Consider the following 144,179-nt stretch of genomic DNA (forward strand, 5'->3'; position numbering starts at 1 on the left):
TCTACGTTGCTGGCTGGATGCTGCCTGGAAGGACATGGTTTTGATTGTAGGAAAACTACCAATAAAAAAGCACACAAGTGGTTCCAGTTAAGAGCCGTTCGCTTGGATGTGGCTTAACCCCAATGAAAGGACATGATTTAATTACTCTGCAGCTTTAATGCGCCTGGTGTTTCTTTAGAAAGCACAGTGTATAATCTTTTTTGAACCAACTGTGATTCATCTTTGAAGAAAAAAAAAAGAAACATGTTAAAGAAAGAACTTTTCCACCACCAATGATTAGGCAATGGAAAGGGGCTTGCTGAAGTGATCATCTTGTATTAAATGGGCTCTTTACACACTGACGGTGGGGTTGAAGTTTGCGCTATTAGGCTCTCCATTCAGGGGCCGAGGATAAGATGTAATCCTGGTTTTTGCACTGTATCGCAGATGATCCTGATCGTTAATGGGGTTTACTGCACCACAGTTATTCAGTTATCTAGTAAGGAAAAAGGGAAAAAATCGTGTTTTTAGCTCTTCTCCATGTTGGTGTTCTTCATTAAAAAAGAATTCCCCTTTTGCTACATGACTTATTTCATGTTTCTACACTTTACACTTTGTTGCACACAAACATAAAGCTCTTTTTATCAAACGCTCCTCCTTTATCAATGCTGGTCTTATTCAAATGCAGAGCTTGTACTGTATCTGTGCCTGTGTGTGAAAAGCATGTCTTGTGGGGTCGCTGCAGCTACGCAAGCTTGTGTTTTGTGTGTGGGCTGCTTATCGTTTCTATCTGCTCAAGTTTCCTTTTTTGGCCTTTCCTGTCAACAGTTATTGTCTGATGTCACAGACGACACTCATTAGAGTTAGAGATAAAAAGATGATGAGAAAGGATGCACAGGGTGTGTGTGAGCATCAAACCTCTGAACTGATAAGGCAGGGTGATGTGAACTTAAAATATGACTCTGATCTGACAAGAATAATCAAACTGCTCATAGCAAAAAGAAAGAGAGAGTCTGTCTGCTCGTGTGTGTGTGTGTGTGTGTGTGTGTGTCTGTGTGTGTAACAGAGAAAGGCGTAGATATAAAAAGAGAAAAGGTGTTTGTAGGTCAGAGACCCTGAGAGTATTTCAAGAGCTCGTGTAGAGAAAATTTGCTCATCTCTGGTTCTTCTGTTGTTATCAGACAATCAGACAGGCTGACTGCATCCTTTAGCCAAGGTGAACCTGAGAACCCATGAATGTGCGTAACTATCAGCGCAGATATTCAAGGGAACTGCGTTTGAGATCAGAGCACGGCGAGCTCACGAGGCAGCGTGGCCCACGCAGGAGAGGTGCTGGCCTCTCTGGAAAAACAGCTGTCTATATTTAATCAAGGCGAATAAACAAGGAGTTTAAACAACTCATTTATAATTTAGATTTGCATACATTAACACTGCTCATTTTAATCTTTTTATTAATATGCATCAACGATATTGTATAAATATGCAGTTTTATGCAAATACCGGGCCCATTTTCTGTTTGTATTTAATTTTGTTTCCCAGCTGTGGATCATCATTTTCATTCAAGGCAACCGACTCAGATTAAGTCAAATATTAAGTCACAGCATGGGAGTGTATAAATATTTCTCAATTAAAAACTCTGAAGACCAGCTATGCTACTGTATCAGCATTAAAAATGCATTGGCATTGGGAGGAAAATAGGGGGAGGCAAGTTACGAGTTTGATAAGACATCAGAACTTTGAGTCTACATCTTTGAACTATGTTTTTTTTTTCCTTGTTTCCCTCCTCAAATCAAGTAGTTGCAATAGCTAGCACTTTTCGCTGTTACAAGATCTGGGGGATGTAAGGACCAGCCAAAAACATGCCGTGCCTCTGTTATTGATGAGCAAGCCGTGCCTTCTGATGTTTTTCACAGAATGTCCTAGATTTTGCTGCTTCTTGCCTGAGCTGCCACTTTTCTTTTGATGCAAATGAGGAGTTTTGTTCCAAAATGTGAAAACTACCAACTGAACAGTGTGACAGCAGCTGCTACAAAAGGGCTGCTGAGACAGTGCAAAGCTCACAATGCATAATTACCAAAGTTATTAACTAGCTTGATGATAACATCCCAGAAGTACGCTAATAACAATATACCAGCCACATCTTTGACATGTTGAACAATTGAGATATGTGTTACATTTATTGTGAGGTTTGAAATATGGTGGGTAAGGAAGGAAAAAGCCGAATTGAATCCCTTGACAAGGTCCATATTTTATTTGAACCAATCACAAGGAAGAGAAGTTGCAACTGTCAGCAAAAGCAACAAGACAAAAATGCTTTAAGCTGCCAACTTTTTTTTTTTCAAATGTGCTTTTTATGTTTTGTGTGTTAATCAGCATCAGTTTTATGAGGTAAACAAAACGATGACTGCTGTAAGAACGGAGCCAGTTTTCAGCCCTTGAGTTTAATGCTGAAGACCAGACCGCTTTTTTTTAGGAGAATAAGATAAATAGAGTTCAGCTCTTACTATCCTGTAGTTTTTATTGGCATGCTCCCTGTTGGTCTCTTGAGCAACATCGACATCTGTTTGCGGCTGCTGTTGCCTCTCTGCTCACTGTCTCTGTCGCTTCTCACAGTGTCATCTGTGCTGAGTGTTGCTGAAAGTTCTAAAAAAATATATGATAGGGCCAGATAGACACTTTAATTTTACGCGAACAGTCATCGGAGCAGCTATTGAATACACAACACATGCACAGTGACTTAACATGAAATGTTTTGTACATGCAGACCTGATTTGACTGTTATTCACTGATCTCATTTAATTTACTTATAGACTTCTGTTTTCTTTGAAGCTACGATATAAAGATCCAAATCCATTTATCAGTGTTCGTTTAATTTCTTTGTAAATACAAGGCTTGCATTATTTGTATATTTTACTCCATATTCAGGTCATGCTTAAAACATCTTTGTTTTTCTGCTTTCTTGTATTTTATTACTTCTTTAACTTACCGTGAAGTATGTTCCAAAGTTCTGTGTTATATTATATTTCTTATAAAAATATCTGTTGCTAGTTTATAGGTTACTTTAAAAGCAGATTAACTAATGAAATGATTGTCATATTTTGTTTATGGCACATATTCTGTGACAGTGGCAGATGCTCACATAACATGGCCGAAGTTGCAGTGAACTACTTATACTTATACTCTTGATTTCCAGATCTGTTACGAAGCATCAACATTTGTATTATTTTATTGAAACTTTTAAGGATAGAATTTATAAGCAGTAACAATGACTTATGACCTATTACGATTTTTCCTTATTTTTGTTGCTGTTGGAATGATAGATGTTCATATTAAACATGAACAAATTTTAAATAATGACTGTATGGGCAAAAATTTCAGATTTCATGCAGCTCTAAATGCTCTGTTTCTGACTGATTTTTTTATTCTTGGCTCTGTGTGATGTCATTAAAAGCAGATGTCCTTATATGATTATTTCAAGTGCACAGCGCTAGCTGTAAGAACCACAGCACCACCCACATGCCATTCAAATCTTCCATTTATAAGGGGCTGCCAATAAGAAGAAAGCTACTTTCCTTTCTTGTTATTTTTTATTTTATTTTTTGGCATTGGATGAGTTGAGGGGCTTCACCATAGGTCAGTTTAAGACAATACGGTTTATTTTGAATTAAAATTATCTAAAGTTACTCCAAAAGAGTCCAAGAGCAAAAAGTAACCATACTAAAACCCACAGCTCTCGTTTATAAATAAATATGTAAATATAATCTAAGTACAATGTAAGCATATAAAGGAATATGTAAAAGCCTATGTAGATGGAAATTAATATTCTATGGCTCAGGTCAAGCCAAAAATCATTTCCTCAAGTTTGGATAATATTTTTTTAGCTCTCTCAAAGTGCATAAATTGGCTTTGAACCAGTAGGTTAAGAAAAGAAAACTGAGATTCTGTGTGAGCTTTATAGTAGCATTATATCTAAGCACTACATGAATGAGTTAGTGATTATGATTTAAATATCAAAAACAGGAATTCTAGAGTGAAATTTTTTTAAAAGTAGTAAAAAAGACTTTAGATACAGCTACTTTAAAATATAAACAGTGCTGAAGAAAGTATTTGATTATTTTGCTACAATGAAAGTAACAGTATTAGACTATAAATGTACTCCATTAAAAGTAAAAGTCTTTCATTTTAAATGTTACTTACATAAAGTAGCATTACTGAAATGTATTCAAAGTATCAAAAGCATTAATTAAAAAGAAATTACTACAATACAATATAGCTTATATAACCGGATTATTGCTAATAATTGCAATGTAAATAAAGTTAATAAATATAATAGATAAATATATATATATATATTTATATTATTACATATATTTTTATATTAAATAGTAAAAACCGTATCTACAGCTAAGTCTGATAAGTTGCATCAAGTGCAAAGCAGCAGTGTGTATTTTACTACACTGATTCAGTGTACGTAAATACACCGCACTGGCGGAATTCATGACGAAAAAGTTGCAGAAGCGCAACAAAACTGATCTCCCAGCTGAGCCTGAAGTTTAGGTGGCAGCCGTGGGATCGTGGAAGGTGTAAAGTCGCCCCTGGAAGTCATGAATAACGTCTGTTCGCCTGAGCTGGGAGAGGTGATGTCTCTTTAAGAAGCTCAGCCCTCTGCCGAAACAATTGTACAACCCCCCAACAAGTCATCGGGCCTGTCAATCATCCGGTCGGCGCCCTTTGATGTCGGACTCCTCGCCTTGTCTTGGGCTCAAATGAGCTGTTTGCTGCTGTAGGGAAACATTAGTCTTCTACCAACCAACCAGCCGGGGGACGCCACATCTCAACTTTTTTCTGTATGCGGTGGGGGTTTCTGTACTTCGGAGGCGCCCCAGACTGAGGAGATTTTAACAGAGAAGTCCCGCTGAATCTTTTTCTTTCTACTTTTTTATTTTTATTTTTTGTCAGTATCATTTTTTAAACGTGTATAACATCGAAGAGGAGGGGGGAAGTAGACATGCCTCAGCTTAGCAGCGGCGGCGGGGACGACCTGGGAGCCAATGATGAGATGATATCGTTTAAGGACGAAGGAGAGCAAGAGGAGAAAATCCAAGAAAACGCGTTCACGGAGAGAGACCTGGCCGACCTCAAGTCCTCTCTGGTGAACGAGTCGGAAATAAATCAAAGTCCGAACGCAGCGGTAGGTGTCACGGAGTGTGACTGTGTGTGAAAGGCAGAGGGAGAAAGTGTGTGTGGAAAGCTTGTTTTATTTTACGCGCTGCTGAGAAGCTTTGAATGAAACCAACTCGCGCAGTCAACTTGCCTCCAGGGTTATAGTAGTTAAAAAAAAAAGAGGGGGTGGTGGTGGTGGTGGTGGTGGTGGTACGGGTCTACTACAGAACGAGAGCAAAACTGAATTGCACTTATTAGCGTGATAAAGTCAATGTAAAGTTACTCTTGTTTGGCAGCGGTTTGTGGCGCTTTCGTGACTTTTTCGGGTAATTCTCACTCGGTGTTTGTTTACGATCCCTTCCAGGCGGTCAGACGGGGGCAGCAGGGCGAGCAGAGGGGCTTCCCAGACAAACACCGGGAGCATCTCGACGTTGGTAAGCAGAAAATACAAATTTAAAAAAACTTGGGAAAACAAACAAACAAACCAAAAAAAACATGAACATACTCACTCTCATCCCTATGAGCAGTCAAGTACTGTGTAAGAAAGCGGTAAAAACCACCCACTGTGTCAAAGCAAGGAGTTATTTTGGTCACGGGCGCACGTGCTGCTGCATTAAAACTTCAAAGAAGCACCGCTCAGGTGTACACTGCAAAACAAAACAAAAAAAATAGATGGCCATCCTGTCTTCAGCTCTTTAGTTTATCTCTAAGATCTATAGCTTGCTGGGGAGATTTCCTCTGCTGCTCAGTCAAATTAGCAGAGCTCAGCAGAGATGCAAGCAGACTAGCTATCTTTAAAAAAGTGGAACCCTCTTGGCCTTAAATTGTCATTAAGCTTAGGTAAAGGCACTGGTGTGAAGGGCAAAGCAATTTCTCAGTAGCTGTAAAAATTGCTAGTGCCTTTCATTTTAATTCACTATGTTTTAAGCTTACTTATCTAGTGATCTTTTATAAGATTTTGCCAAAAAACCAAGGTCAGCCTTCCTTTTTCTTCAAACCTACCACCCAAAAAGATAGAGGGGAAAAAAAAAAAGCAAATTCCCCTAACTACGCCAGGGCGCATTTAGACAACATATACAAAACAGCTTTAATTATAGGTATCACTGTTGTGTGTACTCATCTCTGAAAGGAAGAATGCTCTCACCTTGTGATCCTTTGATCAAAAAAAGAAAAAAATCCTCATCAAATGTGGATTTGCGGTTTTTAAAAACTGGTCTATTTGATGGTCCTCGAGAAAAAGTGAAACCCGCAGAAATCAGAAAAAACAGTTCCGCCCTGAGGGATGCTGATTGCCCTCAGATTCTGTCACTCAGGTTCTGGCCACGTTAAAAGTTTTGTCACCTTCGCAAGAAAGCTCAGCACTCACGAGGGAAGCCAGTTGTGTTTTGTGTGTGTGTATGCGTGTGTGTGTTTCTATGCAGGTATAACCTAGTCGTATCTGACCTCCACATAGGCCTCTCGTGCTTAATATGGGTGGTGGTAAGAAATAAATTAACACATAGGCTACAGAAGTTCACGCCTCTAAGACTATGTGGTGGTTGTAACGCTTTTGTCTCCAGTATTGTTGCTTCTGCTCATTCACGGATGTAAAGTGTAGTAACTAGAATGCCTGTAAATAGCTGAGCTGCTTTATATGCACGTTTACCTTCTTTTTCTTTTGACGTTAACACCTTAGCAGCATTGTGTGAGTAAGTATCAGGTTTGATTTTTATTTTAATCCTCACATCCAGCATTTGCACCCACAGCTTTACCTTTATTGTTGTTTATTTTTTTCTTTTCCCCCAAGCTGTCATGATTTTTATTGTAAATTAAATACATTATTAAATGATAACTATTGAGATTTAGACAGCAAATCAAAAGAGTTTGGAAAAATTAGGCAACAAAGGTGACAGCTTCTAATTGTTTGCTTTTCCTGTCAGTGTCGAAGCAGCAAGATGGAGGTATGTACAAGTCGCCGGGATATCCAGGGTACCCGTTCCTGATGCTGCCAGACCCCTACCTCCCCAACAGCTCCGTTTCTCCATCTGTAAGTCCACTTCTCATTGAATCCTTCTGCTGGCTATGGTTCTCCTCTTAGCACCTGATGATATTCTGTGCTCCTGAGGACTCCTTAAGGTGCAAGTTTTTGCGCCTCAGCTTGTCTTTGTATTATTTAGTATCAAGTCCAGACTGTGAACACACAGTGCTGAGCCCCAGAAGAGAAATCCAGTGTTTTGTAGTCGGGGAGAATAAAAGGAACGCACACTCGTAGATGGAGATATCGAGCCTGGTGTCCTCTGAGTGATTTTATTTTTTAATTTTTAATTTTTTTGGGCTGGTGCAAAGACGTCCTCAGTAGTCTCAGTTCGAGAGAAAAGAGATGCAAAGCGGTGGAGAATTTACTCGACTTTTTGTGCATAAAAGCATAAAACATTTCTTCTTGGTATTTTCTGTTTCATAATTCATAATTTCTATTTTTTATGTGCATGCAGTTTTGAGAATTAGGAAAGTTCCCCTCACATCAGCCTAAATTTCAGTGATGTTTTCCCCTTTTAGATGCAATTAGCATATTGTGGCTCAGCTATAACCCCTTAAAACATTATACAGAATTTTAATGCTGCGTCTCTTATTTAGAGGGGTTTAAACTACCAGCTTTATATATTTTTTGGAGAGGGGGGGTCTCTTTCACATTACAAAGCAGAATCAGTCAGCTTATGTTGCACTAGGTTTTAGATTCAGAAGAGACAACATGAGTCTCTGTCAGACTGAAGATGAATGGCACATCACTGCAGATCTCTCTCAAACTTTACACATGCTCTGATTTGGCTTTGAACTGTGCTGCTAACTCCCCCCACACCCCATCCCCAAGGCTCACACCATCCCTAACTGCCTTATAAAATAAAGCTGCATTTAAAACACAGCGGAATAAAATCAAAGTGCCGCAGCCTCATGAGGCAAAGCAAAAAAAAAAAACAGGAAAAAAAAGCTTGTTTTTGTTTACGCCGTTGCTGAAGTTGGAATTTGATTGATGTCGTCATCGCGAACCATTTCACGTGACGTTTTCCCATCTGTTTGTACCCCGGGTGAATGACAAGAGGTTTATTGCACAGCCTTAATAGCAGTTCTAAGTGTTAAAACCGCTAAAACAAACATCAGAACGACTCGTGGAAAGATTTCAAGTATGCAGTATTGCTCACCCAGCCAGACAGCCCTTAAAGAATTCATCATAAAAAAAAAATCCCTTCGAGTCACCCGTTAAGAACCAATATCCATGGATAGGCTGAGTAATTGCGCCGAACGTGAACGGTTGTGCCTAATTCATTTTTCACGTGCTGCGTAATCCTGTTGCCTGAATTAACCCCCTGCTCTAGCAGACAAGACGTTGCTAAACAGCATAGATGCCTGTTTGTGAGATGACATGTGCTGTAGGCTGATTTCACGTGAGAGCATAGTGAATAAGGAATATGCTGATTTATGGCTGGAAAATGTGATTTTCTAATGGCACCTTGGAGCTTCTTAAGAGTGTTTCAAGACGCCGTCAGTGTCCAGGTCAGGGCCCGTTGGCTGGTCATGGGAGACTTTAATAGGGTCTGTGATTTTTCAGAATAAAAGCGGACAGTTACCTTCATTTTCCATGGTTTTTTAAATGAAACTAAAATTTAAAATTGTAGTCTGTGGGGAAAATACATAGTAGGAGAGTGGCTTCTTTTCTCCGCCACAGCTATAAAGAAAAACATATAATGGATCTAAATGCATCTGTAAAGTAAAGACGGGTTATACTGTTCATACATGTGATTTGGCTACACAGTGCCTTTTCACTTTAGTTTTATATATGCTCCTTTCAGGCTTGCTAGAAAAAAAATACAGGGTGAAAACTTTTGTTTTACTGTTTATTTCTTTTTATGTTCTTGTATAGAATACATCCTTGACCTGCTAGCTCCATTTAATTGTGCTGTTTTGCACATAAAGCAAAGCCTTTGCTTGGAAGAGAAGCACTTGTAGGTACAGCAGCGTCTCCTTGGAAATCACATTTCATTTTCAGAGTCTTTATTCAGTAACCAGTTACATTCTGAGAATACGACTGAATGAACTACGAGTCTTAGTGAGCATGCTTGTTGTTTCCTCAAACGTCTTTATACTCGAAGCTGCATAACACAGCACATCCGGCATCGTGACAAACATTGTGAAGAAGTGGAGACAAACGTGGTGTCTTCCACCTTCTTCTCTTCTCTTCTCTTCTCTTTTCTTCTCTTCTCTTCTCTTCTCCAACCTCAGAAGCCTCTCATAGATTGTTCTCGTTGGGGGTGGGATTGGCGAGTTGGGTAGAGTGAGGGGGGGGTAAAGGGGTACCGGTGGTGGCGGCGGTGGTGGTGGCATGATAAAGAGCACTTTCTTCCCCCCCCCGTGTGTCTTCGAGACTCCACACAATGCTCACTTGTTGCTGCTTCCCTTGTAATTAGCCCGCTGGTTGTGAGGCGGTAGCGGGGTATCAGGCCCTGTCTAACCTGCCACTTGAAAGGGGCTGAGAGTAGTGGTTTAGCGGGTGAGGTGGGGGGGGTGATGATTATGGATGGCAGAGCTGGATCAGAAGTTCAAGGTCAGGGTGACTGACAGAAAAAAGAGCTGTTTGTGGTTTTCCCGTTATTGTGATGTTGACATGGGACATTTCTGTGTGCGTGTGTCCATGTCTCACTGCTGGCCTGTCTTGTCCTGGAGCTATGACTTACGCTTCTAGTGTCTCATGTCGCACATGCACTGGAGCCTGGATTATTTTTAGATCTTTTTTTGCAGGCGAAAAAATGTCAGATCCAGTCAGAATGGACATTAAATGGTCTTCAGCCTGCCAGTCCTGTAGTGCAAAGTCTTTCCGATTGTGCCAGGTTGCACGAGTGTTAAGAGCGGTGCATGCACACGCTACTCTGGCAGCACAAGAGTTTGATTTTTCAGACGTTTTTTCTGTAGAATATGTGTGTACACAGCTTTATCGTTGGTGTTTGTTGCATTTTCAATCATCAAGTAGTCTTTAAAAGGTGAGATGATTGCGACTTCTTGATTTTGTGTGTACCCGATGAGAGGGTAGCTTATGCTCACATTCGGCGGAGGCAGATTCATGCTCACTGCTGCCGGGACCCTGCTATCAAACCTGTTTGGTTATAAAAAATGTAAAGCTTAAATCATCCGTCTGTCTTAATTCAGATAGTTTATCAACAACAAGAAGTCACGACTGCCTTACATCCACTTATGTTTAGTTTTGTGGATTAACCTACGTGCAGTTACTTTGAGTCAAAATAATGAATTGGTTAATCATCAATTACTAATCAACATAAAATGAATCCGGAGCCAATGAATTAATTCATTGATTAAGTACACATGTATTAATCGAAGCAGTTTTGATCAGGTTTCTGCTTTTGTTACACTAGACTGTCAGATCGTTCACAAACCGCTTTTCTCCTGAGTTTATTTGTTTATCTTCAGTTACGTACCAATTCTTTATTCATTCTGTGTATTTCTCATTTTTTATCCTAGAAGAAAGCCAAACCAAATATCATTGCACTGTGTGTAATGACAATAAAGATGATTCAATCGTCAGAACACTTGAATATATTATAAGCACTGCTTTTCTCATGTTTTAAATGTATTAAGAAACCTATTAAGAGAAAAGAAAGTGTAGCTTCATCTGTGTTATTTGAAGTCAAACCCTTTGATATACTTTCTTTTCTTTTTTTAAACGTGAATTTATTTAACAGGCTGTGGTGTAAAGATTTCTGCAGCGTTGCCCACATGTCACCAGCTCACCTGAAGAAACTACAACACCTTTGTGCGTTCCCGTAAACTGCTTTGAACTGTTGCAGTCATTGTGAGAACCTCAGCTGAATGACTGAAAGTCAGAAATTAATTGTAAAATCAGTCTGCTTGTGTCTGTGTGGGTTTATCCTCACTTGTAAAGGTCTAGCCAGCTTTTTGCACTTTTTAATCGCCAACTGATGAAAAAACATTTGAATGAAAACCTGACCGTCGGAGTGGGCTGACTTATATTTCATATAGGAGGGGGAACGAAATTGCCTGAGCTGTTGTTGTGAAAGATTAACGCATTGTTTTCCTAATACAGCTGAATCAAAGTGGCAGAAATGGACGCAAACAGACTGATAATCACTCCTTGTTATTTTGGTATTAACATTTAAAATTTTAGATTTAAAGAGAAAAGAAGAAGCCTCTAATCTCTGCTGAGAAGTGGTTTTTACAAAGCGACTACACGCGTATTGGCTCCTTATCCCATTCAGCGATAATACTCCTATTACAGCATTTCATGGGACATTTCACTGTTGTTGCATTAATGGAGATATCAGCCGTCCTTTCAGGGGAAGTGGCCAGAGAAGGAGATTTGTGGGATTCGGAGATATGACTAAACTCCCTCAGCTTGTTGTCTTTGGATAAAGCTTTATCTCGAGTGTGTTTGTCAGCGCGCGTGCGTGTTTGCTGTTTAAGTTCATTACACTAAGTAATCTGTATGTATCAAAGCTTTTGGCATGTTCTGTGTGTGTGTGTGTGTTTTCTAGTTTGTTGCCTTAGGCTTGTGTTTGTACCCAGGGTTCATGGTGTGTTTTGTGTGATGATGCTGGCCGTATACTGTGGATGCAGCGTGTGTGTGTCAGCTCTCTTCTTGCTGTGTGTATAATGCTGTGAATTACCAGCAGTCACTCTCTCTCTCTCTTTTTTAATTATTATTTTTGAAGGGATCATGAGTCTTTGTCGTCTCAGGCAGTTAAACCCTGTCGCAGGGGAGACCTTCAGTAGATATAAGAGTGTTTTTCTGTCTTCAGCTTCCATCCATCTTCCTCCTCACTCCCTTTGCACGCTTGCCATTTCCACATATCCATCTCTTTTATCGTCTTGTGCTGTCTTCAGCATCTGAGGTGGTTCCAAGCATCTCTCCTCACTTCATTTTCCTACTCGGAGAGATAACTTCTTGGTAATTGCGAACTATTAAAAGGAGATCATATGGGAAAATAGGAAAGCTTATTTTCATTCATTTCCAATTATATGCATCGGAAGCGTAAGAACTTTTTTTTGTGTGTGTATTTCGTTAACCTCTTAAGTCACACAGGATCAACTTTTCTGAGCATGAGAACCAGCTCTTCATTACTTAATGTTTTGATTGATTATGAAGGAAAGCACACAAGGAATCAATAGAAGAAGAAACAGAAGTGATGAGAAAAACATTTTGGTTCTGCTGATTTTTTGTGGTTTGTTTGCATTAATATCAAATATTTTATATGTTAGTGGCCATTTTTAGGTAAACATCTGGCAATTACTCACATGACTTCCCCTAAAACGCCTGTTATTAGTGGACAGTTTGGATATTAATTTGTAAGGAGGAGGCAGTTGTTTTTTTCTCAGTTCCTGGAACCTACAACTCTTAGAAAACTAGTCAAATATCTCAAAGTTGTGGGCTCTGAAAAGAAGTGCATATTTTACTCTAGACTGGAAGTTAACAGTTGTTATTGATTTCCATAACGCCAGCTGCACTTCCTACAGCTGCTTCACCATAAAAGCGTCTTAATTTTAATCTCGCGTGAGATTTTTATTGTGACGATTCTCTGCTGCGAAGGAATCGAGAGGGTTAGACTGAAGTAAGAGGAGAAGCAAAGTAGAAGCAACATTGCTTGATTGTTGATGGGGATTGATGGATGTTTGGTTGAAATTAGTGGGTGGCCTGCCCGCTGAAGCAAAAACCAGGGTTTTTACTTTATCTGAAGTGGCCAGTGAGTCATGCGCAAAGTGATTGGTGGTTAGCGGTTGTATATTAATGAGCCAAGTATTTGGATTTTAATCAGTAACCTTTTACCACCAGTCGTCTGAGAGATCCAGCGTGCCTCGTGGTTAGTTTGAAAGAAGCACACCTTTCTGGAGTGATGTTCGCATGTAGAGCAGCTTCGACATGATTCGATCCAAAAGGAATCTGTAGGTCTGAAGATGTCTGAGGTTCGGCGATAAAGCGCTGAATTGTTTCACAACTTTGTCCACAGACTTCAAAGATTGTCCGTCTGGTCTGTTTGTGGGTCATTTTCTGAATAATTAAGCAGTTTAAGCTGATATCTGATATTTGTCTGCATGCAAATCTATTCGCTGTCAGAGAGGCTGTGAAACTCCCTGTGATGTGGAAGCTGTGGTCACACTATGACGTCAGCACGCTCTGAAGGCAGCAGGCTGCTCTAAAACACTTTCCCGCTCAGCCTACCTGGACACTGACTGTAAATGGCTCAGGTTCTTTGGGATAACAGTAAATGTTTGGTCGAAATGCAGTTTGACAGCGTGCTTTCAGTCAGTGGAATTTACGAGCCTGTGTTTTACAGCTCAGTGTTGTCTGATTTGGGGGAATTTCCTGCTCATTTGACATTTCGATTCACAGAGCAGAATTAAAAATTGACAGGAAGGCTGCTAAGAGATGGTTTACATGTTTGGGAAAGGCGGCGGGGGAACGTCGTCATTTCTGTTACTCTAAAGACTCAGCTGAAGTGTGTGTTTTGAACATTTCAGTATCTCAGCCTACAAAGAAATATCAGTTTGATTGTTTTCACCCACTTCAACTGAAAGCTTATGCTTTCTGTTTGAGTAATTTCACATCTTTTAGCCCATAAAGGTTTTTCATACATCTCCTCCTTTTTCTTGTATCCATTCAGAAATCAGTTGCCGTTGTGAACAAGCTCTCCTCCCCGTTCCCCTTTCCTCCTCCTCCAATCTCCCAAATAATACGAGGTCGATCCTCCAAGATCAAGGGAATGGCATGTGTGTGCGCAAGTCTCTAGGATCTTGCCACTTCCTTGTTTCCCATTGTATTGCAGTGTTGACAGGGGGGTTGTTCAGCCTTCCCCTAGTCTCTTGGTAAACAATGGCAGCAACACAGGCTGAGGCCTCCCTAATCCCCCCTTCATACAGACCCAGGGGCTGGGATGAGCAGTGCTGGGGCCTCCCTGTCTCTGACTGCCTACGATAAGGACCCTGCACACTCGGATTTAAGAGGCCTAAAAGAAAAGCAGCTTTCACTAGAATGCGGGAAAAGCCCAAGTTCGGATGGAAAGCTTGCATCTTGTCTTTTCTTGGATCTTTTTCTCCTTTAACTATAACTGACAGCTCTGCTTTAAAGTAACACCCGTGCTGCGTTGCATCCATGAAGTAAAGGTTTTTGAACTATTAATGTAGTATTCAAAGTATGCTGAGAGGGCTTCATGAAGCCCCATCTGACATCTTTTTCTATCGTTATGATGTGTTCAAGTCTGTGATTATGTTTGTGCAGAGTGTAAACGGGAGTAAACTACTGCCAAACATGAAAACATCGAGTGTCCTCGTTCACAATTTATTAACTGTTAAAACTAAATTTGGGACTCAATAAAAGGGGACATGAAGCAATGTGATCACAATATGTTACCCATGTTAAAAATAGTGTCATATTACAGCAGCAGCATTTACTTTAATATAACAGTGTAACTGAGGACAAAAATACACCCAAATCCTCTAAAACTATCTATTTATATCAAGTGTTTGTATATCTAATTACTATATATCAACATTATTCAGTATTGTGTCAGTTCAGTTTAATTTACTGTCCTATTAGCTCTCCACGCCTGCCCTGCTGTTCACCATTTTCCATCACAGTCACCTCATGTTGGTTAACTTCTGTGAGGACCTCTTAAAGGGAACCTGTTACGCTCATTTTCCAGCTCCGTATTTTATTTTTGGACTCTCCTGGAATGGCTTTGCATAATTCACAGCTCAAAATAATCCCTATTTATCTTATACTGGGCTTCAGCGCGGCCCCTCGGTTCTGATCGGCTACCCCTCACAAGCAGAAGGTCTCAACAGCAGATGGGCGTGGCTTCTATGCTCACAGCCAGATACGACCTTATAATCAAGTCGGATCTTACTGACATCATACAGAGCCAAGAATATAATAAAAAACTTTCCAAATCTGAGCATAAGCTTATTTATTACAACTCCAGCTGTGTTCAATATAGACGTGTATCATTGTAACAGCAACAAAATAAGATGAAACAAAGAAACTATTTTTCTAAGCTTTATGGTTTAAGCTTTACGGAAGTGGCAGCTGGCTGTGATTTGAAGGAGTATTGACTGGTGTTGAAACATTGGTTTAAATTGTAAGTGTGTATTCTCTTTATTATTTGACAGCGTGAATAAAATATTGAGAGAAAAAAAGGAGGTGCATCTCATAATCTGACGCTTTCTTGCAAATTTGCATCCATGAACGCCAAGATACTCAATGAAAAGTTATCTATCTAAAAAGTTATTCGCCTATCAGATGTAAATATAAAATAAAACTTTCTAATGTAAATATGACTTCTGATGTGTACTTTCATCTTGTGTCAGTGACTAAAGACATGAAAAGCAAATGCAAGGACCAAACAAAGATGTTTCTAGTCGATATAAATCATAATCTTTATAATTGCTGGATATCATGCTTGTTTGTTTGAGGTTGCCATGTTCACTTAGTCTCAGGGAGACCACAGCCAACGGAAAATGTGAGCTCAAGATCGAAATAGATTCGGGTGAAGACAGATAAATAAATTTTTATAGAGGAAAGGCTGGAGAGGTAAAGACAGCGCTATAGAAGGAGGAGAAGAGGAGGGGGAAAGATTAAAATACAAATGACCATAAGAGCCTTCTCATTGCCCTACTGGCTTTGAAGTAGCGGGCTGTGAAGGCACCTGAAGAGAAACTGTTCAGAAGACTATTTGAAGAGGCGGTAATGTTAAGAAGAATATCAGGAGGGGGAGAAAAAAAACCCTTTGGATAGCCCTGAGGTGTTTATACCTGTAATTATTCATCCACTTATTTCTTTCCGGCGTTGAAGGAAGATGGGGTGGGGGAAGTGGTAGAGCAGTAAAAGACAGGTGTTGGCAAAGGAACTGTGGGTTTATTTGATTATTATTAACTTTATTTCTCTCGCGCGCGCTCCCTCTCTCTGCCTTCATACACTCAAACGCACCAGCGGAGACAAAACAGCATGTGTTCGCTCAGCGAGCACCACGCCGAACTAAGTGTGCTAAAGTTTCTGCAGTTGGTATGAAACTAAAATGAAAACAAGGGGTCTTGAAGGTTGGTAACCTCATGTGGCGTTAGTGCAGGTGTTTTTCTAAATGAAGACCACATTTCCCATGATTCCACCTACGTTTCCTGCCAGCAAGAATATGCTAGAGGTCAAACATGTTAAAACACAGAGGGCCTTGATTTTAGTTGCCGTCTTGTAGCGTTGGCACTGCATCGAGGTCTCCGTAAAGCAGCACTTCGGAGCACCTCAGGTCCCGTGTTGTGCAACATGTGGTTCAAGGAAACCTTAAGCAAACATAAAAGTGTTTTTTTTTGTTTGTTTTAAGTTCATTTTTATTCCTTGCTCTCTAAGCTGTGTATACAAGCCAGTTTTCTGCTTGAATGGGAGAGTTATGCACTGTAACAGCTTGAAGGGGGAAGTGGTCGCATTTTTGCAGGATTGAAAAAAAAAAAAAGAAACACAGAGAGACATAAAGGTAGTTGACATAAGGTCAAGGTTCACAAAGAGGCTCTTTGTTTAGGTCCCAGTGTTTGTTTATGAGGTGTGTGTGTGTGTGTGTGTGTGTGTGTGTGTGTGTGTGTGTGTGTGTGTGTGTGTGTGTGTGTGTGTGTGCGTGCGTGCGTGCGCACATGTATGTCTGTGTGAGTCAGTGAGAGAGTTGCGGGATGTTGCACCCAGGTGAGTCATTGGCCTGTGGAGCGAAACCATGCAAAACCTCTACGTTGTTGTTTACAGAGCGAGCTGTCCAGACCTCCCAGATGTGTGTTCACAGCCTGTAGTTAATCAATGACAGCAATGTCTCTCTCTTACACCAGATATCAAAGTAGCCACACGCGCATGCAAATGTGTCTATGTGCATCTTCGCGCTGCACGCATGGTTTGCTGGTCAAGTAAAAAGAACTGGAGAAAAGTTTGAAGTGCTAGTTTTTCACATATCGTTGTCCACAATATCATGGTTTGAAACGTGTGGTTTTTGATTTAAGGAAGTAGTGATGCAGCACAGTTTACTCACGAGATAACAAATCCGCATGGTGTCCAGCTGAAACTGAAAGAAAACTGCGAGCCCTAAGATTACTTTAACTTTTACTACACAGTATGCATTTCCAAAAATTTGATGTCTACGCTGCCTTCAGGATAGGTCACAAAGACAAGTTGTTTCAAAGAAGTGCAAAAGGATATTATTTCGAATATGTATTTTAACAGGCGTGCAGTGTGTAGTCTAATGTGTCGCTGTTATCATGATTGGGCATCTGGCAGCTCCCCAGAACAAGTATGTTGCTGCTTTGTGGAACAGGTCATTTAAAGAGACACACACACACACACACTGAACCACATCACAAAGTTTATAGGTTAGCAGGCCACACATGCAACCAGTTAACAGGCTGAATCCCTCCTTCATCCTGGGTCCTTGGGCAATGAGGAGATTCGTAGTGCATTAATGAAGAAACAACATATTCAGACTATATATATATATATGAAGATATAAATATGAGAAGTTAAAGTGAATCTATATAAATTAATTAATGAATTAGGTTTCTTTTAAAAAGCAAAGAGTAAATTCGTATATGTTACTGCCGTGAAGGGATTTACACCAACACTTTGCACCTGCAAGAGTAGTTTGCCGAGTCGGCATATTTTAGTTAAAGTTATTCATTCATTAGACTTCAGTTTTATATATATAGCGCCAAATCACAACAGCAGTCACATCAAGGGGCTTTATACTGTCACGTAAAGGCCGTATAATTATAAACATTCAATTTTGTTGTGATGTAAACTTTTAAATGTATAAGAAACTCCAACATGGATGTTAGGGTTACATATCGGTGGGAGATCAAGTGATATTCAGGTGATTACACTCTATACTGGGTTTCTGTGTGTAGTAGTCTGTGTGTTTGTGTGTCTGTCAGACAGACAGAGAGAAAGTGAGAGAGAGTGGGATTTTTTTAGGTCACATGACCTATGGGAATTAAAAGTGTAGTTTCATTTCCTCTTCATTACTGACAATAATCAGACAGTTTCGCAAAAGAAGTCGCTACCTTTCTCGAAGAGTTTTACATGTAACTCACACATAATCATTTCGTACTTTCCAAAAAAATAAAAAACCAAGTGATGGGTTACAGAATTTTATTAAGAGACGATGAGAAATATGAATTTCAGGAATGGGCTCTGATGAGTCGCTGATCAGATAAACTGAGCTAATTTGATATATGCTGTCATTTATATCTGCACTACAAAATTGTAAGATCTGCATCTTAAGATTGGCAAAGGACAGTTTATCACATGCAAATATTAAAAGATCCACAACATTTAGTTCTTAAGTCTCGACTGCGTTCAGTCTAATAAGTAAATCGAGCGTTCCTGTCATCATAGTTTAGCTTCAATGTGCTGACGTTAAAAATATAGGCATAAAAAATCTTCCTTAAAGATGTTCTAGGAATTGGATTTGTCACTTGTGCACCTGTGAGCTAGAAATCTAAAATAAACTTAAGTTGATAGGATCTGCTTTGTAATTTCCCCTTTATAAAATGCCCCCACAAACCATGGTTTAATCAGAAGAGCCATAGACTAAAAGACAATAGTTAAGTAAGCAGTGGGAGTGCGGTGTGTTCTGGGGCAGAAACTCTGAGCAAATGAGTGCAGAGTTCACCACAAGCTTAAATGCACATGTTTTTAGATTTGTAGTATCTCTACATAACCAACAGGGGAAAAAAAGCTTTCATAAAGACTCACAACGTCATAGTGCTTGCAGTTGTTTTTCTTCTTAAGTCTTACTTAAGCTGAACATTTATCCTAATGCTTAATTTATACTTGATGAAGAAGCTGTTTGTGCGGGCAACATGGATGGCACATAGGGAGGTTACAACGTAGGGTTTCAGAAGGGTGTAGATTTAACAAGTATAGATGCCCTATAAGTCTGTCTAAAAAGTGACTCCTCAGGTAATGAAACTGACACATAACTTTGTTGTGGTGCCATCTGTCCAGCTGCAACACTTGCCATAAACAAATCTACAGAGGAGAATGTTAAAGAATAGTTCAGACAGCAGAGAAAAGCAAAAACTTTATTTCAACTGTGTCTCTTAAATATCAGAATAGTCGTTCAGGTGTTTCCTCTGTTCGTGTTTACAATTTTATAACCCTTCCCCCTCAGCCACTTGTGGGGCATTTCGCCGCTGCGCTGTGCTACGCTGTGCTACGCTGGCATATCTGCTGTTTGCAGTGTGACGACCACATGCAGTCGTAAATGACAAATTTCCATGTGAGCTCTGATTCTTTTCATCCATCCACTGTAAGGAAATTTACAACCTGTTTACACTCTACTTCTGAGGGGTGTGTGTGTTTCCAGATTGACGACACTGATGTCACATCTTCTGTGAGTGTTGATCTGGTTTAGAACAGTACACTGTGTGCGCTGAACACTTGGTGGGTATGTTTCTTTATTTCTGCGCTAATGGGAATTTCAAGTTTTCTGGAATTTTTTTTGTCTTTAGGATTTCCAGAAGGGCACTGAGAACTTGTAACCCCGTTTTCCCCCTTTTAGACGATAAAGTACAACAGTATAAACTCTTTAGGGAATTGTGGAAAACAACATGAAATAGCAGCTTAATAAAACCTGTGAATACTTACGTTAAAAAAAATGTAACCAATGACCTAATACTAACCAAAATGACTGAATAAGAGGCCTGTTATGAGTAAGTAACCGCTTGCATGCCCACCTGTTATAAAAAGAAAACCCACTGTTGAATAGAGTTTGTCAGATAAGTTTCAAATATCATAATAGTTGATATTTAAGATTGCTGATGTGGTCATTAATTGATATAAATAGGTAAGTTTGTTGGACTGATTTTGAAAATACCCTTAAATGCCTACACACTCTTATCTGACATTCTTGTTATTTGAGTGGTCTAGCTGATCACTGACTCACTGACTTAAATTAATAATCACCATTATCAATCATAATGGGCTTTCCACTGCAAATAAAACATTCATATTTGCTGTGTTGATGCTAGTAATTGATAATGTTCTTCCACTGACTTTTCTCTCCTCCGCTCGTTTCGCCCTCCAAACCTCAGCCTCCGCAGCTGACCTTTATCATCATTTTAATATGCACTTTATTGAAAGAGTGTTCATAAAAATAGTCGACTAAATGAAACTCAAACCCCATCCTCCTCCACCCCGTGCCCGTGGCTCTGCCTAGACCAGCTGGAGCCTCCACAGCCGCATGAAGCAGCCCAGCACACATGGCTGTGATCTTAAACACACACATGCACACACGAATACTGAGACACACACACACACACGCGGGAGCAGAAATCTTTTCCTCCCTCTGACGATAATCGCCTGCTACAGACGGTGGCAGCCATTAACTTTATGTGCTATACATATATATATTATATGGTATATACTAGAGACCGATATGATTCATCTGGTGCACATTTATGACACAGGACAAAAAGTCACGTGTTGTTGTTTGTGTGATTGTTAGGGTTGATGGTCTAACCCCAAGTTTATGTTACCTTTTCAAATGGTAATGCCCCAAAATGAATTTACACCTGCTGTTCTGCTCTGTGCTTTGGTGTCATTTCAGCTTGCCCGTGCATCTCTTGATTTTTGTTACCTGGCCAGGGGCCCGTTCTTCGTACGTCGCTCACTACATCCAAGATCAAATGACACATCCAAGACCAAACCATCGCGCTAACCGTGAGCTCGCTAATCCGGTTCCCCGAACACACCTGTTGTTGACGATTAGTACAGCTGGACGCAGTAATGTGACATCACTGGGTGTCGTAAAAGGGGCTACGCATCGATAGTAGAAACATTGATCGGCAACCCGCTGATTGGTCGGCGAAAATGTCGAAGGGGCGCGCTCGGTATTTTCCGGCAGCAGAGCAAGAACTCTTGAGTGAGGGATTTCAGGAGTTTCAGAGTTTAATTAAAACGCAAGGGAACACTGCAAAGGCTGCAAAAGCAAGGAGAGAGGGGCTGGCAGAAAGTTGCTGACAAATCAAACTCGTAAGTAATTCAATAATAACAATAATAATGGAGTGGGTTTATATAGCGCTTTTCAAGGCACCCAAAGCGCATGACAATACCACTATTCAGTCACTTTGTTATTTATTTATAGATTTATTATATTACACTATATTATCCAATATTATATTACATTATATTATATTGTTATATTATATCCCCTTTCACATTAGAGCCACAACAGGACCCACTAGAACATGGGAACAAGTAAAAGTGGAATATAAGAATATTCTACAGAATGGTAATATTTATCACTTATATTGCTTTTCGTCTCTTGGAAAGAGACCCTGAAATAATCTGTTTGTTTGTTCATAACAGCAACCAAGAAAAGGGCAGAGCAAAAAAAAAGACAGGTGGTGGTCCTGCACCCCCTCGTCAACAAGTTGGTTAAGTGAATAATACCCTCACGGGAATATCGATATCTCTCAATGAGCACACTGTCGCGCTGAGCTAAAGGATCCTGTCTGTCCCGCAACATACGCTGAATTCTGAGGACTCTCCTTATCAATCTTGCACCTTCCTCAATGGGAGGCTCGCGTATACGGACAGGACATGGCTGTGACAGACTTCCCAAATCCACCTTCGCTTTTATAGCCGTGGTCTCTCATCTTGATTACACGAAGTGATTTGCAATTACTACTCTGAAACATGAATTGCATCTGTAATAATCACATACATGTAATAGAATGTTAATAGTACATTTCCCTTTTTTAGGAAATGACCTGTATGTATCTGTGTGAAATCAATAGAAGGATTAAGTGCTGCATTATCTTTAGTTACATTGATGTTATTTATTTATGGTGAAACAGTGGTGGAATATCGCTGTTGCTTTCGTATAAATGAAGCGGACATACCTGCGTGGCCGCGATCTAATCCTGTTTACATAAAGTAAACCTGCTCCCGAGCAGGTTTACGCTTACGGCTCTGTTGCTATGACAGCAAGTCCCGGATGAGCTTCGGGGAACCGAACGATCCAAGATCACGCGAAATCGTCAACAATCTAATCCAGCTAACTTACTTAGCGAGGTACGAAGAACAGGCCCCTGGTCTTTCCCGCCATTTCAATGATATATCAGTGCAACAGCAGAGAATTTCTGGAATTCCTGCTTTGCTTCCTGTTTGACTTCTCATGTTCCTTTTCCAGCGCTAATGGGGAGGTGTTTTTGAGGAGCAACTAGACTGCAGCGAGTCTGATTCCCAACACACCTCAAGCGCCGGTATAAACAGTCATGGGTGACATCGCAGTCGGCGTGCAAAACAACTCAGGTGGCGACCGTGAACTAGGCTCTAGTATTTGGCTAAGGACCAGAAAGAGCAAAGTTATGACATGAAGAGCTGAAGTGAAAAGTGTCCACTTTAGTGTCCACTTTTTTCACCCTTGAAGTTTTTTTCACGGTTCTCCCACTGTCACCCAACTGGTCAGTCAGTCAGCATTCAGCACTTATGTCATCCACTTCCAGCGATGTGCAGTTAGTGTCTTCCATCCGCTGTCTGAACTGAAATATGTATGCAGATGCTTTTTTCACAAGTGGGTCACCACAGCAGGTAGCTTTTATCCCAGATCCCATTCCTGACACAACTCCAATGGGATTTGTCTCCTCCTGGGATCAAAGACGGGGATGTTTTGCCTGTTAGGCAAATGTGTAAACTAGAGCTGGGCAATATGAAATTTTTTCATATCACGATATGCTTTTTTCATTTCAGGCGATAACGATATCTATCACGATATGAGCCAAATAACTATGTTTGTAAGATTTAAATGTGCCGTTGCTCACAAGTAAAATGTGAAATAATCAGCAGCTTGTTTTGATTTAAATATTTATTTCCCATAATAAGTTCAACAGGGTAGATGTACTTAAGGAACATGAGACTTTTTCAGATAAATAAAGGCAAATATTGCAAACTACACAAAAGCAGCCGCTAAAGCGTTTAAGTTTCAAAATAGAACAAACGAAACAGACTACTAAATTGTCAATTCCACTTAGAAACAAAATATTAATTCTAAAAATAAATCTTAGTTTGTTTTACAGAAGAACAGACAAAATTGACTAACTTTTGTCAATATCAAATAAACTGAGAACTAAAAGGAAATTCTCAATCTCTCCTTGTTGTATAGCTGAGCTTTTCTAACAGTTTTAACAGTTACTTTAGTCTGACAAAAGCCGAATGACGAATTAGCGCTTCCAGTCAGAGATTGAGCATGCACCGGTTTATTGTATTTCCAGACTTGCTTTCGGCACATTTACAGTGGCTGCTCTGTTTTTTGTCAGACTTGAAATAGCCGAAATGAAATACCTTCACACTACGGAACTTCTCTGGCTCTTCCGTTCAACAATCTCTCCGGCGTCGGAACCATCATCGGTTTTCTCTTCAGTAACCTTCGGTCACGCTCGGTTGATTTTTCTCTAGTCGGCACGCTCATTTCCTCCATTACCCAGGCGGCATGGCGGCTGGCTGCTTCCCAAACAAATACACTTGTGCGGCTTGGCACTTGTGCTGTACGTAACAAGTCACGTGACGTGACGCTGCAGCTGTGATTGGTTCGGCTCGGCACTACTTAATTTGGATTGGCTGTTCTTTTTTTTTTTTTAAGAGGACAAGAGCGGCGAGGTCTCTCGCAATAGTTTAATTTTTCTATCAAGAAAAAGTTATTTCGCAATACATATCGTTATCGTTCTATCGCCCAGCTCTAGTGTAAACCACTACACTATACAGACACTGCTTTAGTATTCAGCTATGACGCTATGAACACCTGACATATGAAGCTACTAGGATCCACTGTTTTCTTCTTTCAGTTATAGCTAAGTGTCCACACAACATTCGACTTGAGTATGAAAAAATTACAGAAAAATCCCTGGCAATAAAAGGTACTGAAAAAAACTCATAATTTTGCAAAGCAATGCCCCAAAATTCCCCAAAACATTCCAGATTTTATCCCAAATATTCCTACGTGTCCTATCATCAGTTACTTTCCAGCACCTGATAAAGCTGTTTCCCACAATATGCCACCATGTTTGCCAAGCATGTTATAGTTTGAGTTTCTCCAGTGAGGATGATGTTATGAACGGAGGTACAGGGACGCTGCATGTTGGACTAACAGCTTGTTCCTGTTTGAGCTCCTATGTTTTTGGCACTGTGTCCATCTGCTAATGTAATTTTAAAGCAAGAAAAAGGAGGAATTCCCTTTTCAACAGGTTTCCTCAAAAGGAGCTCGGTCATGCGTCAAATTGATTTCCTACCTTTGTTTGGCCCTGTTCACCAGAAAACGGGAGATACTCCCATCCCCACATTTACAGTCATGGGAACTTTTCATTTGGTCATTAGAAAGAAGAAGAAAAAAAACCCCAGGCTTTTAAGGAGTGCAGTACTCACGCACATGCACCGATGGACACGCGACGAGAGCATGTTTTTCCCCATCAGCAGGTGATGAGAGAGCAGAAATGACATGCAGAAAATGTCGATTGAAGTCATGATGCAATTATCGGAAGCGTGGCTTTGACGTAAAAAGGGGGGCGAAGAATAAAGAGGTGGATTTGAGGAAGAGGTGATTTGAGAGGGGAGGCATTAAAAACCAACCAAAACATAAACAAGAAGCCCCGCTAACGATAACGTTGATGTCATTGATACATTAATATGTTTCAGGAAGTAATGGCGCTCATAAAGCATTTTTATTCAGTGTTTTGTGCGTGTAGGTGTGAGAGAAGGTGTTGTGGTAAATCAGCTTGTGCGAACGTTTTTTGGGGCCAAACAAAAAACTAGAGCAACCGTGATATGCATTGCACTGTGGTTGATCTGTGTGTGAGCGTGGGTGTGTGCGATTGTGTAGGTGTTGTACATAGTACATGACATGTATGTGGGAAACACTGTATGCACACCAAGGACAGATGAAAGGGAAGAGGTGGGTGTGCAGGAAGTGAACAACAAAAGAAACACATCATCTGATTTATCAGATGGGTACAGTTTGGGTCGATCAGATGGAGGAAAAACATGGAGAAATTTGTACCAAGAGTGAAAGAAGTTGAAAGAGGGAGAGACTGATAGTGAGAGAGAATGAGAACAATGGAGGAAGAAGGTAACTGCAGTAGCGGAAGGGAGTTAGCAGTAAACAATGAGAAGCTGGAAACCGCGTTGTGCACCTGGTAGAAAAAAAAACCACAGGCTCAGTTGAAACAGACTCTGACACCTTACGAACACCTTTAACTGTTTCACCACCGCACTCAAGGAAAAGGAACACGAATCCACGGCTAGCTCGAATTCTGACAGTCAGTTTCTGCTTTCAGCAATAGGAAGTGGATCTCTTTGAAAAAGAAGCAAGCAAAGGGAGCAGAGGGGCTGCTGCAGCCAAAATGACTGTAGATTTCTTTTCCTGGCCTGTTCTCTGTTGTAGATGATATAATTTATTACATTAATATTTGGCTTTTATTCAACATAAGGTGGGAAATGGTGTCAGATCTGCCAGTGTTAGTAGTCCTTCCCTTGTCAAATGTTGTCCTTTAAAGAGATTCTTGATGTGCAGAATGATTAAATAGGGCCATCAGTAAATTAGTCCGCACCCCAAATTATTACTCTCAAATGACTGATGATATTCTGTATACATTAAAAAGATTACAATCACAAACCTTTATATGTAATAAAACATACATGCGCTCAGTGCTGTCGTTAGTCATACTGCAGTAAAAACAGGACGGCAACCTTCTTGCAACTAGGAGAAATCGGCAATGGCCTGGGATTGCACTGCATTCTTTGAATTTCCTAACTGGGTGCAAGTAGTTATGGCAACCAGAGGTTGAACATGCAAAGCAAGACTCAAGACTGCAGTTACTATCAGAAAGATAGCGACTGCAGAAAGACACCGACAGGATCGCCCTTGAAGTTTCTATAGATTTGAGGAAAGCACAGTATGAAAAACAACTTGCTGGGAAATTCAGCAGTTTAAAAAATAAATCAAAACCCCACAAAATTCTGTGAATGAAAAGATCTGAGCTAATCTGATGCGATTTGGCCAAATGAACTCACGATCGCTGACTCCTCCACCCATCACCACCGTCTTCTCGCTGCAGATGTCACGCTGTCATTTTTTATTTCATTCAGAGGGAAGAGAAGAGGACAGACTCTATTCTGACAGTCAGTCAGACAAACAGTCTCCATCAGTGATGTTTTTATGGTCCCCTTGCCGAATCATCCCCCAGACAGAAGCAGATTTACAGCAGGCACAGGCGCAGTCAACCCACTGTCAGGACCCAGAGGACTTGTTGGCTCCCCTACTGAGCTGCAAAGCGTGGCGACCTTCATCCCGTCTCGATTCTCTGTCTCGCATTCATTCTTTTTTACCCTTCGCCTCTCTTCTGCGCCCCGTCTGCGCTATAATTTGTTTTCTGTTTTTATTTTAAAACGGGCCTAGGGTCTTAATGCCTCCAATTAAAGACAGCCATAACTCTGACACTGTCTCAAACAAGCAGCGCAGCTTGAGTGCCATCCAGGCTCCAGTTGATCCCCCGCAGAGGCACATTAATCCCAGAGCAGCTGAGGGAATACTGGTTTCAATTAAGCATCCATTAGCTAAACATCAAGTCAGTGGTATGCTGTTTTGATTAGAGGAAGCAAGAGAAGAGGACTGTTGATTTTTATTTTTCTCATTTTTTCTGCCTTTTTTTTTTTTAAAGGAGAGAATGTCCCCGGAGGAACCCTGCTGACAGTTAGAGTTAAAGAGTTACACTCCAGAAAACAAAAACAGGACCCAAGAAAAATAACAACTTTATTGATCATTATTGCAGAACTGGATGACCTTTAGGACGAGCGATTGTTCTATTTATTAATAGTATTAAAACAAGCTATGAGCAGATTTTCTGGTTAAGATGCGTTTCCCTTCGTTTTCTTTTTTCACTGGTGGAAATATTCTGTTTGGTTAAGGTGAGAGGGGAGTGGTTAGAGTGTCATTTGTGTCCACACACAGCTCTTTTAATGCAATTTGTCAGGGATGCAGTACATGTTATTAAAGCAAGACTTCCACCTTCAACTTCTCCTACTTCCTACTTGTTTGTAGCAGTTCTATCCACTGTTTTACGGCACTGATTCATAACATATTAATGGCAAAATGCAATCCTTCATTTATTTTACTCAAATGATGCTTCTGCTGTTGATCTGTAGGGTTTAAAAAAAAATCCAAGAACCTCTTTGGTGCCTGCAAGGCCGGCCAAATTAATGCGAGGTGCTGTTGCATAAAACATAACCTGGATATTACATTCAGAAGTTTCTGCTTATGGCAACAGAAACAGTATTACCAAGCGTAGTAGAGCTAAACAGCGCATGTAGATATTATTTGTGGCTCTGCAAGGCACAAGTGTTTTCTCATTTGCAATAAAACTGTACTGAGGGCAAAATTTTACTGTTTTGGCAATACAAATCTTCTCTGTGTCACTCTGTGTGTTTGTGTGTGTGTGTCCAAGTGCATTTTGTGTCTTTGTATTTGCGTGTGCACACCCGTGTTTCTTGTGTACAGTTGAGCGAGGTTAAGCCTAGTGTGGTTTACCATGGAAAATAAAGGCCTCGAGTCTCATTGTCACCTGAACACACACACACACACACACACACACACACACACACACACACACACGGCTCCTCCTTAACCGTGTGCTGTTGTTAAGTTGTTGGTGGAAAATTTTAAGGGTTCGCTTGCTCAACTGCATCTCCTTCTTTCCTATTTCCACCTTAAATGGAGATGATTTTGCTGTCTGCAAAAGCATCTGAACCTGCAGTGGAAACTGTAACAGAAACAGCAAAAAAAGATAAGTACAAACAAAACGTTGGTTTAAAAAAAAGAAAGAAAGAAAGAAAAGAGGATGTGGTTTAGCTTTGTTGATACAAAGAAATCGCCATTCCAGCCTGAACCAGCATTGAAGCTTTCTAAAGGGAGGCATTAAAAATGAAACAGGAATTTCCACATGTACTTTCCTAAAGTCTTCATCGGACAGGAGTTTTGTTTTGTTTTTTTTAAGCCGTTATCAGTCGGGCAGCAAAGGTGGAAAAACTAAATCACTCCATCACCTGTCATCATGGAAAACAATACCATGTTTAAAGTCACATTTTCCAGGTGTTGCATTAAACAGCACATCAGCAGCAGAGCAGAGCAGAATTCTTGGAAACTGCGAATCTTTGTTGCACGAGATGAAATTATCCTAAGATATGTTGGCTCTGGATGAGGTGCTTCCTCGCGAGCCAGTCGCGGAAAGCAAAATCAGAAGAATCACGGAGTTTGATCAGTGGGAGTAATTGGTTGAAAGCCCGTTCGAAAACAGCGGCGTTGCATGCAGTAGCTGGAGGGAGGGAAGCGGTCCAGGACGAGAGCAGCGATCGCTGGTTTGGCCTCGGTCGCGCTGCTTGGCTTTTTGCTCGCCCGACTTGTTTTGCTTGGACTGACATTAAACAAGTGAGGGAGTGAGAGAGATAGGATGGGGGCTTTAAGACTGAGAAGCAGATAAGTACTGTGTACTGCAGACATCATGAGGGTAACAAAGATGTCGAGATGAGAATCAGATAAATGATGTTTTACTTGTAAATTTTGTACTTTTGCTGGAAGCTTTGCCTCAGATTCTTGATTCCTGCTCTTTGGAATCATCTCACCAACTTCTAATAAAAACACCAACTCACTAACCAGTTGCACATTTGACTAAGAAAGCTAAGTAGCCTTACTAATCATCTGAGACTGCCCTGCGACGGAGACTGTCGGCTCCATCGAGGGCAGTCCAAGCCTGAAGGCGAAGCGAGCCATAAGGGCTGCTCATGGTTAGCCGCTTGGCTCGGGTGGACCCGCGCTGAGAGAGGAGAGGCCCGGGAACAATTATGGCTTAGTAGGAGTAACAGAGCTGAGCCAGGCAGCTGCTGGTTGCTCTCTGAATATGCAGTGAGCATTCGCATGTGTGTGCGAGCGCGCGCTTGTGTGTGTATGTTCAGGCGGCGTCAAGAGGGAGCGATGCTCTCATACGCAACCGCATATTTACATTACAAATCACGGCTAAACAATTCAGCCGACCACAGACGCAAACATTAGACCTTTTTATAGAGAAGATGGATAGATCAGAATGATAGAGGGACGGGCAGAAGAATGCACGAACGAGAGCACGAAAACAAGAAGGAATGAATGGATGAGTGACAAGAATAAATTGGTTAAATGGTTGAAAGACCATTATAGTCGCATACCAGTCATCGATTTTCTGTCATAAAAGAAGCAAAAAAGAGAGATTTTCTGTGGCAGAGGAGCAAAAAAAAATAAAATGAATAAATAAATAAATCCATCTGATAAAGTCCGTGAGGCCTGGTCTGGTCTTGAGATGAGCTGTTCCAGTTGTTGTTGATTTAAAGAATCAAACCGTACCTAATTTTTTTCTCTTTTTAAAGAGAAGAGGGCAAGTTGTTTAAAAATGACGACCCCCCCGAGGCAGAGACATGACCTTTGGTGAACGATGTCACTTTGGTTAACACTTGTATGTTTGTTTACTTTGTTAAACAGACAGAATGAAGTTGGATAGATGAAGACGCTGTAAACTCTTTCACACATACTGCTGTTGTGAGCTGGCACTGAATGAATATATTTTAATTTAGTGAAGCAGATCAAATATCAAAGACTTCAGCAATCCCGACTATCCAAGTCAGTGGTTTTGGTCCCACATGACATTATGGTTACGGACAGATTGGACAGTCATAGCTGGAAGTGACATACTTATCAGCGTCGTGAAGTTCGATGCACTTTACCCCACACTGCTGCTGCTTTTGTTCCCACCACAGCTGTGGAAGAAGCCTTAAAGAAATCGTACAAACTCCTGAGGTGGAAAATTGCAGGAGTGTCTGACACAGATACTCTTCTGCGACCTCAGTTCCCACATGACACCCACAAGGAAAGTCTTTTCTTCATCTTTTTTTAACTTAAAGGTGTACAGAGGGAAGTCATGCGTGAGGAGTACAAGAAGAAGAAGTCGAAAAAAATAAGTGCAGAAGTGCGCAGATGACCGAAGTTGATTGAAAGGCAGAGTCCCTAAGTAGAGCCAGCTATTTTATTTTGGGGGGTGATAATTACACACTGCTGGTAAGTCACCATGTTATTTGTACATATGATCGATAGCAAAATATCAACCCTAGCCCCGTAAGCCAGCCGGGTAGCTTTTGGCAGGCGCTCTGCAAAACACAGGCGTGCCATGCCCTCTCCAGGGACCCTAACACAAACACACAACGATACGTGCACATCGACTTATAAAACACGTTCCCAAACAGATGGAAAGTAATAACACGATACGCATAAATACATGCGAGCGTGCACATGTGGTGCAAACACATAAATACATGGACACGGTAGGGCAGAGAGAGAGCATTGTGCCACAGAGATGGCACGCGGTGACAGGCGGCCTCTGTGTTGCTGCCGCACAGCGAGGCCCCGCGGGCCCGTGCATGCAGCTCTGTGGTCGAAACGCACCAACGCTGGCTCTCGCAGGGTTTTGGACGAGCTCCACATGTGGTCAGCTGGATGGTAGCGCCCTCGCTTCGCTCTACCAACAAATACAGAGGACTCCTGCTGAGCGGGGCTGTGTCGAAATCCTCGACACTGTTTTTTTTTCTTCTTTTTTGGTCCAAACCGAGAGCGAACCCTTTTCTTTTTCTCCTTGGAGTCTTGTGTATGTTAAAAACATCAGATCTAAATGGTTTGACTTCAAAAGAAGACTGCTGATGATTTGTGAGATGACTTTTTTTTCTGCATTCAAATATACTGATGTGGGAAAACGATAGTCTCATTGCTTTGATTTGATATGGTAAATGTCACTGTCTCAGATAAAATGTCATGCTTAGACTGAGTTACGTGATGCCGGTAAAGGCTCAAAATGAGGTAAAATCCAGAGTGTGGTGCTCATAGTTCACACGCAAGGTTTGCGTGGTGATACAAAACAAACCGTCTTTAACCTCATTTACGAACTGATTTTAAGTTCAGGCTGTTTTATCAAGGATAAACTAAGAATAGTCGCATTTGCATAAACACTATCTATGATTCTACAATTTCCAAAGTCAGTAAATGATCTCTCAACCCATCTCTTAAAAGGGCTCCGACCACCTCAGGTTAAGAAAGTCTAGTTAAAAAAGAAGAAGAAGAAGAAGAGAAAAAAAAAACCCAGTCTGCTTGGTTGGACCTGGTGGGGAGTGCATCTCTTCTCTCGCTCACCTCTTTGAGATCCTGGAGATAAAAGCAGCTGGCGCAACATCAAATCAATAGGCCATCAATGGTAACATCTCCTGAAGATTAAAGAGAAACTCACTCAGAGGCAGAGAGGGAAGGTAGGGTGCTAATATAGTACAAGACCCGGCCAATGGAAAGAGATTTAATTGATGTGTAGAAGAGGGATGGATGAAAAGGGTGGGAGCTGACGATGTTGTAATGGTGTGCGTGCATGCGTGTGCGCCGAGCTTCCTTTGGTCAGCTGTTTCCATTAGTAGGAGTCTGTTTGTCTACATGTTTGCCACTATAACACCGCGATTATTTATCTATCTTTTTAGGCCTGCATTTAGCACAATGCTTATTTGTACCTATGTGCATTAACATCTGTATCCTCTTGTCTGTTTACATTTTTCCCCAAATCTCTTTGTAATTTTGGGTGTTTTTCTCCCCATCTTTTGGCCTCCTAGCTTTTCATTACGCTGTTTATCTCCTCATCAGATTCTCTGCTCAATCCATTAAAAAGCATGTGGGTCTATAAAAATATATATAATGTCATTTGTTTGTTGGCCCACACATTAATTTCAATTACATATTCCAGGATTGTGATTTCTATAATTCTACCACTACTACTCATCTCTACTCATCTGTCCTGGTTGTATAAGGGAAATAGTGTTAATATATCTCCAGTCTGATGCTTTTTGTAATGCAAAAATAAGGAGACCTCATCTGTGATGCTGATTAGTTATCCTTGATTCGTCTCCACTCTTACCAGAGCCTTCTGTCCAAACCCAAAAACCTATGAAACTGTGTTCGCATCCCTTCAGAGCCACTTGTCACAGCCACTGGCGCTCTTTGGACTCCCCCCAGAAAAGAAATCTAAATGAGAGCAGCATGTGGAGCAGGGGGGGAGTACAGTTAGGAAATGTTAAAGGCATTCAAAAATATTCTTTCATAGCATGGAGACCACAGGATGGGGCCTGAGCTGAGCTGGGCTGTGTGGTTGCAGGCCGGGGTTTGTATGCTCTCTATCTGAAGCCACATCAGAGCCCTGAGCCATGTGTAATGTAATCTGGATGGGTAGAGGAGGGTTCCCCCTTGGATTCAGAAGAACCGCCGCTGAGGTGCAGCGCAGGGACCGGCGGTCGGTGATGTAAGATGGCACTTGGCGACAAACTATTATGGCTGCGGGTATGGTTACTATGAAACGGGCTGTTTTCTGCTCCCATTACGGTCACTGTGCATCTGTTTCTGTGTTACTGCTTTGCTTGCTTCTTTTTGTTTTTGCTAATTTTTTTTTGCCTCTAATAATATCTATTGTGTCTTCTGTTTCTGATGAGCTTTTTAAATTTCTCATCATATACCTGGATGGATATTAGTGTCTAAAATCAGCCTCTAAACTTAAACACAACACATCTGATGAGAAATGTTGGGAACTGGCTACAAACACTCTACCAAATGTCGCAGCGCGGGATGTCGACGATCTTTTCAGCTCGTTTTTTATGCAGATTGTTGTATCAGCAGCACAGATGGCCTCCTCAGGATTTCCAACCTTGACAGTGCTCAGCAAGCTCCTGTAGATTGCATTCCTCTCCTTTTCTGTCTTTTCCCGCTCTGTCCATCTTTCCTCCATCCTTTCTTCATCTTTGCTGCTCTCTCCGTCTCTTGTTTCATCTCTCCCTCTCTCTCGGGTCCTTTGGCGTTCCCTCTGCTTACTCAAAGTCTCGAGCAAACAAACAAGCAGCGGGTGGCTCGCGTCTCCTATCTATAATTCAAGCCAGTCAAACTACAGCGAGGATGTTTGCCAGACACATGAAGTGCATCTCTCAGCATAATAGCGAGAGAAAAAAGGAATATGTTTTACCGTCATGGCTTGGACTCAACACACAGGGAATATCCCATCATCCAGCCGGGAGATTAAAATCATGTTTATAGCATTTCTGCTTTTAGTTGATCTGAACCACCACAGGGAAAGGCAGAGATGATATAACAGTATTGATATTATGCGATCAAATTTGTGAAGCCAACATATTAACAGGTTTTCTCGCAGAAATCAGATTTCCTGTCTTTACTAACCGAATTAAATCACAATGAAAATGTTCCAGCAGTCACACGTTGCGGAGTTGCAGCGCTAAAGGGACACGAGAGGATATTCGCTCTTTCTGTTTTTTCTCTCTTTTCACTTCAGACTTTTGCTCAGGGACACTGATGCAGCTGTGTAACAGTAACTGACTGCAGACGTTATCCATGCTACAGAAAAGCATCGAATCCCCCCCAGAGACCAAGCCAAACCACTTGTGGTAACAACAACTTATAACGATAAATGAGTCGAGAGGAAAACCAAAGCTGTTTTTCCAGGTGTTTGGATGAAACTCCAGAGTATAGTTTTCAACTTGAAACCGTTCTCTTCTCCTGAAAGCAGTCTTGTAACATTCAATTATTTTGTTCTATTTTTTTTGAAAAGCACGACTTTAATGCCCTGGTTGAAGCAGTAAAGTGAGAGCTCTGTAAATTTCTTTAGATTTAAACTTCTGCCTGTTTGGACAGGTCACATGCTACCAGAGCTCTCAGGTAATATACATATATATATTTATTTATTTAGATTTCCAGTTTATTCACACAAAATCGGTTCGATTTAACCTTTTTTTCCATCAGACTGAGTTGATTTAAAAAAAAACCAAACAATTAAATTGCCTTTCACCTTTTCAAAGATTCTCTTTCCTTGCGCTTCCTGATTAAACTTCCTAGATTGATTTCTTCTAATCTTCTCATTTCTCAGAAATAAGGAGACTCGGGTACAAGTTAGTAATCTTTAAAATTTAAATATTTTTTTTGATGATGTAGAGAAAGTGTAAGGAAAGTGAGAAAGAGAGAGATTTTTATAAGCGGCAAAATTTATTCTGGGAATTGATGCCATCACCGTGCCAACCTACCCCATAATACTTCTTATAAATAAAAAAAGTTTTTTGTTTAAAAAAAAAAAAAAAAGCTAACAGTCAGTTCTAACAGTTAATATTTAATGAAATGAGTCATGCAATTAGTCAGTGATCAAAATGAGTCATCTTTGGATACAAAAAGCTGCTTTAGAGAGTCATTTCGCCACCTAGAAAATTCATGCTTTTTTTTCCCCTGACGCCTCATATTGACAAATCAAAACTGTTGCAGTGGATGAAAGAGGAAGCTAAGTACGTCTTATTATTGTTTTTTGGTTTTTATTTTGGGTGAACTTACCCTTTAATGACTAAACTTCGCATTATTCTGTCTGTGGAATCGAAACAAGTGGCGCGGCAGATCTCAGATTAGGTGGCGGAGACTTGTTGCAACCTGCGGTGGAAGCGGTGTTATGGTTACCATGGCTACGGCACTCCTCCTGTGTTTTCTGGCTGCTCTGTAGTGAGCAGAAAGAGAGGGGTGGAGGGGGGCTAGCTCAGCAGGTGGGCCTGAGAGGGGAAGGGGGGGTACAGTAGAGAGGGAGAGCAGAGCAGGTTAAGTTGCTGGGAGCTGGGTGGGGTTGGGGGTAGGAGGCGGGTGGGACATCCAGAGGAATCACTCCAGCCGCTGGGGTAAAAGGAATTAATCAGACAGCATAAATTAGAACATGAAAGGAGCGAGGGAGAGACAGAGTCACATTCACCCCTCCCTCTACACTTCCATCCATCTACTTTTCACTCCATCCTGTCATTTCCGTGCTTTTCCTGCATCCGTCACATCCACCCATGTCTTCTTTTTGTCTCTCTAAATGAACTGAATGATCATATGAACTGTTTCAGCAGTTTTTTAAGCAATAACCAGCTCACTAACTCATTCCAGTCTTTCTGCTACCAATACAGATACTTTTTTAAACGATCCCCTCCTAATGTCCCGAAGCACATGTCATTGAAACACGCACATTAACTCAGTGATCAGCTGTCCTTAAATGGGACACGAGCAGCATGTGATTCAGGTAACGAATCACTTTAAGGACCCAGATGATTGTTTTATTACATTATTTTCCTTTTTTCCCCTGTAAAATCTTTTTTTTTTTTTGGTAGGAATACAGCGGGGGACTGTCGCACAGATTCAAAAGTCAAATGAAATGATGGCTCAAGCAGCCTTTCAGAAGGAATTTCAGTGTCGAGCCATTGTCAGGGACCCTTTGCCCCCCCCTTCCCTTTGTTGAATGCATGTCAGCATGCACTGAGACTTCTGCGAAACCCTTTCAAACAGTTTAGTATCTGAGTTTCCACACTGGTTACCGCTGATGAAAAGCCTGTTTTCAAAACTGTTTGTTGCAGCAACTGTAATCTTTGGTGAAAGATGGCTCTTTAAGTGCTCCTCAGTCAGACTGCTTGATCTCTAAGAAGACAATGAAAAGAACGCGCGTTGATTGGACAGCAGCCTCGGGGCTTGGGCTCGCTCCTGATGTCATCTGTTTGTGAGTCACCTCTTCCAATCAGTGTACATGTCTGCTGGTTTGTGTGCTGTTTGGCTGGGTTTGGGTTTATTTTTTCTCCCCCTCACCACCTAAATTGTCTTGTAGTGACAATCGAACAAACGGGGCACTTTATGTTTTTTGGGACTGTAAGAAGTCTACAGCAAAGTTGAAATAACGAACAGATAAATCATCTGTACCTTTGTTTCGAATCTTCAGCTTTCAAGAATTTTCTTATCTACTGATAAATAAAATATCACTTTCGGCATGCAAGTCACCGTACAGCGACAAGTTACAGTTCATTTATAATAAAAAGCTGCCTGCTGATGTTTGAGAGTCAACCGTATTTATAGGCCAGTTCAAATAAAGTTGTTTTATGTAACTCTATGCAAGTGTTGCAGGGGGTTTTCACTTCTTTAAATGATCATGTTAGCTGCTTCTTTAGCTGTTTTTAGCTCAGCACTTATGAGATATGATAAGAAACCAATCTTCTCGTCTAGCTGGTAGCATGAAAGCCAGAAGCGTATGGTCGTGGAAATAATCCGTTTCAAGTTTATTTCCATGAACAGACAGGCAAAGCTGCAATGATTCATTAGGTGATTAAAAAGAAAATATATCTAAAGCTGTATGAATAATCAGTTAACGGTGTTTGATATTTTGTTATTCTTGAAAACTTGATTTTTGAGGTTTCCAATGGTTTAGATAAATACCTTCCCGTAATACATATTATGACATATAGCAAAATGAATTTGCTATAATATATTTTGTGCCATTTGTTAAGTAGAAGACGCTTTCAAAAGAAAATGATTGAGTTCTGTTTTTGAAATAAAATGTCGCGAGTGTTTTTCATTGTAAATTGTTTAATCTTTGCAGATGATTGGAATAATTATTAGTGACATCCTTAGTTGTAATAATTTTCTTTTCTTTAAAAAAAAACCCTTGACCTTGTAGAACTCCAATAAATAGACATTTGGTTTGTTCTATCAAACAACACATCTATACAACAAAGAGTGAGCAACTAAAAGGAAAACAAAAAAAATCAGCCTTTTTTTCATTAAATGTTCAAATTCAACAATATAAGAAAGTAATGCCACTAAGAAAAACTTTTTCTGGTTCTGGTCAGTGTTTTACTTTGTGTTTTCACAGCAATAAAAAGGGAAATATATTATACAAATCAAATGTAAATTTGTGCAAAAACTTCTCACTTTTCAAAAAAGTAGATATCCCTTCATATTTGCCAAATCACCCATAGAGCGCAAGTGTGCATGTAAGTAAAAATAAATATTTCTGTTTGGGTTTGGGGGATGTTAAGGCCATTCAGCGCGCTCTGCCCGCCGGTTATTTCTTTTGCGTGGCCTTCAATATGTCCCATAACACAAACGCCACAGGGATGAGATGATTTCGATAGAAACATCAAAGCGGCAGATCAGACAGAAAGCACCGTACATGTGAAGCAAACCGGTGACCCGGAGGGCAGAAAGCATGTAAGCTGATTGAGTCGCCCGCTTCCCCAAAAACCTCACTCAAAAGCAGTTGGCTTATATGTAGAGTCAGCCATGTATGACCCCCTCGTCAACGCCCCGACGCCACAAACACAGACACAACACATGAAAGTTGCGTGTGCTGGAAGGGAAGCGTCTTATATATATTGAAGTGCATTTCAGGAAAAAAGGTGTATGTTTGTGTGTTATTTAAGTCTTTAAATTACACAATTGTGTTCATTTCCAGCTACTAGTGTAGCTTTGCATGATTCAAAGTTCAAAATAATCCCTATTTATCCTATACTTGCCTTTGTTGTACCCTCTCACTTTGTAAGGGATTTGACTCCCCCTTAACTGTAAGCAGCTTTAATTGTGATTGGCTGTCCCTCACAAACTTGACGGGGGGTGGGGGTGGGGGGACATCGCACAGATATAAGAGAAGGCTAAACATTTAGAGCATTGTAAAGCCTGATCTTTGGCTTTCTATATGTTGACCACATCCAGCATTTTAAGTGAATTTGTGTAGTGTGTGCCAGGGATTAGATTATGACAACTTTAATAGCTTTTAAATAGATTCTCATTGGCTGGCATATATGGTGAGCACTCTCTGCACAGAAGTTGGCAAGGAAAGCAGTGTTTTAAAGTCTTTTTCTTGCAGAAACTGGTTACTGGTCAGCAGTGTTAGAGCTGTAAGCTGTTTCTCCAATTAACAGATCGGACATTAAAGACATAAAAAGTTCACAAAGTGGAATAAAATGTCCAGAGCTGATAGCAGGACATTTTATTTTCAAGTGGCAATGCGTGATGCGTAACATTAGAAAATTGTAGGTGAGACAAAAAACAAACTGAAATCACCATTTTCCCCCTTCATGTGTCAAAAGACATTCTGAGGAGTGTTTTGTAGCTTTAAACTTAAGTAGTTGAGTTAGGAGTTCATTACGAGGTAGGCCATCCAAATGCACTTTACTTTAAGCCCACCCATCACTTAAACCAATAAGTGTCACCACTGCGCTTACTTGAGCTCCCAGCAGTGTAGCCGTCAAGAGCGAAACGCGCCGAACAGCCGGTTTTCAAGTAGTGACATACAGAGATTTCTCGATTCGCTGGAGCGATGTTTCGATTGATAATTACAAGATTTAGTAAATCTTTTCTTGAAACCAAAAAAGGGAATTAGCGAGAAAGAATCAGAGTAATTGAGAGAGCCGCTGAATCTCTCTTCATCTAGAAAGAAGGGGCGGGGGGAAGTGTTTTCACTATGACCTGTGAGAGTCTTTTAATGTGGTATTGGGTGGCCATATTTGTGTAATAAATAGATACTGGCACAAAGGAAGCGCGTCACTGCAGGGGTTTTTTTCATGTGTGGTGGCATTTCCCATTTGGGCACATGGTCTGGTATTTAGGCTGAGTGAAAGCTGTGCTCTGCAGCCATAGAGGAAAGGTTTCACAATGAGTGAGCGACAGACTCGCTCACTCATCTCAGCAGGGGGGGACGGGACCACATAAACCTGCAGACGGGATCAGTATCACACTTTGGGGATCTTTGAGAAGAAGAAAAAAATCATAAAAAAATAAAGATCTCAAGTCTCAACCAGTACAGTAGGTAGAAGATTCTCCAAAAGGTCACTTTCTTGGCTTTGTTTACATCTTGATGAGTGGGTTAAAAAAAAAAGTCCATCACCAAAGCCACTAGATAAATCAGGTCAGATAAACACATCGAAGTTACAGATCGGGAACAATCCCGTCTGGCTTGGCTGACAGTAAATGCAAACAAAGACTCCTTTTCTGACAATGCTCTTATCAAACCGCTACATTTTTTTGCTTCTGCTAACAGGCTCCCACAAGACGGACAAACAGGGCTGCGGCCTGAAGTAGTCGCAGTATGTATTGTTCGAGTGAACCAAAACCCTGGAGGAAGTGCGTGTCAAAGAGGATTTATGCCTTGCGTGGTCGCCTCATTTCCTGCCGACTCCGTGTGTCAATATTTTTGTTGCAAACTATCGCCGGGATGTCACAAACAACTCGTTGATTGCGGAACACTCTGATCGAAATAAACAAGTACACCATTAATTAGCTCTCTGTAGGACCAATCATTAGAGGTAATTTGTGCTGTGAAACTGCCGCCGCAGTCTGAAGGAGAAAGTTGCCCGCTTGTCTGTCTCCGTCCACTCATTAAGGGAGTGATAACTCATCTCTAAATGCCATCACAGCAGTCGAATTTCATTTTGCACCCTGTCATATCCAGGGCCCGGAGCCAACTTCAGCAGAGCGCTGCCTCACTGCGATGCTACAGCGAATCTCCCTACACGTCCCATCTCGGCTGCTTGGCAAGCTTAGGCAGTGCTACAGCCTCAACCACTAGTACTGCTGCCGCCGTCACTTATTCTCCTCCTAGGGCCGCTGACGAACAAAAGAAATGAACAAAACTTTGCTTGTGGGAAGGTCGTCAGTCTTAAACATACGACGTGAATCAAAAAAGGACGTTCAACGGGAGCAAATATGGGCGAAGATTAGACAAATATTAGAGGTCCTATTATTATGTATAAATATTAGGAGTGGAAGTAGCAGTGGTAGAAGTGGAAGGAAAGGTTGTAGTTAGGGGGACCTGATGGGGAATAGGATAAAAAAAATAGTAATAGTTATTATTTTTATCATTTGTATTTTTAAATATCTGAAATGAATAATTAGTTTGCATTATGTACATAAATCTAAAGACAAGGATGAAGGAAAGATGGATAAAGACAGCTTCTTATGTAGCTCTTTTCATTTTTAAGTGCTTTTTTTATACAATGTGTCTCATTCACATTTTTCTACATCTAAGGCGTTTCTATCTCACATTCACACACACTCCAGTGAATGCATCAGGAGCTGCGGGTGCAACATCCTGCCTCAGGATACTTTGGCATGCAGACTGGAGCACCAACCTTTCAATTAGTAGATGACCTGCTGTACCTCTTGAGCCATAGCCATCCAGTCTCTGCAAAATAGGAAAAAAATACCGTAAAGAGCAAAAAAAAGGGACTAAAAGGTTCTAAAAATTGGGCTCTAAATGGTATATAGTCAAATCTGCAGACAGGGGGAAAAAAGGAAATAGAAGGTTGGGGGATGTGTACTGCTGCTGAAGTTGAGACTAGCTCAGAATGTGAGAAAACAGCAGAAAAACATAAAAGATCATATGCATCTTTTCCATCTCTTCATATTTAGATTAATACTAATGCAAAACCCAGAAGAAAACGCGTTTTGTTTCTTGCTCTTCGATCCTCCTTTACAACCGGAAAAGCAGCCCTCATGTTTCAAATCAAGCTCCCATCCTGACACTGAAATCATCGTTTTCATTTATTTCATTTACATTTAGCTTTAAAATTTAATATGCATAGTAATACATATGGACACACATGCGTACAAATATTTCTGTCTGCTGCCTACTGATTCATCCTGGCCACAGCCCAGATGTTCCAGCGGTGTGTGGCAGCAGTGGACGACAGTGTGCAACAGCGTGTGTGTGTGTGTGTACTTGCATGCACTCCACTAGGCGTGTCCATGCTTACATGCATTCATGCATGTATACGAGTATTGATGTGTGTGTGTGCTCATATGTGTGTGTAATTGGGGAGTGGGCGGGCTTGTTGTGGTGTTGGTGGGGGGTGTTTGGTCCTTTTTTAAACATAGCTGCGTTGTTATGGTTGCCTAGGCTTTGATGTTGCCCAAACCTCCTACTAAGAGGCTCTCATTTTCGGCTCCTGACTCTGGAGAAGGCAATGACTTCCAGATTGGGGGGACCTACAGAGTGCTCGCTACTCAGGATTGACTGCTGGGGTGGGAAGGGTTTTTAGGGGGGGTCAAGAAGGGCAGAGGAGGGTGGCTCGATGGCAGAGGAGAGGGTGCGACAACTGTGCTCCGTAAATGTACTGTGCAGAGCAGATAGAGAAAAGGTACTGACATCAGGTCTGCACGTGATGCTCGCTGAAACACTTGCTGGCAATAAACTGTTTGCAGACTTGTTTTCAAAAAGTAAATAAATAAGTGATCCGGGAGGCATTATATTTAATAATGCGCTGCATGTAACTGTACTGTGTGGAAGGCAGGATTGTCTGCTTGGCTCGAGCAACGACGGAAGAGAGTTGTCAAAACCTGCTGAAGTATTTGATACCGCAAGGAGATTGAATGCGTAAATCAAATGTTAAATATTCTGGAAGCTAAAAACGTGTGTATGTGTGCATCCTCTCTTGTAGATTTGTGTAAATTTCAGTCTCCGTGCAGAAAGTAAGACTTTCTAGCGGTTCGTCAAAATCCTGTCAGCTGTTTCTTTTGCAGAAACACATTAATCATAATCGTGTGCTCAAACACACACAGGCCAGTTTCAGAATTGTTATACATTTCGTATAGCTGCGTGCGTTTTCATGCACGTACATTAATCTCATCTGACAATCAAGTCTGATCTAGGGCAGGACTTTCCATGGGATCAAACAAACACAAATTCTCTGGTCTCTAGTGAGGCACTGCCACCTCATGTTCCCTCTTTCTCATTTTTTTTCTGTCTCTTTTTTTCTGTAGTGCTTCTCTGTTTTGCACTTGCTCTCTGCATGCAGGTGTGGGGAATTTTACCGCGCCTTTACGCTCAGGTTTTTTTTTAATCTCCCCCCCTGCTCCTGTTCACCCATAAACCCAAAGTCATTCGCGTAGTGAGAGCGTGTCTGTGCGTCTGGTGCGTGTTATGCTCGAGACGGTCGACCCTGCCCTCTGACCTCTCTGTGCAAAGCTATGTGTCTTTGAAAGTTGGAAAAAAATTCAAATGCACTGCTTAATCAGTGTGAAATGATCATAGGTAACAAAACCTCGGTGTGTTGCTTCTGCATCAAACTGCTGGAGACGGCTTTAGCTTCCACGCAGCATAAATAATCCCGGCTTCTCCTCCAGTTTATTCTCTCATAGCCGGATCGTTCCAAACTAAAACCTCGGTTCTTCAATTTTCACTTTCCTTTTGCTCCATCCAGAGCGACAATGACCCAAATTAAAATGACAAAGGCTTGATTAGTATCAGTATTCCTTAGCCTTCAAGAATTTAGTGGTCATAAACCACAGAAAGTGGAAATGACACTGTAGCATAATATAAAACCGACTGTGAATATAAAGTTTGTCAGTTGTCAGATTTGTATCTGTATCTAGTCAGTAAAATCTCAACTCATTTGATAGCATCATAAGAAAGCTTCTGCACAACAGTTTGATTGCAGCCACTTGAAAGGATCGCATCAGCTCTACTGTCCATACCTTCTATTTAATCATTTATACCTTCTTTTTTCAAATTTCCGCTATGCCAGGGCAAAGGGTGACGGTGAAAGAAAGAGTGAATGAACGTTTTGAAAGTGCAATCTCCATGAAATGTGAGATTAAAGACATTAAATTTAAAAGCACTCTCGAGTGAGAGGAGGCTTTAATTTCCGCTGCAAATATAAAGAGACGGAGCTACTTAGTGTGTCATCTGAAAACTAAAGAATACATTAAAGGAGGGTTTTTTCCCCACTATAAGATCTTCTAAATCAAGGTGTGTGTGTGTGTCTGTGCGTTTCTTTGCGCACGTGTGTATGCGAGATGCTTCCGTGTGCGAGGGTCAAGGTGGAGGGCCGTCATTACAAACAAGTGATGTCTGAGATCCCATTAACTCTTGTATTCAGCCGCAGATTTCTGTTCAAATAGAGAGGAGATAAAAGGCAGCAACAATATGCTGATAATTCAAAGGCCTTTCAAGTGAAATGAGACTACAGAGACACTGAGGACCACGTTCACGATTTCCTGACGCACTTAAAAAGGTGGTGCTGTCTAATTGTAATTTTTTAAAGTAATCGCCTCTTTGAAGTATTTAAATCTTTGATGTAATCAACAAATAGGAGCTTTATTATTCAGCGCAGCCGTTCTCGCTGGGGTTCGACACCGAGTTTCTTTTCGTGCACGGCCGGTCGATTGATGTAGTTCACCCGGTTTAACCAGAGCTCCGCCGCTGCAGCAGGAACTCGTGTTTCGTGAGACGTGCGCCAAAACGCATCCCGGCATAGTGACACGGTTACAGGTGGCTCTTGAAACCACAGTAAGAGATTCCTTTTGAGCGTCCTCACACTAAACTGCAGGTTTACCTGCATGTCTCTTTTTAAAAGTAGTGAGTTTAAAAGCGTCGCTGCACACCACAACAAACTCCCATCAGCAGTGAATGCAGATTAAATCAGCAGAAGAGGGGATATGAATGCACAGAGACATAAATGTGTGCACAGCTATGCATTTTTAGGTGCACCCACCTGGTCAGTCACCGCAGAAAGAGGGCGTGGCTGACATTGTTTCCCGGCAACACAGATTCTGGGTATCTGATAAGACCACAGACTGGCCTTGAGTTATGATCAGCACTTTCTATAGGCGAAAGGGCCCATATGCATGTTATTATCCTATTAAAGAAATAAACTCAGGGTTCAGTTGGCCACAGTTAACTCCCCCCCCCCCCCCTTCCCTCTGTATTTAATATTGATCTGTACCATAAATTTATAACGCTTGGATGTATCTCAGTCTGAAGTGGTGGGTAACTCAACTGTTGCAAATTAAAGGGTGAATGAACTTTTCCCTCATCTGTTTGTCTGCGCATGCACCGACACATGTGTGTCTATTTCTTTTTTTTTCTTTCTCCAATTTACCAAAAACATAGCTGCAGGTTTACAGTCTCAGAGATGTCTTTTGCGTGTGTGTGTCCCACACATGCATGTACACGCTTGTCTGTTTCAGCAAAGGTAATTATGTGTAAGTTATGTGTGCGTGCGGGGGGTTGGGTTTTTTTTTTTTTTTTTTTTTTTTAAACACAGAGGGGTTGATAATTATGGGTTAAATGAGTGCTCTCAGTCAGCCTCCCTGAGTGTGTGTAAAAAAAGGAAGGCACAGCGAAAGCCACTTCAAGGCCGGCTAATTACCCCAAGGAAGAGAGGAAACATAAATGGACGATTTTGCGGCTATAATGTTACAGCAAAACGGCTAAATCAACCTCAGCACGTGAAACAGAGCCACAGCTACTTTTGAAGGCTCCTAGCAGCCCTGAGCACATGTGTGTATGTGTGCGTGCGCCCCATATGCGAAGGATCTGCCGAGAAGCAGAAGATGTGCGTATGTGTCTGTACGCAAACTGTATGTGAGTGTGATTTGTGTGCAGAAAAGTCACACTTGCTGAGTACTGATGTTATTTAACCTCTTCGTTTCTGTCCCAGGCGGTCTTTTTTCTGTAACGTGAAGAATCATGTAGAGTTTTGTTGGTGCTCATGAACATTCATTGCCTTACTTGTGGTTTTGACTCCTATTACAGGAAAAGTTTTTTTTTAATGTCATGCAACCTTTTTACCAGCTATACCAGTTCTGAAACTTTTTCTAGTTTTCCCCCAACCAAAGGCCTCATCTAACCCTACAGTTCATATCAACCCTTGTGAATAAAAAGGACCCAAATTCAATTTTAGTGAAGAGAGAGAGAAGAAAAAAAAATCAGCATGCTATCTTTGCAAACTCTTGTTTATTTTCCCTGCATAAATCACATTCATTCGACACAGCGCTCCATGTTTTTCCACTAGGTCATCCAGGCAGTAGTTTTACACCCGGTGCAGTTTGAGAACCTCCGCATTCTTATGCCACTCACCGCCGGTGCCAGTTGCATCGTTTGGGGATTTTCCCTGCAAAATGTCAGTGATACTGCTGAATGTGAAGAAAAAATGCAAAAATAAATTGCTTCCTTTTCCTTGGATAGAGTTGTGTGTCGCTCATAAAACGGTGTTGATAACAAGAGACGATTTATGCAAATCAACCACATCAATAACTTCACAGAGAGGCGACATCGAAGAACATTGATCATCTTATTTGAATGCAAAGTTCTGCTGGGAAACCTTGACGTTCATCTGACATGTGGACTCATCATTGTCATTGAAGAAAAGCATTGCCTTACAGCAGAGGGCTTTGTTTAGCTCGACAGGGCGCCCTGCCGCTTCACAAAGCACATTTTTGCAATTTTCTTGGCTGGTTCGTTGTAAGATCTATGACAACGCAGCTTTTCTTCAATGCAAAATATTATTTTCTAAATCAAAAAATTACAGTTTTTTCCAAATTGCAGAAAGTTACCGCTCCCATCTCTCAATGAAACATCTGAAAATAAACACCGAACAAAAGGAACTGCATCAGATTTACAGAACAAAACAAATCTCAGGTACTTACATTGTATTCCAGTATATTTATAACATAACAATCTAACGGGACATTGACCCTTTTCACTTTTTTTGGTCATCTCCATAATTTCCTCATAACTGCTTCAATCCATTGCTCATACCGAGGCTGCTGGCTTGTGGCTGCCTCACAGTACTGAATAGTTTTAGCTTTAGCTAAAGAGGTCGAGGGTGATTTAAGTGTCTGATTAGGTTTGTTGTTACAAATAATTTGCGTGGTGGTTCCCCCTGTGGATTACTTTGGCGAACTTTGCTGTGAGTGAACTTTCTTCGCTCACAGTGAGGAGTTTCCACGCTAATGACATGTGGGCGTGTGACCGTGAGCACACACGTGACTACTTCTCTGCACCGCAGTGCGCGTGTTGCAGACCGGCAAACGGACATAAGGGAGTCTGACCAGCACAAGCCGAGAGTAGCAGGAAAAGACAGAAAGCAAAAAGTTTTGACTCAGCCGTCAGACGCCTCAAATCACGATCTCTTTTAACAACCGGAGGATTCGTCACAGTGCAACCCTCAGCGCAGTCCAGATCTATCCGGTAGTTGGCTGGGGTTTGTAACAGTGTGGCTGATTGGTGTTTCTGGGAATGAAAACACCATCAAAGCAGCAGAAGGGTCATTAAAAGACAGACGTTTGAGAAAATCTGACCCCAGTGAGTCATAAGAAGTAGAATGCCTTAATGGAGATTTTTAGCATTTAGAAAATGTGGAAAAGAACACAAATTAATAATTTAACTTACATGTGGCCTGCCACATTAAACTAAAAAAACAATTGCTTGCCAGAAGCAATTTTTTGTATCCGCGTCTGTCTGTTTTGTTTCAGAGTTACTTTCTTGTTCCCATCAATGTGAGTTTCCCATCTCTAACTTGAAAGGGCCAATGCAGTCACCTCGTTTGAGCTGATGCAGTGTTAATGTCCAACCTTCACAATACCAGCTGTGCAGACTTCTGTGTTTTCACACATCCATCCTGAGCTGGCGAACTGCAGACAGTCCCCTTTCCGTCTTCGACCCCACGTGATTAACCACATGACATGCAAACCAGCAAGGCGATGCAGCTCCCCTGCCCATCTTCATTGATAAAATACTGGTCTGCCGGGTCATAACCTTAAAACCTACTCAGTGTTTAACGCCTGCTGATTTCATTCTCTTGCCTTTGTTCTCGGCCTCTAAGGTGATGAAAGAGGCTTTTTGTACAATCCTTAAACCACGAGGTTTGTCCTCCGTCTCACTGTTTCTTCAGATCATTATGAATGCAGGTCATATTATCACCACATTTCACCTTCCTACTATGCTACCTGCTCCCCTGCACTTCTTCCCACCCACCATCACCATCAGCAGCCCCATCCTCACACCTCCCCTTCGGCTCTTGAGAACAGAAGCAGCCAGTTTTGTTTTCACGGCATTAAAAAGCGGTGTAGCAGTTTGATCTGAGCTCCGCTGCCGGTCGTGCAGCATACACATGAGGGTCCGTTTCCACACATGTGTGTGCACACGCGTGTGGTCAGTGCGAGTCTTTAAGATGCTGATTGATCGGAAAGGAGCGGTTTAAAGTGTGTGTAAATGTGCAGTGTAGCAGTGTGGAAGCTCTGCCTTTAAGTGATAAGGTGCTCGCTTTGTAACTCAGTGGGGGGTCTAGCGAGCAGCAGCAGATCTGGCCTTCTGCACAGCTGATCTTACACACTTCACACACAGTGTCCAAAATAAAATCGCTTGGAAAACTTCTCTCTCTTTTTTTTTTAATGTTCGTGCCGAGGAAAATTAGTGCCTCTGCAGAGCCTCACATTTACACACATCCACCTGCTCGCAAACACACTGATACTCACACCGAACGGCACTATTTAAACTCCCCAAGAAAACAATACCAGTCCACACAGGGCCTGCTTCAAATGAATGCAGTGAAATTCTGTCCAAGGCTGGCCGCTTAGCTGCTTCCAACTTTGCAAACCGCTGTGACATATCGTATGTCAGCTAGCATGCTGCGAGCATTAGTAATAACTGGATTTCACGTAAGTTATTGAAAGCCATTTGTAAACAGAGACATGAAAGCAAACAAGCTCACACGCAGCCTCACTTGATCATCAAAGACTTATCGATCAAATAGTCCTCCTCCTGCACCTCCTCCTCCGCCTCCCCGCTCCACTGAAAACCAGTGTGAGCGAAGTACGGCCCATCTGTTTTGTTCCAAACCGTGTTTAAAATGTCCAGCTTTCTTCCTTTTCTTTCAGTCTTGGATGAAGTATAAGTGCACGCAAATCCCCCCCAAAATTCGGAGACACTTAACATTTGCATCTTCTTCCATCAGTGAATTATTTAAGAGGAGAACGCAGATTTTTTTTTAAATAATTCTTTTCATGTCTGGTTGCATCTTGTTATTTCTTTTGTAAGCAAATGAACGAAAGGAAAACTCGTGTAATTGCAAAGCTCTTTGATCGTGCTCAGCAGCGTTGGGCCGAACGGCTGATTCTGAATCTTAAAATCTCAAAATGCAGTTTGCAGACATTATTTGTAATTGGAATAATATAGATTCTGTGATCAAATTAAGATACATCTGGTTTTCCTGACTTGATTCCAGACAACTTGATTAGCCAAACTTAAACAAATACTTTTGGGGGGTTTTTTTCCTTTTCAATTGGTGTATCTTAGATTGTATCATCCTGGGTCTCTTTTATGTCTGTCACATGCAAAAGTCTTTATTTTTGCTTGGAAAATGTGAATTGTGCAAAATGTTCTAACATAAGGCAAAAGCATTTTTTTGTACTTCTCAGGCTTCTTGAAGGATATTCAAAGCTCTTCTTTTATCTGAATTAATTTGTGTTGTTGTTGTTGTCGTCTCATCAACAGTCTAACAAAGTCTCGGTGGTACAGCAGTCTCACGGGATGCACCCGCTGACCTCCCTCCTGCCCTACAGCAACGATCACTTCAGCCCGAGTTCTCCTCACCTGCCCACAGACATGAGCCAGAAGACAGGTGAGAGCACACGTAGACACCTAGTATAGAAACATTGTGCACATACTGTTAGTGGAGGCTTGCACATGCAGACGCAGCTAAACAGGCGTAGTTTTGGAGCTCAGTTAGATTTAAAAAGTCTCTCTACACAAGTGCAAGTAAACACAGACGTTCCTGGGACATCTGCCGAATAGTCGCTGAAACCTCGGTCCGCATACACACTGTTTGTGCTGTTGACACATCATTTGTCAAATCTGTGCAGATGCACCACACACACGTTTGTCACTTCACCAGAAGCACACACGAGAAATGTAATATTACAAATTTAATGCAGTAATATTTTTGCGCACTCCCTCTTTCATATGCACGCACACAGTATTTCTTTTTTGGCTCCCCCACCTCGCCTGGAACATGGACACACATAGAAAGACACAGGCACGCACTCTGTGTGTGAAGTGGCAGCATCAGCTCCGTCAGCCTGTGGCGGTCTCATGGCTTCTCTGAAGTGGCCTGCTCTTCTGAAGGGACAGCCAGCCACACACACACACACACACACTCACACAAAAAGATGGAAACAATTAGGGTGACAATCGCACAAACCATTGCAGCAGCGCACACAAGGTTCTCCTTAGCAAGCACTACACATACAAACACACACTCTCCTCTGTTTGGAAGGCACAAACAAACACACCCTGGCATTTAAAACACTATCGGGTTTTGGACCTGCCTGTGGCAGGGCCTGAAGGGTGGCACAGTGGGTTTGTGCAGCATTTCGCTTTAGTGCGAGATGTCACAACTACCGACCACGTTTGCTGAACGTGTTCCCCAGAAGATGGCTCATCAAGCTCCTCAAAAGTATGCAGGTTACTGGTGATTTCCTTTTTATTTTAAACACGCTATGTGGATTAACGAGTTTATGCAATTGCAATGCTTTTTGTTCTTGTGCAACCTCGCTGGAACGGTGAATACTCTTGTTAAAAATAGCCAAAGCTTAAATAAGGTCCATGTGAGCCATGTGAGCTAAGCACTCTTATTACTCCTGTTAACGCTCATTTTTTTAAATAAAAAATTGCCTCTGCATGAAATCAGTGATTGGTGATTTCATGGATGAAGACTCCAGAAACCTGCCGTTCAGGCCTTTAGCCAATCAGAAGAAAGTTGTCTTAAAACAGCTTGTTTCTGACACAGTGAGAACTGATGCACCAAGGGCAAACATTAAGATAAATAAGCATTATTCTGACCCTCGAATCATGCAAAGCTACTCTGCAGTGCTCTTTAACCTTACAAAGGGAGAGGAGGAGAAATGCAGAGTTCTCACACATGGTGGCTGACTAAAGTCGTGATCATGTATGTCAGTGGGGGAAACTTACAGAGAAATGAAACTATAAGAAAATTTATTTAGTTATTATTTGATGTAATTCTGTGGTTTCTTGGTAAAGTGTGAGTACCGCTGGAGATAGAAGTTTCAGCTCACAGTAACAACCAGACGCTCATATGAAAACGAGCCTGTGAACGAGGGGTGTGAAGAAACCTAAATATTTCTTTTTGTTTGTCGTGTTTGTGTTAATGATCCCCTGTGAACAAAGTAAGACAAAAATTATAATGGTGACATGTGCAGAACACAGCAAAAGGTGCTAAAAAAAAGATCGACATGCAGTGTAGCTATCCCACGGTTCAAAGAAGTTACAGTTTAATGCTGCTGAGAGCCTTAAAATTGTCGTCCTGATGTGGAGATATGAAATCCAGTGGTCTTCAAGCGCTGCCTGGTTTTTCCTCAGGAAATCATTTATAAACTCTCTGAAGTTTACAGAGTCTGTGCGAGATTCATTGAAGGATTTTGTCCTCTGTGGTGACGTCCAAGAGAGAACAGGAAAGAGGAGGAAACAGGCTGAGAGCGAGAGACGAGAGTGAAGAACAGACTGGAAAAAACACCACAGAGAACAAAAGTCTTTTATCGGCTCTGATTAGGTGTGAGACAGCGCGAGACCTCGGGCGATCTCCTGCCTGTTCCGTCTGGAAATCCCCCTTTTTCCTCCAAACACACTCCCGCTTGTCTGGCTTAGAGAGTCTGTGTGTCTTTGTGTGCGTGTGTGTCTAACACAGTGACTCAGCCCGTAATGACAGACTGAGCCACCTGTTTGTTACTTACACACACACAAACACACGCTAACACCTGGCTGCCACATCTAACCTTTCTCAGACCATCTCACCTGAATTATTTTGGCTACGCTTCCACAGAGGAACACCGTGGTGCATGCATACGCACGCCACCTTACCTCACTTCTTTTTTTGTCTGTCAGCTGATCACAGGTTCGGGGGTTACCTCACCAGTGATGTCAGTGATTGGTGCACCTTTCTTCCTCTTTGCGCGTTGCTTAAAGGGGAAATAAAGGGACCTGAGCTATTTCTTTGGTTTTAGTGCTTGGTCTCTGGAGGCTTTTTTGGCCTTTGACCCTTCATCTTTACACGTGTCTATTAAGCCTACATTGCAGACACGGACAGCTGGCACGCCCCAGGAGTCAATCCTGTTATTCTAGGTGTTTGTGTAGTTGGTAAATGTTAAAGCAAATTCTTCCCAACAAGTCTGCGCAGTCACAAAAAGCAGGAACACACATTGATGTATACTCGAATCCTCCCACTAACCACCTGATAACATTTACCTAAGCAGTCCCAAGTGGACTTGCACAGCAAAAGTTTAACCCATGCTTAAGTAATTTAATCACAAAGTGCTACTTGCTATGTACAGATGTTTGCTTTCCCCTTGAGTTTTATCATTGAAGTTGACACGAGGAGGATAGCAGTGTGCCAGAATCTGTCGTTTTTCTAAAGAATACGTTTTGGCAAAATCCATTTCCTTTCTAATATCTCGACAGCTAAAGTTACCCGCATCAATCTGGTGGAGGATTTCGTGACACTAGCACTGTAACGGAAGTATCAGATTGCAAACTTTTCTCAAGTTGACTCCTATAATCTTGGTCACCTGTGCTCGGTTTGTGTCAGACACAAACATGATTCATGCTTTGGACTGTCAACATGGTATCCTCACCTCAGTTCAATCATCAGTCCAGTCATTCCAATATTTAAAATCACAGCTGATGGAGGAAAATAACACCAGCCTCGACGAGGGGGAAATAATGCATTGATTTTCATGCTGTGGCTGCTTTTGGAGTTTCTGTTTTCTGGGTGAAAAAGCGTTAGGGATGGGGTTACCTGCCACCCAGGTAAGTTTGTAGCATGTTTAATAGAGTATAAAATCCCGGCCTTCAATGTGTGCTAGTATGTGGGGGTCCATTTGGGTCGGGCTGACATAAATTTGAAAGTGAGGCTTCATGCGAACTTCCCCGTATTGGTCCGGTTTGAGACTACGCTACAAGGGCAGCAACTGTGCATGCATTCTCCAAGCACACACCAGCGAACGCAACTCTAAGTCCTCTGTGTGTCTACAGTGCTGCATATAGCTCCTCTGTAACAAAGCCTTGCATTACATGGAAATCTTTATTGATAAATCAGAGGTGAAACACATTAGTCCACTCAATAGCCTGAAATCAGCTGAGAAACTGGCTAAAAAGTGTCCTGCGGCGAGGCTGCATGTTGTCTTTGTGTTTACCCATGTATTTCTGGAGAGTTTATGCAAAAACACACTTGTGCCTGACTGCTTATCCCCTGTGAAATTGTTTTATTGGCATCACAGAACGTGCAGGCCCACAGCAAAACCTCAGTAATATAAAACAGGTAGCCGATAAGATAAGACGTATATTATCTATCCTGAAGGCTGGAAAGCTTCTGTGCTACAGCAGCCAAACCACTGAAATAGCTTAAATGAAAATGACACAGCTCAGTAAATAATATACAATAAGACATTAAGATGAAAATTACACAAAAGAGAGAGAAGCTCAGTTAAACAACGAGGTCATTTATACAAAACTCTGTTTATGTTTTTTTTATTTTGCTTTTAGTTGAACAATTAACAAATTATGGTTACAAATTTCCTCTGGATTTCTTGACCTTAAGATGACTTTGCTTACTCTCCAGGCTTCTGATTGTTATTGCGTCATCTGCATCACTTCGAGTAAAAGGTCAGGAAGGAAAGAGCTGTGATTACAGTTTTTTTAAATTTATTTAATCAATCACCTACTTTGAATCTTTCTTGTGGCCTTGGGCCTTTCTTCAGAAGCACCGCACCATCGACGTGTGAAAGTTCATCTTTCCTGTTGTTGTTCTGCTCTTTGTGACATCATTAGAGGCAATAAGAAATTCCCGTGAGTGGACGTCAATGTTAATGACAAACATCACAATACTTGTGGGTTTATTTCTGTTTTGTTTTTGTTTTTTTTGAAACAGTTAAAGATATAAATGTTCTTTTTTTAATATCCTTTATTGTACACAGAGCCTACATCTGTCATTTATTCTCACCACACAGTTTACTTCCTCTGTTATTTCCATCACCACCCACTGTCTGTTATTCACTGCTGCCTAAATACGGAGTTGCCTTACCTTTAGCTATATTTCAACTTTACAACCCCCTTAATTTTCCCGTTAATTTCCCCTAAAGTAATGCACATGTTGCATCATCTTTCTCATAGCATGTTTCACTTCTTTTATTCAGTGTATTAAAATTGGCCGTTAAAGTTGTCAGCAGAAAACTTAGCGCGGGGGAAATACTTACTTGATCCCCTGCTGAATTTCTAAGTTTGCTCACTCACAAAGAAATGATCGATGTCTAATTTATTTTATGGTAATTCCATTTTGATGAAGAGAGACAGAATATCAATCAAAAATAAATTTAAAAAACATAAAAGTTATAAATTGATTTGTATGTCAGTGACTGAAATATGTATTTAAGCCCCTACAACCCAGACACAATTCTGGCTTCTACTGACTGCCTGTGTGGCCCAGTGGAAAACATATTACAATCATTTGATCAGTCATCAATTACAGAAAGCATAAAGCGCTTTTTTAAAATACAGAATCAATTTCTCCCATTCTAATCTCTCCACCATCATGTCCAAGACCAAAGAGCTGTCAGAGGAAGTCAGGGACAAGACTGTAGCCCTGCCCTGTAGACCTTGGTGAGAAGGTGACACCTGTTGGTGTGATTATTCAGAAATGGAAAGAAATATAAAATGACTATCAATCACTCTCAATCAGGGGCTGCATTGCAGGATCTTGCTTCATAGGGTGAGGATGATCATGAGAAATAGATCACGAGAAACTGGCCATCTGCCCCGACCCTCAGCTGATTGGGACAGAAGTAGACCTCAAAATCAAGATGTTTGGAGGGAGAGAAATGCTGAGTATGACCCACAGAACATCATCAGCACAGTCAAGCATGGAAGTGGAATCATTATGATTTTTCCTGCTAAGGGTACAGAATGACTTCACTGCATTTAGGGGCCAATTAATGTGCCAGGTACTGTAAAATCTCCTTCCCTTAGCCAGAATTCTGGAGTTGGGTCATGGATCGGTCTTCCAGCATGATAATGACCCAAACATATCGCTAAGGCAACAAAGAAGTGGCCTACCCATTCTCCAGACATCTGTCCCTGACATGTGTGCAAACCCGGTGACCAACTAAAAGAAATGTTTTACCGCCGTGGTTCCAACAATGGTTTTCTCCACCATGTTTTGCTTATTTCAAACACTTATTTCACTCAATGACATGCAAATCAATTTATAACATTTTTGTTATGTGTTTTGGTTAATATTCCGTCTGTCTCCATTAAAATGAAACTATCATAAAACACTTTTTCGGAAGTGAACAAACTTGGATATTCAGCAGAGGATCAAGTAAACATTTCCTCCACTGTAAAACTTCAACCCAGTGAATATTTATGAAGTATTTAGAGAAATTTCAGTGACAGAAAGATTCGTTAATCCTAGGTTTAAATTTAGGTGCTGCACAGTCACAGACACTGTCATACCTAAGCCCCACTTTACGTCACCGAGAGACTTAAAATTAGAAGCTGCAGTGGCAATGACAGGAATGGAAGGATAACCAAAGAGCTTGTTAACAACACTGTGTTTTACTCCTGTTTTTTTGCCACCCAAAGTGATAAACTTTAAACAGTCTTGTAATTATCTAACACATTTATTTGTCTGACAGATGAAACAATCATAATGAAAAGGCTTTTTTTAAAAGCAAAAATCATGGACTTTAACTAATTTTCACATTTAGAAAAAAGGCCTGGAACTTCAAACTTTTATACATCTAATTCACGTTAAGCCTGTTTAAGCTTCAATGTCTTACCAATAATCCATCATTCGTGTAGCACCTTCCAAGCTCAAAAATACAGGTGAAAGTGTTTTACAACCTGAAAAGGAAAGCAGGAAATTTCACTGTCAGTAAATCCAGGAGATTCGAACGCTGCAGTGACCTTTCTGCCGGGTTGTGTTTGACATAGTGTGACCCAGCTGGTCGGCTTAGTAAATTCAGTCATTTCTCCAGTCAAGCGTAACACCGCGTGTGATTCAAAAGTGGAACATTCCCTTTAGATTGGGCAACATCTCGATTCAGATATGACTGTTTGTAAGTAAAAATTGTATTTATAGCACGTTTGAAGACAAATATTACAAAGTGCTAAACGACAAAAATGGTCAAAAAAGTAAATGAATAATAAGGACAAAAAGTTACGAAGGGCAAGTTTAAAAAGATGACTTTTGAGTCCACAGATCTTAAGCTGAGTGGGAGCGACGTACAGAGTCTCTAGTAGTCCACAAAACCTTAAGGACCTTCTGTGGATGCAGGGAGGTAAAAACCAGACTCTGAAGCAGCTGAATTAGCAACAGTGTTAAATGAGAGTACCTAAGGTTCAAATTCGACTCGAGGTTTTATTGAGACAAGTGAACAAGGAATTACAGTAAAGACGCGATGATGACATAAAGACACAAACAACAACTTCTAGACCGTGATACTGTAGGACTGAACCTGGCAATGTTTCTCAAGTGGGGGGAAAAAAGGAAGACAATATTTGCCCAGACAATAGATTATAAAATACAGAGAAGTGAAACATGCCTGCTTACCATCACCCTGCCATGTGATTAACACTTACTGTATGCTATTGTATGTATTACTGTAAATCAGAAGGGGAGTGCATGTGTGTGTGAGACAATCTGTTGTCATATAGTAAGCTTTGATTACTTCAGGAGTGCCAAACGTGAAATAGCTGACGAGGCTGGAAATCAACTTTTTATTTATTTATGTTTATTTGCAACAAATGAATAGTTGTTAACACAAATTTATTTAATCGTATTTTTTAAATAGTGATTATAGTTCCAAGCTTACCGGAGTAATTGAGACATAAACATCTCAGATCAAGAAGGTTCCTGGTTTGAATCCCGGCTGAATCCCATGTGGAGCTTACATGTTCACCCTGTGCCTGCCTGGGTTTCTTCCCACAGCCCAACATTGCATGCAGGGTAACAGGTGATTAAACCGGCTGTGAATGTGAGGTAGATGACGTTATTGAAGTGTTTAGAATAAAGTGCTGCATGAATGTGGGATTAAAATGCCTATATTAATGCAAGTAGATTTAATTATATTACAGTCACATCAGTTTAAAGTGCTGGCTATTAACTATTTGAGGCTCTTTAACCTGTAGTGCTTTTCTTCATTAAGCGATCGCCTTATTTTGAAAAGAAACGAGTCGCTGTGCGAGAGAGACGCAGTGAAAAGAGTGTAAAGGCGAATGAGCGCAAGAGTTAAAATAATAGAGTTAAATTGGGGTAAAAATGCAAAACGTTAAATAATTTTAAATTGGGTCATCGGAGCCTGTTTGTGCTAGCTGTTACATTTTTTTGAATTGGAAGCGAGAGTGTGAGTCACCCTGCTTAAAAGGAGAAACTGTGTATCGACGATGAATAATAAGAAAAAAAATAAGAGTCATATTCGACAATCTGTAGTTTTACACTGTAAAAAACTGACTTTTACTATTACTGCAGCTTTTGATGTTTGCGCTTAAAAAAAGGAAAGAAAGAAACAGTTCCAGTACTTGTGTAAAATTTGTCAGCACTTATTACTGCCCTTACTGTAACAAAACTCTGCACAGTTTCTTCTGGTCTTTGGGCTCTTTTATGTACACCACACTGGCTGATTGTCAAGTCATTTAATGGCTCAGATGCTGCATCGCTTTCACTCTCAGTGGTTATAACCACCGCGGCACATTATCAGTGCAGGAATACTATTTTCAGCTTCTCGACTCTCAGTTTAACATGCACACGTTCTAATACTGAGCTCACACGCAGCCACTTTGACTCAAATGGTTCCTCTTTGAAGTGTTTCCCGAGACGCCAACATGGAGACCGTGAGATAGTTGCTGTAGTTGTTATTAGACGGCCGCGCTAAAAGGGGCATTCCAAAGAAAACTGCCCCATTACTGCTGCTAATTTTCCCCTTCAGGTTTCCCAACAGCAGACAAACTGATAGCAAGGGCAAAAAGGTGACTTACAGAAACCATGATCAAGTTTCCTTTGCATTAAGGTGTGAAGATTAACTGCTAAAATAAAAACTTGTGTGCAGTTCGCATGTAGGATTTCGACTTTGATGTTCGCCATACAGTCATTTTAGGGAAAATGGGTAATTTCGAAAAAGGATGTTAAGTTTCAATATCACAAGAAGTATTAGCATCTGCTGTTGTTATTACTGCCGATCACGTGTTTTCAGAACATTTGCGCTCGAAGGGGTTAACTTGGCAGTCTGACACTCTCATCAGATTAACCATCTTTAAGTTAACCGTGTTGACAGTGAAACTCACATGAGGGCACATTCAGATTGTCACTAACAAAGGGACAAAATGGCCCATGTTGGTGATGCTGGTGAGGCTGTGCAATTGTTCTTCTGAGGCAGCAAATGTTTCTTAACACGGTGCTGCAAGCTGCATGCTCCAAGGTGTGTGCGTGTGGAGTCCTGGATAATTTCATTTGTCGCCACCGGATGTAATTATTTCAGCCACTACTTCTGAGAAATGTCAGTTTGGCATGGCAGATGCCTACAAAACACTACAATACCCATGAGCCTCAGTCGCTGTTGCCTCAGAGAGGAAATGGTAGAGATATGAAAAGGCTTTCATGCTGCAGTTGAAAATAAAACACAGTGTGATGGTGTTCTCAGTTGTCTAGCAGTTTAGCATACATACAAGTACCTGTAGGAGGGTTTTTTCATGTTTAACTTCTGTTTCAGAGTTTTTATATACGCAGATGTGTACTGTACCTTCACCTTTTTAGCACAGCAGCAGACATTTCTGACACATTTCTTAATCTTGCAGGGTTTCAGTTACATCTAAAGTAGTCGCAATGACTCACCTATGAGTGTGTATGGGAAAAAATGCCACTTTGTAACTTTATACCCTTGTTAAGATAGCACATACTTCATTTATCATGTAATTCGTGTGTTTATAGCAGCCAAACCTTTCAACACAAACTACAACAAAATATTAAAGTGGAAAAAAGAAAGTGCGCGCTTACTATTTCCATAGGATTTTAGGGGGTACGTAGCAGCCAGGCACTGCTAATCAAATCCATTTCATCAATCATTAATCGTGAGCCAGTGTCAGCATCTCTGTAACAGCGGTTTTGATAGTTTGCTCCTCTGCAGGAATGTCACAAGACTGTGCAATGCTCAGAAAAACTGTAGAAACGCAAGAGCTACATTTCAGACTCTAGAGGCTGTTAAATGTTAAAGTTCATGACCGTACAATTAGAAGAAGACTGAATAAGTATGGCTTGTTTGGATGTGTTGCCAGAAAAAAGAACATGGCAGCATGGCTTAGGTTGAATCGGCGATGAACTCCTCTGTAGAGTCAAATGTGAGGCCGTCTGTCTGACAGCTGGAACTGGGCCAAAACTCGATCATTCAACGGGACAATAATCCCAAGGAATCGAGGTGTTGCAACGGCCCAGTCAAAGTCCAGACCTCAGCCTGATTGAAATGCTGTGGCAAGATTTCAGGAGAACTGTGCATAAGTGAATGCTTCCAAACCTCAAATAATGATGACTAAACAAATATCTCAGCAAGGTAAAAAGAACACAAGCTACAGCAAAAAAAAAAGAGAGAGAGAGTAAAAGTAAAAATAAGTTATTTAACTAAAATATATATTAATATTATCTTTAAGTACATCAAATCTGAATGTGATACAGTAAAATTCATGTAGTTTCATGTAGTGGAACAGTGTAAAAACTATAAAGCATAATAAAAGAGAGTAAAAAAATTGTATTAAAGGTAGAAAAACAGCAAAACAAGCAGAGTAACACGTAAGTGGCACCCAAAATCTACTTGTACTTGTTGTCTCGGATGACACAAATTGTTGCAAAATGATACAGCACTTTGCCACGCAACAAAAAGTCCCCCCTTCCACCCCCCACCCCCACCCCCCCGACCCTTGTTTTGCTGCCTTTGGTTGTGCGACTGTTATTGTGGCACAGCAGTTTTTCGTCAGTACGAGCACACTCTGAATGTAAGCCTGATGTTTCCAATAAATGGAATTTACCCCTCATCAAAAACTTCTATATGTTGAACAATCTCTGAAGGGAAGTGGCTGCAGCAGCCCAAAAGTCCCTTCTTCTTCTTGATATACATACAAAGCGGCGTACTGAGCGCGCTCTGTGGCTACTTTGGCTGGTCAGCTAATCATTACTGTACTGCTGCGAACCAGTTTGAGTCAAGCACCCGCTGCAGCATTTTTAGATATTCTCTGTGAGTGAAGCTTAACAAGTTTAACTAAATACTCAACTGCTTACTTACACTTCATCGTGCACGCAGGGTGAAGTTTGTTCACACAAGCTGCATGAATAAAACTGTGAATGACATTATTTAAAAAGAAGCAAGAACAGAGAGAGACCGATGAAGGCTTGCAACTTGAAAACGTCGCCATTAAATACTCAAAAGGTGTGCAGGGGAGGGGAGGATGACAAGGAATGAAGGTGTAATGACGAGGGGAAAAAGGATGAAAGGGGTCTTTAATGAAAGAGGGTGAGACGCGAAGGATGGGAAACAGAGAGGCAAAAGGGTCAAGATGGGGTGAGAAGCAGGGCAGAGACGAGCAATAAGAGGAACCCGGACAGTGGGAGGGTGGAGGGCACCAGGGGAGGGATGAGGGACAAGAGGAGAAGGGAGGAAGGGCGTGGTGGGACAGACAGAGGAATGGGAGGAAGGGTTGAGTGGTGAGACAGGTCGACTGACTCAGTCTCGTTCCTGTCATCCAGATTTATAGCGGCTCGGGGTCCCGAAACAGGCCCGGAGCCGCGGCCAAATTACAGTCATCTAGAGCATTCCTCTGCTGCAAACACAGGTTAGCAGCCGGGCCGCGCTAAGTGCTAGGTGCTGCCTGTTGACAAATGACTTCCTTTGAAGGGCACAAAGAGAGAGAGAGAAAGAGAGAGACTGGATATTTTCTGTGTGAGGGCACAGAGTCAAGCAGTCTGTGTTTCTTTTGTTCGAAAACATTTCTGCTAAAAGTAGAGACAAAGAGTGTTTGTTTGGATGCTCGTCTGGGTGTGCGTCTGCCCGTGTCGTTGTGGGTTTTTAAAATGTGGCCGCTTTTACGACAGACCCCGACTTGTGTGGAATAAACCAGTGAAACCGACTGGCATCATTGGTTTCTAGTGGAAGACACAAACACACACACACACACAGAAAGACAGAGTATGCCACAGTGACCGAGAATATGTGAGTCAGTGTGTTAACGTGTTTAATGGCAGGTTCCTATGATGCTTACACTGCTAAACCCATCAGACCTGTGGGCTGGGGATGTTCAAACACTGAGAAAACCCTGATTACAATGATGTTAATGTGTGTGTGTCTGTGTGTCCTCCAGGCGTTCACAGGCATCAGTCCCAGGACCTCTCAGGATATTACTCCCTCCCTCCTGGTGGCGTCAGCCAGATCACTCCCTCGATGAGTTGGTGAGTCAAATTAGCCCCTTTCTTAAATCAGATGGGCGATACGTACCTTTGCAACCTTCACCAGTCTGATAAAGGGATGTCATTCAGGTGCTCACATCAAAGTTCAGACACAGCACAGACTTTCTCTCTGTCTCTCCTTGGTATTCACACCATTTGTTGTACTTGTGCTTCAGTGCTGTGAGGCATTCACATTCTTGACATCTCTCTTATGGATGAGGAAATAGTGAAAATGCAAGAAATAGTAATTGAGAAAAGTCCTCATCTCGCTGCAGCTGATTTAAGATGTAAGGTCGTGGTGTGCGTGTTATCGATATTTGCGTCCCTCTTCCAAACAGTCGTGTTTTATAGCGAGCTGGGCAATTCAGGGACACATGATAGAGATTTACAGCTGTAATCTTGTGCGTGCCTGTCTGCTAATGCGACTGCGTTCAGTTCAGACTTGTGTTATGTTCTGTAAACGTTACCAGGTCTGACTTGGTAAAATTGCTGCTGTGGCTATTATGGAAAAGTGACCAGATGTTGAAGCCCTGCACTGGAAAAGAAGTGCATGTCTGGCTGTCTGCACAGGACTTTAGATCATTTGTGTCATTCCTAACTAAAAGTGGGACAAAACAATGCCCTACCCTCTGAATCCAATGGGGTTTTTTCATGTTTTCTATGCTTTGGTGATGTCTGATGGACATTTTTCAGTATTTTCCAGCGTCCTATAAACCTAAAGGGGTGTCAAACCCATTTTACATTGGGTCCCACTTTGATCATAAGTGGGACTGACCAGTGAAACCCATCTTTTTGTCAGTGTAAAGAAGTTCAACTGCACATTTAATCCCTGACATAGTATAAGAAAAAGAAGTGCAGTTTCAACAGTACAGCTCAGTTTTTCTACAGGATAAAGACATGTGGCTTTGGGTTTCAATTGTAAGAATTGCATGTGTAAAATTACAGAAATTACTGAAAGAATATCTTTTTTTCTTCTCTTTTTTAAACTATGAACTCACTGTAAAAGTCATACATTTCTATAGTATACAGTAAAAAAATATGAACTTTCTGGTAGTTATTTGTTTATCTATTACTTATTTTCTTCTGCGAAGAATAAATAGCCATGGAGAAGCCATACAACTAATAGTTAAATATCTAAACAAAATGTTGCATTTTCCAAAGCCATCCAGTGGGCCAAATTGGAGTCTTTGGCAGGCCGATTCTAGACCCTGGGCCTTATGTTTGGCAGCCTGCTATAGACTAAAATTGTCAAAGAGAAATATCGAAAAGAATTATTAGTTGAAGCCACAAATTAAAGCTACACTATACTTTGCTCCAGCATAGTAATCATAGTAAACTGCATATCTTTTGTGTTTTAAAATGTTGGTCAGAAATATCAAAGATATGTGAATGTCGTCTTTATAGTTTATGCTTCATAATCCAATCAGTGGTGTTCTTCTGGACCAGGTTTCCCATCACAAACTTGTAACTAACCCTTAACCCCACCAATGTTCCTCTTTCAGCCTGATTAAAGGAGCCGCAGTGGCCTCCAAACTGTTATCCCCGTTTTTTCCCAAACACTGTTATCATTTCATTGACCTATGCCGATGTGCATACATCACAGGTTCATCTGGTGTCAGCTCAGATAACCCGTTGTCATGGAAGCCACAGCCTTTGATCCTGTTTGTTGAGGACTTCGACCCGTGGCCTCTGGTTAAAACATAATGAGTGTCGACAGCTGCAAATTTTAAATGAAAGGTCAATCAAAGTAATGGTGATTGGCCTCAAGAAAGTCCTCTGCGGCACATTTTCTCTATATATAAAGAAGCGTTTTGTGGTCTTTAAACTGAAGGATGTTTCTATGAAACACGTCTTTAAAGATGTCCTGATGGCTGCAAACATCACAATCGGGTGGGTTCAAAGATTTCCAAACAATGAAGAAAATGTTGGTTTTGGAGTTGTAGCCACTGCACTGTGTTTCTAGTGATAGAATTCCTTAAGTCTGTTTCTCATGGGCTCGGCGTGCAAAAAGCGGCGATGCAGAAAGCTACGCTGGACACCTAAAACGGGCACATCTGTTGCATATTCAGTCATCCAGGTTTCCATCCATTCAGAGCTGATTGTGAGCCTCCAATGTCATGCTGGTTGATTGTGAACTTATAATGTCAAACGTCCCATTGATTTATGGATCAACACAAATCCATTTATTCCAACCTACAGCATCTGTGCCTGGACAAATCCCCTCTCAGAATAGTTAAAGGCTTACATCAAATGTCATGGAGATTTGGGATGAAAGCTTAAAAAGTTTTTGTGGGCATTAGCTTACATGTGTGTGTGTTTATTTTTTTTTTCTTTGTGTTTTCTTTATTTTGTGTGCTTCTGTAGGACAAGCTGCATGTCCCTAGACATTTCTCAAGTCTGTGATTTCCGGGGTTTTTTATCTTTTTCAGACAAGAGCTCTTCATCATGGACTTTCACAAGTATTACTAACAGTTAATCTCCTTTAACCCAGATTATCTGCTTTGTTTTGGCCCCTTATAGTGTGCTTCTTTGTGGAAGGAGGAGGCGGGAATAACATGGAGAATGAGCAGTTAAATGTCAAACTGTTGTTTTCTGTTCTTTCTCTCTTTTTGTCTTTAAGTCCGTCCCTCCACGACCACCTCCAACCGTCCCTTTAGCCTGCTGGCTGGTTAAATCCATTACATCAGGAATTATAAAAGCTTTTACCTCCTGCTGACCAAAGAGTCTTGCTTTAAGCGATGCAGACATTTAAAATCAAAATTGTAAGCTGTTATCAGAGAACAGAAAAATAACAAATAAAAGAATATGAAGAACATGACTAATAACCTTATTTTCTATCAATGAGCAGCTTAAATCACAAGTATGGAGGTCTGGTTGATGATTGAATGTCATGTGACCAATTCTAACTCTGTTAATCCAAAACAATTATACTGTACTTACCGACCCTTTGAGAAAGCACCTGAAGTCTTTTTGAGGGTCTTGGCATCAGAGCAGTTGCGGTTTCTTTTGGAGATAAAGCATCAAACTCTCTTCTTGTAGGGACAAATGAAGGTCCACAGGAGGCGTGGGCAATTAGATTAATATTGTATTCATTTAAAAGTTCAAGATTGAATCTTGGGAGTCTACTAAAATGGGTTTAGATGCGTTAATGTTGAAGAAAAAACATGAAAAAAACAAACTGCGCCCGCTTGAAACACTGTTTTAGATCTTTGTTCTTTAAGGCTTCCCTTTTTAAAAGCCTAGTGTGCACTGGCTGGTCAGCTGACCTGGCAAAAGTGAGTGTATTAGTTGCATACCATAGCTGTTCAAGTGTAGACTCAGCTCTTTAAGAGCTGTAGGCTAACAACCCCCCCGGCCCCCTGCAGAGGTTAATACGTCACACATTGGTTTCATGCATTGACATTGTTTCCAAAACCAACCCCATCGTGACCATTTATTCCTCCACCAAGGCGGAGACCAAGTAGCTGTCAGCGAGATCGCATTAAAAAGCAACTACTAAGCCGGATTTTATTAAAGTTAATGGAGAGGTGGTGAGTGGGCAAAGGAATAACTGAGTACATTTTGCAGCAGCTCCAGATCAATTTCTATCAAACTGTAGAAGTGGGTATTAACTTGAGTATGCCTCAAGTTTTTAACAGGTTTACAGTCAGATGATTCCTAACAAGCAGTTGAGCTTTTTTTCCTCTGTGGTTGCAAGGACAATGCAATCAAAAATAAAAGTCATGTGCTTGTTCCTGGGTTCTTCAGGTGCAGGTTGGGAGGCAGCTGCTCATTGTTTTGACTGCCAGCATGTTGAAGGAGCTGTTAGGGCTAGGTGTGAACTATGCAAGCTTGTTACATAGTGATGTAAATAAGTCACGAGAAAAGCCTGTACTACAAACAAGGAGCTTCGGGTGGCGCAGCAGCAGTGCTTTCTGTGGCCTCCTAACTTTGCAGAACACAAGGAGCTATAGAGCACACTAAACAAAGGGGGGAAACCCTAAATGCATAACATGGGAACTTGATTTATTTTAGTGGCTATGGATTAAAGAGGATTGGACTGACTAGTGGACTGTTTGACTCATTAGATTCAGCGATATGAAGGAAAAAAGAAAGAAAAGTGGATGGGCCATTTAGTTTGAACCGCTTTTGTCTAAACTGTGTCGTAGCGTGGCCTCAGCTGAAACAGGGTTACAGCCGGAGCTGAGGCCACTAATCTCCGGATCTCGTCCCAGTTTAGGGTTTCTGCTGCTGGGCTTTTCTGAATGTAAAAAACCTCTGGAGAACAGATACAGCTGAAACAAAGAGGAAGAGATTAAAAGGAGATAGCAGAGTGTGATGATAATGATGATGATTGCAAAGGTGGTGTAAATGGTAGATGTGGAGCAAGCGAGCGTGTGCTGACATTCACAAACACCAGGATGAGTCAGTCGAAGGGGAGGATGGTTGCATTTGCTCTCTGGAGGTAGGTTTTTTTTTTTGGGAGGGGAGGGGGGGGGGGGGGGGGGGTTTTCTACATATCAAAGGCTTTTCCCTACACCCGCTCCCCACCCGCGACCTCCCACGGTGTGAGTATTTGTTTGTGCTCCCAGTAAGTCAAGTATTGACGCACAGCTGTCAACAGTGCTGATCCAGGCTTTCCAGGGGGTGCATCACAGCATCACGACGGGCTTTAAGGATTGTGAATTAACTTTATGTTAGAACCATCAAATAACACACAAGTCCTGAAGTTTATTTTATTTGGGTTTAATTCTGTTTTGTTTGCGTATTCAAATGCAATGCGGTATGAAATGTACATGGGTGACTTGAAGAAATGTATGCCTGAGCACGGACAGAACAAAAAAAGAAAAGCTGAATGAGTGTTCGAAAGCATCTCTGCAAAACTTTCCACCAGATTAAGAGACAACTTATATTGATGTTAAAGGATGGGAAAGGCACAGGAATGACAGCAAATTTCAGGGGTAAGGAAGTTTGTTGGGAATTTGGAGGATTATGCAGTGGAATAATGGTTCTGGAAGCATTCCATTAGGTGACCTTAATGAATCTGTTTCCACCTAATTCCTTAATTTAACCATTAAGGGCAACAACAAAAAAACTTTTACCTGTTAAATTAAAATCTTCTGCTCCCGTCTCTTCCCTCTGCTGTGCTGTGGCAGGCAGAGCCAGCCTGTCTATCCTGCCCTGTCCCCATGTGGATTCAGGCAGCCCTACCCCTCCAATCTCCCCAGCGCATCGTCCTACTCCAGGTACCGTAGCCGACTGGCCAGCTTGAGCCAACCCGATCCGAGTTGGGGTTGGGGGAAAAAAAAGGGCAACGCTCTGCATCACCAACTCCTGTTTATAGCACATCTCAAACGTCTGAGCAGGCGTTTTCCATTCACCGTGGCAAACTCATGTTCGGCCTGATTTCTTTGGACAGCTTCTGTAAAATTCTATTGGAGCCAGTGTGCTGTAAACAGGACCAGTTCAGTGTTTCGCCAAAAAGAAGCTGAGTCAAGCCAAGCTAATCGCTGCTGCAGAATATGAAATGTCACACACACACAGAGAAATAGAAACAACCATTAGGACAGCTGCTTTATTTTTTCTTTTCGCTGCCCTTAAGCTTTGTTCTGGTTGTAATTGTGTCTTGTCTTTATCTCGCTGTAAAAACTTCAATGTTTTTAAAAAAAAGAGTGTTCTTTTAGTCGTCATTGCAGATGCTTTTCATGTTTGCAAGCACACACACGGGAAAATTAAGTGTGAACCCACTGTGAGTTTAAGAGGGTTTTTGTCTTGAGTCAAATTTGCAAACCCTTAAAGATCTCTGCTTGCAACACACAGATGCTTTCTCTTTGTGTTAGTTGCCTAAAATAGGCGAAGAATCCCCAGCCTGTTATGCCAGACAGGCTGGGGATTCCTCATAGCCTGTTGTCAGTGACTCTGGTCTGTTGACAAGAGGCACAGTGTTTAACAACCCAAAATGGAACAATTAGGGACAAATTACTGATAGATATCGCATAACTAACCTGCAAACAGGTAGGAAAATATGAGGGAAATACAAAGCTAGATCACATCATGATTGGTGGAATGCATTTTTGCTCCCTACGAGTCAAGGTGTGTGACACACGAAGAAGCGTTTTCCCCTCAGTGCCCACTTCCCCTCTCTCTCGCTCAGTAATGTTTGGTCGCCCTCTAGTGGTGATAAATGATGGCTTCACTCTTACACAAAAATAAACTTTAAAGAGCTTCTTTGTCACATTTGTCCCGTGTTCTGTATTGCATTTACTCAGCTGTAGACACAAGATGAAACACAAACAACACTGATATGAAGCCCAGTGGACTTTCCATGCTTTCAGGCTCACTGCTTACATAAAACTGTCGCTCCTGCTTTGATGCTTACCGCCCTGCCGCCTCCTATCCTCAGTGCATCTCTATGAACTCACCTTTTTTGTCACCCCCCCCCTTTCTCTGTCTTATCCCCCCCACCCCCTTTCCTCTGCTTTTTTTTTCTTCTTCTTTTTACCCTGCACCAGGTTTTCTCACTCGCTGATGCTCGGCCCATCGGGCATGCATCCTACAGGGATCCCCCATCCAGCCATAGTGCCCCCTACAGGCAAACAGGATCACGAGCAGTATGACAGGAGCATGTACGTGTAAGTATACCCCTCGCTCCATTTTAGGTACATTTATATTCATGGCTCCACCCTTTGTCACAGTGTAAGAAACTATAAAGTTCTCACAGCCTCATTCCTTCACCCCACGTCTTCATCAGGAAGCCACAGGTGGAGCCCAAGCGGGAGAAGGAGCCCAAGAAGCCGGTCATCAAGAAACCTCTGAACGCCTTCATGCTTTACATGAAGGAGATGAGGGCAAAGGTCATCGCCGAGTGCACATTAAAAGAGAGCGCAGCCATCAATCAGATCCTGGGACGAAGGGTGAGGGACGCACACACACACACACACACACACACACACACACACACACACACACACACACACACACACAGGCATGCACATTGAAAAGCAGACTAATCCTGTTTCCAGGTCAGTCAGTAATTTCACACATGAGGAACATGAGAGGTAATGTGAACTCTGTTTCCCTCAACTTACCAGACTGGTACTTATCTAGCACTTCTCTACTTTACCTGCACACTCACAGCACTTTCTACCACTACACACACACACACACACACTCCAGTGCTCATGGGTGCTGGGAATCGTACCACTGACCTTCCGATTAGTAGATGACTCATTTTTTCAGCCACATCCGCCCCTTATTCTCATGCAGTAGTGCAAAAAAAGTAAGAGGAGTTACAGTCTATTGAACCTGTAGTACCCACTCAGGCACAGGGAGAGCATGCAAACTCCACACAGAGGGTTCGAACCAGGAAGCGTCCTCCTGTGAGCCGACATTTCAAACCCCTGTATCCTCCAAATCCTTACATGATTATGTTATAAAGAGAGCGTCCCAGAGATGCACTGCCTTTCTTCTGGAAAAATGGAGAGAGGTTTCTTATTTTATTAAAGACTTCAATGGCCAGTAGTTAACAAGGTTTAAAAATTACCCTCCTAAATGTAAAACTGTGTCTACGGTACATAACATCATTAGGAGAGTCAAAGGATTTGAGAACAGGCCTGGAAAACTGAGCCTGGGGCCCTCGGGCTGCGCTGCATTAAAAACAGAAATGATTCTGCGATTGTTATCACTGTAAAGGCTCAGGAACACTTCAGGAAACCACCGACGGCAGCAAATGCAAATTGACACGCGATGAAGAAACATTTAAAAACAACATCCAGCTCATCTGTGCCGTAGAAAGAGAAAAACCGTCCTGTTGTCATAAAAATCTCCGTTATAATTCATTTATAGTGAAAAATGAGCACATATTCCACACAGAAAAATAACATTTAAGTTTCTCTCTTTGTACTATTTTCACTTTTTTGTATATTCTCAATAGAAAGAGAGTTTAATGATCAGATCAGTTCAAAGCCATTATCAAAGACTTTATTGCCCAAAACCCAAAAACTGTATAAAGGCAAGTCTGTGAAAATACTGACCTTCCTTTTGTTGTGTGTGTTTCCAGTGGCATGCACTGACCCGGGAGGAACAGGCCAAGTACTACGAGTTGGCCAGAAAGGAAAGACAACTGCACATGCAGCTCTACCCAACTTGGTCTGCTAGGGACAACTACGTAAGAATATGTTCTTCTTATTCCTCCCTCCCCTGTGTTCATGAGCCTATTCAGAGTGAGAAGAAAAACAAGCCGATATGACTAATTTCCTGAGCCGTCTGAAAACAAAAGCAGGGATATGCAAAAGCTCTCCCACTTTTTAAAATGGAAAAATAAAGGTGTGCAAGGCAGGGAATGTTGCAGTATCTGCAGTGAACATCATTTTCCATTGTTACTGGTTTACCGCAGTTTACGGAAAACAGTGATTTCTTGTGGCGAGCTCTAAAAATGCACTGAAAACTGTGCTGAATTACACACAAAAAAGAAAATTGGAAGAAAAAAAATGTCCCCACCCCCTAAAATAACTTCTAAAACTGCAGTTCTAGTGATGCAAATGGTATTTTCTGAAATAAAATCCTCCCCTTGGATTCTTGGGTCATTGATTTATACCAATCTGAGCTTCCAGATGCATTAAAATAAAAGCCAGGAATCAGCAGAAGCTATTCACGCTTTGTTTTCTGTAAGGAGAAAACCATTTAATCAGAACCTGCTCTCTGGTGTGATTTCTGTGCAAGTGAAACCAAGAACAGGATCAGTCTCATGAAATCTGTTGTTTCTGACACTCTCAATGCCAGTGTTCTTAAATACAACGAATAAACTTATGTGGTGCATGCATTCTAGTTTCTGGCCTGCTGTGTGCCTTTGACTTCTCAGTTTGCTGTTGAACTCTTGCAGGAGGCGGGCCTTAGCGGGGTCGCAGGGGAAAAGAATAAAGCTGATTGGGTAGGGACACGTCTTATGGTGGATTTATACCTCTGTGGTGGGGGGAAGAAAAAAAAAACTAATGTGAGGATTTGCATGAAAGGGGTTGTGGGTATTCCTGTTGCAAAGTTTGCATGCACCTTCCAAAAAAAACAAACCAAAACAAAAAATCTGAGTGACTCACCCATGTCAGCCTCCCAGACAGCACGCACGCAGGCGGCGGCAGCCACACGAGCCGATGTGATTGGTCAGTTTTGGATATGGCCTACGCTTTTGCAGCTGCTACGCCTGCAAGTATGTTAACCTTTGAAACACTAAATCACACAGAGGTATAAATCAGCCCGTTTGCTCGACTAACAGAGAGCAGGGCTGCATGGCTGGCCTCACTGCCTTAATATATAGCTTCAAAACACAGCACCTTCATTTTTGTAGCAACACAGCAAGACGTCTGTAAAGGAGGTTGTGGATGTTCCGTTAGAAAGACAACCCCGGTTATGTTTTGCTGTGCCTGCACTCTCTTGCTTCTCTACACGTGATTGGTTACCGAGCTGAACTCTGCAGGCAGGCAGGCAGGCGTGGGAACTTGGTAACACTTTATCTGGACTGTGGTTTCTAACATGTTTGAAACATCTAAACTGACACACAGATAACAGAGTAGCACAAGAAGATACCCCGTGACCGCATATGTCAAAATTAAGGGTTGCGAGGCGACCCGGAGAGTGTTATTTCTGCACTCAGAAATTACCCTCATGCTGTTGTGAAGGTGTTGTAAACCAGAGCTTTAATACTCTCTGATCGCAGGTGTAGGAGCCATCGCTGTATGCACGGAGCTTTGAACATTGTCTTCACCTCTTAAACGGCTCTTAAATGTCACGATTCTAAGCCCTGTAATTAAGCATAATCCACACTCTGTGGCTTTTTGATAGGCATACGGTTCAAGTTTGGAGAATTTAAAGGGATAGTTCACCTCAAACAAATATGTGTTTTCCACCGGAGCCCGTTTAGATTGTTTTGGCTTGAGTTGCCAGTTGCACTTGCTTCCAGGTGTTCAGGGATCAAAAACAGCAAAACCCCGTTTTCGCAAAGGAACTATTTTCTTTTCACTGTCCACATCCGCCAGCTGGAGACAGCTTGCAGATGCTCAGTTCAAAAAAGGGGGTCACCATTAGTGTTTACATCCTGTCGTGCTGTCTGTCGTGAGCACAAAGTTTTCATCACAGGCAGATGCAGTTCTCCTTCTGCACTGTGGATTAGTCTGCAGTTCCATTACTTTTAAGAGAATTCCTTCAAAAGTGCGCAACTCAAATCAGAGCGGTCTAGATGGATAAATAATTAGGGAAAACTAGTAGATTTTGCCATGAATGCTCCTTTAGTGTAAAAATATTCTTGGGATATATTGTTAGTGACACGACACGCTCCAAAATGCTTTTGAATCGATCACAAAGTCCAGGATTTTAAAGAAAGAGCCTGAAAGGGCCACTTGATGATCAGTCCACAAACTGTTTATAGGTGAAGGACTGAGCTTTAAATATCGTCTGATGCATTTGGAAAATAAATAAATGAATAAAAACAAACTACCAAGTGTCCTCGCTGCCCTCTGTTCTCCTTCTGAGTTAAAAACAAACCACTGGACCTACGAGCAAAACAGGAAGTGAAGTTCCACATATCGCCCACACACCTGTGGAGGGTTTCTCCTCCAGTTCCCCCACTCAAAAAAAAACAAAATACATACACTATTATACTACATATAGGCTAGTATATGCACACACACACGCACACACATACGCCCACAGACTAAGAAGCTTCAGAATGGTGCACTTGCAAGAGGAGTAACCACATATACAATGCTGACAGCGAGCTGAGGAGGGTTAGACATCGAAGCGTAGGCGGTAGATTTCTGTGCCCACATCCTTCATCGCACCCAAATATGAGGCCTCACTTCACCATCACCGGATCTGTGTGAACAGCTCTGATGTTTACCTCAACAGTCACACATTACAATCAGCCTGGGGACACAGAACAAATGCAAACACGAATATGAAAACAGTTAGGAGTTTACAATGGCTTTAATCTGAATTCACGTTTCCCCCCTTTACTATTAAGGCCTTCAGCTTCTTTACTGTGCAGATTTCAGTTGATAGAAATGCCAGCCGAACACGGTGATTAAAAGTTATCTAAGACACTTGCACGTAACTTTTATCCTGCTTGAGATAAGCCAAATGAACTGGAAGATCTGCTGGTAGTCAGCAGTGCAGTCAAGAGTCCGACTCATTTCATTTCTTTGGCTTTTTTTTTTTGTTTTGTTTTCTTCTCCTCAAACAGGGCAAGAAGAAGAGGAGAAAAAGGGAGAAGCAGCAGGACTCCAACACAGGTAAACCTCTAAATATGGATTTCCTTGCTCTCGTCTGACGGATGGTTAAACGTTTTTTCAAAAGCCACACACACAGAAAATGACCAGTGCCAAGACTTCTGGATTTCAGAGAATTCAGTCGAGCTTGAGTTTGCGTTGGCGCTGCGTGCGGCACGGCATCTCGGTGTGCAGGATGTGTCTCAAACGTCAAACCACCCACCCACTCTGCTTTCCATGTAACCTCAATTACAAACATTTGAATCCCAGTGTGCAAAACTTTGTGCTGATCTTAGCTGTTCCAAGTTTAAAAAAAAGAAAGAAAGTCAGCCATCGTGGCAGAAAGGAAATCAAAAAGTCTTATCGCATGACTAGCATTTTCCCTTTTCCACCTCCGCCATGTATGAACAATAACAAGCTTCTCAGCTCTGACCTGTTCGGTTTTGAGAACGCAGACGTGGTAGTTATCCACGTCCCAAGTAAACCACTTGAGTGCTTGTGGTAATACTATAAAAGCTACTACAGCATCGGCACAATGGCATCAAAGGTGAGACGATAAGAGGTTGTAACACTTTTGTGATTGTTTTAAAGAAGGTCGTGGATGTTCGGCGTCTTCTCGATGCGCGGCAGCAGATAAAAGAGCCTCGGTCTCCCCTCAGCTCGTGCTAGAGCGACCTGAGTGCTCTGCCTTAACTGGCACGATGCTTCATTTTACCGTGCAGTAACACCGAAGTATATTTACTTACAGTATTGTGTAGGTCCAGAACCATCCCTCATTTCTTTGTAAGTGGTCTTGAGCAGTAGCTCTCCAGGCTTTCTGAAGGTCTTTTAGTGTTTTTCTTTTCAGTCCAGTACTTGTACCTGAACATTTTCAGAGATTTTTGTTGTTGTTGTTTCTTTTTTATATTTGAAAGATTGATAAATCAGGGTTAAATGGTTTTACCAAAGACACCAAACACAGAGATATTACCCAAAGCTTCATCACAAATGGTGTCAGTGGAAGGATGCCAGTCAAGAAGCCATTCTTAAGGGAGAAGGGGCTGAAGTATATCAGATTATGCAAGAATTGGATTAAAAACCAGTGGGAACAGGTCTTATGGAGTGATGAATCCATCTGTAAAACACAATGGAAACCCTTCATGGTTGAGGGCGACATTTTAGCCAGTGGTGTCGGGGATCTTGTCCGAATGGAACTATGTCCACTATGCCAGAGGTGTCGAACTTCAGGCCTCAAGGGCAGGTGTCCTGCAGGCTATAGATCTCACCCTGGGTCAACACATCCGAATCAAATGATTAGTTTATTACCAGATCTTTTGGAGAACTTCAAGACATGTTGAGGAGGTAATTTAGCCATTTAATGATCTGTGTTGGATCAAGGACACATCTAAAACCTGCAGGACACCGGCCCTCGAGGCCTGGAGTTCGACACCTGTGCACTATGCAAAACCAGCTGGAAATTGTCCGATAGGCATGGCAATAATCCCAAACATACTGCAAATGCAGTAAAATCATAGAAAAACACACAGTGAGACACTATTAGCACTATTAGTCATGGATTGGCCTCCACAGAGCCCAGGCCTCAGCTTAATTAAGCGGTTTGGGATCATCTTGACAGAAGCCAGAAAACATCCAAAGAAGAGCTCTGACTTCCTCAGGAAGCCTGGAGAACTGTTCCTGAAGACTGCTTCAAGAAAGCTTGACTAAGAGAGTTCAGGCTGTGTTGAAGAATAAAGGTGATCATACTAAATATTGACTTTAACTCTGTTTGTGTCTTATAGACTGTATTTTAAAATATGGTTGCACATTTAAGTAAATCTCTGCACGTTTTTCCTGTTTTACATACAAAATATAAAGAAATGAGGGGTGGCTCAAGACTTGTGCACATTAGGGTATTTTCAGCAGATGTTTCAGAAACTGGAAAATATATTTTTTTTGGATTTGGGCGTCGTTTTAGAAACTGAAAACCCTTGAAAGGTCCAGTACTAACAGCGTGACAGCACGGCTGCTTCTTCCTCTGTGTGTTAACTGACCCACATGTTTAACTAAGTTGTGTTGGGCGGTTGATCTGCTGGTTGTTAATGTCGCATTGTGCCGTAACCATCTACTAACAGTTTTACTTGATGGCTTTTTCCGAACAAACGGTGCTTTTGTCCTGCCCTGACGAGCTTGTTTCTCTCTTCGTCTCCTTCTTGTCTGTGTCTTTTGTCGTCTAACCTGTTTCCTCCCCTCTTCCTCTGCTTTTCCTCCTCCCCTTTTCCTGTGCATGCCACGCATTGTGCTCAGACCCGGGCTCTCCTAAGAAATGCCGGGCTCGCTTCGGCCTCAACCAACAAACGGACTGGTGCGGTCCTTGCAGGTGTGTACCAACCATCCACCCCACTCGCTCCGCAGCACCACGCTATGCTCACGACTCCCCCATCTTTCTTCTCACACCGCTCAAGTGCATCGTGTCTCTCTGATGCCGTAGGAGGCAGAGCAGTCTTGGAGGTGGCATCAATCTCATTAATCCCATCAAGCTTGTTTTTTTTTCTGTTTTCCAGGCCTTTTTTTCAGCCTTTTCATTTGTCCAACAAGTAAACTGCTGAATGAAGACAAGCCCCCTCCCCTATTGTGATTATACCTGCCAAGACGAGCTCTACCTCCTCGTGTTTGAGGTCTGCATGTCATCTCTCACTAACCTGCTGCTCTGCAAATAGAACCCATACATATGCAGTTAATATATAGCAAACAGCGAAACATGCTAACTTTAGTTAGGCTTCAGTCATGTGTTTACTTGCAGGTAAAAGGTCAGACATGCAGATTTAGAGGTGTCGCATGAGTTAAAAATGTATTTAGAGACATGTTTTCACACCCCGTCACTCCACCCCTATATTTAAGTCTGTAAATATATATATGTGATGTCTCACCCACACCATCGAGGTTAGTTTGGGTTCTTCAGCACCACTGGCATAATGCCTTGCATAAGCAGGCCCTCTGTAGTGAATGGCTAGAGGTTAAAGGGGAATACCACTCATTAAAATGCTCTCTTTCAAAAAACAACAACAAAAAAACAGTATTATTCCTTCCTTATGTAATTGTAATAGCATCACCGTTTGTCAAAGGTCAAACTTCCACATAATATTTCTTTGAGTGAAGAAGCTCAAACAGATGTATGTTTCCAAGGTCGCCATATTGGAATCATTAAAACATGTCGGGAGCCACGTTTCTAAACTCAAGCTGGGAATTTCCCTCTTTTCCCTCTGTCAGCACTGGATTAGTCCGAGGCAGTTGGTGTTTTACAAAAGTAAAAGGAAACTGGGTGCGCAGGGATTATTTAGAGATCAGGTACGCCGGCTTCACCGGTTGTTTTATTTATCTGCCAGAGCAGCTCATTTGTCTTCTTTATTTATTTATTTTTAAATCCATTCTCAAAACTGCAGCGCTCTCGGATGCGTTTCTCCCCAGCGAGAGCTGACGAATGGCAGCGGCACAAGATAAATGATCAGAAGCGGGCCCGTCAGCAGCTCGCACGGCCGGGTTTGAGACGCGCCAGGATTCACGGTGCACGGCAGCCCAACGGCTTTGCTGCAGGAGTCAGGGATCTGTGTGGTTCTGCAGAAAAAGTTTCTACCACCACAGCACTGTAGAAACCCTGTCGTCTTCCCCACCATCACGTCATGGAAATCTGAATGTGTGTGTGTGTGTGAGTTTGTTTCGCTTTGAGAGAACAAAGGGGGCTGAATGTGGTTAGAGCAAATCCTTATCACCACAGCTCCACACAAACACACACACACTAGCGCGCTCCCTGCAGCTTTGCATTTTGACGGCATTCTCATGCCCATCTGCTTTCAACTTTCTCCATTCATGCGATGTGGTAACGGGCGCCTTTTGATGGTGAACTCTGACATTTAGAAATCACTTTCTATTGCACTCTTCCTGCCTCTCTCCCTCTCTAAATATGGCCTAGCGCCTTTCCTTGCGGTTAAACCCGGTGACTCATATCATATTCTGGTAATGATCATGGGATCCTGTTAACTGCTTTGATGCTGCACTCAGCGGTACACAAGTCTGCTTTTAAGTATAACACCTCACAAAGCACAGCAGGGTTACTGCTGATTGCCTATTAGACACATGTAATACGTTCGGTTCAGAACAAAAAGAAGTAGAAAACTGAAACTCCAAACTAATCGCTACGCAATTCTAATACTACTTTTGTGGTGCTTAGGTTAAGTGAAAGTGTCAACTCGCAGGCTCTGTGTGTTAAATCTTTAATCAAAGGAGTTCATTCATTCATGCTAATAGCACTAATATAATCACGGAGGCGATTTTTTAAAACTCATTTTAAAGTCGAGTGGTATTCCCTGGTTTCAGTTATCAGGATTTTGTGTGGATGAAAGGATCAACAAGGTTTATAGCCTTTGCATCAACTATAGAAGCAGACGTTCACAAGTTTAGCTTAGCATAAAGGTGCGAGAAGAGTTCAAAAAATGAAATCTTTTTAAAGATTTTAACGAGTTGCTTTATTTCACAAAAGGTCCGGTGTCCACAATTCAGATGAGAGTTATTATATTTTGTTTTTGTTTTTTCATTTCAATTTGATTTATTTGGCTTTTCTTGTTTTGGTTTAGTTTCATTTTAATAGGGATCAGTATTTGTCAGGGGTTAAATCTAAGATGCTCAGAAGAGATATGAAGATTTAGATTCCCTACTATTAATAATTATATGCATCCCTGGTCAGCTGCAACTATTCTATTGCCAAGGACCAAAATTAAAGATATTTCCTGCACAACATTGTATCAGATGTTTATCTTTATCTATTTTTTCTTTTTTCCTTTTTTTTTAATTATATCTCAGTTTTTCAAACCTGGGATTAGAGCTGTACTGCTGTCATTCCTATGACATCATATTAGTGTTGCTACAGGACTGTCATTTCAACTGACCAATAGGGCTTTTCAAGCCTTTCAGGATGGAAGGGGCTATTTTAAACTACACTATGTTAAAGCTAAATTAAAAACTTCAACTGAAAACAGAAGAAAAAATACAAAAACAAAAAGAAAACAATGTCTGACTTTTGTGTTTTCTTTTTTTTAAACTTCTCTTTATCAGATTTTATACAGTACTGTTTGAATTTTGTTTTTTAATATAGCACCAAATCACATAACAGTCGCCTCAAGACAGTAAAAACCCTACAATACTGCAGAGAAAAAACCCTAACAATCAGACTCCTCGTGAGCAAGCATTTGGTGACAGTGGGAAGGGAAAACTCCCTTTTGAAAGGAAGAAAGTTCCCTTACAGTCTGCTCTGCAATTCAGTTCTAATGTGATGCAGTCAACATTTAAATATAAATGACACAATTTCAGAATAGGGGTGCATAAAAGAAGAATGACAAACAACTCAAACAGCAGCACGCACACACAAACGAGCATAAACGGAAGAAAAAATGGTTTGTTATGGACATTCCCATGTAAGCAGGGCCCATGTCTTACACAGCTAGCATATTTAAGCTTTCCTAACTTCAAGTAGGTCATGACATCCCTCAGCCATCTCATATGGGAAGGGAACACGAGACCTTTCCAATTTTAAGGATAAGATGACGAGCTAGCAGGAAAGCAAACTTTCCCCTCATTCTCAAATCCCTGTCACTGAAGCTCTCACTATATCCTTACACATCACTGCATTTATTCATTAGTTGTCATTAAACCCCGCCTCTCTTCCACAGTGTGTTTTTTGTCCTGTCTCCGCCCCTTCACCCCTAACCAGTTGGCTGCTCCTCCCTGAGCCTGGTTCTGCCAGAGGTTTCTTCCTGTTAAAAGGGAGTTTTTCCTTCCCACTGTCGCCAACTGCTCGCTCAAAGGCTCTCATTTGATTGTAGGATCTCTGCTTTGTAATTTAAAGCACCTTGAGGTGACAGTTGTTGTGATTTGGCTCTATATAAGCAAAACTGAATTAAATAACAGCACGACTGGTCAGCTGCTATTGTCGTCCTGGAGCAACACAGACTGGCGCTGTAGTAAGCCAATCTGCATCTGACACTGTTGTGATGCACATTGCGTGTCTAACAGAAACCACCCTTTCGCCATAAACGCACAGAGACTCACAATGTGCAAATGGTGGCATTTACATTGCTCTGGAACTGACCTCCTTCACGTAGAGACATCCACATACTGCTATTGTTCGCTGTGTCCATTTGTGTCCCTGCTCATTGACCTCAGTGTGAATGTTGCATCTTCACTAAAGCCTGCTGACATTTACCATCCACACTTTATTCACAGATAACTCTCTCTGACTGTTCCTAGGAGGAAAAAGAAGTGCATTCGCTACCTTCAAGGAGGAGGCTGCCCCAGCCCAACTTCTTCAGATTTAAGTGCTATAGACTCTCCCCCGTCCCCTTCTCCCGCCCGACACCGTCTCTTCCAGCTCCAGCGGCCCCCCTCCCCGGGCTGCTCCCCGCCGCCCACCTCCCCTTCGGCACGTCTCCCCTTGTCTCCGCCAGCGCATGCACTCTCACACACGCGCTTAACTCCGCAGCAGTCTGCCGGCAAACGCGGGGACCTCCGCACGCTCGCAGCAAAGCACCCCCACGCACACCCGGAACTGTCCAGCAAGCAGACGCACAGCCCGTCGGTGCTGTCGGCCGCCAAGGCCGCAGGACTCTCTCTCAAAGTGCTAACAGAGACCCAGTGATGGCTGTGGTCTGCTCGCATCAACAACCCCCACACTCCTCAGCTTCCTCCAGAGCCGTTACGATCATCCTCATCAGCTGACATCAGTTTTATGTACACCCCCTCCCCCTGAGGTTCATTTGATGTTACAGAAAAAGGAGCAAGTTGAAGGCATCGATCCCTCCCCTACCCCACCCTATCCTCAGTAGGACAGTAGCTGTCTCTTAGTTCAGAGGCTGGATTCGTCAATATCTGCATTTTTACGGTCACAAAGTCCTTCTCAAAGAGATCTGTCACGTGACATTACATTAAGCTGAGGACACAAGCCAATTTGAAGGATCCAGTCACTGAACTGGTGACCAAAAATCCACCAGCTTTAGAACACATAGTAGCGAGCAATGCTAAGGTGCATGCAAAAACAAAACAATAAAAAAATGATTGCGGTTCTTTGGCTCCACCTGCTGCAGTTAAAACTCAACTGAAGTGATTATCATACTTTATGGATAAGTAACTCCATAGCGATGACAATCTGACATACTTTTACTCTTAAAGCTTCACCATCACATCCATCTCCTGGAAATGTTATCACCCATTTATAAGAACCACAAGAGGGGAGCAAGGACCAACTGCCACCCAACCTGACCAGCAGAACCTCAGATTCCAAGAGGCATGGATTCACTTTCAATAGCTGCCATTACACAGTCTGACTCTAAGTTTCCCCCTTTTTCTTCCCCAAACATTTTCATGAATACTTGTGCAGCTTCTTTGACAAAAAATATATAAATATATATTTCCAGCAGTTTTAAAAGTTCACATTACTTTTAGGCACTTTCAGGCTGTCAATCTATGGCTTCACCAACTGTTACATTGTTTGTGTTTTTGCATAATTAGTGGTATTTTTTTGTATGAATCTCATGATTTTTAAGGTCAGGCTTTCTACAGGTGGGAATCCCTCAGAAGAGTGTTATTGTCTTTTAAGTCTTGTTTTCCTTTGAACATTTTCCAGCGCAGCAGATTAAACTGAGACCAAATGGGTACTATTATATTGCATTGTGTTGTAAAGTTTTATAATTAAACTTTTATATGGTTTTGTGTAAAAAAAAAAAATTTTAAAAAAAAGTTTAAAAAATATTCTTTTTAAAAAAAGTTAGTTTCTACCATTTCTTAAAGCAATACATTCGTTTGTCTTGTGCAAAGTTTTTTTTGTCAAGTGTCATGGTCTTACTCTGCATTTTTACAGCTAACGTAACAGACATTTTGATTTTTTTAATAAGGCTTTAATTTTCTTTTCTGCTTAGTTTCTACTCTGTGGACAAACTAGAAGCTGAGTTTTTTTGTACAGCAATATAGTTTCCCTCCACCAGAGAGAGCTATTGTGCTAGAAGTAGTTTGCAATAGTGGCAGCACCTCAAAGATGTCCAGCATTTTATTTTATTTTTTCTTTTAAATGCCTTTGATGTGTTATTGTGTTTTTGATTGTTGTAATAAAGTGTTTTGACTATCTGGTCCACGATTCCTTGAGATTTAGACCCCCACCAACCACAACTAAAAACAAAAAGTGACAGACACCATCCATTTAATGTTTTATTTACTCCTTCAGTATGTTTGAGCATCCCAAAAACCAGCATCAGAGCTTAACTGGGAAAAGTTTTCAATTCGCTACAACAGCGCATGTGTTACCCAACGCTGCGTGATAACACAAGTACTTCGAGTCCAGGGGGACATTATGCATTTAAAAACAAAGTAATCATTCTACCTCAAACTTCACTTTTCCTATAAACGTCTCCTTGACATGGTTTCACAAAATGGACACATTTACAGAGCAAAAAGAAGAAAACAAATTCACCCTCGCATATCCATTGTCAAAAAATGCATTTTATTCATTCACTTAACCTAAAAGAAAACAATGTCAAGTTTAAAAAAAACAAACAAAAAAAAAAAAAGGCAGAGCAGTTAATAACAGGGGAAATCTGAGGAGTCTTCGAATCTTTAAAAGGATACAAAGCCGTGAAACCAGGACCATTTATTTTATGTCAATACACAACGTGAGTGTGCGCAAACAGAAGAGAGCTTGGCTTTAAATTAATGACACCACACAGGCAAGTTAAAATAGTCATGCTATTATCAGAAATTAAGGAAAAGTGATGGTGGTGGGGGAGCGATGGATGTGGCTCTAAATATACTAAATGTAAATATTAACAAGTATGAACAACGCCAGTGCAACCAGTTAGCAGAGAGAATCCTTTTCAGTGTGGTAGTGTTGGCAAGATCTTCCTCTTATTTTTCTTCACACCACTGGTTCTCTTTGCGTACCTGCGGAAGAGAGGGACAAATTAATAATCCACAAAGGTGTGGAAGGCAACTTTGTGATCACCATTTTAATCCCATCCGCAACATCCAAGTGATTTCTCGTTGCTTATGAAAGTCTTTTGTTTTCTGACAGACAGCTGATGGGTTGGAATAAGTACCTGGGCTTCCTCCTCCTCTGTGAAATCATTTTTGATGTTGAAAGTCTTCCTGATCTCCTCTGGGGTTTTGCCTTTGATCATGTTGGCCACCGTCTTGCAGGTGACATCTAACAGGCCTTTGATGTCCAAATAGTTGGCGGCCTAAACAGAAACATGGAGATATGAATGAGGAGCTGCAGGAGGGAGGGAGGCGGTGAAAGAGCACACAAGGACAACTGATACCTCAGCAACACTTAGATCTCTGAACCCAACAAAGCATATTGTGTTTTGGATTTGTTATTTACACCTGAATAAAGTAAAAAGCGTATTTTGAATTACCAATCCAGTCTGATGAGGGATGATAGTTATCCCTGAAAAGCATTTATATACAATTTATTTTAAAAAACAAAACAAAAAACCCCCACACACCACACCTTTCCCATCGTCCTTAAGTAAATTACCCTGTAGAAACCATTTAGCCTTACATATGCTGAGCAGTGATTGCTTAATAAGACTTCTGCGTTGATTTTCATAAGGCACAGGAGCAGCTGCTGTGCTCTTCTGAACCCCTTCCTCTCAGCCTTTGTGCTTGTAAACATATTCAAGTCACGGGGGGTGGGGTCAACTCAGGTTACTGACGCAGGACCGTCGCTTTCATTTCCACGAAGCTACAGACACACCACCCATTTATCCATCTCTTCCAGGCATTGCTAAGGTTACATTTTACATGAACCTCAACATCACTCCATGTTGTTTCACACGTTGAGAAAGGTGGAGGGGAAATTTTTTTTTTAATTTTTTTATTTTTAAATGAATAAATGAGTCTTTCCAAATCCCTCCCTCTTCTAAACACAGTTGCCCAAACCACCAGACCTCCAGCTGTTGCTAAGCAACATTTGTGTCTTGCTTGAACTGGCCACTGAGCGAAATAAATAAAGTATAAGAAATAATTTTTCTAAGAAAGATGAAGCATATTAAAAGGACTACAAGAGAAAATAAACACTGTATATAGAAAGGTGCATAAAAGTGATTACAATTTAAAAAAAGAAAGAAAAACAAAAAAAGCCACTATTTATCAACTCCAGCTGCTGACTCTGGATCAGCACTCCAGAGCCAGACCATTTCCATTTAAACCAATTCTGCTACAGCCAGTAGGATATTTCACAGACCTGTGACAGGTCCTTGTAGATTCAAGTAGATTTTGCCAACTGTGAAGTTTGAATACATAAAGAAAAATGCCATTTCCACAGCTCAACTATATGAATGCACGCCGCTCTCCCTCTCTCTCACACAGAGTACTTGGGAGACAACTATACAACACAAGCTACAACACTATAAATGCATTAATTCACATAAGTATTTGGACTTCTCAGTGTAAAGCACAACCTTAACATTTAAAACCTCAAGCAAAAAAAAAAAAAGTCAAGCCTTTCGAGACCTGTTTAGCGGGGAAAAAAAAAACCCACACACAGAGTGCATGAGAAAAGCGTTTGCCTCCTGTGGTCAATACAAACAAATGTGGAATAATTCCCTTAATTGTAACGCAAAACATCAACTTTCCTTCTGCTTTGGTTTCTCTGCCTCCTGCCAGCTGAAGGTCTTGTTTTTACTGTCCGCCGCCACCACATGTCAAAAGTTGTTGGTAGGTTTGTTGAGCTTTTGACCCTAAGACCGCATCATAGTTCTGATGCGGCACCGAGAGCACTGTTGTGAAGCACAAACCCACAAACCATTAAAAAGTAGTTTCAGAGAATAGCTTGTGTTCTTTTTTTGGCCGTTTTTGGGAAAGCACCTGAACACTTACGAAACAGCGATTAAAATCACACGACATAGCATAGTGTTGTCTTTATAGCTTGTGATATCGTACCCTTTTGTCATTACGCCCAATAAAGAGAAGATAACGTTAAAAGTTGGGTGAAATATAGTGATGGGTTTCCTGCTGAATGGTATAAGAAATCTGGAAAAGAACTGACACCCTTACTCCACCTGACTTTTAGTTAGAGTCGCACTAAACATGTGATTCCCTCTCTTGGAGGGAGGCAATTATCACAGTACTACCAAAAGCACAAACACAAAAGGAATACTGCCAAAATGACAGGCCTATATCAGTGTTAAATGTTGATTATAAAATCTACACTGCAGTCTTAATGGTGGCTGTAGCTGTAGCTCAGGTGGCAGAGCAGGTCAGCCACTAATCAGAAGGTGGGTGGTTCGATCCCAGGCTGCATGCCAAATATCCTTGGGCAAGATACTAACCCCATGTTTGCCTACTGGTGGTGGTCAGAGGGCCCGGTGGCACCAGTGTCCAGCAGCCTCGCCTCTGTCAGTGCGCCCCAGGGCAGCTGTGGCTACAATGTAGCTTGCCATCGCCAGTGTGTGAATGAATGGGTGAATGACTGAATGTAGTGTGAAGCGCTTTGGGGTCCTTAGGGACTAGAAAAGCGCTATTCAAATGCAGGCCAATAGGCTCCAGTCATTTATACCAGACCTGATAGAGGAGGACAAAGCAGGTTTTGTCAAAAATAAACCGGCACAAGATATTAGAAGGACCCTACACATTATATAGCAACTACATAAAGACAATATACCGGCTCAGTTGATACGTTTTGACAAAGAAAAAGGCCTTTGATCGAGAGAGAGAGAGAAAGGAATTTAAAAGAATATTTTCATGCTGCACAGATACGCCAGATAACATATTGGTGTAGTGATGATTATGGGGCTCGCTGGAAGGATGTGGAGCTCTCCACACTCCATGTCCCAATTCAAACAAACATAGGTATTAAAAAAGACGCCTGAATACATAACTAAAGACCAAGATAGGAACCCGATAATATCCTTTAAATTAAATATATGATATGGCACAGTAAAGGAGTTAGGAATTGGTAAAGAGCTTGGATTGCTAAAATGGGTTGCTTTCGATGAAAAATTTAGACCAGGACAACTGGACTTTGGTTTCAAAACATCACTGAGAAAGTGTGGTATGAAACGTGGAAAGAACATAAAAACAACTCAATCATTAAAGTGGAGAAAATTCATTTGGGAAAAAACTAATTTGCTTTTTTATTACACCTAAGATTAAAAATAAACGAACCAATACACAACAACAGTGTTGGAAGCTGATCATACACACATTTTCTAGAAATGTAGAAAAATTTCACACTTTCTGGGTCAAAATTCACTCACCTCTCTGTGATATATTAGATTATATAATTCCCAGAACTTGCCTTGTTTTGTATCTTGGATACTTTGAAGGTGCTGTACATGTAAAGACCACTACTTGGCTAAAATTCTCCTTTCTGCAGCAAAGAAGGCCATAACCAAAAACTGGCTTAAGACAGAGGCACCAGGAAAGAAGCAGTGGAGGAGGACATAAAGAAAAACAAAAACAAAAAATAAATAAAAAGGTTGGGTGAAGTGCAGCAGCTCAGGACTCAGAGAAGGAGGATTAAGTGACAGACACATCAGTGGGATTATGTGACAGTCACTGCAAAGAAAGGGAGGGATACTTCACTGTAGCTAACTGCAGGGACACCATTGACAGGCTTGCAGTTTAACTGAGCATCTGTTAACCACTGTTTTTGTTTTCTTTTGTTTTAAAAAGGTCCTTTTTCTATTAAAACTGCTTCAATACAAATATAGACAACTCAGTAAGATTCATTTGCAATGATGTGATAATCAACCATGTGCAGGGGTTGCTGTTAAGGTTAGGTATAGGGCAAGGTTTTGCTTACACCTGTTAGTTGTAGTTCAATCCAAAGAAAATCCAAAATAATTCAAGTATGTTTACCAGAATGAGTTCAAACAAGGTGCCTTGGTCCACTTTGAGGAACTCCTGATCCCATACAGGGATGTCATCTGTCCTTTTCTCCTTGTTCTCATCGTCCTCAGGAGGAGGGGGGTCATCTTTGTGATGAGTGCACCACTGAATCACCTGAAAAAGAAAGACAGACAATAACAAATAAACATGTGGTTTTAACCAAGGTAACCCATTATGCACAGCACCCATCAGCTGTTTAAACTGCCCATAAAAGGTTTGAATACCAAAATTAAATGGCAATTCTTTGCCACAAATTAGGATCAATTCACACAGATTCCAGGTCGTTACCTCCTTGTAAGAAAGTGTAGGAATGAGAGTAGTAAGGAGAAAAAATATATATAAAAATCAGGACTTCTCGGTTGCCAAAATTGTGATTAGATGATTTGCTGGCATGAAAATAAAAGGTAAAACTGAGGATGAGAAACGATCGCATTTTGTCCATTTTTCCAGGTCCACCTCAAAACTTTGATGTTCAGATTTTGTTGAAACTCTGAACCACATCTGAGCCCATTACGCTCAGAAAATACATCAGCAGCTCTTTCCAGCTATAACACTGTTACACTGTCCAGCTATAACACAAGTTTCCTAGATTATTACAATGTGCTTCTAAGATGTGTTTTGATTGACTGGCACAGAAGATCATTTCAGCTTATTCTTTCAGCTTTAGCCTGGCAGTGCTAAAATGTTAAAACTATAAGTGGAAGACAACCAAACCCAATTCAAATTCTTAGGCGAGCTTACCCGCAGGACACAAAGTACCACTCTTTGCCACTTACGAGCTCTGCTTAGACCCTCTCACCATATACAAAAGTCTACATCATCTTCGAGGACACCATCACAGGATAGAAGCTAGCGCTTTCATTTACATTTGCCTCCCAACTACAACCACGAGCAAAGCCCAAAAATTCAAGGCCTCTTCTTCCAAATTCTTTTTTAGATTAGCAAATGATTATATGGCCAAACAATTTCTGCCAACCCTGACCACCTAAAGCCATGAGAGGTAGCTTTAACACTGCTTTCTTCGGACATTTATTCATTTTAAATCTGTGGACCAGTGTTTACTTGCTTTACCAAAGAAAGTCATTCACTCCCCCTCTCAAATTTTCATCGTCCTTATCAATCGGAACCTTTGTGTCAGGCCACACAACAGGCTGGGGTTCCATCTTAAACTTTGGTAAATATAATTTGCCTATGTATGGGAAATTAGTGTGTACCAAGTATGTCTGCTGATAAAGCAGCTCATTCATCACTTGCTCATATTATAATAAACTAAGGTTGTAAGAAAACTCCAGGGCATTTGCCTCACAACATACACCATTTGGGAAGCATGGATCTAAAACATAACCTTCTCCAGAGCAGGTGAGATGAACGCCATTAGTTAATAGCATCTCAGGAAGCAAGGAATCAACCCCTCCCACATCCAACAAAACACCACCCACAGTCTGTGTGTGAACAAAAAACCCACTGGACACTTCAATATGAGCATTCTGTACCTTCTTGAGAATGGCAGCATTCACGTTAGGAAGGGGAACGGGATCATCATCTCCTTCATCATCCATTCCCAAATCTGTCAAAAGATTCAAACATTACACATTTGTAGCCTACGTCCATATTATGGTTTAATTAAATGAAGTATAAACCCTATATTTGTTAACTGCGGGGTGTCCTATTTATGGCAGTTGTGACTTGATAACCAAAACGTTTACCGTGATTCAACACTTACCTTCAAGCATGGTCTTAATGGTGACAGACTGTTTGGCTATCTCAACGTCCACCTCGAAGATTTCCCCATCAGAACTCTGTAGTTTTATTGTGGGCATTATCTATAAGGCAACACGTTAAGATATTAAAAGCCTGTGCAAGGAGACAACACTTCTGAAAAAACAAACTTACGAACCTTAGTAGTGAACACGCATTAGCATCTGCTATTCTACGTCTGGGAGTTAATGTGTCAGCTATCGCAAAAAAGATCGTTTACATGATTATTAGTCGAATACGGTAATAATATCCCACTAAATAAATAACTAAAAATTACCTGTGCGGACCTTAGTATTAGACAAACTCAAAACAAACGTTAAAGCTTACCTCGAGCTAACCAACGATTAGCTACCGACGACACGGGCTAAACAGCGGCAATGCTAGTCGAGCAGCTACCTTTTATTTGAATACAGTTTATAGACAACTGAAGCTGTTGCGTGTTATTACTTAAAACACATAAAAGTTGTCTTCGCTGCTTTTTGCTCAACCATAATATTTTAATATTATCGGTTAAAATTTAGGCTAACCAGGAAGCTAGCGTTACCATGCACAATGTTATAGCTAAGCTAACGCCTAATGTCGACGTTAGTTGAGGCCTCTTAGCAGCCACAGCGAGGCTCTTCAAATAAAGACACAAGCAAAATTAAACAAAGAGCAGTTCATCCCAAGCTGCAAAACTCAACCTGGGCTAACTAAGCTACGTACCGTGACTGTTTTAACGCTAATCCAGAGGTCAATTTCCTCTGTAGTCAGCAGCAGCACCCGACAGACGCGCAAACACAGACAACCGGTGGTAGTCCCTGGACCAACCTAAGAGCCTGAGCCTGCCTTCCGGCGACTAATACGCCTTTTTTCTTCGTAGTGGAGGGGTTAAGTATGGGCTCAAATTATCCACCCTTCTTTGACTGGTAATCTCAGGGTCCTTCTGCCTTTGGTATTCTGAAATATCCCAAGTCTCTTAAATTATTCCAAGATATATGTATAAGTATAATGTGATAGGCATGTTAGGTTTGCATACTTTCCCCCCGTATATTAGCATAGAACAGGATAGCCCTTTATTGTCATTGTACGTGTACAACGAAATTGTGGGTGCTCCACACCAACTGTGGCGGACAGCAAGAATAAAAAGCAAACAGAAGAAATATATACAGCCAAGAGGGAATGTATACAAAACAATATACAATATACAAAACAACTCACACATTAGAGAGATAGTGTTTGTTGACAGCCCGAAAGACCCAGGGGAAGAAGCTGTTTGTGAGTCTGGAGGTGTGGCCTCCACTGATCTGAGGCACCGACCAGAGGCCAGCAGGTCAAACAGGTGGTGAGCGGGGTGCAAGGGGTCACCTGTCTTGGTTTTCCTTAGACAGGAGGACCTAGTGATGGTCTCCAGGGGTGGAGACCATCCAATTATATTTTGGGTGGTGTTAATTACCCTCTGGGCAGCCTGTTCTCAGTTGTGGCCTCTGCCTACCCAGGCAGTAGGAGAGCACGCTCTCCACTGAGGAGCGGTAGAAAGCCAGCAGCAGCTTCTGCTGCAGGTTATCCTGGCTAAGGACAAGGAGGAAGTGCAGCCACTGCTGTGCCTTCCTTACCAGGATGTTGGTGTTGTGGCTGTAGGTGAGATCAGCAGAGATGTGGGTGCCCAGAAACCTGAAGATGAAGACAGAGTCAACCTGTTCTCCATTTATAATGAGAGGGTAGTGGACTTGTCTGTGCCTCCTGAAGTCCATTATGAGTTCTTTTCTTTTAAGGACTTTCAGCTTCAGGTTATTTTCTGACCACCAGCAGGACAAGTGGTGGTCTCAAACTGAGCAAAGAAGGTGTTGAGCTCCTCTGCAAGTTTGAGGCTGCTGTTAAGGGTTGGAAGGCTCTGGCCATGTAGTTGGCGAGGGCTTGGATGCCTCTCCACGCCTGGTGGGGGTTGTTAAAGCGTACATTGGCCCACTTTAATGCTGTCCTACCTTTTCTAGACTGTTTTTTACTAAGACAGTCTAGCAAAGTCTCAAACATTTGAGATGTTTAACATTGCTGTGTAATTATAATCTTTTTCTTCTGGTTGTTCCCTTTAACAATCTGCTGAGCATCATCTCAATCATCACCCCAGTATCCTGTCCTGTCAGAAAAACCCTCTGCTTTTCTTCCTTGTCTGTGGTCTTGCTCTTCTGCTGCTGCCTGGGAGCTCCCTATTCATCATGCTTTGTCCTGTATATCAACTCTGTCTTCTCTGCACATGTCCAAAAAATCTCAGCTTCGCCTCTCTAACTTTATCTCCAAACTGCTCAACCTAAACTGTCCCTGTGCTATACCAATTTCTAATCCTGTCCATCCTGCTCACTCCCAAATAAAAAATCTGAACATCTTCGGCTCTGCCACCTCCAGCTAAGCCTCCTCTCTTGTTTGGGGTCACTGTTTCCATATCATATAACCACCTGCTCCCCCTTGTGCACTCTTTTCTTCACTGTCCGTTGTTTTGGATGGTCGACCGTTATACCTGTCCCCCCTGGATAAGCAGAAAAGAATGGATTGATGGATGTATAGCGCTACATACTATTCTAATCAGTTCAGCTATATTGTTATAGTTTGTGTTTAACCCAGTTATTATAACAAAGAAATTTCTCAGCTTTTGAAGCTAAAAGCATGCCTCGTCGTTTCGAACACGACAGGAAGGTTAATCATTTCAATGACTTTAATTGTTTATAAATCAGTGCAATAAATTCTGTTATTCTAAATGCTATCTTAAATATAAAGATATTCACGAATATAAGATTCACTTGGGATAGATTATATTAAATAAGCCTTGTTTCATACAGTAATTTCCAAATTATATCCCTGCATGTGGTGTTTATCAAACCGCAGCGTTTATTGTAGTATTTAGAGCTACCATTGGATGGCGCTTTTCCCCTATTACGGATCCTCTCAAGCGGTTTCCATGGTGCGCTCAAGTGTTCATTGAAAGTCATCCTTGAATTGATGCCACTTAATTTCAAAATAGTAAGTCATCACAGCACTTTAGCTGCAGTAGGACACAAAAAAATTCACAGTGGGTGTTATGACAGCTAAAAACTTTAATTTAAAAAATAAAAAGTCAGATACAGTCAACATTTTAATAAATTGTAATGTATTAGTTCTATAAGCATCCAAGTTCATAAAAGATCACTTATCTTTGGGGATATTAATGTTCTTTGAGGTTTCACCTCATAATTTGTGGAGTGGTCTAGGAGCAATCACCTGCTTCAGAATGTGAACAAGACCAGAAAGATGGTGCTTGACTTCAGAAAGGAAGAGGACAGCTCCACTGCCGGTACTCACCCTGTTAATGTGGTTGAGGAGTGCAGGTACCTGGGCTTCTACATAGACAACAGGTTGTATACCAGAATGAGAAGGGCAAGCTTGGTTTCCTCAAAAATCAATGGATGCAGCAAAGTAATGAAGACTTTTTATCACTGAGATGTAGTGACTGATGTTCCCTGTACTGTGGTTGGCTGGGGGAGGAGCAGCTTTAGAGCTGAGATACCAACTGAGTAAATTAACTGCCTAGCAAGGCTAGCTCTGTGATTAGCAGCAAACTGGACACTTTTGAAGCACTGGTGGAGAGCAAACCATCATGGTGGATCCTGACCACCTTCTCTAACAGTCTGTTTCAGCTCTGCTGAGACAAGGACAGCCATCGGAAGTCTTAACCACATGCTATCACCTTCTATAAAACAGTGATATCTGGCTGAGAGGCATCTGCCAGATTTTATTATTGGCTTTGCATCATCACTTAAATTGCTATAACAAAAAATAATTCCCCAAATATGAGATAAAGTACTTATCATCATAAGTAAAACACTTCTAATTAGCATTCCTAAGAGATAAAAGATTTAAAAAAAAAAAAATAACTGGGTGCTCACGTTCATACTTGAAATCCATCGCTGGGAAAATGCAAAATTGTGGTAAATGTTGGCATCAATGTACATTGAAATTTAATCCCAGGACAATGCAAGGACAGTGTAATTCAAACCATAACATATGAGGACAAACAAACAAGCAAAAACACAAGAGCATATTCACATCAAGAAGCCACCTTCGTCTTTATTAATAAAATTGTTTGGTTAATACAGATGCTGTAGCTCAGAGGGAGTCAGTGAGCTGAAGTGGATGAACACTCCATGTAATCTTAAACACCAAGCTGTGTGACTGCAAAAAACAAAACAAAGCAAAAAAAAATAATTAATTAAAAAAACAAGAACAAGAAACCTTGTGTAGAGCTTGGGTTGGGAAGAAGAAAAAAAAGGGAAAAAAACAAACAAACATCTGTAGTGTGAAATCTTTTCCATATTTTGACATATGTTACATTTCTTTTCATTTACAAAAGTGCAAACAGATCACGTTCAGATCTACTCAATATAAGCCATGGCGCGTGGGACTCAAACAGCCGCATTCAGAGTAGCAAAATTTATGTCTTGGACCTCGGTGCCATCAGTCCAGCTACACAGTAACAGGAAAGGGAATTTAAACATTTCTGTTTTGTTTTTTCCATATAATGGGAAGATTCGCAATACAAGTCCTCGGCAATGGATATTGTTATGATTATGGCACACACTTTTTGGTCCATCCTCAGACACGGACATTGTTTTTTGCTAAATGCTTAAATAGTTGTTTTTTTCGTGTGTGTTGATATACAATGTGTACCGGTGTGCCTCCTGCTCCACCCCAAGTCTCTCACCCTCCCAGTTCATGTTGTCATCAGTTGAAAGTCATACTGTACAAATGTCAAAGGGCAATCAATAATCAGAGTTTACAGGAAGTAGTCTGGGGTGCGGCGAGTGACGTGGGGCTCCCCTCTGCGAGGCGCTGGATCAAACTGCAAGCTGGGTAGAAGGAGTAGAAAGAATAAATACGATTTGTTAACCACTATATGTTTTATATACAATTACAGCTGGGTCCCAAAGCTACCAGAATGCATCGTGCCTTAGACTTTACAGGGTTTAAAATAAAACCTAAAGGATTTAGGACTTTTCGGTACTTACAAAGAGTATTTTAGGGTGTCGTCTAGTTCCATGATTGCCGCCTGGTTGCCGCAGCGGTAGCAGTAGTTGGGAGCGCTAAATATTGTCACCACGTTCCTCTCGTGGCACCAGTTGTAACCCTGAGGGAGGCAGATGCATTATTCACTGGAAATGTATAATTCAGAATAAACTGCAACTCTAATGCAAATCTAAAACTGAACTCGCCCTTGAACTCTGTATGACTGGTTGATGGTGATATAACCATTTTGTCCCGATGTTCTCTGTAGCAGCGAGGCTTTCAACTCCATTTTTTGTACGGTTAGTGCACTTCCAAAGGTTGGAGGAGCTATTTATCGTAACGGCTCTTTGTTGCAGTTAAATTCATATTAGCGTGCTGACTGCCGGTTGGAATCAAGCCGTCTTTCCTGAGCTTATTCACCCCTCAGCAGCAGATGGATTATTTGTATGCACATCAAATGAGCCAGTGACATACCTCCATAACCAGCTGGTGGGCACGGGACACCAATGTGAGGCGGTTGGCGTGGTTGAAAGTCTCCGAAATGTCCTGACCGAATGTGTAGCCGGCTCCTCGCGGAGAGATGCCCCAGCCACCGCGGTCATCCGGGTCCGACCACAGCAGGTCACACATGGGACCCTATAGGAGACAAGGAGGAGGAAACAAATTGGTTTATGGGCTGGATGGACTTAAACAGCCACTCTTATTAGCTCAATTTAGCTTTCAAATATTATAGATGTATTTAAAATGTCATTGTTACCTCATGTGGCACTTCCTGTAAACGGTCCAATGCCCTAATATGATCCAGTGTATCTATGGATGGTGACAGGCCTCCATGAAGGCAGAAAATCTAGAGGGAGAGGAAGGAAACATGAATCTAATTAATATTTCCTCTACTAATGTTTGATTCTTTCAGAACATTACGCTTACATATGTGAAACCGAGTTTATATTCTTACCTGAGAGTCTACCAAGGCAGTGAGGGGCAGGTAATCGAACAGGTCTGTGAAGTACTTCCAAACATTGGCGTTACCATATTTCCGTAGACACTCGTCATAGAAGCCATACACTTGCGTGATCTGTCTGCTCTCGTGATTCCCTCTGAGGATTGTGATGCGCTCTTGGAAGCGAACCTGAGGAAAAAAAAAAAAAAAAAATAGCAGAGAAAAGATCTGAATGTTATTTTTTTTTATTCTCATTCAAATAAATAAATGAATACATTTCAGGTTTAGACAAAGTCAAATGTCAGAACATATCACATACCTTTAGTGCTACTAGTAAAGTGACGGTTTCTACAGAGTAGTACCCTCTGTCCACGTAATCTCCCATGAACAAGTAGTTTGTGTCTGGAGACTTCCCTCCGATCTTGAACAGCTCCATGAGGTCATGAAACTGGCCGTGCACGTCTCCGCACACAGTCACCGGACATCTCACCTCTTGAACGTTTGACTCCTTTGTCAGGATCTCCTTTGCCTGGTTGGAAAAAAGAAATAATTCAATAAATAAATCTGCCTGGTTCAGGGTTTGAAAAACAAATGATCCCCACTACCGAAACATGCCAAAAATGTACAAGTCTGAAATACCAAAAGGCAGCTGGGACAAAGCAACAATGGCCTAAGAACATTTTAAGTTTTATTCATCTAAACCTGCCACTGATTAGTTCCAACACAGAGGAAGTCATGTGATCCGTTAATCACATGCACAATACAATGTAATTTCCAGGGTCATTCTTTGTTCTTTATTTGAGAGCTGGACAATTTCCTGACATCCCCACTCCCCAATTTCCACATCAGCCTCCGGGGAATCCATTAAGATGCTACACAGTGATTATAGCATAAACCGAAACACCACCACCAGAAGCTCTCTATGGATGTAAGCCTCTAAAATGCGTGTGTGTGTGTGTCTTTTATTAGTTTCCTGCAGGTCTGGCTTGCAGTGCTTGGAATTGCAGCTCTGGCTGCACTGCAACATTTCCCAAAAAAATCAATTAGTGTGATGCTCCACAACCCAAAAAAAAAAAAAAAATGATTGGAGACTGGCTGCTGCCACTTCTGGATGGAAAAACACTTGGTTTGCTCTGATTATTCATTTAAGAGGACTCAACCAAAGCCAAAAGTGCTGTAGCAATGTAACATGACCGCTACAGCTAAAAGTAGATGCGATGAGAAATGTTATTCTTAGACATAGTTCAATCGACTCAGAATTCACCGTGAAGCAGTCGAAAACCTGCCGAGCGTGAGTCACTGTGTGGCCTACAGCTAATGCTTCTGGGGGTGGAAAAAAAAAAAATAGGATACTGCTGTCTCATTCAATGCACACAGGAAAAATACACACCAAAAACCTGAAGCTGATATTTTATTTGAACAACCACTTTTTGGAGCCTCTCAGTTCAGAGCAGGGTTTTCTTTGGGGGGGAGGGGGTAGAAATGTGTATTTTTTTCCAGCTTAAAAATATACCCTGGCATTCTGTGAATCATTTTCACCAGCCAGCTGCCTGCTTGTTATGCGGTCTTTAGCTGCAGTTGCCAGATTAAAACAAAATAATAGAAGAACACTTTAAACAGCATCAATACTAAATCTGGACACCCACAACAAGCCCCGTTCCTAGAGTCAGTCTAACGTGGCTCTCTTCCAGCCACGAAAGCCTAATGTTTTGTCAACGACGCAATCTGAGCAGCCGTGCATACTGTCCCCTTTAAACAACAGGGTGAGAGAGAGAATCGACAGAGTCAGAGTGCTATAGCTGGCCTGTCAACAGCAGATGGGACAAACTCAGAGTCAAAAGGACAGAGTTGCATCGCCGCACAATGCTGACCTATATAAAGCACGCCCCTCCACGTGCCCATACTGCCATGAGGCAGGAGGCTTTTCAGTGACTGGGCTTAGCTTGGCAGGCTGACCGCTGTTTCTGCCTTTAAAGCAATTGAGCTGCTAAGCCCAAGAGAATATTCTCGATGTCTGCATTAAAGTCAAACAGCGATAAGTTTTCATCCCAATCTCACGCCAACCCTTATTAGTGGCGTGAGGGGAAATAAACAAGCAAACAAACACGCACTTTAAGTAGGCCAGGTCAGGCTGTCTGGGATCCTCTTTACTTTTCACCGCTCTGCACTCAACTTCTTCATTTCCTTTGCTCACAGTTTCACTTTAATTAAGCACAACATGCAATTCAAACACTGTATAACTGGAGAAGAGCTAAAAAGACTAAATTAGTCTCGCAAAATCACGCAACAGTGATAGGAATCTAAACAGTTTTTTGTTATTGAGCACAATGACTACTATTCACTTTCCCAATAAGGCAGATGAGAAATATAAATTCAATAAAGAAATAAAATGTGTTATTTCCTCAGCCTTGAGGTTATCCACCATGTCTGAGGAACTCTCCAGCTAAAATAGTTTCAATAAAAACGGCAACTGCACACAGATAAAATAAATTAGACTTTTACGACTATATTTTTTTTACTCAGAAGCAACCAAAACAAGTATTTCAATAAGGTAAATAATACAAAAAAGATAGAAGCACAATTAAATATGAGCAAATAAAGTTCAACAAAACAAATGAACTCTTTCCCGCAAAGAGACGGAATTTGACGAGCTCCTCTGTACGCTTCATGACGAGTTTTGACATCTCATTATTTCTCAATAAAGATGTGGTTTGATAACCTTTAAAAGAGTTTCTGGGTTTTTCCAACAGTAGCTGCATAGGCAGAGATGCAAACCCAGTCATTTTGTTCTATAACCAGGCCTCAAATACGTCAGGCACAGCTCAGTTAAGAAAAGAGCTACGAGGACTGTTATCTACCGACACATCAAGGTTTTCCACTGAGTACATTACACAATGAAATGTGAGGAAATCACAAAAAGATATGTGAGCCTTTGGCTTCGTATTTGTGACCGACCCACGAGCGTCTGCATCCATCCATTTATCATTTGAACGCTCTTAACAAGTTTTTGGGTGTAACATTTGATCTTCGGCTCTGTAACCTTACACTAAAGTCGATGTGTAATGTGTTCAGTGACGTATCAGGTGTCACCTCTGCGTCCCAGATTGGGTAAACTGATAACTTGATTAATGTAATGTGCTTTCTCTTTATAGCTTTATGCACAAAAAAGGGGTGGGGTGCCTGTCAATATCCTTCACAAAATGTCACTTTTATCACCTGGGATTAACTTCCGATTAAATATTACATAAACTGGAGAAGGTAAATCAATACAGTGTGACCTGATGTTAGGACTTTTCACTTCTCGAAATTTGAGATCGGATTTAGTGAAATCCACAAAACAGTGTGTGAGGCAACTGTTTATCCACGAGATGTCCAGTAACAGTATGTACTCTGGAAAGCTGTGATTGTGAAAAAGGATGACCGCACTGATTACTCAAGCACCTCGTCCAAAGTACAGATCACACCTGCCACAGAGAGCAAACTCTGCTCAGATTACGACTGCACTCAAGGCGCAGGACGGCCTGCGTTCAACAAAGTGCTTATTCAAGAGCCCCGACATGAAGTCAGCAGTTTTGGTCAGCTAAATCAGCCCATCAGTGTGGAAGAACCAGCCAAAGGCTCACCTGCAGACAGCTTCAGGTGAAATAAATCTGACAGCTCTGCAAGACTGTAACCACAAGCAATGACCTCACTCCTGATTTATGGTAGCTGAATGTTATGCATACTGCCAACCTCACCGAGTGAAACCACTGTAAAAATAATTAACACGAGCAGCAGACAAATGGTGGCAGGTTATGTCTGATTTCATCAGCATTTCTGCTATGACAGTATGAATTTTGATGACATGTATTTCACAACTCATTTTGCCTTGGATGCACTCAAAGACCACCGAGCAAACATCCATTTCTGATGTTTTTTTAATGAGTCAACCAGAGATACAAAAAAAGGTCAAGCAGATGACATCAGTTCTAACAAGTGGGTCAACTGCAGCAATGTGACCAAATTATTGCATCACTGTGGCACACTTTAGAGGTCTCTACACACCTGCGTCATTGCATTTCTTATCTACCCTTCAAGATGGTTCACCCAACGCAAGATTCAAGATGAAGTAGACCAAGTTAACATGTTTCGAAAGATAAGAAAATGACTGTGGCTGACTGCAGCCAAAATACCAAAAAACACACGCTATACAAATATGGCTTAAATGAAGTAGAAACAAAGTAGCACAAAAAGATGAAGGAGAACAAATAAATAGAATAGAAAAAAAAGAGGCCAATCCAAAAAATATATAAATCTACATGTAATACAATAAGGAGCTTACAATATTACACACAGAAACCATCTCTGGATGATTATGTAACCCTTTAATAGGTTTATTTTTGGCCAAAGGAAAAAGCAGAAGGTCACAAAAAGGTTAACTCTCCCCATCTGTGACACATTATTCACTTAATCACATTTTCTCTGCATAATTGACAGCAACATCAAACCAGTATCCAGTAAGCAGACCCCAGTCTGCAGTCACCTAATTCAAACCTGGCTCAGTGCTAAATTGTCAAACCAATGATCTTACTTCTGTGAAACAAACAACTTTTGCAACAACATCCAGACTCTTAAGAGTGAGGAGCCTACGATAATGCAAACTGGGGAAAAAATTAAAATCGCAATTAATCACGTTAAACAGAGGAACACTTCAAAGCATTGCCTCTCAGCACACTGACACCAGGCTGAGGCTCTGGTATGACCGGCCTTCTTGTGAGACAACTGGAAGGGCAGATTACACAGCACATCTCATTCCTCTGCACCCACACGCATCCCCAAAACAAACACGGCCTCTATCTGAGTCACAATGAACAGTGTTATCCTGAGTCACACACTCTGATCCCCTTAGCAACAAAGGCTTTCACAGTGTTAGTGATGCAACTCACAATCAATCATATCCTCGGCTATTTTTAAAATCCGGGAGGATGTTGTGTGGGAGCCTTCTGCTGAATGTATAAACAACATTCACTGGGTGGGAGGGGTGGATGGACAGATACAAGTAGACAGTGTGGAGAAACTGGGCTCCTGACAATGATACAGCCCCCCCCCCCCACCCACCCACCCTCAGCTGCTTTAATGGCATCTTTGCTCCATTAGGAAGGAAACAGGAGAGAGGAACGCTGCATCATTTGTGCAGCTCTTCCATCTACAGCACATGTGCTGTATCGCAGATGTATCACTCAATTATTAGCCGTTTGCTGATATACCAATATCAGTATTTATTACAGATGATATATAGAGATTTAAAAGGTAAAGAGGAGGCAGGAGAAACACCCTTCAACCATGTTATAAGTGTTGATGTGGCAGCCTGCAACTCCCCTGTCAGCAACACGTGCTTGCAATGCCACAAACATGACAGCTGGCTGAGTCTGGCGGAGAGTATACGGGCAATTTATGACTTATTATGACAAGTAAACAAACTGAATTATCATAATATCTCAGTAAGGATTTATTTAAAGGAAAATCTTCAGTTACAGTTGGAGAAATCATTTTTTGTGTGTCTGTAAAGAAAAGACTTGCTGAGATATCACATTTTAAATCCCTGAATATTGTCATCACTCTCAAAAATCCTATATCAGTCGGGATCTAATGTGCTGTGCCAGTATAGCTGTCTTAACAAGTGTTCGCAAGATCCATCTGTCTTTGAGATAGTTTTTTTTCTGTATGTTGAACTATGTGCTAAATAAAAGAGGCTAGTATAAACAATCCCTGTGTGCTTTCCAACTAACTCCATTAATAAAAAGGCCAATTTATATGCCCAGCTAAGCACTGACCACCACCACCACCATCCCTCTAAGCCCTATGGAAAGGATCCCGTCCCTTTTTGGGATCCTGATACACAGTGTAATGAGCATTTAAAATTACTGGGACTCAAATGGAAACAAATATTGGGATTAACGTTCCACTTGAGAATACCAGACCTTTAAACTTCAGCACACAGAACTCCAAACATGGTAGCAGCATAAAAAGAAAAACAGACTCTGAAGACTGTCCAAAAAGAAAAGAAAAAAAAGAAAAGAAAAAGCCTCTTCTGTCAGCATAAAGCCTAACAGCAAATTTATAATATTCACTATATACGCTGTCAAGTTATGGTGTCAGTCACTTGACTTCTGACACATAAATCTAACAATCAGAGGACAGGGTGTCAATTCTCCAGCAGGGGGAAGCCTAAAAATGGACCATGACCCAAGGCAGCAACAATATATAGCACGCTTTGGGCAAGAGAGCTTTCTAGAAACAGAAATCCTAGACAGATCAAGATCAGGATTAAAAAGCACAAAAAACAAATCCAAAACCCAAACAAAAAGAGTATTAATTAAAACAATCTGAGGAGAGAACAGTGGTAAAATGTTTAAGAGTAAATGCTCCTTTACAACCAGACATCCAGAGCCGGAAATCAGCACAGAGCAGGGAGATTGGGGTTAAGCTCAGCTCAGACCACAAAATCAAATGGCCAGTTATCAACCAAAGCAGAAGCATATGGGCATAACAACACTCATAACAAGTTAATTAAGGTTAGTTTAAAAAAAAAAAAAAAAATTATAATAGTAAAGGAAGGAACCACCTTACACCAGCTTAAAGGTCAACTTCACACTGTGATGATAACATCAAAGGTCAGCGTCTGAGGGAAATTACCATCAAGTCATTTTTCAGCTATTTTTAACTAATTCTATGTTTCCAAAGCAGTGATGCAAAAAAATAGAGCAAAGGACTAAGGAACTCAAATTGAAAATTACAATTCAGGCCAGGCATCACTTTCATCCATTAGGTCATGTTTAAGTTTGAAAACCGCCCACATTATTGCCTCGAACAAGTCATCCTCTCCATTTATAGACATGAGTAAACAGAAGGTAGATAATGGACTCAGTTTCCTGACTACCTGTGAGAGCTGCTGAGGGGCAAAAAAAAAGCACCACACACACAATCAGCTGGCAGTTTATTAGGCACATCTAATTAAAAACTAACAAGATTATTACTTTGATGGCACGATGTTTGTGGAAATTGCCTTGATTAAGACTTGCGGTGTTTTAGGAGACTGCAGTGTCTGCTGTTGCTGAATTGTGCCGAATTACAGGAGGCGTTTCTCTCATTTAGACTAGCCCTCATTCAGGGTGTTTCTTGGCTTAAAGGATTTTTATTGTCATTCTAACATTTGATGTGAAACAAAGTTTTGCACTCAGCGAACAAGAATGAGAACACCTAAGAACAACGCATACAGAACCAAAGGAGCAGGAAATACATTTGCATTGTAATTTAGCATAAATAAGAAGTGGTGGACAGTGCAGAGCCCAGTGGTTTCTCATGTTTGTTATCTTTGGCTGGGAGCAGCAGAGACTATAGAGCACATTTAGGGCACTGATGGGGCTTTGGCTACATAAACAAACATTATTCATCCACATGTAGTGAAGGTAAACAGACTGTGTTACCTTAATTAACAAGTCTGAGCAATTTGCTATTTTTTTTGGTCATTGGATAACCAAAAATGTATTTTAAGCTCGACTAAACTAAGCCCCACTTAGAAATAACTTGTTATAATTGGAGGGCCAAATGTCTTAAGTAGGTGCCAACTTTCTTTTTCTTTTTTTATTGCAGGAAAAAAACCCTCCTCGATATAAATTGACTGGCTGGATTTATTACCCTGTGCCGAGAGCTACACAGTAAGCTTTTCCTCACCTTTTCATTGCTCCAAGTGGCTGCACCTAAACTGGATACAATCAACCTTAATAGGCTAAATAAAAGGAGCCCAAAAGCCTGACTTTCTCACAAGAAATCAACTTTATCTCTTTCCATTTTGATGCCAGCTGGCCACATTTTTCTTTTACTATTTTCTAACAGCTTCCATACATAAATACTGAGGCATAAAATGAGGCAGAGCACTTCCACTCAGTAGCACGGCTAAGAGATGCTGCAGTCACTGTCAGTGTGAATGAGAAGGGCTGTAAATGTGGTATGTGACTTGAATTCAAAGCTTGTGGGTCATTCTAGCTGCCCGGTAAAGCACCAAGAAGCCCGAAAACTACCACATGTAATTTCTTATTTAGCGGTGTAAAGCTGTTTAAACAGAACAGAAGTCTGGGGCAACTCGTAATGATTGTCAAATCCATGCACAACGCAGTGAAATGTACACGATAGACGCCATTTTAAGAATGTCTGGAAGGCGGCGGTGAGGAGGGAGAAGACGTTAGCAATAAGTTAAGGGAGGGAATTAAAAAATAAAATCTTACCTTTTCACATAGTGTTTTTACTTGTCCCTCGGACAGCTGCTTGCATTCATTGAGCTGCTCGATCCACTGATCCAGTTCTTTCGTAAACGCCTTTTCGTCCATTTCTGTGTGTTTTCGGGTTTGCTGCAGTTTGTCACGTTAGCTAATTCGGGTTAGGAGACGACTCTCCCAGAGGTTACCGTCTCTCGAGGGCTTACAAAATGGCCACAGTAGAAGCTAATCACTCTCTTACTAATAGGCGCATGTATCGCTAACTGCCAGATCACTGTGATGATTTGACTGAATTGAAACTGGGAGAGGGAGGGAGAGGTGACAGTTAAGGATCCACCCTTGTCGAGCCGCTGGCGAGCAAATAACAAACTTCCGGTTGTGCTTCGAAATAAAAGCTTCTCGGCGGACAAGTTCTGAAATACACCCTTACCTAAAAGAAAAAAATAAGAAGAAGAACTTGCTAGGCTTAAACATAACAACAATGCAACTAGAAAAAACTAGCATCCGGCAAATAATCGAAAAAAAATAATAAGAGTCTTTAATTGACCACCTTTTACAACTTTTCTACGTATGTAAATTTTAATTTTATGTAAACAGCTCAAGTAAACATGGTCTGAATAAATTTCTGCCACACTCTGAAACTTACACAGTGACAAAGGTTGGTAAATATACATAACATATATCCCAGAATGTCGTCTATTATGGTAGATGTTTGAGGATATATTATTTTTATGATGATTGTTATTATTATGTGAAGATTGCGTCAGACTAGGGTATTGTTGAAAAATCTAATAATTTCCGGTCTAACGCTGTGTGGTCTACCTTTACTAAAAACAGAGCGCCGCCCGAAGCAACCAGAGACCTATGAAGGCTACTCACTGATTGGTTCGCTGAGCTGCTTCCTGTGCAGTTTCATTGGCTCGCTGTTTATTGGGGAAGTTACTAACACAAACCAAAGAGAATACGTCATGGCTCTGTGAAAGCATGCCGTGCATTTCACGTTGTGGCCATGATGTCACTGTTTTACCTCCTTGTTGTCAAGGCCAAAAAATGTAAACAAAACAAAAGACAGCGTTGTCTTTTAACCACGCTTTCTTTAACAGGCTTACCTTCCGCATTGTATTCATTCCTCTCAGTTTTCGGTCATAAATAAAGGTCGCTAGGCCCATTTAAAGGAGTTTATTGTTTGTGTACGGTATCAGCAAAACTGCCAAGTGATCTCACTCAGACTCAGTCCTAAAGCCAGTGACTTTCTAACAAAAACAACGATTAAAGATTCGTTGATAATATAATACATCTGTGCGTCACAATGTGCACTCATGATTCATCACTGTAATAAACATAATCAGAGTTAATCTTTCACAAAAAGTTCTCTCTTCACAGAAACACCAAGTTCACCTTTAAATAACACTATATTTCCAAACCATATTTACCTATATTGAATCGTTTATGAGGCACTTTATAAAAACTACAGTTCCCAGGTCAATTTATTTAATTGCCTGTATTTAGGCATGTCCCTTCGATAGCTCAGTTGGTAGAGCGGAGGACTGTAGGTATATGATAGCAGGAATCCTTAGGTCGCTGGTTCAACTCCGGCTCGAAGGAGCTTTTTGGGTGCTTTGAGTACTCCGGGATAGTAGAAAAACACTAAATAAGAATCAGTCCATTTACCATTTACTATATGTGAATTAATCAGCATGGTCAAGCCCCTTCTGTTCTTTGAAATTATGCAAAAGGACTCAGTGACTGAGGGTGAGAGCAACAATTCAGGAAATATTTCGAACTAGAAAAATGGGGGGGGGGGGGATAAGCTTTAATTGTGAACATTGTTCATCCCATACCAAGCAGTTTGTTAGAATGTGGCAACAACCTTTTTGGGATGAATTTGCTGACACTTTCAGCAATGACCCTGCAGTCGATTCACAAGAACCTTCTTTATATGTATGACAAACTGAAAGTTTCTGACTGCGGCTTTAACAGTTTCAATTCAGCATACGACCTGTTGTTCTTCTTTAACTCTAAATATAGACCTATTATATCATACTGTTATGTGAAGTCCAAAGCAGGTCTTCTCTTGTATTGTGCAAAAACATAAAAGAATGGAGACTTTACTAAGCCTGGTCCCAGTTAATCCCAGACTCAATTAAACTGGTAACATAATAAATCATATTTATTTTAGCTGGGGGCTCTGTGTGGAGCAGGGATCCCACATCTTTTCTAATCAGCCAGAACAACATTTGTCAGTTTGTCTTTAGTTTATTTTGTCTTTATATATATATATATATATATATATATAGTTTATACTGGAATTTGATGATTTCATTTATTAAAGAAAAAAAGCTATCCAAAACTGGCACTATGTAAAAAAGTAATTGCCCCCTAAATCTAATAACTGGTTGTGCCACCCTTGGCAGTAAGAACTCCAAACAAGTGTTTTCGATAATTGATACTTTCAGTTTGTCTTTTCACTCTTTCACTTTGTCTCTTTGCTCTTTTACTTTGTGGTGGAAGGACTTTAACCCTCTCTTCTTTGTGAAATTATTTTAATTCAGTCACATTGGAGATTTTCCCAGCATGAATGATCTGTTTAAGAAAGTATCAAAGTATCTCAGTTGGATTAAATTTGGGGCTTTGAATGGGCCAAACCCTCGATTTGTTTTGTTTTTTGTTTGTTTGTTTGTTTGTTTTTCCACAGTTGGACTTCGGTGGTGTGTTTTGGATTATTGTTCCGCTACAAAACCCAAGTGTTCTTGAGCTTCAGAACAGGAACTGATGGACAGATATTTTCCACCAGGATTTTCTGTCAGACAGCAGAATTCATGGTTCAATCATTTACAGCAAGTTGTTCTGGTCCCAAATCAGCAAAACAGCCCAAGACCATCACACTACCACCACCATGTTTGACTGTTGGTATGATCTTTCTATGAAATGTTGTGTTAGTTTTACACAGGATTCAACAGGATTCAAACCTTCCACAAAGTTCAACTTTTCATCATCAGTCAACAAGACATTTTCCCAATAGTCTTGGGGATCATTAAGATTTGTTATTTTTTTGGCAAATGTAAGATGAGCCTTTGTGATGGTTCATCACTGTTCCAGGTTTTCTCCATTGGTTTTGTAACCCCTTTCAGACTGATAAATGTCAATGACTTTGTTTCTAAGTTGTTTCTTGAGATTGTGATATGATGTGTTGCTTTTTGAGATCTTTTAGCCTATTTCATTTTGTCAGACAGGTTCTATTTAAGTGATTCTTGAGTCAACATGTCTGGCAGCAACCAGGCTTACGTATCAATAATGAAATTGACATCAGCTTTCCAAAAAAAATGTGGTTAATCACAACTAATTCATTTAACAATGGATAGCTTTTCTCCATAATAAATGTAATCATCACTTAAATGCTGAATGTTGTTTTCTTTCTCTAAGATTAAAATTTGCTTGATGATCTGAAAAAAAATAATAAATGTTTGACAAATATGTAAAAAAGCAAAAAAAAAACACAAACACAAACAAATGCTTTTTCTTCTGCTTATCTATGGGTCACGTGTACCAGAACCTTTCCAAACACCAGGGTACACCCTGGAGGGGCTGCCACAGAGAACCCCTATAATCACATCTGTGGCCAATTTACAATCACCAACTGACCCTGGAAGCATGTCTTTGGACTGTGGGGGGCAGCTCAGCTGGCCAGTGGATACAAATCCAGGTGTCTTGTGCTAACCATCAAAATGATCCCTTTCCATTTTTGACCTACAGTAGCTGTCTGTTTTGATACTAAAACTGTTGCCTTAAAGGATTTTCAGGTCATTTACAATTCTGCCTTCAAATTACCACAAGCTCAAGGCAAGCAAGTGCAGTTTTATTGCTATTCCCTTATTTATTACATCTGTTGTTTTGCTGCTCTGACTGTAGCTTCTCTGTCATGACTTAACTGTATAGTCTAATTGTTTGTGTCAGCAGGAGGTCACCGCTGGTGTAGACTGGTGTCAGCAGAACCACCTGCTGATCAACGCCGGGAAAACCAAGGAGTTGGTGGTGGACTTCCGGAGACGCAGACACACCACACTGACACCAGTGAACATTGAGATAGTGGACTCTTATAGGTACCTGGGTGTTCACCTGAATAATAAACTGGACTGGAGCCACAACACTGATGCTCTCTACAGGAAGGGTCAGAGCAGACTCTACCTGCTGAGGCGGCTGAGGTCATTTGGAGTACAGGGAGCGCTTTTAAAGACCTTCTATGACTCTGTGGTGGCATCTGTCATTTTTCACAGTGTGGTATGTTGGAGCAGCAGTTTATCAGCAGCTGACAGGAAGAGGTTGGATAAACTCATCAGGAAGGCCAGCTCTGTTCTGGGATGCACCCTGGACCCAGTGCAGGTGGTGGGAGACAGAAGGACTCTGGCCAAAATAACATCTCTGATGGACAGAGTCTCCCACCCCATGCATGTAAATGTTGCTGAACTGCAGAGCTCCTTCAGTGACAGACTGCTGCATCCTCGATGCATGAAGGAGCGTTTCCGCAGGTCCTTCCTCCCTGCAGCTGTCAGACTGTACAATCAGAACTGCCCCCAACAAACACAGATGTTTACATCTGAGCTGTAACTGCAACAATTTAATCAACCGATTCACACTATAACCTGGTTTGCCTCTTATCTGTAGTTTTTTTTTAATTTGATAACTGTACAGTATCAAATTACTGGTTTATAGTAACCATTGTCCTAATGTAAATATGTAAGAAAAATTGTGTATGTTTCTGTTCTGTGTCCTGTTTGTTGTATATGTGTCTTTCTGGCTGCTGTTACAACCAAATTTCCCTTTGTGGGACAATTAAAGGATTATTCTATTCTATTCTATTCAGCTCTATTCTATTCTATTCAATACTCAAACAGAGGCATGAGACTTGTGCCAGAGACTTGTCAAGACTGTTGTGAGCAGAGGCTGACAGAGGTCATAGGGGTTACGTCTAAAAGAATAACCATATACCATCCAGGAAAGCCAGTACATGTCAGTCTTGATGTAGCTCTAGATTTTCAGCAGACTTATGAAAGCTTGACACAAGCATATCCAGGTCCATTCAAAGGCAAATGCAGCCTTTACCACAAACAGAGACCACACATGAAACAATAACAGAGATCAAAGGCTATATCTGCTCTTCCAACACACTGGCACATGTTCAAGTTTGTCACGGCAATTAATAATTATCATATCTTAAATCGGGAAGCTTTGCTGCTTCACAACCATCAATTACTTTTTGAAGGAAAAACTGCTTCTCAATTTTCTGAGTGCTCTTATAACAATCAGACATGACATCAAGAAACTAAATATCTTCAGACAGTGTATATTAATCATGGGCATTCCAGCGATTCCAGCAATGATCTTAATTCTTAATGTTCAGCATCAGTGAGGGGAATGTTATCTCCCTGAAATTGACCATCTATTATTGTTAAGCTCTATTTGAGAGAAAGAAATGCACCAATACATCTATTTTCCTCATACAACAATCACACAGTCCTACAGAGGATGTATCTGTGCTGCAATGACGCATCTGTCCCACTGGGTTTTTGGTTTTTTTTGTTTGTTTGTTTTTAATAAAAAGCAGATTAAAATGTCCCTGGCAGTTTCCCCCCCCTCTCTGTTTTTCCCATTTGAGCCTCTCCTGCAACAGCAATTCATGTAATCAAGCAAATTTTCAAGAGCGCACTCCTCATTATTAGAAATTTCTGTTTGCAAGGTCACAATGGAAACAAGCAGTCATCTTCTGCTTTGCTCAGAAAGGACACAAAAGCATCGGCTGCATCCTTGAAGTAAAATCTAACCAGTATCTCCCTCTGGATCACGCTAATCAACGAGGGGATTGAATTTCAGATCCCTCCTTTGATGAGCCGCTCCTCTTCTCATGTTTGCGTAAACATAGTGGATCATGATACAGTTTTCCACATTATTTTCCACTTGACTCATGATAAGCTTACAGTTCATCAAGTTTCAAGTCTCTTAAACGGTGACCCTGTAGTCTATTTTAGATCACGATAAGCATTCTCTGGATCGTTGTTTTCCACATTAACATTTCATTGATCACTTTGTGAAAAGCTCATCCAGGCTGCCTGATTGTTGTGGCCCTGGCTTTCCCAGCCAGTGGAGTGGGCAGCCATCCAAGCAGGCACACCGTGATGATTTTCCCGTCTACCATAAACACTCTGCCTGCATTTAGCTGATCTCCTTAGTTGGTTTTCGGTTAAAATCCTGTCCCAAATACGAAAGATGAAGATTCTTCAGTGTCCCTTTGAAAAGAGGGCACTACCCTATCCAGATCTACTGCACGTATGCCTCCATTGAACTTTATGTTTCCAGATTACTTTGTGATCTGTAGTGAGAGTAGGTAGCAGGAGGGGGTATGTGGTGGATAAAATAGATTGAAAGTCAGCAGAAGCAAGACAACATTATTTTGAAGAGGCGGAAAAGAAGGGACCAAGAACGCATCAAGTGGGGCCACAGGAAATCCGAATGTTCACTCAGAACTATTTAATACGTGTAGATAAGTGGTGATAAACCATATTTTCAAGCTCATATGCAGCGCTGTGTTCTTCCACAGATTTATAGTGTGAAATGTTGAGGTGCATAAGAATTTAAACAATCTTATGATGGAGAGTTGTAAAGTGTTGCAAAGTAGGAAAAAAGTATTTAGACATTTTACTTGAGTACAAGTTATAATCCTACTTAAGTAGCTTACCATGCCACAGGTTGTATATTCAAATGTATTCAAAGTACCTAAAGTAAAAGCATTCATGTGTAATGGCACTTGGAGATTATTGGAACATAATCAATGAATCATTGATATGTATATCTCTTTAATCTTACAACTGTTGATGGTTTTAATTACTTATATGTTGCTCAGTAGCTTGACATGATAATAATGTTATTATTAAAATAATAAAGCTTTAAAAATAAATAGTATGGATTATGAAGTGCAGTAATTCAGTATTCAGAATATACTGGAGTAAAATGAAAACTATAATCTATTATATAAATTATATTCCTACTGGTCCTATCCATGATCTCATCCAGGGATGTTGGGGATTGTCGGTTTTAACTTGGCTGTGTTGGGGTGGCACTAGTGGGGACCAATCATATTTAAAGTGGGCTAGTGCCACACCTCCCTTCTAGACACATCAATGCCCCAATTTGAATTCTAGTTTGTGTTCATGTCTGTTAGCAAAGTTGTTTTCGTTTCATTTTACTTGCTGCTTTGTGATCATTCTGATTGTTTTCACCTGTTTTCGGCGCTCCTGTTTCTTGTTAGTTTGAAACACAGACACTGTTCTGTGTTGTCCATAAAGCTCTGTGTATTTGGGCTCCTGTTTTGTGGATTTTGTGTTGTTTTGGGACTTTAGGTGCATTAGTTTCCTGCATCCTGTCCAACACCTCTACGCTCCAATTGATGACGACCAACAATCCCTATGTAAAAGCTAATTCACAAGGGAGCTGCCTTTTTGACAGGTGAATTAGTTAGCCTTCATTGCTAAGTGTTGCATAACTACAGTGATGACAGAGTGTCCTGAAAGTTTGCTTCTACATATAGAAGTGATGACATTATTACACAAAGAGGAGAGCAGCAATGGCAGGTAACATAATACAAGAGGTTAATCCAAAGTTGCACAGTGTGCTGTAGCAGTATGGAGCCAATGTGAGCTCTAATGTACCATCTTTTACTACCAGCAGTCAGCTGCAACTTACCATTAAGCATTAGTGTCTGGTATAGTTCCTATTTGGATACAAAAGCTAGTTAGGTACCTGCTGCTGCCACTGTTGTTGTTATTGAATGTCTAAATTTATATTCACTGTGTGTGCCAAGGAGGTTTGGAGAAAAGCTCTCTTAATTCCAGGCGAGCAGATGCAGACTATGTTTGATGTCCTTGCCAGGCAATCAGGAGAAAATGGCTGAACCCCCTTGTAAACAACAGTATCCGAGGTATGTGCGGTGTGGCAGAAGACAGGATGGTGTTAAATGGGTTGTTTTGGAAAGTTGGGCAATGATACTGTGGAGGAGGAGAAGATGATAGAAACAATCAAAACCCCGGGGGACAGTCAGACATCATGCTCACAAAAATACAGCCACCGGTTGTATAACGATAGCTTATCAGGCATACATAGCATTACATCAGTGGTGCATTGTGAAGTCATGTGATGATTTCCCTCTGCATGAAAAACTCCAAACAGAGAGAGAAGCACAGACTGGCTGTCTGCAGGAGACGGACACATACGGAAATAGAAGAAGCTGACAGATTATTCAATACCGGGTTTGGATACATGCAAAATAAACACTCAAGACAGTAGCTTTTTAATGCAGAAAGTTACAGCAGACGATCACTTCAATCAAATTATGGTGTCAATCACATGAGAACAGAAAGTAATAAGAAAAAGGCACCAAATGCAACATGTTAAAATGCAATGTGTCATAAATATATAATATAAAACTACACTTTAGGGCACCTGTATGAAATATTGTTCTAATAATGCATTATTTTAACAACTTTTTTCACTCATTCCCTGATTTTATTGATTGTTTCATGTGACAGGCTAAATATAGAGATGCAGTGATTTAGAAAAAAAGAGGAAGAAGAAAAGAAAGAGGCAGCAACACTACCTCCACCTCTCTCTCATTCTTCTACCAATTAGCATCCAGCACTGTGCCTCCAGGATACCTGAAACCATGACAACAACAGGCTACTGTTCCCATCTGAGATCTGGAGCTCCATCTGCTGTTGCTAAAGAGGAAATACAGGCTGTGTATCCCTCTTTCACATCTCACTTTTAAGAAAGGATTGTGGAGGAGGCGAGGGGGATAATTCTATTGAATATATATGTAAGAAACTGTTAAGTGTAATGTTGCCTTTATGAATGAACTTTCATGCCCAGAAGACACCTATTTTGGGTCAATCGTTAGTCACCAAACATTTCTGAAACTGTAAATACACTAAACTGATAAAATGATCTCTGAATGTCTACTTAAGAAAGACCACTGATCTCAAACTGCATTTCAAATGCCACAATGATGGGTGCCTCTTACGGTTGCTTTTTCAAAAATTCCACCACCACATAACATTGTGAGTCAGAAAAACAAAGCAGCCCTTTCTCCAAGGGAACAAAATGATCCGGGTCTTGGTACATGCAAAGATCCCACAGCCTCCCTTGAGACTTGCTTTAAAAGGAAGGAGACTGACAAAAGGCCAGAAAGGTGCAGCCCACACAGTTTATATTCGTGGTCAGGTACCCAGACTGGCTGGGTACAGCGCTATTGTTTTCCATGCCTCACACCACACTGTGCAAAGGTATTGCCTCAAAAGCCCTGTTGTTGCATCAGCATTGAATTATGAGTTGCAGCTTAGTTACCCACAGCTTTAGACTTGAATTTGATTGTGTACACCTAGCACATGTGGCCTAATTGTAAAGATAATTATAGACTTTTATAACAGCAATAACATTTTTTTTAAATGTGTTTTTTAAAAAGCAGGGCATAGACCATGGAGGTGGCCACCTAGAGCATTGCCAGCTGGACAGGCACACTCTTAAAAGTCTGGCACTGATATGCAGTATGCCTTATATATTGCTGAAAACATTTTTTTACTAAACACCTAATACTGAGAATTACAGACAGACTGTAGGAAGGGGAGGAGGAACCTAACGGTCTTTGTTTTAGCTTTTCCAACTTCACACTGCTTAACAATGTTACTGACCTTCCCTGCAAACCTTCTGATATGACATGAGCATCCTGCTGCAGGGTGGACTTGTGTGGATTTACTCACACAGCCCACAACAGTCACGGTAAAAATGAGCTATTAATTATTCCAGACACAGAGATGGGCGTCAATCAGAATCTAACAGCAAATCACAGTTTGTTCTTTTTAACATCTAAGACGTGAGGGTCAAAGGCATCAAATCCTAATTGCACAAAGAGCAACTAAATGGCTACAGCTGGCTCTACATATTAGAATCCCTTCTACACATGAAAGGTTCCTTTTATGGAAAAAAGAATCAGAAGCAGTGTTAGGACCATACGTACTTGAATAATGAATCATATTTTTGTAATTTTGCCCCTGTACACCACCACAGGGGATTGTAAATCAAACAGTCCACATGTCATTGAAGTGCAGGCTTCAGCTATAATTCAAGGGATTTAATAAAAGTATTGCATTAACTGTAGCCATTTTAATACACAGTCCTAGATTTTCAAAAAGAAGGAATGCACTGATCAGCAACACCCACAGGAAGGACACGGGAGACAACTAGTGGATGATCGCAATTATTTCCTAAGTTAAAATAGACCCTTGACAGCATCTAGTCATGAACAAGCTTGACGAGGTAGGCATGTTATTGTCAAGACAATCGGGAGATACTTGTATTTATAACAAGCTGCAAACCACTGGTTACATTAAAAAGCAGGAAGGGAAAATTAGACTTTACCAGACAATATCTTAACAAGCCTAAATAGTTGGAAAATTTTGGAAAATTCTTTGGCTGGGTGAAACCCATGTAATCTTGTACCAAAATGGTGGGAAGATGCATACCACATCATTTGTCGGACATACTGAATGCAATGTTATGGTACTGGTATTTATGGTTCCAGTGGAATTTAGTCACTAGTGTTTGTTGATAGAAGTAGCAGGATGAATTGTAAAGTGTAGAGGTCTATACTTTCTGCTCAGATTCACACAAATTGCAAAGATGATCCAATAAAGTAGATGCTTCACAGCGCAGCTAGATAATAACTCACAACATTCTGCAAAAGAAACCAAAGAGTTTCTCAAGGCAAAGAAATCAAATATTCTTCAATGGTCAAGTGAGTGACCTGATCTCAGCACAAATACAAGACTGAAGGCAGACAGAGTCACAAAGAAGTAGCAAGAGGAGAGGAAAGTTTTACCAGTTAATGGAATACTTTGCAAAATCTCGTGAATCTGCATTTCAGTCATATCTTGACTGCTTAAATTAAAATCCACTGTAATGATGTACAGAAGCAAAATATTTGTAAAAAGCAAGTTTTATTGTCAAAATACCTGAACTTTATTGTTTGTCTACTGCTAAGACCTCTGCCACTTCCTTAATCACTGCAATATATCAATAAAAATTAAAGAGTATACTAGAAAAAAATGAAAAAATACAAAAAAAACAACAACTTGCTGTTGCAGTTTCACTATTTAAGCAAGTAGTCCACAAATGAAATCTATATATGTTGAGGTTTGGAGAGAAAAGAGGGAGTATCTTCGAAGAATACTTAAACCTTCTTAACCTCCTTCCTGATTTCATCTTAAGTGGAGCAGTTAAGAAAAAACTTAATCATTAGTCTTTCTTGGTACTATGAGTGGCAAGATATTTAACTCAACTCAAAAGGGAAGATATTTATGGATAGCACTAAACAAAAAATCCAATAATCACCAAAATCTGCTGGTCCTAGTTTTTGTGGCTAGAAAAATCAGTATGAGAAGGAGATGGTTGATTAGAGAGCGCCTCCTAAAACCGTGATAGAATTAATTTAAAAGGGGTTTGGTTTAATTAATTTAAATTTCATCACACTACAAGTACCAGTGCCCTTCACACATCCTAAAATCCAACCATGACACCGGCTGCCTAACACTTACCCAGTCAACTGTGAAATTTAATTACCACCATTGCATCAAAGCTCTAATGAGACAATTAGCTTGTGCCATCTTAAAGCTTTGCTCCTCATTAGCGCTGATGGCCGCAGCACATGTTGGTGGCTCAGTCACAGTCCTGCCCTCACACTTAGGCTGGAGTCTTCCAGCCAGAAGCAGGTTTCTGTAAAAACTAATGAGTCACTAGAGTGAGACTAATGCATGAGGTATGCAGGCCTGAGTGATTTCTCTATCCACACAACACAAAACAGAAGAAGGCAGGAAGTATTAAAGGTAAACCACCCGAAGACTGCAGCTGTCTGATTGTACTTATTAATGCACCAAGTTTTACCTAATTTTGTAAACAGGCCTATCATATTAATGAAGAACATATTCATTTCAAGTCCATTAACATTTTTCTTTTCTGTTTCACTGTGATGAAAATAAGATTAATCTAAGATTAATGGCTGACAATTAGTTCTGACTCATCAGCCCAGTTTTAGTTTATACATACAACTTTAGCAGCAAAAACCTCCAGTGATCATTGTCTCTATGACTTCATCAGTCTCTCACATGGTTGTGGAGGAACTTTGGCCCACTCCTCTTTACAACGTTCATTCAGTTCATTGAGGTTTGCTGGCACTTGTTTATGCACAGCTCTCCCACCACGCATTTCAGTTAGGTTGATGTTTGAGTTGGCTATTGCAGCACCTGCATTCTTTTCTTTTTCAGCCATTCTGTTGTAGATTTGCATTTGTTACATGACCCAGTTTTAGCTGAGGTGTAGCTGTAGGACCGCTTGTCAGACATACTGTGGTACCCAGAGAAGTTCATGGTCAGCAGTATAACTGCAAGGTTCCCGGGTTCATAAACAAGAAGTTGTTCCAAAACAAGTCCAAATCCTCACACATCCACCGCCATGTTTGACAGCCGGCATGACCTGTGCTGATATAATGCATTTAGCTTTCACCAAACATGGTGCTGTGCATTATAGTTAAACATCTCTTTTTTGTCTTTTCTGTCCCAAGGAAACTGCTCAAGCAGTCTTATAGTTACTTGCTAAGTCTTTTTTTAACTGTGTTGTCATGAAATCAACATTTAACATGCCAGCTGAGGTCTGCAGGGTCTGAGGTGGATTTTTGGGGGACTGATCTTGGGGCGAATTTGCTGCAATGTCCACTACAGGGAAGAGTGTGGCATCATGTTACACACGTGAATGCCACAGACCAACAAATCACCAAAACGTCTGTTTTTATAGAGGTCCACACATTTGCTGAAGATCAGTTCATTTGATCAGAATCATCTGGCTGCTTCTTACCCTCTTAATTCCCACAGGAGGAGTAAAGGTGCACTTAACACACACATGCACAGTAATGGTAAAGTTAACACAGTATGTGTTTATTTACTTTAATAACTCCCACGTGATTGGAAAGCATTTCAGTTTGGATTTGTAAGGTTCAAGAAAAAGATTAAAGAGTCAATAACTTTTCTAATATAAACTTTTTAAATGGACTATGTAAAGTTTGCGTTGTATACACTGTAGTTGTAGAGTTTGAATGTTTCACTAAACCAGTTTCAGCGAAGAAAGATAAGGTTTTCTTAAAACATATATGGTTTTATTAACAGTATGTTTGTGTGAGAAGGAGAGATGAAGGGAAACAACACTGTCCCTGCGTCTCGGTGAAAGTGAGAAAGCAATGTACTGTTTCTTTGGCCTTTCTATTAAAAGCACCTGAGCTCAGCAGTGGTACTCTCTTCCTGCTTGTTTTGGCTGGATCCAGGCGTTTATCCAACTCCGACAGATAGGCAGACAAACAGAGGGTTACCCTTTTCTCCAGTAATCGAACAGCAAATTAAAGTAATACTGTGTCAAGAAATATAAGCTGTTCAAGAAACCCAATCGGTTGCACTCATAATAATGTTCAACATTTCACTGTTTCTCAGTGGATATAATCGGCTTCATCGCCGTTGATATGAAACCATATATAAATCAGTTTCTTTCCCCAAGAGCTTGCAAAGCATGGCAGGGTGAAAATGTGTTTTTCATTACATGAATGCTTTTCATTTCCAGTTATAGGGTGAGCTGATGCCAGCCACTTTTGTTTGTGAGTGACCTACATTCTCTCACTGTTAACAAAGCTTCGGCTCTATTGATAGCTGCAGACTGGACTCTCTCAAGCAAAGGGCCAAGAGAATAATTAAGCTAGATTAAATGGTCATTTAGATTTGCTGAAGCTTTGAGTGGGATTTCACTGAAGCCCAGTAGATTTCAGATGACCCTGATGAGTTTTTCTGCAACAGCTCTCCAGTTTAAAATTCCAGCAAGTATTGGCCTTTTCTCTGCAAAGAGCAGAGATGATGAAGTTACCAGTCAGCGGAAATATGACAAGGCGCTTTACATGCACGCTGTAACAAAGAAAACAATCAGATGATTAAATAATGTCACTTGTTTCTCAGCGAGAATCACATTCACTTACACAGAGACCAGAAATCAGAATAGATTCGAGCTGGAACTAATTTCTATTTTGGTGAGTCAGCAAGACTTTTGTAATTTTGCCTCTCTGAACGACCACAGTTAATTTTAATTTTGAAACTCTGATGATTTGGTTGAAGTGTATACCTTCTGTTTCATGTTTTCAAGGTTCAAAAGTAACTGGAAACACCCCAGAAAAATTACATATAAGGATCGGCTTGAGTGCTTTTTGCAGCCAGAGTATGCAGCCATGCATGCCCATGTCATAATACTGCCTCCAACATGACTTACAGATAATGTGGTATCCTTCAGATTCTGAGCTGTTTCTTATTTTCTCCATGTTTTCTCACCATTCTGTGAGATACGAGATAGTCTTGGGTTCATATATCTAATTAGATGTTTTCTGATGAAGTCTGTTATGATCGTCTTGTTCTTAATTGTAAACAGTGATCTGTGCCTTGCTGTACACCCTCTGTATAGAGGTCTCTATTGATTGGAGAAGTGACGATTTCACACCTGCTTCTTCAAGAGTGTTCTTGACTTGGTTTGATGTTGTGAAGTTGTTTTTTTTGGGCATCAAGTGGATGATGGGAATGATGCCATCATCCACTTTCCTTTCTCCTGTGGTCTTTTAGGCTACAGTTGGTCAGCGCATTGATTCCTTTTAAGAATCTACTAGATAATTTTGCTTTCTCTCTGATAGGTTTATTTTGGTTTTTCAACCTTAATTTGCACTTAGATCTCTTTGTGCCTCATATTGACAGTTCCATTGTGAAGACGGTAAACTCCAGCTGAATGACTGGACTTCAGTCCAAATCTTTTATCTGCGTAGCTCGTCATGGAACATCGAGGATACAGGCATCAACCGGCTATAAAACTGCTTGGCAGTCCAGTGATAGTTGAGCCTCTTGAAATAACTGTGCACAAAAATTGATTTAACTCCTAAACAGTTAATGCAATACTTTTGTTAAATCCTTATTATTTAAAAAGTACTTCAATCAACTTTGCACTATTTCAGTTACAGTTTTTCTCAGTCGCTTTGGTGCATTTCTCACAACAGAATTAAACATTGCACAACAGTTAGTTCAACCACCACAACATGTAGTCGTTTTGGCACAACCCTGTGGCGGTTTCACGTTCACTGCGTCCAAAGGCAAATGCCTTTGGACATGAAGCAGTTGAGTGAGTACAAATATCTAAAGAATGGTCACGTTTGACTTCCTATTCATCACTATCTCCTTTCTTTCATCATGAATGTCACAATTATTCATACTTGTACCGGCTGAATAGTCATTGTCCTTACAACTAATAGTCTTCATTGCATTGCTTGTGTCAGTGCACTCAAAATTGCTGAACAGCTTGTCAAACGATTCATACACCCATTTTGAAAACCCTATTTTGGAGGAGTTCCCATGAAAATCTCCATAAACTACATGTCTCAGGTGAACCTTATCTCACACTAATGAAAATTGGTGTGTGTCACTCCTACTTGCAACCAATGAAAAGCCTCTCCTACCCAGTCACAGGTGAACCGCGGCACAGCATCCCCCACTCCACAAGTACATATATACTGTAATGTAAACCAACAGACAGGATTGGCATGAGGTGCATACTGAATCTACAAAACAGCAGAACATGGAACGTCAGCCTCGTGGAAGAGGAGTGAGGATCGGTGGAGGACGAGGACAAAACCGGGTGAGAAGAGGCCAACCACATAGACACGTTCCTGACGAAATCAGGGCAACACTTGTGGATCATGTGATAAACCATGGCCTCACAATGGCCGAGGCTGGTCGAAGGGTGCAGCCAAATGTTGGGAGAACTACTGTAAGTTCTATCATCCAGACATTTCGTCGGGAAAACAGGTGAGCACACCGTAATCTAGTTACAGTATGCAGCACAAACTAATTTGCTCTGCACTTTCATAGTCATACAGGAGACTTGCATTAGGACATGACCTTACAGATCCTTACACATAGACGTACTGTAACTGAAGCGCAGACTTGGCCCAGGTGTGGCATAGTGTGCTGTGGTACAATACAGTAATGCTGTAAAGAAAGGAGTTTTGAATGATAGTCCTGTGACAATCACTGTAAGCATGTTTGCGCTTACATGTGTGTGTTTTCCCATCTGCATCTCAAAAAGGACTGCCAGACAACCTAGAGGAGGTGGAAGAGGTCCACTTATGACTCCGCAGCAAGAGGAAAGAATTTGTGCAATGGTGGCTGCAAACAACGCTTTGAGACTGAGAGAAATACAAAGAACTGTCGTAAACGATGACACCATCTTCGGAAATATTCAGTCAATATCAATTTCCACCATAGACAGAGTCCTCAGACGGAATGAAATGTCCATGAAGCAATTGTACAGAGTGCCATTTGAACGGAACAGTGATCGAGTGAAGGAGCTCCGTCACCAGTATGTACAGGTAACACATGTTCGCATATGTACCTCTGTTCACTGTAACAGTTTAGGCCATGTACTCAACCTACATTTATGCATGTTACTGTAATCCTATGTACAATTCCAACTGTACAATCTGTTCTGCCAAATGCACCATTACAGACCTGTCTGATTCTCATCCTTTGTAAAGCATATCCTGGAGTTGGAGGCCAGGGAACCCCTGCACATGTTTGTATATCTTGACGAAGCGGGATTCAATCTCGCAAAAGGCAGACGGCGTGGACGGAATCACATTGGAGAAAGAGCCACCATTGATGTCCCAGGCCAACGAGGAGGGAATATTACAATGTGTGCCGCAATCTCAGAGAATGGTGTTCACACCCATATTCCTCGTATTGGTGCATACAATTCACAACACCTGTTGGCTTTTCTGGATGCTCTTCATAGGGACCTGATCCCACAAAATGGAAGGGATGATCCTGGTGACAATCGGACAATGTATGTAGTGGTTTGGGATAATGTAAGCTTCCATCACTCTGCTGTAGTCAGGCAGTGGTTTGCAGCACACGACAGGATGCTTATGGAGTTTCTTCCTCCTTACAGTCCATTCCTGAATCCAATTGAGGAGTTTTTCTCTTCCTGGAGGTGGAAGGTATATGACAGGCATCCACATACCCAAATGACCCTGCTAGCAGCTATGGATGCAGCTTGTGATGACATCACAGCAGAGTCCTGCAGAGGGTGGATTCGACACTCCAGAAGATACTTTCCCCGATGCATCGATAGAGCTGACATACGCTGTGATGTTGATGCAAATATGTGGGCAGACAGACGGGAGCGTCTAGATATCAATGATTGATATGCAGCAGTGTCTGTTTTTCAGTTTGTTTTTTTTGAGTCGTAACTACTGCAGTGAGGTTTACTGTCTAGGTGAGTTTGTTTGCTGTAAAATGTTTGATTTACTGTATTTCCCCAGTTTGCACAATGCTGTGAACAGTTTCAATTAAATATTATCAAGAGTGCATATGGAGTGTCTTGATTGTCCTTTACAATTTATGGTTTTCAACATGCCATGCATGCGGTCCGGACTTGACATGTCATTGGGAAGCACCTACAAAGACATCCGTCACAATGGGAACATGTTCAGACCATGTGATTTTGTGACCAAAGGTGCTGGTCTAATGACTTGTAATTGTGACAGCCCTGACACTTTGTTTGGTATCAGTACTTGCTTTTGATGAATGTATTGTCTGTTTTGCTCAAGGGATTTGTTGTTGATGCATTGACAACTTATTTTGGACACCTGACTTTTCTTTTTGATGGAGTGACTCACTTTTGCAAGTTATCCACCATGTTTTGCAGTTTGCACTAATTGTTTTGAGAAGTGCCTTAGTAGTGGTGGAGAGTTCAATTCTGTTGTGAGAAATGCACCAAAGCGACTGAGAAAAACTGTAACATGTGAGAGAAAAATAACACCTCATTGAAGTCTGTAACTATGAATAATATTATCTTACAGGATTTTATGAAGACTGATTAATGAGGTAATTCTCTCTGCAAGAATCCATGTAACTGTGCATGTCTAACTTTGCGCAATCTAAAATCTCCGCAGTCGTTTTGACTCACCACCATCAAAGCCAGTAAAAACAGACATACTCAAAATTTATTAAGAAGGTTGATTAAGTCTGATTAAAATATAAACTGTAAATAAATCGACAAGAAAAGAGAGCATTTATTGTCAGGGAATAATAAACCATAATAAAGATGCATAAGTTAAAACTGAAAATAATTTCTAGAGGAAAATAGAACACACAACAAACCATTTATAATAAAAAATGCTATTTAAACAATAGGAGAAAAACATTTTCCTTTTCTTTTTCCAGACTGCAGGCACAACCACACTTACAGAGTGCTGCATTTTTATTTGGCCTGTTGTATTTGTAATATTGTGCTAATCACAGAGAAGCATGGAAGCATGAGAACAAAACTGGTTATTGTTATCTCATGCTAATAGCTTTTCTTGACCACTAGTGCACGAACATGCTCCATGTCTGGGATCAGAACACCCTGAGTTAATGAAAAGGGTTGGCTCTTTATTTGATTGTAGTGCAGTTTCCTTCTGTGCATCGAAGTGTACTTGTATTTATTATAGGCTGCAGCATGATGACAGCAACTGTATTCTCAGTAACTACTGAACTGTTTAAAAGTCAGAGGGTGTATTTGCAGACTTGATATTAATCACTTCACAAGGAAGACCATGCAGACAGAGTGCATTACCTACAGACAAATTATGTAGATTTTAAGCTAAGCTACTTACCGCAGAGTGGATTACGAGCCAGATGCACATTCATTTTTATTTTCACTTGTCAGCCTCCCGCCCGTAAGTCAGAGTAGGTAGATTGTATTAGATTGATGATATTCAATCAAATCAAAAGTAGAACACGTTCCATAGTTCCCAGTAAGCTCAGTTAGATCAGGTAAAAATCTTTCATTCAGTCTCACTCTTCTGGGTTATTTTGTTCTCATCAGGGCAACATAGCAGAAAAACTTTGGCAGCAAATATTTGGTTTTTAGGGTTATTAAAATCATGGCATTGATTGAAACTCACACAGGTCTGCATCTCGCTGAGTTAGCACTCTTAAAGGTGAAATATTAATTGTACTGTTACCCTGAGAACAGATGAAGTTGGTCAGTATGTGCAATGGCTAACTCCAGAGACAGAGTACTGTGCAAAAGTCTTGAGCCACCCCTTTATTCTTTATATTTTGCTAGAAAAATTGCAGAAATTGGAAATAGGTGAACTGTTCAAATGGAAATGGAACTATCCACCCATCCATTCTCTGCTACTTATCCAATTCAGGGTTGGAGACTATTACTATCACCTACCATAGGGCGAGATGCGGGATACACCCTGGGCAGGTCATCAGCCACTGTGCAAAACTTCAACACAGCCTGGACTTTCTTAGGCAAGCTTACGTATAATTTCTTTAAGTAGTCTTCAGGAATAGTTCCCAAGGCTTTTTGATGGACATTCAAAGCTATTTTTTGGATGCTGGCTGCCTTGTGTTCTGTTCTCTGTCAAGATGATCCCACACTCCTTCATAATGTTGAGGCTCGGGATCTGGGAAAGCCAATCCATGACTAATTCGGTTCCATTATGTGTTTTTCTATCCAGGTATGCTTTTACTCCATTGGCAGGGTGTTTGGGATTATTGTAATGCTGAAAAATGAAGCTGTTGCTAATCAGATTCTTTCCAGGCGGTATTGAATGGTGGATCAAATTTTAAATTTGGATGCATCACTCCTTCAGACCTTTTGCCACTGATTTTTAGTCCAGTTATTGTGTGATTTGCTATACCTCAGCCTTTCCCCCCATGTGTTCCTTCCATAAGAATGGCTTCTTGACAGCCCACCCTTCCACTGACATCATCTCTAATAGTGTGTGAATAGAAGATGGCTCAGCGCTTAGACTTGATCTATCAAGTCTAAGCGCTGAGATAGATAGATAGATAGATAGATAGATAGATAGATAGATAGATAGATAGATAGATAGATAGATAGATAGATAGATAGATAGATAGATAGAAAAACTACATTTACCTCACATACATTACTAAATTATTATCATCAGTTGAACTAAAATCCATGTCTCTGTCTCTCTGTGGGAGGAGGCCTGAGTAAGTCGGTTACTCTGGAGTTGGTCAGACATGCAAACTCCACACAGAAAGGCTCCAGGATTCCAACCAAAAACTTTCTTGCTACAAGGTGACAGTTCTAACCACTGCCCTGTTTTAGATCTCGTGTCCATTTCAAGGCACCCGCAGACCTCTGTGTGACCTCTGTTTCTTACATGTACCATATATGATCCCTCCTATGGTGTTTCCATACGACCCTTCAAAGTAACTTGATAAAATGTGGTGGGAAAATAAAAGTTCTCATGACAATGTCATGGTGCGCCTTGAACTCTGTCACCACTGTCCCTTAAGAAAATAAACACAGATATGACATTTATAGTTTCACAGTCACAAGATTTCCAAAAAACACTATTTTCCCTTGATTTGAACCACAGTGGTAGATTTATTTATTTTTTTTTAAATCCATATCTCCACAATTATGACCTGGAACAGCCTGGATACACAGAAAATTGTAGCACAATATTAAATAAATATATAAATAAACAGTGTACATTTTGAAATATATTATATTTTGTGTATTTCTGGAGCAGTTTGGGAAAAGAAAAAGGATTTAGGAAATTTTTTTGCTGCTATTTTTTTTTTTAAGTTAAATTTGACACGAACAGTATGTAAGAGTTCCGGGTATTTTGAGAAAATGAACACCACCTATAGTAAGAGTATCAAAAATAGTTGGATTTGCAGCTCGGAGGTGTTTAAATTAACGCTTTTACATCAGCACCGTTTGTGAGCTAAAAGGGGCTGTGCCTCTGTAAGCAACCGACGTCACCATAAATAGCTAAAGCTAGCCAGTGGTTCAGGGAGAAGAAGAAAAGAGCTGCAAGCGGAAGAAGTACCGGATTTTGTTTCCGACAGTATTCGGTCTATGGTCTTGGGTTATTATTATTGTTTTTTAAATATCTGTATTTTTAACACATTTTGAATTATGTCGACACCGGCAAGGAGACGGCTCATGCGAGATTTTAAAAGGTACCGTCCTCATCGTTTGGGTATCTCTGTGTAGCTTTAGCCCATGAAGCTGTCGGCAGCTAGCTTAGTGTTAGCTCCTGGTGCAAACAATGCTGTGCAGAAACCCAGGCAGGAGTTAATGTGAGACAGGCTCATCGGTTATGGTTTGTCTCGATATTTGATGGCTAATGAAGTAACCGAGACGCTAGGGGATCATTCAAACGCTGTTTGTGTTCTGCAGTGGGGGGAGGTTTTTGTACCGAGGGAATAACGTTTTCTTTTTTTATGGCTAGTTTTGTTTTTTTTTCTTTTTTTGGTGTGGGATCAGCTTCACTTGCAGAGGTTTATTGGTGACCGTTTGTCTTGGCTTAACTGGCCCCGATTAGAAGCTAAATGTCACAGGATTTATCCTATTAATACCCGCAGTCTGCAAGCTGTAGGTTTATATTGTGCTTTCAAGTAAGTCAATCAGTCGGCATGGTCATATTTCATCCTAGGGGTTGCAGGTTTTGCCAAGGTTTGTGGTCAGGGATTGCTCTATCTATATGTTTCTGATGCTTTATTTTAAATCCAGATATTTAATACACACAGTTAGTACGTGATGATACGATAACAAAAAGAATATGTTAAGGCTTCCTGGGGGAATAACACCTGGCAAGGGCCTGCTTGTAATACCTGCTATCCCCAATCTGTTGCCTCGCTCCATATGGCATCCAACTGTGTGTGCGTGAATAACAGACACACACACACCTGTCAGTGGAAAAAAGCTGCTGAGCTATTCTACTAAGAGCAGCCATTGAAGCAGAGGGGATAATGTGTCACTGTAACTGAACTCTGCTCTGCTAGTCCCCAGGTGGTAAATGGTGACACTGAGGCAAGGGAAACACAATTGCACATGCCCGAATCAGCATGTGTCCACGCCAGTGCTGGCTGATTGAATTCAGTCTTGCATGGTATTGCTTAACCTCAACTGTTTGACCTGTAAGTCAAAGTGTATGTATTCTTAAAAATAGGCCGCTACACTGTTGTGTGGGGTTTTAGCTCAGTAATTTCGGTGTAATAAGACGGTAAATAAATGCTGTGGTCCTTTCTTTTTGACTATATTCAGTATGGCTTAACCTTCTTTTCTTCGCCAGATACATTTTCAGAAATAATTTTAGTCCACGCTGCAGTGAGCTGTGGCATTTATTCTTGTACGTTGTTGTCTGCATTGCTGCCTTCATGAATGAAACTGGGCCGCTCGTGCTGGGCTGGAGCTGATAAACCACAAACTGCAGTTACTTTTACCGAAACACAGGAAGGAGAGAAGACTTCAGAGCTGACTCTGAATGTATACACACATCGTCAGAGCTAAAAAGAAAGAGAAACAGGGCATCTCTCTGCACTCTTAAAATAGTTTTATTGTTTAGTAGATACATTCTCTGTATGCTAATGAAATACTGAGTTTGTAGGGTATATTACTATGAGGAAGACTTATGATTATACGTGTAGTTACATTTTAGCGCATTTTAGCTTACTTTGTAGCATTAATGCAGCATTGTAAATCAGGTATTACCCTTTCATATAACACATGGATATTTTAAATAGTGTGTAAGCTCTGATTTCTATTAGAGAGCATTAAAACCTCTTTTGGCACATGTTATAACACTTTGTGTACCTTTTTTAAACCCAGGTGTTTGAATTTGCTAAACTGCATAATTCCCAGAAGGCTTTGTTTGAGATGAATGATTATCTTGACCACACTGTTTTTAGAATAATAAACAGTTTTATGAGGGATTGCAATTAAAGTCCTGCAACAATGCAGTGTCTGATATAAAGAGTCTAAAATGACAGTGACTAATGTCACATGAAACCAAGTTGTACTTTTTGTCTCTATTTAAAGAGAAAACATGTTGGATGTATTTCATGATATATAACTACAAAAAGATGATATGAATGTTTCTTATATAAGAGCAGTTTTCCTTTTCATAGGCATTGAGTCTGTTTCGCTAAATGCTTACTTTATTACTTATTTAATGCTTTCTATTGAGGAAAAGCCAAACCTCTCCCCCCAAAAATGTGTAACCCCAGTTTTGGGGTTTATGTGTCTGATTTACACAAGGAGGCTTTTAATTTGAAATTAATGGGCTAATTTCAGTTCAGGATTCAATCAAAGAAAGAGAATCAAAGAGGCTGGTATAGTAGGGATAAGAGGCTAGTCTTTTAAAATTTAAATCTTAATCGGGTATTTTCTGGCCTCAGCCATCGGTCTCTAGAGGTCAGAGAGCATGTTTTGGTCCACATATAGTTAAGGCAAATAATCCTGTTTTTATTTTTACATAATAGCTTAATATAATACTAACATAATAACTTGATACTAATATATTAAAATGCATTCCTAGTTTATTTTCTGACAATTCATGTCAAATTTACCACCACGCAGTCTCTTCATCAACAGTCCCGTACTTGCCCTAATCTTCCTTACTGCAGACTTGTGAGTAATCCCCACATTTCAAGTAAAATAAACTATCGGTCTATCCTAGAAGATGAACTCAGTGGAGCTTCCCTTTACCAGCAAAGAGTTCAGGGAGATTACTGTAAATGAGGTTAATTGCAGTGGGTCCGTCTACAGCAAGGGACTTAGACATGGATCTGCACTCACAGACGCACAAATCAGCCTACCTTGTTTTATAGCTATAAGCTCTTATTAAACCAGCTTTTAAACTGGGCCTGGAATTGTAGGCCTCAATAGCCTGTAGTGACTGCCGGACTTGGCCTATATAGATTTGGTGATTTGAAGCAAGACCTTTAATGTTGCACAATAATCTACCATGAGCTTCAGAAATCAGTTTGATAGCCAACACAGATTTTATTGAGGCCGCTGTCGGAAACTTCATTTAAATTGTTGACCCGCTGCCACACCTGTTTTGATTTGCTGACGCCTCTGTTGCTAGGCAGTTGCTGCTGTGGCATGTCGTTTGTCAGGCACGCCTGGGTAGTTTTATTTGTGGAGCCTCGACTAATTATTATTTTTAATTATGATTAATCCAGCTGTGGTTAATTTGGGTTAGCCGATAAATCATTTGGGTGCTGAACAGTCCAAAACAAATGTATATATGATCTCAAACCCTTTTTAGTTTCTTATTTTTACCTTCTCACTCTTTTACCTTCAAATTACAAGCGCTATCATGTGAAAAGCGATGGTTTCCAAATCTTTGACTGGCACTCATTTGACAATCTTTCACCTTTCATCGGATCAGATAGAGGTCTGTGTAGAGAAGATATAATATGAAACATTATGTTTGAAAACATAGCAGTTATTCCACCTTAACTTGTTAAAAAAACAACAACACTAAAGTGATTTCATTTAGAGCCCAGTCTGCCAGGCCGGGGTCTAGCTGCTGTGATACGAAGAAACATAAGTTTTATCAATTAGCCAGAATGTTTGGACATGTAGATGTGTCGGTTTTCATCACTTGTCTCCACATGGTTCCGCAACCAAACTTGCTGAATTATTTAGCAGTGTAGAGCGTCTATAGAGGAAATGTAAAGGTTATGGTTGGGATATGATTCGCAGTACTTTCATCAGCACATTGTGGAAGATGGTGGGAAAATATTACTTGTAGGATATTTTAATATGCTTAATTAAAACAAAGGTAGGTTTATTTTGTAGTACTACAGGCTTCCTATTACTGGGAAGGTCTGGGCCCAAGGTCACAGTAGAGGTGAAAAGGTCAAACACAGATGATAATACACAGATTTGAATCAGTACATTTTTTCTTTTTGCTATTGGCTACAAGCAGTTTTTAAATAGTTTCTCTCGTGTGTGTGTGTGTGTGTGTGTGTGTGTGTGTGTGTGTGTGTGTGTGTGTGTGTGTGTGTGTGTAACCTTTAATATAATGACGTGATGCCAAAAAAGGACTTTAAGCTTTTTTTCTTGCTGACCTTATATAAAACTTGCACATATGCTAAAACTGCTTACCCAATTTGCCTCCCTCTCAGAGCAGTGCTGTGGCTGAACGAATGAGGCTGAAACGGTTTCACACATATCAAACGACAGCCTGTACATTGTACAAGCAGTTGCCATGACATGTCAGATCCTCCTGTGTCTTACACAGTCGACATTTTAGATTTAGTTAGATCTCTAAAATTGGATTTGATGTCCTTGTTTTTGATTGGTCGTGTGTGCTAGTTTTGCTTCGTTAGTGCTCTTAGTGGGGGAAGCCTGGGTTGTCTTGTTGTGGTGATAACACAATCTGATGATGGCTGATGGTAGGGTAAGGGAAGCCAGATTAGGAAAAGAGATCCTGGATGTGTTGAGCTTACTTTGTAGTGTAGGCTCTTGGCTCCCGCTCGTTTCCTGCTTCGACGTTGTTCTGATAGCCCGTCGGTGCTACTCTGAAGTCATTTCAGGTGAAGGTCGACTTGATGGCTTAAGTGCTTTGCATTAACAACACCAGAGATTTGATGGTCACTGTGGATACAATACTGGTGCTGCAGTGCTTCAGATGAGCACTTATGTTCACTGACATGTGACAACAGGACTGTCATAGTGCTGTTGATCCTGCGAGCCTGGCTGTCTGTTGAAAGTCGTGTTGATACAGCAGTTCGTGTTTTGATTGCTAATTTTCCTGCAGTAAAGCTGTTAATTAAAACCATCACCCCTCCTCAGCTGTCTTTCCCACTTGCTTCTCTCCCTTTACATCTAAGGGGTTTTTCTTTTTGCCATCATTCTTTTTCATGTTTTTCTCCCCTTTATCTCCCCCCCCCCCTGCTTTTGCTCCTTTACTTCATGTCCCTGCCTCCCTTTCCACTGATTCAGGCTTTTTTGCTGTGTATGTCTTCTCGTCTCACCTCTTTTTCTTCACTCTAAAGTCTCTGTTTCTTTCTCTTTCTTGCCCAGACTTCAAGAAGATCCTCCTACCGGTGTGAGCGGAGCACCATCAGAGAACAACATCATGCTTTGGAACGCTGTTATTTTTGGGTGAGTCATTCTCTAAATCCGCCCTGCCGTCTTGACTGTGCCACTGCGATTGTGATGCGCAGATTCTGCAACCCACCCACCCCCACTGTGTTCTCGTCCACCACATCCTTCTGCTTTAAAAAGTGTTTCTGATTGCAGCCCTGATTGTTGCACAGAGCAGTCTGGAAAATCAGCATGTGGAGTCACAGCAAGTGTTCAGTGGAAGAGAGGGCTGGAAGACACTGTTAGAGATAAGAAAGTGTGTTAAGAATGAACCCGTATTAAAGAAGTAGCTTTTTGCATACTGGGTGTATCTCTGGTGGATAATTTGCTGTGCGTGTTTAAAAGAAGAGCGACTAGAGAAAAATCTACTCAGAAGTGATGTGAAATTTAAGTCGCAAGAATTAATAAAACATCAAATGCACAAGCAAATTGAATAGCTGAAAGTAACTAGAAATCCAACCAGGACCAAGGATGTGTAACAAAACCAAATTAGAAATACTCACATGGGTTTATAAAAATACACTCGATCGTAGTTGCTCACCTAAATCAAAGGGGAGGCTGCTACACATGTAAAGTATGAAGGCAGCTGTTTTAATTGGCCCCTCAACATGTTCTGTGTGAGCACGAAGAGCTTAGTAAATATGGACCCTGGTGTCTGCAGAGCTTCTACTCCTTGAAGGACAGACTGCAGTACTACTAGAGAGGGTCTTAATGGGGATTAGCAGTGGGGATATTTGGATTTTGGAAACATTTTAAATCTCTCTCTCTCTGCCTTCTGCAGGCCTGTGGGAACACCATTTGAAGATGGTAAGTTCTACATTTTGAGTCATCTAAAGTGCAGCCTCATGTTTATCTGAGTTCTAGATGTGGTTTAACTTTGCCTTGAACTCGTGATGTTGTTGTAGAGTCGGAGAACTCAGTCAATGTATTATTACTTTTCGGGCAGCATGTGTGTAGTGAAATGATTATGGGTTGCATGCTCAAATAATCAGTCTACCTGAGCACAAAATCCCACAATTATCGTGAGGATCGCCACACCTCTGAGTAGATAGCTTCTTTTTTTTTAAATTGTAAGTTAGAAATTATTACAAATTGAGTATCTGGAGTGGTTTAAGTGCCTGAAATGCATTTAAAATGACTTAAATTGAAAACAAATTGGTACTTTAATCGGTCATCATATTTTAATCATGTGATAACAACTAGACCTCTGAGAGTTAGGAACTGCTACAATTATTTTTAAGTAGAAAGGGGAACTGACATTTAATCCTTGAAAGTTGAAGAAGTTGTAGTCTAATTTTTTGTATAGGAGTCCCTTTGGCAAGTTATCACAGCTGCAGTAATTTCAACTGAACAATTATCAGGGGCTCAGTTTTGGTGGGCTGAAAACTCGCTGTATCCACGCACTGGCTCTATAAATATGAATAAAAGTACTTATTTTAACTATAGTATGATGTGAATTGAACAGAAGTTTGTAGGTCGGTGACGCAGCATCATAAAGTACGATTTTTACCCCTCGACCATAAAAGGCTGATGTGGTATTGTCGTCCCCCTGCCAGGCGGGCAGGCAGCGTTCATACAGTTTTCTACAAGCTTGGATTTAAAACTGTCCATTGCTACTTTTATAATAATTAACTTTCTAGCTTCTCTTTTCAGTCGAGCTGCTGATATTTATAGTAACATAATTCTTTCCCTCATTTTGTCTGACCCCCTCCATCCTTCACATCTGTATTCTCCTTGCAAAATTACTTACGTTCACCCCCCCTCCTCCTCCCCCCCCCCCCCCCCCCCCCCCCCTCGCGCTCCCTCTGTCTGTCATTTGTTCTGCCTCATACCCTCTCCGTCTATCTCTGCAGGAACATTTAAGCTTCTGATAGAGTTTTCTGAGGAGTACCCAAACAAGCCTCCCACGGTTCGGTTTGTCTCCAGAATGTTTCACCCAAATGGTAAGTGGGCTAGCAGCTGAAATGCCCTCAATTATCAGTGGTGCAGCACCCATGTTCACTGAAGCTTACAAAGTGTTCTGACCTTCAAGCAACTAAGCTAGTCTAGTGAATAAAATGACAGTGTGGGGTCATTTCTGAACACATTATAGTTGATACAGAAATACTTTTTTGTAATGGCTCTATTTGTGTGTATTATATCTATACTATATCCTTTATCTGTTACAGATCATCTAAAATGTTACTTTTTCAGTCGGGTTTATATAAAATTGTGCTAAAAAACAAATTGTAGGAATAAAAATTTAAATTATTTACATAATCATTGCCTTTTATTTCTTTAAAAACATCTTTGTTACAATATATATAATATAAAAATAGATTTTAAAATTTCAGGTATGTTTATGTGATCTATGTGTTGAAGTATACTAGAATAAGTGTTCAACATAACACGTTTTGGCTGCCAGGTCAGTAGATCAGACTTTTACTGGCTATTTTAATTACCTTCTACACTAAATCTATAAGAATGTTGCACAAACTATGAGTAGATTTATATTTTACAGTGTAACATCATCCCTGTCTATAGGCTGCAGGTATATCTCATAGAAGGAGAGTGGACAGCCTAGTTTAAAGACTGAGGACTTTATCTGCATCTAGCTTTTATTGTAGCAGGTAGAAAGGCGTCAGGAAAGCTGAAAGAAAGAACAGTAAATGGCATCAGGGCGGCCTCCACATTAACCTTATGCCAAATGAGTCACATGCTGAACCAGTGAGCTAATCCAGCCAGATAAACCAGCACCCCTATGCTTCAGTTTTAAACCCAATCTAAAAAAATTGTAGGTTTTTGTAGATGATTGTGTAATATTGAATATATTTTGTGCAAATAAACACACATCAAGACTTCTGTAGCTATTAAATGAAACCCTACAGTGTTAATATATATATATATATATTTTCTTTTAAAGAGTTAAAAAAAATGTCCAGGAGCAAAAATGAACCACTGCAACTTTCCACTAGGTTTATACCAGCGGCCCAATTCCTCTGTTTAAAAATGAAATTGTAAGAATGTTTAACTTTTTTACATTTTTACTCAGAATAAATATCCAACTCTTGCTAAACATGTTGTAAATTTGTCAATTTTCCTTTTTAATGGTTTGTTATTTTATTCAGTTTCTGGTGGTAGACCCAGTCTTCCAGATCTCGCAGTCTCAATAAACATGCATCAGAGCCTAAAATGTATTTTCACACATTTTTATGAACTATAATAACCTTGGTGGATGCCGGCATTGTGATGAGTTATGTACGTAATATGTTAGACTTATTTATGGCTTTGTTTCATTTTTAAGTTTTCAGTTTGCAGTGCTACAATAAGAACAAGCACCAGATTACAATGTACTTCACCAGTAATGTAAAGAAACTGTCTTGATGATTTAAATTCAATTTAAATGTTTAATTTTAAAAAGTGTCATGTATTTATTAAAGGGACGGCGCACATTAATGTCTATATTTAATCTGTAGCCTCTGGCAGGTCAAACAAAAACAGTACAATGAGAAAACAAGGGGCAACAAATAAATATGAAAGCATACAGCATTAAATATAACGCACATTAGCATAAAATGAATGGTCACGGATACATTCCTCATTAGCTTTAGTTGTAAATGTGTTGCTGATCTTTTTCTCTGCATGTCAGTTTACGCAGATGGCAGTATATGTTTAGACATACTTCAGAATCGCTGGAGCCCCACATACGATGTGTCGTCCATACTCACCTCCATCCAGGTTGGTCGTGTTTCACTCCCTTTTCATACATTTTAATTCACGGTGAAGCATGATGATTCTATACAGGGACATCCGAAGTATCTCTCCTGGTTATTTAATCTTCAGGATGTCAACATTTTCATCATTAGTCTTCCTTTTTTTCTCTCTCGCAGTCATTGCTGGACGAGCCAAACCCCAACAGCCCAGCCAACAGTCAGGCCGCACAGCTCTATCAGGAAAACAAGAGAGAGTACGAGAAGAGGGTGACGGCCATCGTGGAGCAGAGCTGGGTGGATGTCTGAGCTCCTCTTGTTCTCTGCTCTTCTCTCCATCACCCACTCTTCACCATCCAAGTACTTCAGTCTCTCATTTTTACCTCATCGAGAAAAAAAATCAAGAAAAAAGAAAACACAGCAACTATATCAGAAGAACTTAAGTGCCACACTGGGGGGGGGGGGGCGCAAGAACAACCAAACCAGAATGGACATTACCTTGCTTGCCAATGCATTTTAGGGAAACAGGAGAGGGGAAATCAATCTTGTATTTGTTCCCTGTCTTTACTTTTATTTTATTTTTTTATTGCATGATGTGACATAAGTTATTGCTAACAGAATTTGTAATATATCTCTGGTTGGAATGATGCTGTTTGTGTTTCACAGACTCCTTCCCATCCCCCCTCTTTTTTTTCTTTTTTTTTTTGTATCCACAACTTGGCTAAGAAAGGGGCACATCAATGACTGAATCATTATTTTGAAAGTCGTGGGAAAAGCCAAAATCGGTAGCATCATCACCATCATCGTCATCTTTGAAGTCGACAGCAGATTCAGCTGATAAAGAGCAGTCCCTGATCTCTTCCAGCATATCTCTGTTTATTTTAAGAGATGCTGTAGGTTTGGGCTCGCAGACGTCACAGGCTGCAGCAGTGCCAAGTCTCCCTTGCACTGATGAATCATGACTGGCAATCTCTGAGCTTTTCTTTTAATCATTTCTGCTCGCGGGTAGAAGAAGGTTGTTTGAGAGGGTTATGAGAAAGTGAATATTAACACGGAAAACTTGGACTGAGGCTCTGCAGTCCCCGACAGTTTCATTCTTTGGTATATTAGAAACCGCATATAATGCTATAATCAAAATATATGTAGGGCCTGATGGCCCTTAGCCAGCGAGTTCAGATGTGGGTGGTGTCGCTGTATCATTCGATGTGGGGGGGATGGGGACAGAATTGGCATTGCTGGAGGTACTCTGCTTCTACATCGTGTGTTTCTTTAGTCTGCTTTTTTCTATTTATTGAACCTTTTTACTGTTTGCAGTCAAACTGTTCTCCTCTTGGTTTTCTCATTTAGTTTGTCAAAGAAAGTAAATGACTTCTGAATGCTTTGTCGCCTGTGACATGTGTCAGCCTGAACACAGTCGGTGCTTTTGTTCTTTCTCTTAAAAATGACACAGCTGACATCTGAATTAGCAAATAAGCAGAGAATGAAAGCTTCATACGGTTTTTTTTCCCTATAATTTTTGGGCACTTTATAAGAGAATTGATTGGATAAGAACAAACTGCTGCAAAGATCATAAAGCCTGTTCTAAGAGTGTGATGTCAACTGTTTTCCTAAGGGCTCAAGTTGTTTTCATTCCTGCTTTTTGCCCACCGTTTTATTTGCTCTTATTTCCCCCATTTAAAAACGCCATCCCTCGAGTGTAAATTACTCACTTAACCTGCCCGACTCCGGCTAAGTAATCAGTCATCATAAACCAGAATTCCTCTTTTCCTTGATAATAAAGGTTATATTGTGGCTTGTGACTTATCTCACCCAATAAGCAGAAGGGATATGTTATAAAAAACAATTTTGTGAAATAAACATAATGTATACTTAACGATATGCTGTATAAACATAATAAAAAAAACACATTTTTCAGACTTTGACACAGGTTCTGGTCATTTATTCATCCATCTGGTTCCTTGTGCGCTTTACCAGGCTGGGTTAATTCCAGGTGACACAGGTAACCTGGACCCACAGGGTTAACGCGAAGAGACCGACAGCCGGTCTCATAATTAACTATAGGGTGGAACTATTACACAGAGTATTGTAGTTTTTCATATTGTCATGTAACTTGGTTAAAGCAAGATATTGCAACATTTCTGGCATGTTTGCTGAGCCTCTGTCTTTACGCTGCTCGTACCAAAATCAATGTGAGCTTCATCAAAACTTGAGATTAGTACTGCAGTGATTGATTGATAAGATGTACAGTTATTTTTTTTTTTTTTTGGCCTGTCCCGTTTGGCTCTTTTGCCATCAGAATTGTTGTCTAAAGGCAAAGAAAGATGCCCAATGGATTTATTTTACCAAACTGACCATCCCAGCCTTGCCGTAATGGTCCATTTGATTCACCTTTTATTGTTTATTTTATTTTCACTTACTGAATACGGGACAGACTTGACTGGGGGAAAGAAGGGGAGAAAGAAAGAGGGAAAGAGAAACAGCTGAGAAGAGGGACAGGGGAGAAGGGCAAAAGACAAAAACCAACAGAACGGGCAGAGAAAAAAAATGCATATATCAATCACCTGGATCACCTGCTGAGAAAGAAAAAAGAAAGCAAGCAGAAGAGAACAAGAGTAATAGAATAAACAACATCACAATGATATATGGGAATATGACAGTAAATACTAAATATTAAACATTATTGTGCAGCACATAAGATCAACAGAACACAGTGTGCTTTGAGGTAGGAGCCAAAAAGGGTGTAGTTTGTGGGTGTGATCACCCGTGTGTACACCTGTGAGCATGGACGCGCTTGTTTTTTGTTTTTTTAAAAGGTTCCTTCATGTAATAATCTGCTAGAGGGTGTGGGGGGGCCACAGCCCCGTCCTCCAGGGCGTGAAGCAGGTGTGGAGGAGATCAAAACTCCAGACATCCAGAGGCCCCCAGAACACAAGAGACCAAGGAAGACCAACAGAGGGGCAGCTGCGCCACTGTCCCGGAAAGAGCTGAGGAGAGTCCCAGATGAGGGCTCACTCAGCAGCCGCGGAGCAGAAGCCAGGGGGAGTTGCAGTGACGCGCCCGTGAGCTCCGCCGGCAGCCAGCTGCGCCTGAGTGACCGAGCCCCAGGCCGAGAGGCCGGGGACACCCCACCTCCGAAGTGGCCCGAGCGAGCCCCAGGCTCCAGGCCCCGATAAGCGGCCGCCAAGGAGTGAGCCGGTGTGTACCTGGACGCCCATCCCCGGACACAAAGAACCACCAACGCACCGATGTCTGAGGGGGTCCGCCACTGGCAGGGGAAGTGGTGGTAGGGGGAGATAGGCCTCCAAACCTTGGAGGGCCTGAGATGTCCCCAGAGAGGTGGCGCCTGACACCCAACCTGACATATAGACACAGACATACAGGCACACACAGACACAAACATCCATTCCCACCCTCATGCTCTCATATGCACTCACTCCACACTCAACCAACGTGGAGACAGACATAAAGAGACGTTGTACACACGATCACACTCCCCAAGCGTACTCTACAAACCGGGTCTAGGTGCCCCCGCCCCTGGAGGGGGGAACTGCACCCAGACCCAGGTGGTGTTTCCCTTTTCCCTGCGGTGGGGGGAGGCAGACCCCAGATGTACAGTTATTAATGAGCAATAGTAAATATTGCCAAAACCTAAATCCATTCATTGTATTTGTGTGGCATATTAAATCAGATTTTATTAAATGCAAAAATGAATCACAAGTACAGTAATGTCCCAAAATGTTAATGTTAAGTCACTAAACCGTGGCTTAAGATGAAATAGTCTTTTGGGAAGCTCTCATATATTAGAACTAAAAAACAGTTCTCACAGTATTGAATCTGTGGGATGAAGTCAGTTTGGTGAGTGCATGTCTGCGTGTTTAACTTTGCTTGTGAATCACTTGGTATGCGTGTCTGTAAGCCTTTAAAGGAGAATGTGGTGGTTGTAATGAAGAGAAGCAATTATATCAGCATTCTCAGAACTGAGGCTTGCCCTGTGCTTTTGCAAAGCTTCCTGCTGAAGAAAACAGACGTTCTGACGGTGCACATGTTAATAATTAATGTTAATAATAATTGAGTGTTCAGCCTCACAGCCCCAGGTCAGCTGCTCAAGAGTTTTACTGACCTATATTTTCACTGGTCTGCAAAAAAGCTTTAATTTTCATATTTTGAAACATATTGATTAAATTGTTTTAATGTATTCAGAGAAATCTGCAAAATAATGTTGCTAAAGCCTTCAAGTAAATATGGTCTAGTGCACCCTTTAGAGTCACCCCTGCTTGCTGCAGGTATTGCTGCCATGTAAAATAAGACAGCTGCCAACACACCGTGCCAGAGTAAGTTAACAGCTTTCATGTTAACCTCTGTAGCTTTACTTTTAACTAAAGTTCACTTTTCTACATGTCGGAGCTCGTTGAACCGACATAGTTATAAGTAGCAGTATTTGTATTTTATTGCCGTATATGATTAACTATGGAGTGGCTCCATAATGTAGTCAAAAACAATGTGACCAGGAGGAGGCACAGACCTAGACAGCAATGACCACACAAAAATGATAAAACAAGTTCTTTATTGTGCTTCAGACAAGAACACCAGTGTCATCTTTAGTTTGAAGCTACATTTAAAAAACACATTTTTAAAAAAATTAAAAAAGTAAAACTGTGATTGAAATAGTCGAGCAGTGGGGCTCACAAACTCCCGCAGACACCGCTGCTGTTTGTGCACAAATAAAAAAGGCTGAAAGTCTGAAAAGGCCAGTTTTTTGGCTCAAAATAAAAATGTCTTGATGTCTGAACTCCTCACAAAGGGTTAGGGTTAGGTAAGGTAAGGGTTAAAAACACCAGGATTGTAAAACTATTTAAAAAAAATAAAAATAGTCTGACGTGATAAAAGCTGAATCCAGTCTGTGTTGATCCAGCATGACTGGTCCGGTCATCGACCCTGTGACGGAGCAGAGAGATCCATGAACAAAGACTGTCATTATAGCTGTATGTATATGCTGCGTGTGTGTGTTCACAGACATACCTGTTGCTTCTTAACAATCTCATCTCTCGTCTTGAAGACCGGTGCGTCCTCCACTACGATGCCTTCAGCCATTTCCTTCACTTTTTCCAGCAGCTCTGTGCTATACCTGCCATCAATTATGAGACATAACACTTCATTAAACCAGAATTCATCCGTGTGCTTTATATTCTTCTGTAAGGATATAGTGCACTGGGAAAATAACATCACTGAACAACAGAAAACTATAATACTGGTAAGAGAAGAATTGTTTATTCTTCGATAAAGTTAACAGATGTGAATGGTTTCTTCACCTCCTACACATTTCCCTTCATATAAATGAAATTTAGTCCTGCTTCTGATTCACCTTTGAGTGCAAACTTATGGATGAAAAAATAGTGATACCCTTTTATCTGGCATTTTTGCATGATTGCACCCTATACCAATTCCGAGGATTAATGTCTTTTAGAAGGTGTAATCACAGAAGACATCCAATATGCACTTCAACAGCCAGCGCTGCTCCTCGAGCGCCCTCAAACTCACTGAAATGAAAATCCAATTTTGTGGGTTTATTGCTGTCCAAAAGCTAATACCAGTCGCAGACCCCAGTGGCTGCAATTACAGATTACTACAATGACAAGTCGATCTGTTAAGTTGTTTGGTGTGTAACAAAAAATACAGATTTTGTTTTAAATAACTGGAAAAACAAAAAACAGTTTCTGTCTAAGAGTCCAAATCATTCATATCAAGTCAGGCATGCATTTCATAATCACAGTATATCACAAATGTCAGTAAATCAATCTAGTCAGCCGGGAAGAAGAAACCTGCTTTGTTGCAAAAGAAAGTGACATGTGCACTGGAGAGGCAACAAAAAGACAGCCCACCCTAGTTCTGCTTTTTGCTAACATCCATGTAATTGCTAGTAGAGTGAGGCAGAACCATGAAGCCCATTCACATTGCACAGGTAGTGTAGCTTCTCTGGGATTGCACATCCATACTTGCTGTTGCAAGGTTAGCTATATCTGCCCGCACACGCTTAACACGAGTTTGGAGAGTGGGTTACCCAGACCTGACTACTACCAGACCTTTTGAATCAAGAAACCACTTATCATTTTAAATAGTTTTTCACAACACTGCAACCAGTCAGAGGAGATTTTTAAGGGCAGATTTTCCCCTCAACTTTGGCCAAGTGCTTGGGGTTAGAGGATCGCTAAATCGTAGGGTTTCAATTTCTTATGTGGCAGAATTTTTACCATATACACCATATATAAAAACATAAGATGCCACCACAAACAGTAACAAAAATAGATTAAATTGAAAACAAGGCCTGTAACTTTATAAAGAGACCCACTTGATAACCAAAGACTGTTTTTCCAGTGAAGAAAGACTGGATGTTGTCCAGTAGCCGGCACAAACATCTGATATACTGATATCAATGCAATATTGCATTTGATATTTCCATTATACATACATTATATTTTTTCCCTGAACCACAATTTTTAGGGCCATTTAAAAAATGTATAACCACATAATTTATCCAGCAGGATATCTTCACAAATCTTTACAAACTCAGCATCGTCTGCAGCAAATGTAGCAGAGTAGCATTGCAGCTTATGCAGACGACTCCAGTGCTGCAGGGGGCAGCACCGAGCCCACCAGCGGAAAATAAACCTCACTATAAACAATAAACTCTGAATATAAATAGTTTGGGGTAAGTAAGCAGCAGGAACAACAACAACAACAATAATAATAATAAGTAAGTAAGTAAATACTAAATCTAAAATTAAACTAATAACAATTTCAGAGAAAAGAGAACACTGGTTGTTACCCTTTAGCAACCCTTTAGTTTGTTTAATAAGGAAGACTAAACTTAAAAACAGTGGTTAGTCATCCCGGGCTGAGGGAGCTGTGGAGCGGCTGTCTTAGAAAAAGTGTCCGTCAGCAGGCTTTAATTAGAGGCATGAAAGCACGCTGTGTTTACCCACCGGCAGCCGAGGAAGACGTTGTTGGCCCACACCATTGAGAGGGAGAGCAGGTGGTCCAGCTGCGAGTCTTCAAAGTCATTCAAGTTCCGCAGGATGAACTCCCGCCTGGGCTCCCAGTGCTTGTCGCTCTCCCAGTAGCCTCTGTAGTTCTCCACCTGCTCGGCCACAGCTCGGTTTTGCTGGATAAAATCCTGAACGTCCAGGGAAGACATCTTGCTCTCCCTCGGCCAAGACAACAAAAGCGACTTCCTGTCCTTTCAAGCGGGTCTTTGAAGTCGTCTTACAGCCCTGCTTGTTTTCCACAGCGCCACGCAGTGGTGGAGCAGAGCGGTGGTTTACAGCCAAACGTGAACAGCAACTCTCAATATTTCATATGCAGTGTGCTTCAGAGATACTATGAAGTGCCATAATTAAGAAATAATGTATCAAATAATTAATAAATTAACATATAAATTCATTTTATTTAAAAATCAATAATATTATTTTACTATCTAATTGATTATTTTATGGTTCATGAATTTATTGTGTCAGCCTCACCCATTAAAGTCGGGGAGTGGGGTTAAAGCCGATATAGTTAAACCCACTGTTTTGGTGTGGAGTTGTTTCTTTCAGTGGGTGTTTCTCAGTGACAAGTACACAGAGTTTGTACTTGCACACTTGTTACTTCCCACTTGGCAAGTAGGGCAGAAGACAGAGCTTACAGTGCGCCAGCAGCATAACTGATGACATCAGGTGCTTAGTATTTACAATGAAAAAAAAAAGGAGATGTAATTACCTGTGGTTTTTAAAAAAAAATATTTATACAGTTTTATAACCACTCCGTCAAGTTGCTCAGCTATAAAAGGCAACTAGTTTTGTTCAAAATGCTTTCTGGGATACCTGACTGCACACATCACTAATAATTCTGTGATGACGCATCAAACAATTATCTGGTATCGATCTATCTTCACTGGCTATGCAAGTAACAGCAAACGAACCAGAATTTTTTTAAATTGTGAATTTAATTGAATTTTTGTCATTATTTATTTCAAATTTAAATTTGTTATCAATGCATTTAATTAATTGTTTAATTTTGTATTTATTTATTGCATTCTGGGACTCTTGGCCCCCCACAGTCAGGCAGTAATGGACAGTAATTATTATTCCTCTCAGATAATCTAGAGAGCTTTCTCTTACATTTATATCTCATGTCTCAATTTCTGCATTTATTTATCTATTCCAGATTTTTTTGTAATTAAGTAAATATATAATAAACTATACTGTAACAACTAAAACCAACAAGCGCAAAAAGAGAATTTAACATGGCTTAGTAAATGTAGCCTTGCCATGTACACACATTTAAAAAACATTATATTATATTATAAATTTAAAAAAGTTTTTTTCAACGTTATTTTCTTACTTTTTAAAAACTGAAACAGCGTCATTACGATTCTATTGGTTTTAATATTGCTTTAAGAAATGTTCAAACTTATCTTTGGTACTTCAATCTACAACATAACACCCCATCTTAGCTCAGAAAATGACTGTCTTCTGACTATTACTTGTTTTTAATTTTATTTTATTTTTAAAAAAATATTGAATATTTCATTTATTGAAAGACTCCACCCAGGGACTGCAGATATAAATGAGATTTTTTTGTTAAATTTGTTGGAAAAATATTTTAATTTTTTTTTTGTTAAAGCACATAATAAGTTAGCATTTATTAAAGTATTATTTTGAAAAAATCAGAACATTTACTGAGGTCTGAGTGTAGTGTGATTAAAAGAATTCACTTACATGGCAGGAATGCTTTTGATCGCATTTCTTCTAATCGTCTGACTAATCAAAGCAGATGAGATCACTTCAAGGATAAGTCTGTGTTCCGTGTTAAGTGGTAATTCCTGGACCCTGACACTGATTCGCATGAATGAAACGAAGCCATCCGTAATGTTAATTGAATCCGTGTTTTTGCTTTTTACGTGCAGCAGTCTCAAAATTTAAGGAGAGCCACTCACCGCCTTTAACGGCTGCCAAGAAGCCACATTAGCTGACTGTAGACTGTAGTTGGGCCAACACAGCTTTAGGCTTCCCGGGGCTTCTCCCCCCCTCCTTCTGTGCCGTCTTTCCATGTTTGAAATTCACGGAGCAGGTAGTGTGTCAGTGAAATGTTTGCACCACATGCTCGCTCACTCACTTTCATGTTTTTTTTTTCCTTCTTACTTGAGTGAAATCTCTATGCACTTGACCAGCCTGCCAGGAATGATCAGAGAGAAACACTGGACCTCCAGTCTATGGAAAGGAGCTTATGGACAGTCATTCAAGCTCACAGATATACTCAAACACACACACAGGGACACACACAGGCAGGCTCCATTTCCCTCTGTCTGCACAGATATGTGCGCTGCATAAGCCTACAAGAGTCTTCCATCCTTATGACGCTCTCACTCGCACACAGCAGAGGATTTGGGGCTTGTTTTGACATGAAGTCATTGATATGCAGAGGGATTCCAGGGAAAGGCAAGCCAACATGAATTCAGAGGGACAGACAGACAAGCACACTGCTCAGTCGCTGCGTTTCAGAGCACAGCGAAATCCATCTAATAACAGTGAGATTAAAGGGTCTAGTCCGAGTAGCTTTATGCTCTGCATGGTAATAAATAATCAATAGACTTGAAATGTGGCTTAAGGGCTGCAAAAATGACCACAAAGAAGAGTTGCAAGTTGGAATTGATTGAGAAGATAAACAGTGAAAAGTGAAAAATGATACATTTGTTTTCCATTATTGTTGTTATGTAATTTTATAAGGCTGAATGCAATAGGCAGGCAAATATTTATAGAAGACACGCACACCAAGCGTATCCGGTTATGTAAACATCTAAAGCATATGAGATTTGTCTCGTAGGAACGCCGGAGAGACACAATCTAGAGGGACTAACAGGCCAAGCAGGTTGGAACAAAACTCAGACGTGCAAACATGAAATAACGTCTGTGCAGAACCAGACAGGATTTTATTTAATGTGACGGAAACACTGATGAGAAGCTGAAAAAAGATGTGGGGAAGAAGAAGAAGATATATGGAGTCATCTTTATGTGAAGGTAAGGACCTTGTGAAGTGCAGTGAACACTATAGGCACTTAGCAAAGGCCAGGCTGCTCTTTGCAGTCGTTTCACTTGTGCGTGACTGCTCAGTTAACCCCAATTTAATGGAGGTCAAATCATCAAGCAGCGTGCCAGGATTTATTTTTTAGCCTGATTTTTTTTGGTGTGTCTCTCAAGGTTAGCGCCACATATAAAAGATATATCTGAGCAACCAAAAATAACAATAAAGAAACACAACTCTGTGATGAATGAGTCAAGCTGTTGCACTGGCTGTGTTTATTGGCTTTATTTGCTGAATAACTAAGTTGAAAATGATTTCTGACAGTCCCCTTATTTGCCTTTTAAACGCCCAGATGTTTTATCTTCACCTCGTTTCCAGTGGAGCCTTGAACATTGCAATTCTATTTCCACGCAGTGTCAGTTTACTTCAAGTGGTTGCAAAGCTTCATCTTGACAGGCTGCATTCTCCTGCTGCTCCGAACTGAGTGTTTCACGCACCATCACAAAAGAACACGGAGGCATGAGCAAACTCCAAAGGAACACGGTGCTGTCTTAATCTTCCATCTGCCTGCTAAGTTTGCAACACAAAAACACACAATCTCTGCGCACTGAGGATTGATGTTTCCTCATAAATGCACATGTATAATGTACGCATCTGAACACCTATATTAAATACTGAGTGTAGCCTCTTCAGATGTACCTCAGACGAGTCCTATAGACAAGAAAACTCACAAGTACATGCAGATCCACTTTCACCTCCTCTCCAATTCCCACAGAAAAACCATCGGCGGCACTCCAGGGCATGTTATATTTCTGGGTCCCTTCCAAGTCATACAAGTCACCACTTTATTGAGTGAACTAACCCATTAAGTTTATGGCTTCACTCTTCCCCTCTCGGCTTGAAATATACACTGATGCTGAAATAATACACTGTTCCAGCCAGCACTGGCAGACAGCCGTTTTTGATGAGTCACCTAATGTATGCTTACTCAGGAGAACGCTGTAATTGGGGAAAGACAGACAACAGGTAAGCCTTTCAGCCAGAGACCTGGGGGTGCGCCAGTGAGGAAGAATTAACCCTCTCCGTAAAGTGTCAGTGGATTTACACCTCATGGGGAAGTTTGTTCAATCTTTATTAACATAGCAAAAGTTAAACCTTCAGAAACTGCACGCAGTCGAGTGAGTTATCATAAGGAGGCCAATACTGATCTATTGAATTTCATGCCTTAACTCACGATTCGCCAAGGAAGGTGCTCGAAAACAAAAGCAGCATCTGTGACAGCAAATACCAACAAACATCATGTGTTTCTGCTCAAATGACATGAATCCCTTCGATAAACACTGAAATTACCTTTTGCCCATCTGGAAAGCCATGGAGGCCACTGTTTACTGTCTGCTGTTATTTTAACTCAAATGTTGATGTTTCCTGAATCATCTTCTTGTCCAACTTCATCAGGTACATCTGCTCTGCTTGCTGCTTGTTAACACTTGTCTCAGTATATATGTATATATATATATATATATATATATATATATATATATATATATATATATATATATATATATATATATGTGTGTGTGTGTGTGTATATATGTATATATGTGTGTGTGTCTGTGTGTGTGTGTGTGTGTGTGTGTGTGTGTGTGTGTGTAGGCGACCATCTGCCTATATATATAGGAGGTTTCTTCCTGTTAAAAGGGAGTTTTTCCTTCCCACTGTCGCCAAAGTGCTTGCTCATAGGGAGTCATATGATTGTTGGGTTTTTTTCTGGATGTATTATTGTAGGGTCTACCTTACCTTGAGGCAACTGCTGTTGTGATTTGGCACTGCATAAATAAAATTGATGTGAAAATAAATGAATATAAAAAATAATAAATATATAAATGAGCCACATTTATACAACTCCAAGTAGATGAGAGAACAACTTCTATAATGTTAAAATTTGACTTAAATGAAGATTATGACATTTAAACTCACTGAAAAAGGGTTTTATTTTTTGAGGAGGAATGTCAGAATTAGGCTCCACTTGACATTGCATTGACTTTAGTTTCCCACACACGACGGGTGCTTTGAACATTTTAGGCTCGGGACCCGAGAGATGCAGTCTGTCACCCTGGGACCCCGACTAATTAAAAAGTAGTGCTCTTGACATGTAGTGATGCTGGAACAGTAGAGCCTGCTAGCTATTTCAGGTCCTGAATCCTGACCTAGTGTTTTAAAATTAAAGAAAGAAAATTCAGGGTGCATACAAATCTATTGGCCTAATTGCAGTTGACATGGATACCGGGGCCGTGATAGTGTGCATGTCTGTAATATGTGTACACAAGCACTCTGCGGTAACACAAACCCACAGCTGCTTTCTGAGGAGCATTGTCATCTTCAGTATTCACATATTGATCTTATTTTCCGTAATATGTGGTTATGAAAATCAAATGCAACCTATGTCATGGAAAAATAGCGTAATGTTGGCTGATGCTGTGTGTGTGTGTGCTGTTATTGTTTGTTGTAACTGTGGTAGGTGGATGATAATCAGCGACTTTACCAGCAAGCTGCACAGACATATTTTGTTAAAGACTTTTACCCATAAAAAAACACAAAAGATGAGAATCTGAGATTCTTTGTTTTTGCCGACTTTGTGCTTTTGGAAACGACTCTGCAGCTGTCACTGTTTTTAATTAAATAAGCGTAAGTTATGAAAAGTGACAGTACATTTGTTTTTTTCCGTGGCATTGAGTCTGTACAGATAATGGACAACAGGACAGCTCCCAAAATAACTGTCACTGTTGCACCGATCACTGTATAAATGCTTCATGTCATACCACATAAACCTCTAACCCAAATTCCCAAAAAGCTGTGACGCTCTGTAAAGTAGAAATAAAAACAGAATCTCAGAAATCCATATTTTATTCAAAGTGTAACACAGAAAACATATTTCTATGTTTCTGGAGAATCTGGGTAACAACTTATTATAATGACACACCATTAAGCACTATTCATTGGTAAGTGCTTAATTCACCATTTATAAAGCATGTAGTTTCTAAATACAGTTTATTATTGATAACCTGATGTATAACATGTTCATTATATAATTTATCATGTCTAACAATCATCAACCTGTTAGTAGTTGTTATATTTTGTGTAACCTTATCTATTTATGCCTTATAAAGCATTTATAAATGAAAATGAAAGTAGATGAATGGTAAATGGCCTGTATTTGTACAGAGCTTTACTAGTCCCTAAGGACCCCAAAGTGCTTCACACAACCAGTCATCCACCCATTCACACACACATTCACACACAGGTGATGGCAAGCTACATTGTAGCCACAGCCACCCTGGGGCGCACTGACAGAGGCGATAAGATAGACTTGTTTGAGTCTAAGATAGCTTAGACTCAAACAAGTCTAAGCTATCTTCAAAAGTGAAAAATGACACAGACGAAGCACAAAGAGATACACAACATACAAATATTTATTGGCAGATGCAAACATAATGCACCTGAGGTTTGCAGAATATTGAAATGTTGGGTAGGACCAGAGCCTGAGTTTGTAAGAGGGGTTTAAGAGAGAAAGACACACTGAGCAATACTACCACAGGGTAGTTTAAATTCTTCATTTAAAATAAAATAAGAATAAGGTGTTCACAAAATAATAGTGACTATTTCACAGAACGGTAACCATCATAATTAGAGTGCTCCTCATCTTAAACTGATAATCCAGGAACATGTCTCTGGGATTTCCTGAGGCTCAAATTTCCTCTTGTTTGTAGCCTGTTAGCTAGCTTTAGTCAGATAAGTCAGCGTAAAGTCCGGTTCACTCCGAAGTAGTCAGGGTGTCTGGTCCTGTGCTTTAACACAGGTAAACTCAGCTGAAAT

General features: G+C 40.8%; 5 protein-coding genes and 1 non-coding gene across 18 annotated transcripts; 3 read left to right on the forward strand and 3 right to left on the reverse strand.

Moving 5' to 3' along the window:
* Positions 1–4,631: 4,631 nt before the first annotated feature.
* On the forward strand, positions 4,632–79,741 carry tcf7 (transcription factor 7). 12 transcript variants are annotated; one of them, XM_004561759.4, is made up of 13 exons: positions 4,632–5,170; positions 5,507–5,576; positions 7,062–7,168; positions 48,367–48,493; positions 60,280–60,367; positions 65,500–65,589; positions 66,856–66,975; positions 67,095–67,257; positions 68,403–68,510; positions 69,225–69,272; positions 71,574–71,622; positions 73,882–73,954; positions 77,875–79,741. In XM_004561759.4, exons 1-13 carry the CDS (start codon positions 4,988–4,990, stop codon positions 78,260–78,262), a joined length of 1,614 nt encoding a protein of 537 aa, XP_004561816.3. In that variant the 5' UTR covers positions 4,632–4,987; the 3' UTR covers positions 78,263–79,741. The 12 variants fall into 12 exon arrangements, with proteins under 12 accessions (XP_004561816.3, XP_076745475.1, XP_076745472.1 ...); XM_076889360.1 differs by lacking the exon at positions 77,875–79,741 and adding an exon at positions 74,139–74,234 and having other exon boundaries at positions 4,634–5,170; XM_076889361.1 differs by having other exon boundaries at positions 4,636–5,170; positions 77,851–78,011.
* A 70-nt stretch (positions 79,742–79,811) lies between these two features.
* skp1 (S-phase kinase-associated protein 1) lies at positions 79,812–87,510 on the reverse strand. Of its 2 annotated transcripts, none has more exons than XM_012922038.5 (6): positions 87,463–87,510; positions 86,228–86,327; positions 85,998–86,071; positions 84,475–84,618; positions 80,709–80,849; positions 79,812–80,553 (listed from the first exon to the last, which is right to left on the reverse strand). In XM_012922038.5, exons 2-6 carry the CDS (start codon positions 86,322–86,324, stop codon positions 80,518–80,520), a joined length of 492 nt encoding a protein of 163 aa, XP_012777492.1. In that variant the 5' UTR covers positions 86,325–86,327; positions 87,463–87,510; the 3' UTR covers positions 79,812–80,517. The 2 variants fall into 2 exon arrangements, with proteins under 2 accessions (XP_012777492.1, XP_004561815.1); XM_004561758.5 differs by lacking the exon at positions 87,463–87,510 and adding an exon at positions 86,968–87,127.
* Positions 87,511–90,313: 2,803 nt separating this feature from the next.
* ppp2cab (protein phosphatase 2 catalytic subunit alpha b) lies at positions 90,314–100,827 on the reverse strand. Its single transcript, XM_004561760.5, has 7 exons — positions 100,480–100,827; positions 92,535–92,744; positions 92,231–92,404; positions 92,033–92,122; positions 91,750–91,911; positions 91,278–91,396; positions 90,314–91,118 (listed from the first exon to the last, which is right to left on the reverse strand). The coding sequence occupies exons 1-7, from the start codon at positions 100,579–100,581 to the stop codon at positions 91,046–91,048; spliced, it is 930 nt and encodes a 309-aa protein (XP_004561817.1). The 5' UTR covers positions 100,582–100,827; the 3' UTR covers positions 90,314–91,045.
* A 1,159-nt stretch (positions 100,828–101,986) lies between these two features.
* trnay-gua (transfer RNA tyrosine (anticodon GUA)) lies at positions 101,987–102,075 on the forward strand. Its single transcript is given in 2 exon segments — positions 101,987–102,023; positions 102,040–102,075. It is a non-coding gene; the product is annotated as a tRNA-Tyr (tRNA).
* A 19,366-nt stretch (positions 102,076–121,441) lies between these two features.
* Positions 121,442–132,169, forward strand: ube2b (ubiquitin-conjugating enzyme E2B (RAD6 homolog)). The gene is made up of 6 exons (XM_004561761.3): positions 121,442–121,634; positions 126,496–126,576; positions 127,340–127,365; positions 128,412–128,501; positions 130,187–130,275; positions 130,428–132,169. The coding sequence occupies exons 1-6, from the start codon at positions 121,591–121,593 to the stop codon at positions 130,554–130,556; spliced, it is 459 nt and encodes a 152-aa protein (XP_004561818.1). The 5' UTR covers positions 121,442–121,590; the 3' UTR covers positions 130,557–132,169.
* Positions 132,170–134,794: 2,625 nt separating this feature from the next.
* Positions 134,795–137,478, reverse strand: cdkn2aipnl (CDKN2A interacting protein N-terminal like). Its single transcript, XM_004561762.3, has 3 exons — positions 137,228–137,478; positions 135,267–135,372; positions 134,795–135,182 (listed from the first exon to the last, which is right to left on the reverse strand). The coding sequence occupies exons 1-3, from the start codon at positions 137,437–137,439 to the stop codon at positions 135,174–135,176; spliced, it is 327 nt and encodes a 108-aa protein (XP_004561819.1). The 5' UTR covers positions 137,440–137,478; the 3' UTR covers positions 134,795–135,173.
* Between the last annotated feature and the right edge of the window lie 6,701 nt (positions 137,479–144,179).

Source organism: Maylandia zebra, linkage group LG10, assembly GCF_041146795.1.
Source record: "Maylandia zebra isolate NMK-2024a linkage group LG10, Mzebra_GT3a, whole genome shotgun sequence".
Lineage (NCBI taxonomy): Eukaryota > Metazoa > Chordata > Actinopteri > Cichliformes > Cichlidae > Maylandia > Maylandia zebra.

Bases quoted from the DNA above. Each gene is read 5' to 3' on its own strand.
- tcf7 (XM_004561759.4), top strand. From the start codon at position 4,988: ATGCCTCAGCTTAGCAGCGGCGGCGGGGACGACCTGGGAGCCAATGAT. The intron at 5,171-5,506 runs GTAGGTGTCACG...GATCCCTTCCAG, and splicing joins ATCAAAGTCCGAACGCAGCG to GCGGTCAGACGGGGGCAGCA. The intron at 65,590-66,855 runs GTACCGTAGCCG...ACCCTGCACCAG, and splicing joins AGCGCATCGTCCTACTCCAG to GTTTTCTCACTCGCTGATGC.
- skp1 (XM_012922038.5), bottom strand. From the start codon at position 86,324: ATGCCCACAATAAAACTACAGAGTTCTGATGGGGAAATCTTCGAGGTG. The intron at 86,072-86,227 runs GTAAGTGTTGAA...ATCTTTTGACAG, and splicing joins CATTAAGACCATGCTTGAAG to ATTTGGGAATGGATGATGAA. The intron at 80,554-80,708 runs GTACTTATTCCA...TCTCTTCCGCAG, and splicing joins CAGAGGAGGAGGAAGCCCAG to GTACGCAAAGAGAACCAGTG.
- ppp2cab (XM_004561760.5), bottom strand. From the start codon at position 100,581: ATGGACGAAAAGGCGTTTACGAAAGAACTGGATCAGTGGATCGAGCAG. The intron at 92,123-92,230 runs GTAAGAATATAA...CTCTCCCTCTAG, and splicing joins CTGCCTTGGTAGACTCTCAG to ATTTTCTGCCTTCATGGAGG. The intron at 91,397-91,749 runs GTATGTCACTGG...TGCCTCCCTCAG, and splicing joins CCCACCAGCTGGTTATGGAG to GGTTACAACTGGTGCCACGA.
- ube2b (XM_004561761.3), top strand. From the start codon at position 121,591: ATGTCGACACCGGCAAGGAGACGGCTCATGCGAGATTTTAAAAG. The intron at 126,577-127,339 runs GTGAGTCATTCT...TGCCTTCTGCAG, and splicing joins TGGAACGCTGTTATTTTTGG to GCCTGTGGGAACACCATTTG. The intron at 130,276-130,427 runs GTTGGTCGTGTT...TCTCTCTCGCAG, and splicing joins CCATACTCACCTCCATCCAG to TCATTGCTGGACGAGCCAAA.
- cdkn2aipnl (XM_004561762.3), bottom strand. From the start codon at position 137,439: ATGTCTTCCCTGGACGTTCAGGATTTTATCCAGCAAAACCGAGCTGTG. The intron at 135,373-137,227 runs GTGGGTAAACAC...AATTGATGGCAG, and splicing joins AACGTCTTCCTCGGCTGCCG to GTATAGCACAGAGCTGCTGG.